The 142,741-nt window shown below is 46.7% G+C and overlaps 3 protein-coding genes and 2 long non-coding RNA genes across 16 annotated transcripts in view; 3 read left to right on the forward strand and 2 right to left on the reverse strand.

The window, feature by feature from the left end:
* CLCN1 (chloride voltage-gated channel 1) overlaps nt 1-36,670 on the forward strand; it is a 109,909-nt gene extending 73,239 nt beyond the window's left edge. For 3 of the 6 annotated variants that reach the window (XM_083481391.1, XM_083481390.1, XM_083481389.1), the window contains exons 8-23: nt 810-935; nt 2,475-2,559; nt 5,290-5,391; nt 5,885-5,969; nt 7,630-7,779; nt 11,396-11,465; nt 12,777-12,887; nt 12,997-13,210; nt 14,414-14,547; nt 18,117-18,334; nt 18,661-18,766; nt 20,933-21,018; nt 21,672-21,710; nt 23,935-24,039; nt 29,186-29,272; nt 30,277-36,670. In XM_083481391.1, coding sequence (XP_083337517.1) covers nt 810-935; nt 2,475-2,559; nt 5,290-5,391; nt 5,885-5,969; nt 7,630-7,779; nt 11,396-11,465; nt 12,777-12,887; nt 12,997-13,210; nt 14,414-14,547; nt 18,117-18,334; nt 18,661-18,766; nt 20,933-21,018; nt 21,672-21,710; nt 23,935-24,039; nt 29,186-29,272; nt 30,277-30,693 — 2,135 coding nt within the window. In that variant the 3' untranslated portion in view covers nt 30,694-36,670. The remainder of the gene's footprint in view (nt 1-809; nt 936-2,474; nt 2,560-5,289; nt 5,392-5,884; nt 5,970-7,629; nt 7,780-11,395; nt 11,466-12,776; nt 12,888-12,996; nt 13,211-14,413; nt 14,548-18,116; nt 18,335-18,660; nt 18,767-20,932; nt 21,019-21,671; nt 21,711-23,934; nt 24,040-29,185; nt 29,273-30,276) is intronic. The other 3 variants (XR_014520475.1, XR_014520477.1, XR_014520476.1) reach the window with 2 other exon arrangements.
* Nucleotides 36,671-44,120: 7,450 nt separating this feature from the next.
* On the reverse strand, nt 44,121-92,753 carry FAM131B (family with sequence similarity 131 member B). Of its 5 annotated transcripts, none has more exons than XM_083481539.1 (7): nt 92,629-92,753; nt 59,767-59,876; nt 56,571-56,606; nt 53,241-53,335; nt 51,153-51,358; nt 49,749-49,892; nt 44,121-48,179 (listed from the first exon to the last, which is right to left on the reverse strand). In XM_083481539.1, the coding sequence occupies exons 1-7, from the start codon at nt 92,654-92,656 to the stop codon at nt 47,539-47,541; spliced, it is 1,260 nt and encodes a 419-aa protein (XP_083337665.1). In that variant the 5' UTR covers nt 92,657-92,753; the 3' UTR covers nt 44,121-47,538. The 5 variants fall into 5 exon arrangements, with proteins under 5 accessions (XP_083337665.1, XP_083337666.1, XP_083337668.1 ...); XM_083481540.1 differs by lacking the exon at nt 92,629-92,753 and adding an exon at nt 92,229-92,325; XM_083481542.1 differs by lacking the exon at nt 92,629-92,753 and adding an exon at nt 69,619-69,637.
* Nucleotides 69,645-84,072, forward strand: LOC310696287. Of its 2 annotated transcripts, none has more exons than XR_014520524.1 (3): nt 69,645-69,860; nt 81,494-81,665; nt 82,677-84,072. It is a non-coding gene; the product is annotated as an uncharacterized lncRNA (long non-coding RNA). The 2 variants fall into 2 exon arrangements; XR_014520525.1 differs by lacking the exon at nt 69,645-69,860 and adding an exon at nt 80,799-81,257 and having other exon boundaries at nt 81,407-81,665.
* A 19,769-nt stretch (nt 92,754-112,522) lies between the features above and the next one.
* LOC310696286 lies at nt 112,523-120,141 on the reverse strand. The gene is made up of 3 exons (XR_014520523.1): nt 120,030-120,141; nt 113,481-119,430; nt 112,523-112,643 (listed from the first exon to the last, which is right to left on the reverse strand). It is a non-coding gene; the product is annotated as an uncharacterized lncRNA (long non-coding RNA).
* ZYX (zyxin) lies at nt 112,579-141,477 on the forward strand (the record flags this gene model as incomplete). Of its 2 annotated transcripts, XM_083481429.1 has the most annotated exons (10): nt 112,579-112,978; nt 120,065-120,346; nt 131,627-131,814; nt 134,164-134,262; nt 135,195-135,707; nt 137,040-137,190; nt 137,748-137,917; nt 139,821-139,999; nt 140,141-140,261; nt 140,358-141,477. In XM_083481429.1, 10 exons carry the CDS (start codon nt 112,612-112,614, stop codon nt 140,466-140,468), a joined length of 2,181 nt encoding a protein of 726 aa, XP_083337555.1. In that variant the 3' UTR covers nt 140,469-141,477. The 2 variants fall into 2 exon arrangements, with proteins under 2 accessions (XP_083337555.1, XP_083337556.1); XM_083481430.1 differs by lacking the exon at nt 134,164-134,262 and having other exon boundaries at nt 112,612-112,978.
* Nucleotides 141,478-142,741: the final 1,264 nt, after the last annotated feature.

Here is a 142,741-nt window from a genome sequence, read left to right on the forward strand (position 1 = left end):
CTACAGCAAATCTCCCAGAGATCTACGAGTAGACCCCAATCTACCTTCTTCTCTAGCTATATTTTTTTAAGCATTTGGTTTTGGATAACTGGCCAGCACACCCTCTACCCTGGCAGCACAGAAGCTGTTTCCATATTGGCTCATACCATTCCAGCCAAACACTTACCTTGGAATCATGTGTCCAGGGCTGATGCTGTGGTTCAGAGAAGCACCCATTAGTGTACCAGTATGGAAAGAAAGCAATTGGGAAGCAGTTCCCATTCCACTGAGCTAGCGGTTTCCAAACTTCTTTCTGGGGAACTCTGCGGTTTTCTTGGAAGTTTATCGATAGTTCCTCAATGAGACCATCTGTAATGGTGGACGAGCTTCCCTGGAAAACAGCTTTTTTCACTATTATAGAGTTTTCCTCCACTTTCAGTTCACACAGTAAAGACCAACACCCTCCATAATTTCATGTGAAGTGATGCACAGAATATGATCCACCAATCCTCTGCAATGCACAGGGTTCCTTCAGCAGAGATAGAGACGGTTTCCTCAAAACAGAAGGTTTGGAAACCCCTGTCCTGTTGAAATTGGGAATTGTTTCTTTTCGCTCATGCTTAGCCTTAGCTGAAGGAAACTGAGTTAAGGTGAAACAGTTCACACAAAACAACCCTGCTGTTATTTTCTCTCTGCTACTTTTGCAAATTCCTGTTAATTCATGCACTGGGGGAGTCGAATTCAAGGTAGTCTCAAGTGACTTTGGGAGCAGGTTGTGGTTGGGGAGAGGAGCTGTTACGCATTGCTGAGAACGTCCTTCTTCCCCATAGGTGTGCTCTTCAGCATCGAAGTAACTTCCACCTACTTTGCAGTTCGTAACTACTGGCGCGGATTTTTTGCGGCTACGTTCAGTGCCTTTGTTTTCCGAGTCTTTGCTGTCTGGAACAAAGATGCAGGTAGGATTCGAGGATTGACTTCCTTCCTAGTCTCTGCTCTGACTGTACGTCCTCCTCCATCCCAAGGGTGTCACTGCACAAGTGACTTCTTCAAGGTTGTAGGGATGGAGGGAGAGAGTCAGGTGAACTTTTTTAGCATGCTGTTCCAGCGCTGTGCGTTGCTACCCGCTCCCTCTTCCAGTTCTTACATTCATCTACATGACAGACAGAAGCATGGGAGTCAACTCCTAGGGACCGAGGCAGCTTCGCCACCCCCAATAAAATATTTGAATGGGGTGTGTGATCGATTACATGGGGCGGGGTTTACTTGCCCCTTCCCCAAAATTTTATTCAAGTTGGCACCCCTGGTCAGAAACATCATCCTCAGGATAAAGGTAAAGGTAAAGGGACCCCTGACCATTAGGTCCAGTCGTGACTGGCTCTGGGGTTGCGGCGCTCATCTCGCTTTACTGGCCGAGGGAGCCGGCGTACAGCTTCCGGGTCATGTGGCCAGCATGACTAAGCTGCTTCTGGCGAACCAAAGCAGCACACGGAAACGCCGTTTACCTTCCCGCCAGAGCGGTACCTATTTATATACTTGCACTTTGACGTGCTTTTGAACTGCTAGGTTGGCAGGAGCAGGGACCGAGCAATGGGAGCTCACCCCATCGCGGGGATTCGAACTGCCGACCTTCTGATCGGCAAGTCCTAGGCTCTGTGGTTTAACCCACAGCGCCACCCGCGTCCCTCATGCTCAGGATAGTTTCATGCATATATGGAGCCAATTGCTTTGACCGCCTTGCTAAACAATTGCGAAACCTGCACTAGCTAGAACATTGGTTCACATTACAAACAGGAACAGTGGTATGAAACCATCACTGTCCCCACTGTTTAAACAATGTCAGCCCTATTCAACCTACCTCCAATTTTCTCATTGCTGTGCTGTGGTGTTCTTGGAGGCCACAGAGATTTTTCTACTAGTTTGCTTGCCTTTGATATCCATATAAATGGCAGGCTATTTTCAAGAGGGGATTTTCAAGTGGGTTCAGTATTGGACTTTTCTGGTACAATGCAGGAATTCATACCAAGACAACAGCAAACAGGATGAATAATTTTTGAAAGGGCAGCTGCTTCCCTCTTCCTGTTCTATTAAATTGAAAGAGGAAAATGTGTAAGGATGCCAAATCAAAATACTACATACCATTTGGTGCTGCTTGTGAGTCGGAACTGCTTCCTGATGACAGCAACAACAAAACCTTTTCTTAATGAAGTGCTCTTGAGGCTAGAAGTATTCCAGGCCCATCCCAAAACATATCAAAATAACATCCGCATTACCAAGTCTTTTCAAGTGAGGTGCTAAGAACTGTGGCAGCACTGAAAGGAAGGCTTCTGTGATGCTTCCATGCTGTCCCTTGTGCTTGCGCATTGATATCCCAAATTTTTCTAGGCTTTCCGCCACCCCCGGGGCTCCTGCTTTCTGTAGTGCACATTTAAAATTCTCTCACATTCTATTTTTCCACGGTCGTAATTCCTCCTGTCTTTCTTATCCCTGCTTCACAGTCACCATCACAGCCCTCTTCAGAACCAACTTCCGCATGGATTTCCCCTTTGACCTGCAGGAGCTGCCAGCTTTTGCCGTAATAGGGTAAGCCCAAGGGGACATGGGTAATTGTGATGCAAAACGATGCAAGGCGAGTGTTGCCCCCCCCCGCCCCGTCGAAAACTCTCTGTATAAAGCAGAGTTGCTGCTTGCTTAGAGTTCCCTGGAGGATCCAGGTTAGACACAACAGCATTCAGCAAAAGGGGGAAAAACCTCATTGCAGTGCTTCCAGCAGCCATTGAATGACTCAGTTCAGAATAGAAACACTGTCATGCTTTTCTCATGAGAAATTATTTCTACAAGGTGGCCAGATGCAAAGGAAAAGAGCAGCGCCCCTGAATGGCATCTAGGTGGGCATTTTTGCGGATGCGGCTTGCTGTCGTGAAGGGTTGAGAAAAGCTGGCAAAATTCCCGCTTGCACACAACTTTCAAAGGCACTCTGGGATCCTGCGTGCTCCTGGCCACCACAGCAAAGAATGGGTTTCGTTTTCTCCTCAATCAGCCTTGGAACTTGCTTTCGTTCACTTATCAGGGCTGGGTTGAGGAAAAGGGGCTTTTTATTTTATTTTTTAAAAGCCATTTAAAAACAAGTTCACCACTTGCAAATGGTGTTAGATGCTTGTTGAGCTGAAAGAAACAATCCTCTCCCCTCCATCTACCCCTTTTGTATCTCTTTCAAAACTCATTTGTCTCCCTTACAATCTTCCCCATGGACAAAAAGACAGGGCTTGCCCAAGGGCTGTGGGGTGGGAATGGGGTTGTGGCATCCTGAGGTGGTAGAATGGCCTGTAATAAGGCAGGTAGTGGTTCACATTTTTTAAGAGCTCTCCTGATTTTATTTTTATAATCCTTACTACAAATAGAAAATTAGGGGTGCACAAAGTGAGTCTGAGCTCACTGATGAGGCTTGGTATTTTTTTGATGTGTGTGTGTGTGTGTGAGAGAGAGAGAGAGAGAGAGAGAGAGAGAGAAAGATATTTGTGTTTACATGGAGGAGCATTCAAAATACAGTGGTACCTCAGTTTAAGAACAGTCCTGTTTACGAATGATTCAGTTTACGAACTCCACAAAACCAGAAGTAGTGTCCTGGTTTGAGAACTTTACCCCGGTCTAAGAACGGAATCCAAATGGTGGAAGGGCACCAGCAGTGGGAGGCCTCATTAGGGAAAGCGCACCTTGGTTTAAGAACGGTTTATGTTTAAGAACGGACTTCTGGAACCAATTAAGTTCATAAACCGAGGTACCACTGTAGTATTAACCAGCCGCAGCTTGAAGTGGACAAGACCCATCTCATTCTGCTGGATTTGCACAGAACAGGCTCTAGGGCAGCTATTCTCAACCTGTGGGTCCCCAGATGTTGTTGGACTACCACTCCCATCATCCCTGAGCTCTGGCCTTGCTAGCTAGGGATGATGGGAGTTGTAGTTCAACAACATCTGGGGACCCACAGGTTGAGAATGGCTGCTCTAGGGTTTGTTTGTTTGGTACCTCTGGATGTGAACAGGATCCATTCTGGAGCCCCGTTTGTATCCTGAGTAGAATGTAACATGTGTCTGCGCATGTGCAGGTTGTGTTTCACTGCTTCTTTGATGTCATTTTGAGCGTCTGTGCATGCGCGAGCAACGAAACCTGGAAGTAATCCGTTCCGTTACTTCCGGGTCGCTGTGGAGCGTAACCTGAAAACGTTCAACCTGAAGCATATTTAGCCTGAGATATGACTGTATATATTTTCTGGATATGCTGCTGTTAGGCAGCTGCAAGCAACTCCCTCGTCTGGTAGCCCAGGAATGTACAAAGACAAGGAAAAGTTTCTTACCATCCGCTTTTTATTCAGAGAGGGGCTTTGGAACCCAGCCTCTTAGATAATGGCGTTGTCCCGAGTGAATCTCCACCCCTTCCTTCTCTCCCACTACTTCATGCATCATCCCTACAGGTGCTGACAAGCGGCCTCTTCTTTTGAGCTCTTTGCTCTCCTACTTTCAAGGCTCTTCAGATTCTGGGAGAGGGGGGATCTGGAATGCTTTGTAAAGACACTGTGTTTGCCAGCTGTCGCCCTCCTGGTGCTTCCTCCTCCTCCTCCTCTCCCATTATTTCCCAACTTTCCCCCTCATCAGCTTCTGAGCTGAGACTTCCCTCAAACCCCTGTTGTAATTCTGAACTGTCTTCCTCTTCTCTGGAAGGGTCAGGCTGGGGAGGGGGTCTCCACCATTCCTCCTCTGCCCAGTCCCTGACAACTGCCTAAAAGTAAAGGGACCCCTGACCATTAGGTCCAGTTGTGTCCGACTCTGGGGTTGCGGCGCTCATCTCGCTTTTATTGGCCGAGGGAGCCGGCGTACAGCTTCCAGTCATGTGGCCAGCATGACTAAGCCGCTTCTTGTGAACCAGAGCAGTGCACAGAAATGCCGTTTACCTTCCCACCGGAGTGGTACCTATTTATCTACTTGCACTTTGACGTGCTTTTGAAGTGCTAGGTGGGCAGGAGCAGGGACCGAACAACGGGAGCTCACCCCGTTGCGGGGATTTGAACCGCCGACCTTCTGATCGGCAAGTCCTAGGCTCTGTGGTTTAACCCACAGTGCCACCCGCGTCCCAAACTTTTATGCTTATCCTTGCTTAAAGAATAAAGTTAGGCTTGGGGGAAGAGGGTCCTAGGGTTCATATGGGCGCCGAACATGATCCAATGGGCCTCTTCTTATGTAAATCCATACACAGACAATTTTCAAAAGTTGGCAATGCCCACATTTATTTTATTTTTTAAAAATTCCTTTGCTGTAGGATCTGCTCTGGGTTCCTTGGAGCGTTTTTTGTTTACTTCAACCGGCAGGTGGTTTTGTGTGTACGTCGACATACGGCTCTAAGTCAATTCCTAACCAAATAGTGAGTATGCTTTTATAGAGTTATTCTCCTCCTTTGCTGAAGAATAATGGCAGCAGGACCTGCCCAGTCCCTGTACCAATGACCCTGCTCTAAAGCCCAGCCAGTAGGAGCCGCTGGGAAGTAAATGTTCAGCAGCAGCATCTGAAAAGACCCTGTGCTGCATTGATTTTTTTATAGAGAAGATTGGGATTTTCATTTTAACAGAAACTGTATTGGTCATGGCGCAGGAAGCGCTCTTAAGCGTAGAAAGTAAACAATAGCCTTTCATATGTGCACATATGGAATAAGTTTAAGGGAGGCTGCCAACTTAAATATCACAATGTCTTCTTGTTTGGCAGAAAGCAGATATTGTTGAAGTCAGGCTAGAGACCCTGACAGAGTTCATTGGGCTTAGGAGAGGCGAGGGCAGAATTGCTCTCTGGTTCGATTTTGCATCAGTTTTTCTGGGTTTGATGTATGTTGGCCCTTAACTTCTGTTTCTTTTCTATTCTAGCCGCCTTATATATCCAGGGGTTATAACCTTTGTGATAGCGTCCTTGACATTCCCCCCAGGCTTCGGGCAGTTTATGGCTGGAGAGGTGAGAATATTGCTATAGGTCCACCAATGCCTAAAGCCTATTTCACAGAATGAGGGGTACAGTTTTCTCAACCTAGAATTTGTCTGTGCCTCGTTTTCCATCAGCAGTAGCTTCCATCAGCTGCGGGGGGGGGGGGGGGAGACTTCTCTACTGATTGTGCTGTCACTCCATTGGGGAGTGAACTAGCACCATTCCTCTCTGTTTTGTGTGCATGCTGAGAAGGAAAGTAGTAGTAATCCCTTCCTACCTTGCATTGACTAAAACAGGTTAGGGAACCTCAGGCCCGGGTGTCAAATGTGGCCCCCAGGGCCTATATGTCTGGCCCTCAAGTCACATCCCCTCCCCCACCTCCCACTGACACAGTCCCTAGAGCACTTTGCTGTGGGTGAAATGTGCCCTTGCTGACGCATCTTGTGCATGGAAAGAAGTCCATGTGGGATGTACCTAGAAACCTGTGGCTGTACCTTTTTTCAAAGAGGGCCAGATTTAATGAAGTGAACATGCGTGAGGGCCGACCAAAGTTGTTGTTGACCTTCTTTTAGGATTGAAGTTGTTGAGCTTTTTTTACGATTTTACCCCAGGAGATAAACTGCCACAGGGGCCACATTAAACCGACCAGCCGGCCAGTTGTTTAGGCCCCCGGAACAGGCTTTGGACATGCCTGCCTTATAGGAAAGACAAGGTCCTTTATCTTCCTTTTACTCCAGAGGCGAATCTTCTTCAGGGCCAGATTCCCTCACAAGCCAGCCTCCCAAGGGCCACAAAGCAGCAGCGGCCAGGGCCGTGCAACAGACAGGATCTTTGTACAGTGGGCTAGGTACAGCCACAGGTTTCTAGTGGTTCTGTGAACTATGATCTGCTCACAATTATATTGCAAAATATGGGACTGTGTACACGTTACTGGCTTAAAGCGTAGCTACGTCATTCAATTCGAAGCTGGTTTGGGGGCAGTGTCATCAAAGTACAGTATTTCATAAGAAACAACAGGTAATACACAAAGTGTGCTGTGTGTACACCACTTCCCAAACCATTGGTGGGGGCACAGTGGGCGCAGAATTAGTGAGTGTACACAGCTTGGATTTCCTCCTTGCAAACCTTTTGGTTTCTGAACAATTGTAACCTCTCGGCTGCATGAAGAGGTATTTATAAGAACAAACTGGACAGGAGGATGTCAAAGATAGAATTGTTTCTGAAAGTGCGGAAAGAGCCTCTGCAGTTCACATCCAGATATAAGCAGGGCTTTGTATATGCCATGATTTCATTGGAGTACAGAAACCTGCGGAGAGTGGTACTGGCGACAGAATCCAGCTTCCCAAGTCTCTCAGGTTTCATTAGGAAAGACAAAAACTCACGAGCCAATGCAGTATTTTCCTAGCTCTTAATGGTTGCGGAGATGTGCTTGAAAGTGTGCAGGCAATTTCTCATGAAACCTCAGAGGCGAGACGAAGCAAAATAAGGCCAGGCAAACCTATTTGTTCAATTTGTATAACTTATACAGATCACAAATATCAGTCCTTGCTGAATTTTGTTTTACCTCTTCACAAAGAGCCCCCACCCCCCACCCCCGGTTTCTCAGCACCTAATACACACATTTCCAAACAGAATATTGTTCCCTTTGTGGCGAAAGCCTAGTCCCTCATTGCCATGTCTCTCCTTGCAGCTGATGCCCAGAGAAGCCATTAGCAGCCTCTTTGATAACTTCACCTGGGTAAAGCATACAGGGGACCCCCAGATCCTGGGGAGATCTGCCGTCTGGATCCATCCCAAAGTCAGTGTGTTTGTCATCATTCTTCTCTTCTTCGTCATGAAGGTAGGGAGCCCACCCGACTGCGCTGAATGTGGATCGTTTCCTCCTAGTCCCTTGCAGCTATTTCCCCTTAGCGGGAGCAGCGAGCTGTAAAGTCCTCAGAGAAACAGCTCATTATTTTCCAAGGCAATTGGTATGTTCTTTTGGACCAGGCCAACTGAAGAGGTTTTATTGGAGAGAGTTTAATGTAGTGGATGAGAAACCCTGATTCACCCCAGATCATGCAGGAGAACATTCAGGGATAATGGGGTTTTCTTTCACATCAGCCACTTAGTCTGGAATAGGGATAATGTCTCTTCACTTAGCTGGTATGGACAATCCAGATAGTGTCATTGTCAAATAATTGCATCCCAGTGTGTTCTGTGATATCCTTCTGCCTTTTTTCCAGGCTCATTTTTTTCTTTTTAAAGTACAATTGCAGTGCTAACCTTATCGAGTATAGACTTGTCAAGTGCTATAGAAGATTTTCAGGCTATTACCCCTTTAATTAGTAGCTTTATTTTGGTAGCCCTTTATTTTAAAGTGGCCAATTAGTTGCTTCCTGTTCATTTGCAGCCATTGCCCTTTAATCTTTTATCATAACCATTCAAAAGAAAGTGGGAAGCCACTAATTAAAGGACGAGGGAGTGTAGCTGAACATAACTTATTTCTGATTATACATAAGGAGAACTTACCCATATGGGATGGGGCATTGTCATGGAGAATATATAAAAAAAAGGTAAAGGACCTCTGACAGTTAAGTCCAGTCGCAAACAACTCTGGGGTTGCGGTGCTCATCTCGCTTTATTGCTGAGTGAGCCAACGTTTGTGCGCAGACAGTTTTTCCAGGTCATGTGGCCAGCATGACTAAACTGCTTCTGGTGAAACCAGAGCAGCGCACGGAAACGTTATTTACCTTCCCGCCAGAGCTGTACCTATTTATCTACTTGCACTTTGACGTGCTTTTGAACCGCTAGGTTGGCAGGAGCAGGGACCGAGCAACAGGAGCTCGCCCCATTGCGGGGATTTGAACCGCCAACCTTCCGATCGGCAAGCCCAAGGCTCAGTGGTTTACACCACAGTGCCACCCGCATCCCCATGGAGAATATAGTCCAGTATAAAGTGCTGTGTATAATCACTAGGTTAATTCTGCTTCCATGTGGTTGTTGAAAAGCAATGCCTCAGGGGCACTAAGGGCCCCTGGTGTGGAAACAACCTGAATACAGTGTGTCCTTTATTCAATCTGTCCTGCAGCCAGAGTAGGGGAAGAAGATGGACGTTGTAGTTGGTGGGATGTGATCCTCCCTTTGGAATTGCATTAAAAGGTGCTATAGTCCCAATGAAATAAGTGGTTCAAAAGCTCAGGGGAACTATACTTCCTCACCTATGGGACTGTGTTGAATGCACAAGCACACAAAACGCTATACCTCCAATAGTCTGGAAAATCAACCTTGAATCTACTCATAGCTTGCAGCAGAATGCCAGTGATTAGGTTACTTAAGAGCTGCTCACCTGGCAGCAATGTTAAGTCTTCCTTGGAGCTGACATCTCTTTTATGTAGCACTGGGAGCCATAGACGATAAGCACCAGGGGACCCTGCTTTTACATGGCTGGCAATAGCCATGAAGGCAGATATTCTGCGTAGTGTTCACGGAGACTGTTTCAGGTTTTATTTGCCTTACTGGAGATTTATCAGCTGGCTCACAAGAATCATAGACATGGTCCGTCACCTGATCTAACCTGCTGCTCAATGCGGGATGAAATTATACCATCCCTTCCAGTCTCTGCTAAAATATATCTGAGAGAGCCTACTGTACCTCCTCCCAAGGCAATCATTCCACTGCTGATTCACTCTTGGTGCCATGCTGCTTCTCTTGATATTTAGCCAAAACCTGTCTCCCTGCGAGTTCCAGTCATGCAGGAAAAGTCTGCTCCATCTTCTGGGTGGCAGAAAATAGCCTCTTGTGCTATAGCAAGTACTGAAGATGAAAGTATCAAGCAATCTACACAATGAGCACCTATATAATTTTCCTACCTACACATATTAGGGAGGCTTACTGAATGAGACTGGCTTCATGCAGACTCAAAATTATTCCCTGCACCACAAAGTTCTCCTCTATGAATTTTAATGGTGAATACTCTCCATTAGGTGCATTGCTTTTTGTACCATCAACTAGAAATCACTTTGCTAGCATTAACCTAAATATGTCTCTTGGGCTGCTTGCAATGCCGTGAAGTCCTCCCTCCTCCATAGCTTAATGAAAGTCCTATAGGAAAAAAATGTAGTTACATGTTTCCTACTTCTGAGCAGTGGAAAATTCCGGGGGCATTGCTTATGGGGTTTTGTTTAGATGAGAGTGAGCGAGCACAGAACCCTTAGGGTGCCTTTGTAATATTTTATTTGTTTACAATTCCGCAACAAACAGAGTATAAGAGGGGGCAAAAAGAACTGGTACTGCAGGCAGCCAATGCATTAACAATGCCACAGACTCCCAGAAAGCAAGGTTCAAAGAATTGTAGGTATAAACTCTTGACTCTCCCCTCCCACGCCCCATCATCCTCTTTCCAGAACGGAGCCTCCTTTATTTCTTTCCCTGCACCTCTGCACCAGCCCCAGGGTGGATCTACACACGGGTGGGGTGGTGGAAGAAAACAGGTGTCAACATGTGATACTTCCGGCAAAAGAGACCAGCTCAATGTTCTCAAAACAGCTAAAAAATTAACAAGCTTATTCTTTGTGTGCTCATACAGTGGTGCCTCACAAGACGAAAAGAATCCGTTCCGCGAGTCTCTTCGTCTTGCGGTTTTTTCGTCTTGCAAAGCAAGCCCATTAGCGGTTTAGCGGATTAGCGCTATTAGCGGCTTAGCAGGCTTAGCGGATCAGCTGATAAGCGGCTTAGGGGCTTAGCGGATCAGCTGATAAGCATCTTAGCGGCTTAGCGGATCAACTGTTAAGCGGCTTAGCGGATCAGCTGATAAGCGGCTTAGCAGATCAGCTGATAAGCGGCTTAGCGGATCAGCTGATAAGCGGCTTAGCGGATCAGCTGTTAAGCGGCTTAGCGGATCAGCTGTTAAGCGGCTTAGTGGCTTAGGATCAGTTGATAAGCGGCTTGGGGAAAAGGGGGGGAAAGGAAAAAAACCCCGCAGGACCTCGCAAGACATTTTCGTCTTGTGAAGCAAGCCCATAGGAAATTTGTTTTGCGAAGCACCTCCAAAACGGAAAACCCTTTTGTCTAGCGGGTTTTCCGTCTTGCGAGGCATTCGTCTTGCAGGGCACCACTGTATAAACAGGTCTGCTTTTATGGTGGCTGCTGTTTGCACAGAAGAACAAAATACCGGAATACCTTTATGAACGTTTACTTCCTTTTTAACCAGACTGGACACTGAGACTGAGAAGGGACAGAGAAGGTGGTAGTGATGAGCCAGGTTGACCATCCCTGTCCTGGGCAGTCAGCCACCCTAGGGGACGCGGCTGGCTTGCTTGAACTGCCCTTGTGGCTTTTATGCTCCCCCAACTCCTTTGCTCCTTCCCCACATCTGTCATCTTCTTGGTCCATTTCTGAGTAAGTTCAGTGGAGCTGTGAGAGAGGCACCACCAGTGCCACACACTAACTATTGCTGCCTGTCCCCTCTGTTCTAGTTCTGGATGTCTGTCGTTGCCACTACCATGCCGATACCTTGCGGAGGCTTCATGCCTGTGTTTGTGCTGGGTGAGTTTCTGTATTTTCCTCAGAGGGGAATTTTTCAGAGTCTGGGATTGTGAGAGAGGGGAGAACTGAATGAAGGTAGATCCACACCACATGTTTAAAGCACCTCTGACAAACGTGACACCCCCCCCCCAAAAAAAAGAATGCTTGGAACTGTTATGTACTGAAGTTCTCACCCTGGGCCAGCAGGGGGTTACTGTAGATAGTTTTCACTCAGGTTCACATATGCAAATAAGGGATTGAAAGTGACGTTCAGTGATTGGATAGTTACAGAAAATGGTTACTGTTGTGTTCTAGTGGAGCTCTATATAAGCAGGCTGGCTGAACCCTTCAGTTCAGTTCTGTTCTGGCCTGTGAATAAACAAGAGCTGTTTGAAGAATCGCTGTGTCGTCTGATATGTTCACCCACAACTTAACAGGAACTATAGTAGGTTAAAGGTGCTGGGAACTGTAGCTCTGTGAGGGGAAAACTATTCTTTAAAAGTGCTCTTGAATGTGCTTTAAATGTATGGTGTTGATCTGCTCAGAGATGCAAATTGATGTTGGATGGTGCTTCTTTGAAATGATTGGGACCCTGGTTCTCCTTCTGGTCCCCATTAGGGAATCCCTTGACATTTCAGCTCGTAGCCGGCTTCTCACTCCCGGCTCCTTCTCACTCTCTAGCCACTTCCTACAACTCACAAATGCCGGGCTGCACCACTCCTATTCATGTGGCTCCAACACAATACCTTCCTTCGATAAGAAAACCTACTAGTGGTCAGAATAGGAAGATAGAAACGAAAAGCTAGCTCTTCCTTTGAGTATAGACTTATTGAGCCAAAGGAGCAGCAGTAAGCTTATTGTTCTTCCTCTGCAGACATACAGTTTTAAAATTTAAAGTGTGGGTTAGTTTGCTCAAGCCCTGTGTGCATCTATTATATTACACAAGTATCAATTATGCCACCTGAGGCAGAGTGGGAAATTCAACACAGGACTTAGAAGATCATTCTGTCAGCTCAAGTCTTTCAGATGGAATGAGCTCTTCTCTTCTTCTTCTGGGGTATTAGAGAACCACCCCCTGGCTGTTGTGGGGGTTTCCCCAACACCCCAGGGCTAATTTGTGGTGGTGGTGGGGAGGCACAGAGGGAGGAGAAGGAGGGAAAAGCTCAATAGTGCTCATGGAAGACCTTCTGCTAGTGGGACTCGTTAACTGCTCGATATTTTCTTGTACATTGTTAGCAGAACACACTTAGACGCAGAACAGCTATGAAGGCAGGGAGGGGAACGAATTTTTATTGATCTTGTATTAACCAGTAATCTCATGATGCCTTATAGGGGCTGCCTTTGGACGCCTGGTTGGTGAAATCATGGCCTGGTTTTTTCCTGATGGGATTGTCTTCGATGACATTGTTTACAAAATCTTACCTGGAGGTTATGCCGTGATTGGTAAGTCCACATCCCTTTTTCCTTAGGTTGAAATCTCAATCTAAGCTACGGATGGTCCATATGCTGGTAACTTACCCACTCTTTCTCCATGTCCTGTAATTGGGAAAAGGAGCTGCCGCTTTGACTGGTGCAGTGAGCCACACGGTGTCCACAGCAGTGATTTGCTTTGAGCTGACGGGTCAAATCTCCCACATCCTGCCCATGATGGTGGCCGTCATCCTTGCCAACATGGTGGCCCAGAGTTTGCAGCCTAGTCTCTACGACAGCATCATCCAAGTTAAGAAATTGCCCTATTTGCCAGACTTGGGATGGAATCAAATAAGGTATTATAATAATAAGAGGGGGATGAGAGGGAGGGAATGGAGTCAAATGATGAGAAGGGGGTGTGAATGAGTCCACCCAGTGGTGTAGTGTGGGTTGCATGTTGCCCAGGGCAGCGCAGAGCAGGGGAGGAAAACGGACAGGAGTATTCATGCGCATTCAGCTACCTAACAGTGTCTGCATCACCCAGGAGATTGCAGCCGCAGTGATAAGAAGATTCGTTTACGTTGTCTGGAGAGGTCACTTCCTGGTTTGCTGGAGAGGTTACTTCCTCCGTTTTCAACGGAGCCCAGTGATGGAAGCACACAACTGTATTGAGGCAGTTCTGGGTGTTGAAATTTTGTGCCCAGGGCAACCACCCCTGTCCGAGCGCTTTCCTCTTTTTGCCCCACCCCTTTCCAAGGGAAATCCTGTTCTTTAGCAATAAAGGTAAAGGGACCCCTGACCATTAGGTCCAGTCGTGACCGACTCTGGGGTTGCGGCGCTCATCTCGCTTTATTGGCCGAGGGAGCCAGGGGAAACTCAATTTGCTGTTTGCTCCGATTGAGTGCTAAAGAGTGGTGTTCCCTGGGGGAGAGCAGCAGGACAAGAGGAAGTATGGATAAGCCCACAGTCTATTTCCTGCCTCCATCTGAGGCGAACCTCTCTGCATTGCTTCCATTTCTCTATGACTTTAACTCCTCTTCTTCCTGAAGCAAATAGCCTGCATCCAGGCTACCTCAAGGAATGCCCTTCTCCCATACTGGCTTTCCGGGGTTCTTCCGTCACCAGAAAGGGTCCTGCTCCAAGTGGCAGCAGCATTAAACTGGTGTGAGGCAGTGTTTTCTCAGAAGGGGGACCTCTCTTTGGGGAACTCCCTCCCTGGAGGCATTTGGCTAGCCTGCTTGATAGTCTGTTTCAAGAAGTCTCCTATATATAATTCTGGCAGACATTTGAAGTTATTTTAAGTGGAATTTCTCCTCCTATGGATTTTACTACCATTTTATCTCTCATAGTTATCTATCTATATTTTCATTGTCTGGATTTTACTACAATCTTATATGTAGCAGCTGCCCTGAGGATTCTTCAAGCAGATTACAGTTTCTGGTGGGTGGGTGGAGGGCTATTAACTAACTAGCTGACAAATTAGTTAATTAAGCCACCACCTCTTTTTTCTTTAACTTACTCATTTTCTTCCCTTCGATTTTAACTTCCGCCCACTTAAGCAAATACAATATCTTTGTGGAGGATATTATGGTGTGCGATGTGAAATTCATCTCCTCCAACTGCAAATACCGGGACCTGCAGGATGCTCTTGAGCACACCACTGTCAAGACCTTTCCTCTTGTGGATTCACCAGGTGAGATGGGCGAGGGACCAGACCCACTGATGAATTCAGAGGTAGCTCACATCCATCCCCCCCTGCCCCCCCAAAGTTTCCAAGCACTTTGGTGCTCAGTAAACCCTAAGAACTGAATTCCTGGTCAGTTCCTTGGCATGATAACTTATTGTTGGTGGGCAGAGGACAACTCAGTAAGCACTAAAGCCAAACTATCTGCATGGTTTCATTCTCACTTTTTGTTTAAACACAACTCTGGTTTTCATTGGATTTTTTTTTATCCCGTTAGTATTTTATTTATTTTGGGGGACATGGCCTGAAGAAGCCGTGTGGTCTGATGAAATGAATTCTTGGCTCAACCCTTTGTTTACCAATAAACGTCTGTCTTGTCTCTTTACATGTGTTTTCTGTAGACAAATAATATCTAGCTTTTGTTAAAGTATGTGCTATTTTGTTTCTCTTTGCTTTTAATATTCAAACCATTTACATTCCACAATAGTACTTTCAAATCCATCCTTTCTCCTTCTCTTTACTCTTCCCCTACCCTCCTCCTATATTCTAACTTTAACTTTTTACCCTCTTTACTTTTTTAACTTCTTCTTCTCTTATCCCTCCCTCCCTCCTTCTCCCTTTCTCCTTACTTCTTCCTTTCTCTACCTATCTCCTCTCCTGCTGCACTTTCTTCTCTTTTGCCCTCTTCCACCTCTTCCTGTTGATGTTCTACTAATTCTCCAAAGTCTTTTTCTGTATTTGCTCATGAATGGTTTCCCAAGCTAGTCCTAGAGGGCCAAGACTTTCCCAAGTCTAGTTTGTAGGCTCTACACCTCCAGGGTGAAACTGTCTTGAAAATAATCTACATGTATTTCCTGGTCTTGAAACAGTAAAATTTCAGTGCAGCCATCAGATCCCACCAGAACTGTTCTCAGGTCTACTAAAAAAATCCCCACAACCAACCCTGAACGCCTGCCTAATAATAAGTCATGTGAATGCCTTTGTCACTTCTTATGCCTTGTACAATTCTGTGACTTATGACTGGTGGAGAGGGTTGAGGAATCTGCTCAGAGAACTTGGCAGGAGAAGAGGGAAACTGCAACAGAAGGCATGAACAGCAGGAATTGGCCACCAACCACTTGGCTCGATGGACCGGTGCTTTCTGTGGGAGGGAAGGCTTCAACAGGCTAGTGTCAGATACAGAGTGGGCTCAACTGCTGCTGCTCTGTGTGAAAACCTCATACTGTTTGTGAAGAGGGAGGAGGCACAGGAGAAAGACGAGTATATTTCTAGAGGGACAGCAGTGCTGTTAGGCATGTGTTTGAGAGCTAGGATGAGAGCCAGAAGCAGGTTGTTTGGCTGCAACGAGCTCTGGCTAAGAAAACCAGGACCTTGCAGAATTTCCCAAGTGGAAAATTATACCACCACATACTGGCTCCAGACCAAAGATTTAAATAACCTTGGGCACCACCTTTTCGTATCCAAAATGGCTTTGATTCTGTCAGGTTTCTAGGACAGTGTTTCCCAATCGTTCTACCTTCAGAGAACACTTTCTGCATCCAAGGGACTCCAGAAGTTTGCAGAGAGGATTCTGGGGCATGTTCTATGCAATGCAGTTGCGTTCTTTTGCAGGAAACTGGCCAAAGCCCTGTTGAGTCTTAGCTTTTACCCCACATGAACGGAGAATGGGTCCGAGAGGCCTAGAATGCAACTAACACTTCTCTGACACCACATATTGCAAAGGATGAAACCTAGTAAAGATAGGGAAGTTGTCTTTTATGAAAACATGTTTATTATTCCTGGTTTTCTCATCGAGGAGACAAATATAAGCTTCCAAGAGACACTAGAGCTCCTCTGAACAGTTTTCTTTTTTCAAAAAGACTAGTGCTCTAGAACGTGCGGAGATGGTCACCCTCCTTGAAGCGGCATTCCTATGAAGTGGCATTCCTAGAGATACTAAGTGGACACTTCTCTGCCTTTGAGCCTACATAGAACTGGCCTGTTGTGTAGGGTGGGTGGGTGGGGACTAGGGTATGATCCAGCCTTCAGAGCAGTAGCAGCCAACATTGAGCTCTCCCCATGTTTGACTAAAGTTTTCACTATCCCTAGTTGTACTTGGTGGGGCTGATGAGACTGGCAGTTTGACCATGCTGGCAATCTCTGCTTCAGTGGCACCTTGTTTGCTGCACAACTAGAGCCTGGTTCTTGGTCTTTCTAGACAAAATGCATGTCAGGACCCATGGGTCATTCTAGAGGGACCTTGTCTTCCTCATATGGGTTTGACAGCAGCGGTGGAGGAAACCACTCGGATGCCTGGGGCGGTGTGAGCCGCCCATAGGAATGGGGCGCACCACGGGGCTTCCAGAGTCTGCCTGGCTCCTCCCACTCAGCTGCCCTAAAGCTGGGAGGGGGGAGCCAGCGGGCAGACCATTTGGGCAGCATGGAGCCTGCACGCCCCCAAACCACCACATCTCTCCCAGGAGAAATGAGTTTCTTGGGCACACTGCACCCCCCAGTGAGTGCCGCTTGGCATTTTGTTACCCGCCTCAGTGGTGACACCCAGGGCGGTCCGCACCCACCTTCCTCCGCCCCTGTTTGACGGTCCAGTTGACTCAGCAGCCCACTTGGGGCCTTCCTCTTTTGATAGTTCCTGCGGTTTAGACAACTAGCTGCCAGGCCACATGTGTGCTGGGCTGGATCTGTACTGATAAAAAATAAAAGCTATAGAAAAAATGCTATAAAAGCTCTCAATGCAAAATTCCATTGGTGATGGATCACTGCTCTACAGAGCCATCTGGTGTACATGTTTATAACATAGTTATAATGATATAATTGACAAGTGTAGCTGAGTCAGAACTTTCTACCATATGGGGTGGATATGTAGGAAAATACAGGTATTCTGGGAGAGTATCCATGCAGAACTGCAAAAAATGCTAAAGATCTATTTCAATAAAAAAACCAGAGGCCTACCACCTGGGAATAACAGATTTGGATATTCCGCAAAAGAGGAAGGGTATCTTTTTATATGTGACGGCGGCAGCAAGAGTTCTGATTGTGGCAAAATGGAAGAGTAATGAAATCTAAAAAGATTGGATCCAAAAGCTGACAGAATATGCCGAATTAGATGGTCTATCAGAAAAAATAAAGAATAAATCAAAACAGGAATTTCTTTCAAAATGGTAGGTTTTCAAAGAATATTTGAAAAATAAATATAGCAGTGTAAATTCTGTTGTGGCATTTGAGGAACTTCAGTAATAGTTGCAAGGTAGATATAAGAAATTAGATATATTAAGAAAAAGTTCAGTTATGATAAAAGTGTGTATTGGCAATAAGTAATATGAAATCAAAATATGGAATAGACAGGAGGTTGGATCTTTAGTGTTAAGACCAATGTATGTTTTATTGTTTGTTAAGAAAATTATGTGTCTATGGTTACTCTTGTGTGTAATTTGGTATTTGTGTTTTTTCTTTTTTCTTGCTGTATCAATAAAATAAAAAAATAAAAAATAAAAAAGACAAGTGTAGCTGAGTCCCTGGGAAAAGGGAAGAAAGCCCTACTTGGCCTTACTTGCTTTCGTTCTTTCCCTCTCCTCCTGTAGAGTCCATGATCCTGCTGGGCTCTGTGGAGCGGCCAGAGCTCCAGGCCCTTCTGCTCAGGCACCTCAGCACTGAGCGCCGTCTGCGCCTGGTCAGGGAAACACAGCAGCAGAAACTGGCCGAGACACCGTATGACGGGCACAGGTGGAAGCACGAATCATTTGCTTTTGTGGATGAGGATGAGGATGAAGAAGAGAAGCCTGAGGTAGTGAAGGAAAAGGTGAGGAACAGAGCCCAAGAGGAGAGTGAAAGAAGGAGCAGGAGTGGGAAGAAGGAAAGGGAGAGAAAACAAGAGTAGCATTGTTATAAGAAGATGAGATTTGGACCTGGAAGTCTCTGGTTAAAATCTCACCTGTTGAGAATTCACTCATGGGGAACCTTCTCATTCAACATCAGTCCTATTTTGTTTGTAATATATGTTTGGAGAGATTAATGCAAAGATTGCTGCAATAATGTAGCCAAAGAATATTTGGGAAAGTTGCAAAATAGATGAAAAATATTTAAAGTTAAATCCTGGTCCTTGTTTTGCTCACCTTTCTCCTGCAGCTTCCGCAACAGCCTGCTTTCATCAGCAGTTTCTCAGAACCACCCAATGGCCCAGTGGCTCCTCACAAGCCGTTGCCAGAGTCACCAACCCCTCAGGAAACTCCAGGTACAGAAATACATACCCTGTTGTCTTGGGGTGGGACAGAAGAGTGTAAGAGGAGTGTGCTGGATGAGGCCAGTGCCCCATCTGGTCCAGCACCCTGTTCTCACAGGGACCAACCAGATAGCTATGGGAAACCAAGCAAGCCAGACCCAAGCACAAGAGCACTCTCCCCTTCTGTGGTTTTCAGCAACTGGTATTGCTCCATGACTTTGTCTACCGTATTTTTCGCTCTATAGGGCGCACCTGACCATAGGGCGCACCTAGTTTTCAGAGGGGGAAATCAAGGGGAAGAAAATGATCCCCCCCCCATCTCTGGGAGCAGCGGACAGGCTGCACGCAGCCTGTGAACTTCTCCCAGACCTCCTTCCTGCTATTGTGGGAGGTGGGTGAATTCCCCCATCTCCCGCAAAAACCCAAAGGAGGGAGAAGGGACTGACTCGGCCAGTCAGTCCCTTCTCCCTCCTTGGGGAAAAGCCCCCAAGAGCGGCGCGCTCTTCAAAGGTTGCGCTGCTCCTGCAGGCTTTTTCAGGAGGTGGGGGAATTCCCCCATCTCCCCCAAAAGCCCACAGGAGCCGCGCACCCTTTAAAGAGCATGCGGCTCCTGCAGGCTTTTCGACCGAGCTTGTGGGGCTGGCGGGGGGGGGAGGAAGTGCTGCTTTCCCCCACCGCCAGCCTCAAAGACCAGACTCTCCTGGCTTCAGCGAAAGCAACGTGAAGCCTCCGGAGCGCAGGCTTCGGAGGCTTCGCGTTGCTATCGCTGAAGCCAGGGAGCCTGCATTCGCTCCATAGGACGCACACACATTTCCCCTTCATTTTTGGAGGGGAAAAAGTGCGTCCTATAGAGCGAAAAATACGGTAAGCCATCAAAGCTGTTGGCCATCCCAGTCAGCACTTGGAAGCTTGACTGCCCTTGCCCATCTGTTCTGTGGGGAATGGGAGGGGAATAGAGACCGCAAGTGTGTTGCTACAGAGTGGATCACGAGTCCCGTCATCAGCTCATCTTTGCTCACTTGGAGGAAAACAGGAGTGAAGATACAGGAAGCCCCATAGTTTGGTCACCTCTGCTGCCAAGGCTTCCCTTCATGCTGCTACATGATTTCTGTTGTTTCACAAATTCAGTCATGTTGCTTCCTATCCTCTTTCTTTGATAATCCCTGTGGTTTAGACAACTAGCTGCCAGGCCACATGTTTGCTGGGCTGGATCTGTACTGATTAAAAAAAACACACGCTATAGGGGGGGGGGGAAACGCTATAAAAGCTCTCAATGCAAAATTCCTTTGGTGACGGATCACTGCTCTACAGAGCCATCTGGTGTATATGTTTATAACATAGTTATAATGATATAATTGACAAGTGTAGCTGAGTCCCTGGGAAAAGGGAAGAAAGCCCTACTTGGCCTTACCCCCTTTCTTAGCTGAGGTGTTATGGAAATTCCATCCCGGTTTCTGGTCCCGTCATCGCCCTGAATAAATCCTTGGCTGTGCCTCATCATTTGCCCTTCAAAACTCATGCCTTCCAGCAATTTCTTTTCCCATCCCACTTGATCATGTATACTGGTTTACAGCTTGATGCCTGAAGCATCAGGTGGTCGCTTGCATGTGTGGAAGAGCCGCCATAGATGAAGCATCGCAAAGCGCATTTATGCGACCGCACATCAACTCCAAGCACAACGCTTTTCACAAATTCAGTTTTGTGAGCCACCAGGTGTTGAATCATCAAGGGATGTTCACCCTTGGGCGAACAAGCCTTTATTGTCCTACTGTAGGGAAGATCTGACAGACAGAAATAAAAGAGAATTGGCCAAGCTGTCTCCAGTTAGCGTTCAGTAACTGTGTACATTTGTTTGTTGGTCTAGATCAGGGGTAGGCAACCTAAGGCCCATGGGCCGGATGCGGCCCAATTGCCTTCTGAATCCGGCCCACAGACGGTCTGTGAATCGGTGTGTTTTTACAAGAGTAGAATGTGTCCTTTTATTTAAAATGCATCTCTGGGTTATTTGTGGGGCATAGGAATTCGTTCATATTTTCCCCCAAAATATCGTCTGGCCCACCACATGGTCTGAGGGACGGTGGACCGGCCCACGGCTGAAAAAGGTTGCTGACCCCTGGTCTAGATTATAGAGTAGGTGGGGGGACCACACATTCCTTCCTCTGGTCTTACTTCCCACAGGGCGGAGATTCTGGCGCTTGAGGAGACTGATGCGGTACCTCATGTGCCTATACCACCCTCCACATCAGCAAGAGATGGCTGAGCAGGTGAGGAGACCTTTGTGCCTGACTGGAAAGCAGGGGCTGCCGGCTTCTAAGACAGGAGCATTTGTTGGGTTGAAAATGGAGAAGTAAAGTAATGTAATGTAATGAGAGAGATGACACCTCAAAATGACGAACTGGTTGGTCCAGGAGTGTGACCAAAATGGCAGTGGGCAGGAGAGCTTTTTAAAACATTTGATTGACATAAAACTGCCTTTTGGTCCCTATTGTGTTTCTTGTGTTTTGCTTTTGTACTATTGGATTGCAGACAGTTTCACCTCACAGGTATATAATTTACATTTTGGGCTTTATAACCGCAGCCGTCTGTCTATGCCTTTGTGCTGTTATATTCAGGTGGGTGGAACGGGCACTATTTATTTGTTTGTTATTTCATAAAATAAAAAAGAACGTAACAATAAAACGATCCGTAAAAACATTGAAAACATTTTTTTAAAAAATTAAAATAAACCCTTGATGACCTAAAACCGGATTAAAACTCGCATCAACATTCTACATATTTGTACTATGTAAAGAAAATGAATAAAAATAAGGAAACCCTGAGGCTTATTAAGGAAGATACTGCATTTCTCCTATCCTGAGAATCTGATGTGTATTCAATACTTGATCTAATCTTGGGATTTATTTTCTGTTCCCACCAGGAGTCCCCAGAGTTTGAAGACCCAATGAAGCCAGAAGAGGTATGTTTAGAAGCATAAGAGAGGGGCAGAGGGGTGGGGGGAACTGACCAGGCTGCCATCCCCATGTCAGGAGATGCCATGGACCAGTCATGGGATTGCTTTGGAAAGAAATTGCAAGATTTGCCCCCTTTCTCAGTTGGCAAGAAGTTGGGGCTTTTTGTGCTTTACATAGCAATGAACAGTAAGCACCTTCTTGTTCCAGGTAGCTTACAATCTAAAAATTAACCTGGAGGGAGGAAGATGGAGGAAAACGTAGGAGGGCACATACATGCATTCAGGTCAGCTACACATATTGAATCTTCTGCTCTGCCTCTAAAGCAGAATTCTTTGAGGCGGGAAATGTGTTTTAAAGGCAAACTGCGTAAATGATGGAATACACTGAAATGGCAAAGTTAACTGAAAGACTTCGAGATAAGGACAATAGAGACTTTAAGAAAGATTGGGAACCATTTATGCTACACCTACGGAAACAATGCGGTGAAATGGACTCACTAGTAGATTTTGATTAAACACTTACAATTACCAAAATAGATACAGAAAATATAACAACAACAACAACAACAACAACAACAACAACTTATTATTATTATTTATACCCCGCCCATCTGGCTGGGTTTCTCCAGCCACTGTGGCCGGCTTCCAACAGAATATTAGAATACAATAACCTATTAAACATTAAAAGCTTCCCTAATAACAATGATGTTAAAATATCAAGAGGACAATAATAACTATTTTAAAGACTTTAAAAGTTAGAATACCAAACAAGCAGGAGAAAATAATATGTAAGAAACAAACAAACAAACAAACAGAAGAGGGAGTTGAGGGAAGTCACGAGGGGTGGGGGAGATTTGGGAATAGTATTTTTTCTTTTCTGTTATGTGAATGTTACATTGATGATAAAATTATGTAACATTTAATAAAAAATATTAAAAATGAAATAAAAAGGTAAATTGCGTACGCAGCCCTAGATGTGAACTAAGAGAACTGTCTCAGATATTTTTGGGTGAGTGGATTCTAAGTGAGATTGTCAGCAAGGTTTAGGGAGACAGATCCTTTCAAAATTAATTTGCAAAAAAGGAAATGAAACTATTTTAATCTGTGTTGCTTCTTATACCCCATCAGTCCCACATAGCCATGAACAGGATTGCAGCCTAGAACATTAACTCTTCGTTCGTGTGCCAATAATGTCCTAAGAGAAGGGTCTATAACAAATCAAACCAAATCTTTATTATGGTCATAGACCACCTTAGGGTCTATAACTTCTCTCATTATTTGCCGAAGTGGCATATTGGTGAGGACACAAGGTCTAAATTCCTACTTTAATTTCTAGTCTGACCCAGGACAAACTTGAGCTGTGTACACACTATACCTTCAAAGAACATTTCCCCCCTCAAAAGAATTCTGGTGGGAACTGTAGTCTATCCCTCATAGAGCTGCAATTCCCAGTAATCCATAACAAATTGCAGTGCTCAGAATTCAAGGCAGGAAGAGTGCTTCAGATATGAAACTTATTAGTTTAAGTGAAGACTCTCTTAAGGCAAATCTTTAAAAATGTAGTATAAGCACCGACAACTGGGAAACATTGGCCTGAGAGCGCTCCAACTGGAGAACAGCCTTTACCAAAGGCATCATGGGCTTTGAAGACACTCGAACTCAGGACAAAAGGGAGAAACATGCTAAGAGGAAGGCACACTTGGCAAACCCTTACCATGATCAACTCCCACCCGGAAACCTGTGTTCCCACTGTGGAAGGACGTGTGGATCCAAAATTGGCCTCCACAGTCACTTATGGACTCACTGTTAAGACCGTGTTTATGGAAGGCAATTTTACTCGGCTATGAGTGATCTCCAAAGAAGAATTAGTTTCAGTAGGGGATGAGGAATTATGAGTTAAACCCATAGACTTTATGGAAATGGTCGGCTGGGAAGAGGGGAAGTTGTTTTAACAAGGAGTTCCAAGCACAACAGACAACAAGGGTGAAAGGGGGAGGAGAGACTTGCAAGGAAGACAGGAAATAAGGAGACCTTAATCCCGGTTAGAAATGGCTTCAGGCAGGCTTCCAGGGCACTAAGTGCAGGAAAAGTTGATTAAGGAACCTGCCTGAAATGGCCCAAGGAAGGTAGAACATATATGGTCTACGGGATATGGGTGGCGGGAGCAGCAGCAGCCTGGGAAAAGATAGGAGTGCAACCTCTGTGTGTGAATGCATTTTTCCTGTGTCAGATAGAAGCTTGGGAGCAGGAGGAGCTAGAGAAAAACGTCTGCTTCAACAGCTGCCGCATAGACCCCTCACCCTTTCAGTTGGTGGAGAGGACATCCCTGCACAAGGTGAGTGTCACTGCCCTGTCCCTTTCCGTCTTCCACCGCCATCTTTGGCTAGCCCCCACAGTCCCCAGCCCTCCTCTTGCTTTCCAATCTTGTCTACTTTTTTTAATGACTCTTGGTCAAAACTGTATTTCATAATCACTTTTTCACATATGCAAGAGACAAACAGCCAAGGACAGAACTCTCAGACCTTCCTGTTGTAGGGCCTATGCTGTCGAGTTGCAGCTCGGCATCCAAAGAAAAATCAGTCTCACACCAAGATAGGTTCCGAATTATGGCTGCTCCTAGGGAAATATGGCAGCTCCTAGGGCTAATGCAGCACAGCTTTTATTGTGTGAAATGTGTGAAATAGAAAGATACAAAAAATACAAGTCAAGCAATTTGTTCTAGCCAGCAGATAAAGACCTTGGTACTAGACCATGCGAGCGATCAGGCCATACTACGTTAGCCAATCATATGGGACAGCACGAGCTGTTCACGCGCTATTCATGCTCCAAGGATGCTTCTAGCTATGAGATCACCCTGTAACAATAAGAACTTTGCTCATGCTCTCATGTACAAGCAATCATTTTCCCACATGTCCCCTTTTCTTATTTATATTATTAGAGGAAAAGAGGGACCATTAGTCCAAATCGTACACTTCATTGCCTAAGCGTCTGCACTTTGCAACATAAATTCCTCTTGTAACCCCTGTGGTGGGCCGTGGTCGGTACCACCATGCAGTGCATTGGGAAATCAAAGAGGGTATGCATTGAATGCAACAACATACCATAATAAAACCAACAATACATGCAATTACAATCAATAATACTTTTCTTAACCATACTCCATTGGGTAACCAAGAAGACAACCACTCCCATGGATCAAAACCTTCAGGTGGATTCAAAGGATTATGAGCTATCATCTGTTCCATATAATCAATAGTAGCAGAGATATTGGTCGATTGATCAGTTATATACATGCAGCAATGAGAATGAATTAAGGCACAAATTCCACCTTTAGAAGCAAGGATCACATCTAAAGCATAATGATGTTGAAGAACTACATTTCTTATTTCTGATATTTCTTTGTTAATCATTTTTAAAGCCAAAATGGTGGAATTAAACAAATTTTCTGTCCAGTTTGCCAATTTATGCAAATCACGGTAATTCATGGCTGCACCTAAAGAAGGCAGAAGGGACCTAGAGATAGCTGTCCCTGTATATTGAGAAATAGGTGATTGTACTTCCCTTCTGTTACGCAAACGGACCTCTGGGAGCTTATCTATCAGGGGTATCAATATTCCTAGAGTGTAGGTTCCAGAAAAGGCAAAGGGGATTACTGCAAGCAACAAAACACAGGTGATAAACTTATACGATTGTCCTTCATATTATTGCTAATCTTAAATGAAGCATTTACTGGAATGCTAGAATACCACCACCAAAAAAAACTCAAAGCTTCAAGAAGCTTTTAAAAATCATTTTTCTCAGCAGCTAAAAAAAGGCACTAGCCAAGCATAGTCCGCTTGCTGTAACTAAAAAGGATTGCAACAAGGTCGAGAACAGAGCCCAGTGTCTTCACGGGCCTTGCTAAAGAACCACATTGCAACTTGCTTTCTGTCCGGGAACCATGCCAAAGCACAAAAATGAAACAACTGGAACACACTAAAATCCCTCACCCCCTCCCTTGCCAAGAGTCCACAATAGTTCCAAGACAGCCCTCTGTACATGCTCAGGGGAACACATCATAAGGCAGGACTCCTGAGGGAGGAGAAAAAAAAAGATCTGGGGGGTAAAATCCAAGTGATGCCAATAAGGATGAGTATGGTAAATTAATCCAATGGCCACTTCTGAGCAACCTGTGTGATATTTCATGGCTTGATTATTGGCATGTAAAAACCACAATCCAGAAGAAGTCACACAACCATTTCTGCAGATACAGGAGCCCATTTGCTGTAAATAAGTCTGATGTATTGCTCCTTGTACTGCTGAGTCAAAAGTCCAAGCCCAATGAAGCGTGATGACACAGATGGGATGGTTGCTATTAGGAGGCAGCAAAACTGTAATGATGTTTGGTGGTTGAAGTGGCTTCCCAGGGAAAAGGGGGGCCAATGCAGTAGGGATGAAGATGGCCTTTCAGCGTGCCAGGAAACACTGGAACAGCTGTGGAAGAGCCTCTTCCATTGCAGAGGTGATTGTGATCTTGTCTGCTGGATCCTTATGTCCTTTAAGGGCAGAAAATAGCGGAGGCAAAGTGGATGTGGGCAGGTCCAAATAACTCTTTATCCAATTCAGCTGTCCAAGAATTGTTGTAAATCCACCAGTTTAAAATCAGGAAACTGTAGTTGAGGCGTGACTGGAATGGCTGCAGATGCTGGCAGCTTGTGTCCCAGGCACGTAATGAGTAAGGTCCGCTGGATTTTTTCTTTAGCCACTGTCAATCCAACAGGTTGTATCCTTTGCAGGATTTTGGGACACGGCGGAGGACAAGGCCGTGGCTAGCAGGCCGTGGCTAGCAGTGCCCACTGACTGGCAGGCTTTAAGCATATCAGCAATGGCTATATTTGATGTTGCCATTAGAGGGCGCAGCGCTTGCTCATTTGCATTATCAAACACAAGCTGGCGTACAGTCAGTTCTTGTGCTGCCAGGTCCTGAACTTGCCGCTTGAAGGTATTATACAAGCGATCAACAAATTGTCCATAGGGCTTTGCAGGGCCCTGTCTGATGCTGCCCAGTTGGCCATCGTGCTCATTTTTATCATCAGGGACAGAGGCCAGAGTCTCTTGGGCAGAGGCTGTAGTGGCTGCCCAATACTGAGGGTCGAGAGTTGGCTGTTGGGCAATGGTAAGAAAATTGCTTCCTCCCGTCAGCCCATCGAGAACATCGGTTTGGGTCAGCATGACGGGGGCTGGGGGTGCAGGAGCAATCACAGGAAAGTGATTTGGAGTTGTACAGTCAAAACCCAACAATGGGGCAGCGGCACGGAGAGATTCTTGGAGAGGCGTAGTAGGAGCGGTGCCAAATGCCTTGGGCGGAGGAGGTGGAAGAGCAGGGGGTGCTGCAGAATTTGAAGAATGCAGGGGAGTGACAGGAGGAGGCGGCGGTTTAGGAGGTAGGTTTGAGGCAGGCAAAGCGGGAACCGGGGGGGCGTTTGAAGAAGCTGTTGCAGCAGCCAGAAGAATGTTTGAAGGAGTTAAGCACGACATAGCTTTGTAGACGTTACTCCAGGCATGCAAAACCTTTACATCAATCTGCGGATGATTTTGAAAGAAGTGTCCAATTTTTTTCCAATCGTCTAACTCCCAGTTTCCGTCCTGGGGGAACCACGGACAGTGAGTGTCCAGGGCTTTTATAAGGGACTTAAGGTCAGCTTTCCGAACAGCAAGGTTGTTACTGGCCAAAAGGAATTTAAGGTCTTTAAAAAAATTTTTCTGTGGTGCAGAGAGAGATTTTCCCATGATTGCAAGAGTTGCAAAAAGAGCAGGGAGCACTTACCGAGGGATCCGTAGGAGGATGAGGAAGACGCCTTTTTGCCCGGTCCGGGCGGAGATAAGTGCTGATAAGTCCGTAACGTAGTCCAGAATCACATTCACACGGGAGCTCTCACCGGGGATCCACTACGTGGATGAACGACGCGTCTGCAGCCCTTGCGGGGCGAGGTGAGAGCTGAACGTTGTACACACGGGAGCACTCACCAGGGATCCACTACGTGGATGAACGACGTGTAGGTGAGTGCTGAATAATGAAAAACAAACAGTCACACGGGAGCACTCACCAGGGATCCACTACGTGGATGAACGACGTGTAGGTGAGTGCTGAATAATGAAAAACAGGCAGTCACACGGGAGCACTCACCAGGGATCCACTACGTGGATGAACGACGTGTAGGTGAGTGCTGAATAATGAAAAACAACGTGAAGTCCGAAGGCCTCACACGGGGCACCAATTGTCGAGTTGCAGCTCGGCATCCAAAGAAAAATCAGTCTCACACCAAGATAGGTTCCGAATTATGGCTGCTCCTAGGGAAATATGGCAGCTCCTAGGGCTAATGCAGCACAGCTTTTATTGTGTGAAATGTGTGAAATAGAAAGATACAAAAAATACAAGTCAAGCAATTTGTTCTAGCCAGCAGATAAAGACCTTGGTACTAGACCATGCGAGCGATCAGGCCATACTACGTTAGCCAATCATATGGGACAGCACGAGCTGTTCACGCGCTATTCATGCTCCAAGGATGCTTCTAGCTATGAGATCACCCTGTAACAATAAGAACTTTGCTCATGCTCTCATGTACAAGCAATCATTTTCCCACACTATGCCATGATTTTACAGACACAAAGCCATGCCTCCATGCCTCATCAGTTATCCACCCTCTCCACTTCCCCTGGAATGCACAGCCATTCCTGACCATAAGCTAGACAACTTGTGATTCCCACGTGGAGCACAGCCATCATCAACCATCTACTGTGAGTTGCCAGGTATTTGAGAACTTTAGGGTTATTTTTAGTTTCAGGTGAGCTCCATAAACAAGAGGTTCGTTCACTGCTGTTTTTCTAGAAAAATAGGTGCTGGAACTCACCATGAACGCCTCTCTCTTTCTCATAGAATGGCAATGAAACCCACCTGAGAGTTCCAATGAGTTTCCCCTGAAAAAAAGCCCTGGGTTTGTTGAAACTTTAGTGGGTCACCCAACTTGTGTGGTGCCATTTGCCCACTTGCCTGGACATATGGGGGAGGTGGGGCAGACACAAAAGGTTCTCAAGCCCCTGACAAGCCAACACCTGGCAGTGACCTGGGTTGAGCTTGGAGGGTCACATGTAGTACAGAACTGCTCATCAGATTCATTCAGACAAAAACATAATCTGTAATTCAGTTTCTGTAGTTATGGTTCTTATGCTACATTAATTTCAGTATGTTATACGTAATACCAGCTGACTTGCCACAATTTCTTCTCAACACCAACAAAACATTACAGTAGGTGGGATCTGCACCATTAATGGTTCAGGTCCAAGCACAAAGATTTCATCTCTTGGCTTTGCTGAATTTTCTCTTCTTGACTTGGGTGCAACAAAATCCACCACGTCCGATTCAGATTCTCCATGAATCTACAATGACCACCCTGTTCTCTTTTCTCACTGATAGAAACTGTCTTATCTCTCCCCTCTCACAGACACACACCTTGTTTTCATTGCTGGGACTCAGCCATGCCTATGTAACCAGTATGGGGAAGCTGAGAGGTGTGATTGCCCTGGAAGAGGTAAATTTAACTTTGCTACCTTTGTATTCCTTTGATCAGTCTCAGACAGTCATTGCATTGTCCAATGCCAGTTGGCTCTTGCCTAGAGGAGTAAAAGATTCAGCCACTACGATTCAAGGCAGACAAATAGTTTTAAAGAGAGGTATGATCAGGGCAATCTTGCCATGTTTGTACATTAACACTGGTTTTATCCAGTGCTATTTTTCAAGAAAAAGAGGTGCCGGAACTCAGTTCCAGCGAGTTTCTGCTGGTTTTGTCTCACAGTTGCCCCACTAATGGGATGTTAGCTTAGTGATGGTGCTGATGATTGCTTATTAAAGGCTTCTAGGCCCCGCATGTAGGGGCGCGGGTGGCGCTGTGGTCTAAACCCCTGAGCCTCTCGGGCTTGCCGATCAGAAGGTTGGCAGTTCAAATCCCCGCAACGGGGTGAGCTCCTGTTGCTCAGTCCCAGCTCCTACCAACCTAGCAGTTCGAAAGCACGCCAAAAAGTAGATAAATAGGTACCACTCTGGTGGGAAGGTAAACAGCGTTTGCATGCGCTGCTCTGGTTTCAGTGTTCCATTGCACCAGAAGCGGCTTAGTCATGCTGGCCACATGACCCAGGAAAACTGTCTGCGGATAAATGCCTGTTCCCTCGGCCTGTAAAGTGAGATGAGCGCCGCAACCCTTTAGGTCCTGCGTAGAATTGTCATTGTCAGGGTTCCCTGGGATGACGCAAAGTCTGCTCAAACCACTACTATCTGTGGTGCAGATATGGCCAAGTATTTCTATTGAGATTCCACAAATTGAGACCCAGCATCCTGTGCATGGATATTTTCTGATCTTTTGATTCGAGATGGACTCATTTATAGCCATACCCACCTCCACCTGCCAAGGAGGAGCCAGGCACTCAGTGAATGTTGGAGATTTCCAGGTCCTTCAGAACTGTAGACTTGTTTATTGGGTGGTGTTCATTCCCTCTCTGTAACTCTCAGCTCTGTTCATTCCCTCTCTGTAACTCTCAGCTCCAGAAAGCGATTGAGGGCACCACAAGCTCTGGTGTTCGCCTTCGTCCTCCCCTGGCCAGCTTCCGTGACACTACCCAGACGGCGGGTGGCAAGGAGCAGGCCAAGTGGACTGCACAGATGTGGAGCAAGCACGACAGTGATGCAGCGGCAGCAGCGGCAGCAGCAGCTCCCAGCAGTACCGCAGTAGACTCAGGGACAGAGAGCCCGGTGGCCCCTGGCTCTCCCTTCCCGCCACCCTCTCCCACCCCCAGTGGAGGGAAGGCGGTGGTGCGCTCTGCCTCAGTGGCTGATATGGAACTGGAGGAACTGGAGCTTTCTGGCCCAGCTGCTGAGAACATCTCAGGCATCCTGAAGGACCTCAACCTGCGCCCCACAGACGTGTCTGAGGATGACGACGACGACGTGCCACTATAATTGAACAGAGGAGGCACCCGTCTTGCCCCTTCACCCAAGCTACTCCTGCCATACTTGCGCTTCAAGGAAAGGCCTGTGGGCAGCTTCTCTGGCACTAACGGATGGTAATTCGCCCTGGAGAGCCTTGGCGACGTGGGCTGACTCTTCCTTCTGCCACTATCAATGGGGTGGGGTGTACTTTGATTACCATGCTGTGTTAGGCATTCCATAGGGCTCCATCCCCTGTGGAGAGATGGTCATGGCAGGCTGTGCAGAAACTTCTCTTTAGACTAAATGACATGGCCACCAACATTTTCCTCACCTTGCTTGATGAAATACTTAGCTTAGAGAGGAAGTAGACAAAGGATTTAACCCAGACTGGCTGTGGAAAGAATGCAACCCAGGTTGTCAACAGGCCCATATGTGGAGAATTTATGCGGTGGTGCCCTCCCCTTCGTGCTCCCAGAGTGAAACTGTCTCGTCTTTACCACTTTGCACATCTCAGAAGCCCCTCTCCTGAGAATTGCAGCTTTGTGGTTTTTTGCTGCTTTTCCGGACCCATCCTTGTCCAATGTTCCCATCCCGAAATCACAACATTTCCCCAATATATCCCACTCAAGGGTGTGGCTCAGGTCAAGATGTGTTATGGAATTTAAAGGCCAAGCTCAGTATGTATAGAGAAGAGTATCTCTGCCCCACCCGCTAGAGAAAAAGAAGGCAGCAGTAGGAAGGCAGAGAGCCAGTGTGGTGTAGTGGTTAAGAGCGGTAGACTCGTAATCTGGTGAACCCGGTTCGCGTCTCCGCTCCTCCACATGCAGCTGCTGGGTGACCTTGGGCCAGTCACACTTCTCTGAAGTCTCTCAGCCCCACTCACCTCACAGAGTGTTTGTTGGGGGGGAGGAAGGGAAAGGAGAATGTTAGCCGCTTTGAGACTTCTTAAAGGGAGTGAAAGGCGGGATATCAAATTCAAACTCTTCTTCTTCTTCTTCTTCAGCCTCATCACTTGTTTTGTATATTTCTTAGAGATGTGAAAATTAAATGAAGGAAAGACTCAGTGCCCTGACTCACTGTAGGAAATGTAACACAACCAGGGCTCTGTTTTGCAGAAGTATTTTAAAATCCTACTTTGGGTTGCTGAGCAGGAAGAAGGGGAATTAATCTGGCTCCCTGAAACCCAATAAGTTAGTGCCCCCACCTCAACCCCAGAAAATCTATTAATAAAAACAAATTCAGCCACCACCACCACATCTGCTGGATTAGAGAAATGAGCATATGCGCAGCGCATTGCTCCCATATAGCTTCCCACTTCAGCTTTATCTGAAGGCTGTAAGAAAATGATACAACCAGAAAGGGTCGTATTCTGAAGTTTTCTGATCATTAGCGAGGCAAAAGTTTGAGCAAGGTAGCACATAGTCTTAAATGGTTTTTTAAAAAATTATTTTTACGTTTGTATCATGACCTGATGGACACTTATGCAAAGCAGTTGTCTTAATCACTAGAATTCCTGCGAAGAAACGGATGTGACAAGAGGCGGCAAGTGGAGGAAGAAACAGTTGCTGCTTCTGTGAGCCCATCTCTATTACAGTTGCCTATAGGCTTTCTACCAGTTTAACAGCCATGGCTTCTCCCCAAAACTTAAAGTTTGGCAAAGGTGCTGAACAATCTGCAATGACATTTCCTGAGAGAGAATGACGGCTGACCCTGTTTTAAGTGGGTAGTATCTAAAAGAGAGGAAAATGCCTGTCTTTTGAGCTAGCCATTACAAACACAGTTTTGTCCTCCCCGAAGTCTTAGCTGTGTCTTCCAATCCTGCACTCCAGTTCCCTCGCTGCTCAATTAGGGTGGGTGAATCAGTCCATTTTGGTTTCTCTCGGTTCCTCCTTTTTCCTGCGCTAATTTCAGTTCACCACATCAGTTTCTTTCTTTTTTAATAATAAAGGCCTTGTTAAAATTCATCAACACTTTAGAGCCAATTTCTAATACACACCTTTTTGTATGCAATTTTCCCTAATGCAATGCGTTTCGTATGTTAGGGTTAGCGTTTTTGTGCACTCTTCTACACCAGTATATGCTCTCTGTGCAACGTCAAAATCTGGCACCTTCCGTTGGACTTCGCAGCTGTGGCACCCCAAAAGCTCTGCACCTGAACTGGTTGTGCTCCCCTAGATCTGCTTTTGCTCAACCCCCAATACCTCCACACAGCTTCGCCAAAGCTCCTCAGACACTGTCTGTGAAGTGGTCTCAGTTTTTCCTGCTCCTACTCCTGGACAAGCCTTGGCTTACCAGAGAGGAGGATCTGCACTGGCATTTCTTGCACATGCAGGGGAATACCACCTGGAGGAGTATAGTGCCTGTCCTGCCTAGGTGAAACTGGTGACATGCAATGTTTACCGTTTTTAGAATTCTCCAGCCCTCTTGGAGAGTTCCATGGGGAAATAAAAACAAAGTTATTGCAAGCAGAAATCACCAGCCCAAAAGCCGTCTCATACACATGGAGAAAACACTGGAAAGGACATTTATGAATACACTCATGTGATGGTAGTTTCTTAGGCTCAGAAATGGCACATTTGGGCATGTTTTCAACAGCTGTTGGCTACCTGGAAATTCAGTAACCGCTAGGAAACAAATCACCTACTGAGTTTGTCTGCCATACCGTTTTAGGAGCCCTTCTGGGGAAAGATGGTGGCAATCCTGTCTGTGCTGGGTTTGGTAGCTAAGCTTGACATCAGGTGTCTACCTACCCCAACTCCATCAGAACTATTTTGGACAGCGTTTTGGTACAGCTCACTGTCCTTTGCCAGCAATTCACCTGTTCTATTATATGAGCAGCATCTCAGTTCCCAGGGAGCTTGTGGCAAAACTGGATGCACTGAATCAGTATGCTCGGTCACAGACAAAATCCCCATGGGGTCAGGCCCAAGGGTGTACGCGCAGGATTAATGACAGGTCAGCTCCATCTTAACATTTAAGCAACCTGTTGGTGACACATTCACTGCTGTTAAAGAGGAGTGTGCATGGAATGGGGATTCTGACATATGCATTCATCACAAAGGGGATAGTGATCTAACAACAACAACAACAACAACCTAAGGTTACCAGAAGGGACGCGGGTGGTGCTGTGGGTTAAACCACAGAGCCTAGGACTTGCCAATCCGAAGGTCGCGGTTCGAATCCCCGCGACGGGGTGAGCTCCCGTAGCTCGGTGCCTGCTCCTGCCAACCTAGCAGTTCGAAAGCACGAAGTGCAAGTAGATAAATAGGTACCACTCCAGCAGGAAGGTAAACGGCGTTTCCGTGAGCTGCTCTGGTTCGCCAGAAGCGGCTTTGTCAAGCTGGCCACATGACCAGTAAGCTGTATGCCGGCTCCCTCGGCCAATAAAGCGAGATGAGCGCCACAACCCCAGAGTCGGTCACGACTGGACCTAATGGTCAGGGGTCCCTCTACCTTTACCTTTAAGGTTACCAGATTTTTTTCCCCAATGAATCCGGGGACACTTTTCAACTTCAATGGATTTTGTATGGAAACTGATGTGTAAATCTGGGGACTGTCCCCAGGAAACAGGGATGTCTGGTAACCTTAAATTAACCTGGTTATTTAAACATGTTATTCTGGGCAGATTTCAAGGTTAGACAGTTCTGACCTCTAGGCAGATTCCAAAATCTGTGGGGAAAGGGAAGCAAAGATAGAGAGGTCTGCTGCCAAACGTGCTCATTTGTTTGCCATCTGCATACACTTCAGTGCTCTGCAGAGTTTTCAACTCTGGATATGGAAGGCAAGAACTGCATAGTGCCTGCCAAGCGGTAAACATGGCACAGTGAGTCAACAGCAAAAACTATTTTTATTCCTCTTGTACTTGCCTCTCATGTCTGCTGCACCTGTAGCCCTACCTTCAGCGCCCTGCAAATCTGCCTTTAGAGGCCTAGTTCTTGAAGCATTAAACCTGCTTCTGGGCAGCACCCTTTCAGACTGCATGTGGAAGTTCACGTGTTTGAAAGCCCTAAATGGCCTCGGTTCAGTACAGTGGTACCTCGGGTTAAGTACTTAATTCGTTCCGGAGGTTCGTTCTTAACCTGAAACTGTTCTTAACCTGAAGCACCACTTTAGCTAATGGGGCCTCCTGCTGCCGCCGTGCCGCCAGAGCATGATTTCTGTTCTTAACCTGAAGCAAAGTTCTTAACCTGAGGTACTATTTCTGGGTTAGCAGAGTCTGTAACCTGAAGCATATGTAACCCGAGGTACCACTGTATATCTGAAGGAGTGTCTCTACCTCCATCGTTCTGCCCGGACACTGAGGTCCAGCGCTGAGGGCCTTCTGGTGGTTCCCTCACTGTGAGAAGCCAAGTTACAGGGAACCAGGCAGAGTGCCTTCTTGGTAGTGGTGCCCGCACTGTGGAACGCCCTCCCACCAGATGTCAAAGAGAACAACAACTACCAGACTTTTAAAAGACATCTGAAGGCAGCCCTGCTTAGGGAAGCTTTTAATGTTTGATGTATTGCTGTATTTTAATATTTGGTTGGAAGCTGCCCAGAGTGGCTGGGGCTGCCCAGCCAGATGGGCGGGGTATAAATAATAAATTATTATTATTATTATTATTATTATTATTATTATTATTATTATTAGAATTCTCCTCCATCCTAAAGTTCTTCTCGCATAGAAAACTCAGTGTCAGGCAGGTGTTACAGTCCAGATGAAGGGCTACTGCCACTGTAAGAATTAGGTCAGCATCTCAAACGCTGAGTCCTATGGGAATTTTGAAAGCTTTTGCAAGCTCCTAGTGGAACGCTAAGACACACACACAGGCAGCTGCATATGTGCACACCTTGGGGAATAGTAACAATTTTGGCTTAGGCCCAACTATAATAATGTGAGCCACCTTGAACATTTACAGCAGCACACAAATCCATACAATAAATAAATATTGTCAAAATATGCATCCAAGTTACGACCACACATAGAAAATATATTTATTAGTACATACAAATGTTAAGATACATATTCTGTGAACACAGTGACAGCACTTGGACGTTTTACTTAAAAAAACAAAAACAAAAAACCCCCAAACAGAACATGGCCTGGTTCTCATGGATAGCATCAGCCCATGTGTGTGTCCCAATGCTTTCGGCTGCAGGAGTGAATGGGGACTTGCAGAACTGAATGTACCTCCATATAGGATTTCCTAGGTAAAGCTATCAAGCACCCCTTTCTGAAGGGTCAGCAGTGTGAAATTGTACAGCCCAGACACAGGTCAATCAGGTATGAAGTAGGATTTAAAAAGAAACCAAAACGTGACAGCAAGAATGTTATGTATGTTACTTTTTGCTTGTATTTTGTGTTTGTCAAGAAACATGTTCCCTATGTTTTGAAGGGTCTGGGATGTGCCCATAGCTTTTTAGGTTGGGTTACTGGTTTCTAGGCCAACAATCTCAACAGGTGGTATATTATTATTATTGTGCAGGAGATACATAAAATGTCCAGTACCTGTCAAGGTGCGCTTCTCGGAGTTGGTGGGAAAAAATTCTTCTGAGAATGGTCTTGCTCACATGTATGGACGGAAGTGTCTTCACTGACAACACAGGTCTTGGTTAGCATGGAGGAGAAGTGTGCTTCTTGGAAGTTGCTACTCTCTATTTTTGTTTGCCTCTTGGTCTTGGCTCTTAGAACTGTACTCCTCTTCTGGGTCATGCTGCATTCTTTCATGGAACGATCCCCCCATCCCCAATGTTTCACATATAATGTGACTGTAATGGAATGTCATTCTGAGGCAGGGGAGGGACCAGGGCAAGGAAGTTACAAGGCTCTTTGGGCCAGGCCAGGTTCTCCACTGTCAAAAAGGCTGTATTCTGGCAACAGGTCCTATTACCTTTCATTAGTATCAGGCAGTGCCTGAGCATCATCTCCATCGATAGAAGGGGGAGCCCAAAAATGAAAATCCTAATGTCTAACAATGTATGTAAAGTTAAAGAACAGGAACATTAAACTTTGTCTTATTTTAAAATATACACTGCGTTGTCTGGTTAAATATACTACATCTTTTAGCTGCTTGGGAGCTCGGCCAATGCAAAGACACAACCTAAGCCCCCAAAACATCATCACTATAAACCAACCTTTCCCGACCTGGTGCTGATGGGATTTGTAGTCTCAAGCAGCTGGAGGGCACCAGGATGGGAACAGCTGCTGTGGATGCACTCGCTGTCAGGAATCGCAACCGTGAGTCCATTTCCCAGCCCTTTCCCCCTCCATATAGTGGGCGCTACCTCTGGTTATGCCATCATTATGTCCTTGCTATCTTTCCCACCACCCCCAACCCCATAATGGGCTTTTCATAGAATCGTAGAGTCGGATGGGGCCACGAGGGTCATCTAGTCCCAACCCCTCGCAATGCAGGAATCTTTCACCGAACGTGGGGCTTGAACCCACAACCCTGGGATTAAGAGTCTCGTGCTCTACTGGCAGGGAAATGTGTGAAATTGTGACATGAACTAAGGCAAGTTCTACAGACCTTATGGAGGAGGGGAGAAACATGGCTGCCGTTTTGGGTGGCGTTTGCCTCCATTCGGTGACCTAGAGATGGCCAGTGTTCTGCAAGTCAAAAAGGTAGTAATACGTGCCAGACATGAACTGGGAATACCACAGTGCCCTTTTTCTAACTCGGTGGAGAAAAGCATCACTTTGTCTACACAAAACGAGAGATTTTGTGGAAGTGTGGGTGGGTGGGTTTTATAGCGTTGGTGCTTTTTCAGCCCAGCCACATTTTCCCATCCTTTTCTCCTGCTCCCCGCTGTGACGTTAACATATGAGAGTGATGGAGGTGAAATAGTTAAACAGGCTACCCAATCAGGACCCAGGGGGGTGGAGTCAGAGGGACTATAAAACCAGCTCTGGGAGGGGCGGAGGAGGAGTTCGTTGAGGAGTTTGTTGGGAGTTGGGTGGTTGGTTGGAGTGGGAGTGAATTGGGATAGAGTTTGTGGGTAGGTTGAGTTAGTGTAGAGAAATAAGCTGAGACAGGAATAGTTAGGGGCTAGGAAGACAAGTACCGTATTTTTCACTCTATAAGACGCACCAGACCACAAGACGCACCTAGTTTTTGGAGGAAAACAAACAAATATATATTCTGCATCTCAGAAGCCAGAACAGCAAGAGGGATCGCTGCGCAGTGGAAGCAGCAATCCCTCTTGCTGTTCTGGCTTCTGGGATAGCTGCGCAGCCTGCATTCACCCCATAAGACGCACACACATTTCCCCTTACTTTTTAGGAGGGGAAAAGTGAGTCTTAGAGAGCAAAAAATACAGTAAATATCAGAGAGGTGGTTTAGTGAGAGCAGGGAATGGAAGTTATAGGTCTGGATAGGCACCCCATGTTTGTAATTGACCGATACTGTTTATGAAACCACACGCTTGTTAAACTGCAATAAATAAACAGAAGTTTATGTTCCAATTTAACCCTGACTGGACTCAGTATTGTACCAGGTAGGGCCTGGGTGGTGGCAGCGAGAAATAAAGTGGTGGCACAGGGATCCATAGACGGTGAAACGTCCAGGAACCCTGTGTGATCGCCACACCTGCCACCTCCCTTTCAGAATATGCACAGTGCATCTGGTAAGACCTCCCGCACGGAAATAAAACACACTTCCACCAACCACAATGGCAAAACCATGTGCTGTTTAATAACAATAACTTCACGAGGTTCATACATGCCCTTCCAGGCCATGTTCCCTCATCCTCAGTGGGTGTGAACCACAACCAGGCATGGTCGCCATATAGTTTTTATATCTATTTGTATAGTTACATATATATATTTATATATATGGTATATATATATATATATTTATAGAAGATATAATTCTCATAAGTCACATTATCAAAACATGCGCAGAATAACCAGCAAAAAAGTTTCAAGCAAAGACATTTTGGAGCTGGAAGACCAAAGGCAAATCTGTTTTTTGTTTGTTGTTTGCTTGTCTGATAGGGGGCTTCCCCCTACCCTAGACAGAAGGGGTGTCGGTAGTGGTGAGAGGGTTACAACTGTAGACCCACGTCTTGTCCTGCTCTTCCCCATTACCCTCCTTTCTCCCTGAAAAGTCACAGACCTCAATAAATGTCATCCGTAAAGGATGGGAAGATTCTACGCTTCACCCCTTGTTCAGAAATTCAGAGCAGGAAAAGGACTTAGAGCTGCCCCTCTCCTCGTAATATCCTGATGCAATTCATATATAGATATATATTTAAAAAACCACCCAAACTTAAGCCCCCAACCTTTGGTAACTTTTAAACGTGCTTTAATAGATCAGTCCCCATTGCTCTCTTGCACACAACCCCTATAATCTGTAGTACCCCTCCCTGCCCACCCCTGAAAATAACTGTTAAAAAAAAAAGAATTTGCTCATTGCAAAATTATTTTTGAGGCTCATTTTGTAGCTGGGAGGACCCCAAGGATTCCACCACTTCATGCACAGCACCAAATGAACCAGATAAATATTAAAGGATAGTAGCTTATATTCACAAAATTGTTTCTGTCTCACACATAGCATGGTTTCTGGAAACAACAGAAGGAATCGGAGCAAAGGTTGCTCAAATGGACTTTTGGACAAAACCCAGACATAGGCGGTTGTAGACTTTAAGGAAGTGGCATTCTGGATCTGAAGAGATGCCTGCGGGAAAAGGGTTCGGGTAAGCCTGGCCTGGAACGTGTGGAAAGAAAGTGGAACCCATTTCAGAAAACACGGAAGCCCTTTTTCTTTCTTTTTAGCCCTGAAGTGATAACTCTGCATATGGACTGTACCACTTCAGGCTGCAACTGGGGGTCCATGCGACTGAACGCTCTTACATACAAAAACTTCCTTGCACATGGAAAACCTATGTTGGGGGAAAATCTAAGTTAGAACCCTTCACCCTCACACCTAGTACTCTATTTTGTCTGGATGAGCGTTCAGAACAGAGTGGATTAAACACTTCCAGTGCTTTTCTTTCTTTCTTTCTTTCTTTCTTTCTTTCTTTCTTTCTTTCTTTCTTTCTTTCTTTCTTTCTCTCTCTCTCTCTCTCTCTCTCTTTCTTTCTTTCTCTCTCTCTCTCCCCCCCCCCCGTTTTACTCTGCCATGTCACTCCCTGCAGGGTCTTCAGACCATGCAAGCATTGCAAGGAGAAAACAGCTGGAGGGAAACCAGTTTTGGGACGAGAGGGTAGAAATACTTGCCTGTTTCCTTCTCGCTTCAATCATTTCCCATTCCCATGGCTTTTATATGAATTGGTCTCAGCTTGCTTACAAGTCAAGGGTTGTGCCACCATTAAATAAAGAGCTCTTTCCTTGTATAGATACAATAAAAACTTCTCCTAAGCATTTAGAAAACAGAAATAACGTCTTGGGTAAGTGGATGTTCCAGAATAAGTATCCCTCTCTCCTGCATATGAAATTAAAGGAAGACCCAGAGCAAGGCTGCAGCAAAACCTCTGGTGCCAGAGCTGATTTGATTCATGGAAAGGTGACATTCAGGTGGGAAACGGCTACAGAATTTCACTCCTTTTGCAACCAAATCACCTACCTCCATCTGCCGCCTTACCACCTATTTGTTACATGACCACAAAACCCTAAAATGAGGGCACCAGCTCAGCCACGGCTTGGCTACCCGAGACTCAGACTTCAATCTTATCAAAGTAACCAGAGAAAGGATGGTAAACAGAGGCACTAGCCAATGTCCAACTTTCCCTTCCACAACACACTGGTTTATGGGCCACAACGGCTGGTTGTACAACACTTCTTGCTTTAGAGGCTGTCCAACAACTGCGGAAAATTATTTTCACTCTAGGCCAGTCTAAGATAGGACTGCGTTGGGGAAAAAAACCAAATGACACCCTCCCACTAACGTATCTTATTTATTTCTTTTCTTACATCTATATCCCATCTTTCTTGTGTTCATCACTGAACACAAGGCATTATGTTTGTGATTCCCAGATAGCCTGGCATCCTGGCATTGCTCAGACCCAGACCTGTTTAGCCTCAACAAGGAGGTGGCTTCATGTGCTTTCAGACCAATGTTCAGACAAGTTCCATTGACATGAAGAGGATCCATTATGCACTGGCTCATTTTGATGGAACTTGTGTAGAAAAGCTTCCCAGAAACCACCCTGATCAGCTGTTTGATAAGGGGGAAATAAACCAAGATGCCACCCTCTCCGTCCTGAATACCAGCGTTTCCCAAACTTGGGCCTCTCGCTGTTTTTGGACTACAATTCCCATTATCCCTGAACACTGGTCCTGCTAGCTGGGGCTTGTGGGAGTTGTAGTCCAACAACAGCTGGAGACCCAAGTTTGGGAAAAACTGCTGAAGAGCATCATTAGCAACTGCTGGATGAACAGTGCCGGCAGTGGAAGTGGGATGGTTTCATTTCAGATCAGGCCCAACTTGAATATGTCCGTTGAAAAGAGGTGGAGTCATTTTAGCCCTCCCTCCCCTTTGGGCACTGTGTTTGAGACTAAATGGGGACGCGGGTGGCGCTGTGGATTAAACCACAGAGCCTAGGACTTGCCGATCGGAAGGTTGGTGGTTCAAATTCCCACGACAGGGTGAGCTCCCGTTGCTCGGTCCCTGCTCTTGCCCACCTAGCAGTTTCAAAGCACGTCAAAGTGCAAGTAGATAAATAGGTACCACTCCGGCGAGAAGGTAAATGGCGTTTCTATGTGCTGCTCTGGTTAGTCATGCTGGCCACATGACCCGGAAGCTGTACGCCGGCTCCCTCGGCCCATAAAGTGAGATGAGCGCCGCAACCCCAGAGTCAGTCACGACTGGACCTAATGGTCAGGGGTCCCTTGAGACTAAATACATGCAGCCCTGTGAGCTGGATCAAGAGAGGAAACACAAGAGTGGCTCAGAGCCACTCAACCAGCTAACAAAGCCCTCTGTTGGGGCATTTATGCCACACACACAGAAAGCAACATGGCTAGGGCAGGCTCCCTGTCACTGAAGTCACCTCTCTAGCTTACTGAGGGGGAGTGGAGCAACACAAACATGGCAGAAGGCAGCAGGGCCAACAAGGGCCCCTCTGCTCCCCCTGTAATTTGACCCACGTGTGGGGTGAATGCCTGAACAGGGTTATCAAAGCCTATTAAACCCAAACTATCCTGCCAAACACCCTGAAACTGAAGCCACACATCTTAGCCTGAAATCTCTCTGTCTAAGCCCTTCCATTTCCGAGCTCGTCAATCAGACATGGAAATTACCACGGCCTCAGTCTGCTTTATCTGAGGGCAAGCTGTCAAAGAAACTAGTGCAATGTACTGGTTAAGAGAATGTGCTGCAATTTGGGAAGCTCTGGGTTCAAGTATCTCTGCCTCTGCCATGAAATCCTGGGTCGGGCCATAGCTTAGGAGGTAGAAGGCCCCACGTTCCATTTTGAGCATCGCCAAGTAGGGCGAGGATGCAATCTTGAGAGAGCCACTGTGAGTGCAGACGATACGGAGTAAAATGCACCAACGGTATGACTCTGCTTTCTATGTTCAACAGCATTTGGGTGAGCTGCTATCACCCCAGCTTCATCTGCTCCAGTGATGAAATGAGGCCAAGACATACTTGTCTAACTTACAGGTTTGTCATGATGGCGGTGAAAATGTTCTCCTTGCCGGCGCCTGCCTTAATGTCATTCTAGCTTCAAGCCAATTCTGTTTTTGTTTTTTCCAGTCTTTTGTTGTATTTTTCTTCTAATTTGATTTCAACTCTGCTGTATGCTGCCTATACTAAGGTATGAATTCCTTATGCACTTTGGCTACTTGGTATTCTAACCGTGAAAGTCACCTTACGCAAGCCACCCAGATAATTTGTTGAAGTCTTACAAAGCAGAGGTTGTACATGAATTATTCTGAGCGCTTGGGGAAAGTCTTACATATTCTACAAACCGAAGTAGAATTCCTAAGGTTTTCAAGCCACCTTGGCTGTGCCCGCCCATTGGTAGCAGGATGTATGACTATGTTGGTTTAACTGCATGCCTTACTAAGGAAGAAAACAGAGACAGCAGGTGCTGCTGAACAACACGCTACCAGATGAGAAATGGAGAATCATGAATGATGGATGCATTGCACTCAGGCCTAAACTAGGTTTGATGAAGGAGGCATAATAAAATACCTTCGTCTTGTTTATTTCCTTTAGTGCAGCTGCAGAGCGGTCCAAATTTTTATTTGAGCTATAGGGTGGAGGGAGTTGACTTAACCCTTTCTCTGCAGGCTGCTAGTTTTCTAAAAACAAAACACTCACCCATCTGCTTCTCCCCTCACAAGGGATAAGACTCGACATATTTCCCCCCTCAGAGCTGGGTCAGTTTGAAAGGCTAAGTACTGTATTTTTCGCCCTATAGGACGCACTGCTTAAAGCCCACTGCTGATCAATTTACACAAGCAATATGGGAGTACAAAATACATTTGCCATGGGCCATATATTTGAACTGTGTGGTTTCCAAGCTGGCCTTGGAGACCAGATCCTCTTCACTGCTCATGTGTATTTGGAGAGACCAAGCAACTAAAAATAAACAAATGCATGTGCAGTTCAGATGTGCTGCATGTACATTACTCAGGTACCATAGCAAAATACAGGAGGGGGACGGACCCATTACTGCACATGCAGATATTAATTTATAATCAGTGAGAGACAAGAAACATGGCACCCTTTGACCTAGATGGTTGCTTTCCAAACAAGCAAAGCTTCCGTTTTTCTCCCTTGTTGAGCTTTCTACAAAAACTGAACATCAGGCGGGGGGGGGGGCTTCAAACACAGGAACACAAGTGCTGCCACTTTCTCCTTGCAAAACTCTGCCCCTGCCCCAGCTGCTTTTTTCTCAGCAATGCTTCATGTTCAGAAATAAATTGAGGTAATGGAGAAAACATCCTGAGGGGAGGTGGTGGAGTGGCGGGGGGGGGGGGGTGTTCATTAGGCTCTCCTATCTGCTGCTTCTCTGATAGTGCTGACAGCAATTTTTGTACCTACCACTTTACTGCGGCTTACTTACGTTTGAGGACACCGATCTAACCTCGCCACATGGAGTCCCGGTTTATCTTAACAGCTCCTTCAGGACATCTGCTGCTAATGACGATCCGATCCGTCAGGAATTGCTTTTGAGCTGCCCTCATCCATTTCAGCTGATGCCACGAGACGCGTGGCTTAATCTTTAGGGGGCCACAAGTGCTTTTGCTGACTATTCTCTCTGAATTTGGCTCAACAAACCAAGTCCCTTACCTCTTGAGAGCCTGGAAGGCTACATCAACAAAGGGCTGAAGTTTAAGAATTCTTCTAATCTAAGGCCAAGTATAAAATGGGGGGGGGGGGGGAGAGAATTCTTGCTAGCCAAGCAAGATTTCGGTAGTGGGTTGAGGACAGAGTTAGAAACATACACACACTGCCTTAAATGTCAGAAGAATTTCAGAATGGCAAGGGAAGACCCCCTTATTTAAAAAATAAGTTAAAATTGAGTTGAATGGTCCTGAAATAATGTTTATTTAGAAAACTTCTCCAGGAATTGTACAGTTTAATAGAGAATGGAGTCTCTGTTTTTTTAGTAGGACTTTCTAGTGGCAGGCTGTAGAATGCTACAGCAGAGTTGTGATTCTCTATTCCACTCTACAGAAATGTTCAGCATGGTTCCCCCAAAACACAAAATTAGCCTCCTTCTCTTTCTCCTGTTGTTTCTTTGCTAGATGCCAAGCCATGTGCCCCTCCATAGCAGCCTTCCCAAACCTTTTGTCCCCATATGTTGTTAGACTACAACAGAGGCGCCACTTGTGGCTGAAGATTGGGGCCCCCACCGACGCGTCACATTTGTGACATCACTCGTGTGTCGCATGCTTGTGATGTCACGCCTTGCCTAGCTCCGCACAGCTTCAATGGCTGCAGCTCCTCCTCTCTCAAACTCTGGAGGAGCCTGCTTTTGATGCTGTGCCACGCTCAGCTCAGTGATCCAGCCTCCTCCCTCAATATTCAAGGGGCTGAGCGACACCTCCGCCCCCTAGAGTTAGCGCACTCGGACTACAACCCACGTTATCTCTAACCACTGGCCATGCTGGTTAAAAGACAACAGATGTTGTAGCCCAACAACATCTGGGAGACCCAAGGGTGTGGAAAGCTGCTCTCTTTATGCACCACATCTCAGACGGAGGAAAAAATAAATATACGTCTCCCAAAACATTAGTGTCACATAATATTACCAAATGCACACAAGTTGCTTGCATTTTTTGTTTTTAAAAAAGACAGACAATAAAAGAACGGGTTTGGACAAGATGAACCACTTGTCTCATGTCCGGTGAGTGCCAAGATGACAGCAGGATACATTTACATTGAAACAGAATTACCGTAAACATCCAGGTTGAGTCCTGGTCCTGGATAGGCACATGGAGCAATAATGGTTTGGAGGAAAGAAGTAGCAGGCTGCCTGACTCACTGCCCCCACCCCAGCCCCAATACTGAGGACATCTCAAAGCTTTCTGGAGAACCTGAAGGCTCTAAAATGTTGGGGCAACTGGAATTTCATCCATTCTTCACTTGCAGAGAAGTTGCGCTCTGCACTTTCTTGCTTCTACATCATCACCAGCAGAATCCCCCCCCCCCAAAAAAACCTGACAGCCAGCCAGAACGCAGCAATTAAGATAAATGCAGGAACACGAGGGTTCGCCCTCATATTCAGAGCAGTGCTGTATCCAATCCTCTTAGCCCTCAGAGGTTGGCACTGTAGCATGTAAACATATTTTTAAAAGAGAGAGGTGGATTCCCCAGAGTTCAGAATCCGAGCCGCCTCTCCACTGGAGGAGCCAGGAAGAGGAAGGGAAGGGAAAGGAGAGAAGGGTGGGGAAGGGTTGCCAAGAGGCTTCTCATTCATGCATCTGCTGCGCTTGCTTCTGCCTGAGCACGTGTCCGTGGTCGTGAAGGCTTTTTCAAGGAAAGTGCAGTGGAGAGGGAAGACTGGGCCCTCTTAGCTTTTGAGATCCATGAAGTGAAAAACCTCCCACTAGTCTCTCCATCAAAAGTGCATGAATAACAGTGTTCTGTTCACCTTCTGTTCACAACTTCTGGATGCAAACCAGAGTGTTCTGGGCTGAACACTCATCTTCTTTATCTGCACAAAGCACCCCAGATGGGTAAGCAAAGCACTCCTCCGTCTTGGTTCACTCCTCGGTCTTGCAACCGGTAGTCTGCCGAAAGTAATTAGCGGCAAGCCTCAGAACAGGTCAGGCTTGGAGAGGAGCAGAGACAGGGCTGTTTCCTGAAGGATTCCCTTCATCAGATAAACCTACAGTCACCTTTGGCAAGACTTTCCTCATCAGAAATAAGCTTCCACCGCTTCAATAACAAACGTGTGGTTTTGCCCAGCAAAATGTAACTGTTCATCCTTTTCTTCCATTTTTTAAAAATAATTTTCTGGAGACTTGCAGGAGGATAAAAATGTGGTTTTTATGCTGATAAAACACTACCCCTCTTGTCGTTTGCAGCAAAGCAGCAATTGAGGATGGACTTCAGATTAAAAAGTATGTCCTATAAGCCATGACTTCTCATTCACAAAATCACTCCCAGTCAAAAATAAATAAATGCCCTGCAAAACTTAAGAACCCCCAACTCACCCTTTCTTTGTTCCTAATCAAGATGAAGCCTGAGAAATATTTACATTGTCAACGTAAAAAGGAGACAGAGAGATTTCAACGGAAAGAGGAAAATTGCCCTTTTCCCAGTCTCTGCTTCATCAGTATTTTGGCACTACAGAAGATCTGGTGGTGCTAGGAAAGGAATATGACCTCACGCTAAGCGGCACCCAGGCTATTCCCTCTCTGTTAGCTTCTGCTTCAAAAACTGTTACTTGGAAATACAAAAAGATTAGGGAGAGGGGAACAGCGACAAAAGTTCTAACAGAAACTGGGAAAGGGTGGTGCTGCAGCCGCGCATGCTTGCTTCCCTTGGTTTCTGCACCTGCAGACTGCTGGAAGGAGAGGACTCCATGGCTGCGTAAAATAGAAAACTGGCAGATGACCCACCCTCCCCCTTCCCCTACCCTGCATGCAGTATCCAATATGAAATAGGGGGAGAAACCCCTCTCTCCAGCTCCCAGGTAGGCAGGCAGAGGTAACGGGGGCTAATAAGGAAGGTTTCTGCAGAGGCCAACAACGCACACGGGCTGGAGAATGAGGTTTGGGCTGGACTCATAGAGCAGCTCTGTCCACATCAAAGGATAGTTGGTACCCACAGAGCCTCATTCTGGTGCATGGCCTGCACATCCACAGAGTCACTCTCTCCACACATCACTCTCTTCTCGGACCCAAGTCCAGAGTGCCTCTCCAAGCAGCACCTCACTTTAGGACGGGCCCTGGGGCTGCAAATTTTGCTGCGGTACATTTTTGTCTACAAAGCCACATGCCCTTGCTGTTCCTTCTCCTTGATGCCACCGTTTGAAACTCTTGCCTGTATCCTCAATGACCCTCCAGTCCCAAGAGCCAAAACACATCGTAGCAGCATCTTCTGTGCCGCTGAATTAAGTACGAATGTGTGCCTCCCCTCAAAAAAAACCCCACATCTCTGCTAAAAGCACAACTTGTATCCACCACACAGCCAGTGGAGGCCACCGTCTTGCATTCCCTGAGCTCTCTGTGTTTGGGTGTCCAAGGCAGTCGGTCTTGAAGGCTCAGCCCAACATGTGCAGGAGGAAGGGGGTGGGTCGGTGGGGGAGACTTAGCATTGCCCAGCACTTTTGGTCCTCGGCTTACCTTGCCGTGAAACTAAAAACAAACAAACAAGTGTGCTCGTGTGCTTGGGGACTTCAGGAGCTGGAGAGGGGGTTTCCCTATCACTTTCCCCCACCCCACCCGTGTGTTTCCCATGCATAAGAGCAAAGGCTTCCTCCATGGCAGCATCAGTTGTTGGCTTCACCTTCCTCTTCGTCAAAAGACTGCACCCCGGACGAGGTAACGTCGGAGACCTTGCGGCTGAGGGCAGCAGGCTCCGGCTCCTCGCGGGGGGACAGGGACTCCAGGTCCCGGCAGACAGCATCGTCCTCCTCGGGCGAGGGCTTCTTGTTCAGTAAGGGAGCCTTCTCCAGCAAGGGGTTTCCTTCCTCCTCCTCTGTGTGGATTCCCACAAAGGTGCTGGAATCTGTGCTGCTGCCGCCGCCACTAGGAACTGTCTGAGCAGGCCATACATCCACAAGGCTGGTATTAGAAAGCAGTTGTTGTTGCTGCTGCTGCTGCTGTGGCTGTTGTTGTTGTTGTTGTTGCTGCTGCTGTTGTTGTTGTTGTAGTTGCTGTTGTTGTAGTTGCTGCTGCTGCTGTAGCTGCAACAACTGATGCTGCTGGATAAGGTTGTTCTGGATCAGAACGCTTTCCTGCAAGCTGGGCTGGGACTCTTCAAAGTTCTGGCCCTGATAGGAGCCAGTCGCTGGGGACGCAATGAGTGACTGGTCGCTGGTCTCCCAGGCGTCGGAGGAGCCCAGGCAGTACATGCCTTGCGAGACATAGGAGTGAGGCCAGCTGTCATACTGTGCCTGGGCGAGGTGCTCTGCAGGGAAGGGAAGAGTGGGGGAGGGGGGGAGAGAAACAAAATTAAAAAATGGAAGAAAGGAAATTAGAGTCCAGCCATCTCTGGACGTTACAAATAGGGTTAATAAAACCCCCAGGGTGTGGGTGTGAGCAATGGGAACAAATGTGTTAGCTCTACCCTTCCACAATTTTTAAAATTAACCTTCTAACTCTTATACAGAGCTCTTTTTTTCCGGGGAGGCTACCATGCCTCTTTAAAGGGTTTTAAAATGGGTGAGGGGCCTCCCCAAATGCCCAAGACAGTCCCCTTCCACAAGATTAGGCCAAAATTCCCCTTAGTGAGAGGATTGAGACCCACAGATCCCAGAAAGGGTTGGGGGAAAGAGGTTTACAAATAGAAATATACAAATATAGAAATAATATAGAAATAATATAGAAATATAGAAATATAGAAATATAGAAATATAGAAATATAGAAATATAGAAATATAGAAATATAGAAATAAACAAACATCTTCCAACTCTATGATTCTATGATTCTATCTAGCATTTATTTAGTGCTTTAGTATTTAGATACGTTATTAATATACAAATCACCATCCACTTGAATCTCAAGGTGCTTTACGTAAAAAACAACTAAAAGCAGCTTTCGAAATGGTGCAAAATAAGCAAATTAAATGCAAGTTTTAAAACAGTACAGAATAAACACATAAGGCGGAGAGGCCTGTTCACTCTGGTGGAAAAACTTGTGGAAACAAAAGTGCCTTCTGGGAAGTATAGAGAGGCACCACAGTGGCTCCCAATTTGCTAAGTACTGCAGACTCCCGGTTTTTCAAAAGCCTAGCCATGGACCCTGTACTTTTGAAAATGTTGGTATCTCTACCATAGTCTTAGTGATATGAAAGGCAGTGCAGACCCCGTGGGGTTCGTAGACCACCAATTAGGAACGACTGGTCTATTGTATCTCCAGAGGGGATGTAGTTCTACAGAACAGGGGCAGCTTCAATGAAAGACTTGCCTTGAGTTATTGTGGAGAAGGCTTCTGTTATTTTATCAGAATTATTTCAGAATGCTTATTGCTAAACCAAAATAAAAAAATTCCTTCCAGTAGCACCTTAGAGACCAACTAAGTTAGTTATTGGTATGAGCTTTCGTGTGCATGCATATTTCAACAATTCTCACGATATCCATATAATGTAGGTCCTTATCATTAACCCCCACCCACCCTGAATTGCAGATGGGGACAGGGAGGGTTCTGCGCCTGAAGGAGGAGAGCAGCTTCCTTAAGACCACCTATTACGCTCACTGCTGATGTTAAGAGCACAGTTCACTCTTCTCAGCTATGATACTATACTAGCAATGGCTAGAATGGGGCAGATGGATGTCCTAAAAGGAACTGAAAAAGGAAAATGTCAACAGTGGGAAGGTTTGGGTAATGAAGGCTTCTCCCTCCCCACCCCAAAAAATGCAATATAGCCTTAGCCAACACAGGAAAGTCAAGCTGCCTACGCCAATTGGCTTTGCTGAATAATTCCCTGTGGACCTGTGCTCACTTCAACCAAATCCAGGTGGAAAAGCCAATGCTCACCCTGGTTCTCCATCATCTCCTGGTAGTTCTCGTTGTAGTTGCCAGCTTGGTTCTCCTGGTTAGAATTGACGCTCACATCCTCGCCATCCATGGAAGACCAGGCCATGAGGGTGGCTTCTGAGATAGCAAACTGCTCCATCACCCCTGTGTTGAGCAGAGAAGAGAGAAGGATGGTGGTACATGGAATTGCCCCATTCTTCTCCCCCAGCCAATAGCCGCAGATCCTGCCTCTTGGGTCCCATTGCCCATGCCAGTTCCTGAGAAACTCTGGCTGGGATCCTAACTTAGCAATATGGAGTAGCCTGATCTTCCGTGCAGTTGCCCAGGCTCCCAACCCAAGTATCAGGATTTGGTTTTCTGAAGGGTTCAGAACCCCAATCCAGAATAGCTGCCATTACCCTGGTCCCACTAATTCTCATAAGCATGTCTGCAAAGGGCCGTGGACAAAATGTAACCCTTGTAAGCATCCTGTTGCAACTGAACCTTAATAGGGAACGCAGGGAAGAGAGTGGCAAACGGCAGCCCTGTGCCCAGCTTCCTCCTCCCTGCTCTGTAGTGCATAGTATACTTACTCCATGTCTTGATGTCATTACATGGAGAATTTCCCTAACCCCGCCCTCCTCCCCCCCCCCGCCACCAGTGGCAGGCCAGCAATATGGAATGGGACTGGGAAGTGCCCGTTGTATCTCACAGCCAGATAACCAGAGGAATTCAGCATAGCACTAAGGAGATCGTTCCATCAGCACAAGCATTTTGGCTTGCTTGGTGAAACAATCTCCCCTCTCCTTCCCCCCTAGGGGGCTCTCCTAACCCCCTAAGTCAATACCGTGGGCACAGGAGGTGGGGGAGCCCTTTTGAGTTAGTGGCGGTCCTCATGCAAGCTTTCGCTGGTGAGGATGGTGAGTTGAATCCGGCCCAATAAGTGCGCTGAGTCTTTCCTGACACCTTCATTATATTTTTTAGATGCCTCTTCAATCAGGTCTGTGGCTGATTAATATCCTATAGCCTTTTTAAAGTGTCTGTGAGAAGAGTTACTGCTTTGCCGTTTTGGTTTAATTATTTACTTGTTTTTATTTTATTCTGTAAACCTCCCTGAGATCTGTTGATGAAGGGCAGTATATTAATTTTAACAACAACAATTTCCTCAGCATGTGTGTTCTCCTTTGAAATGCCTCTTGGGCTATTTCCACTTTGCTCCCAGAAAGCTGGAAGGGATCAAAAGGTCATTCCTTCTAAGTTTCCCCTGCACCCACGACATCAAGTGGGTTAATGTTTATGCAATCCAGAGAGAAGATGCATTCAGAGAAATGGCTCAACTAATCCAGTCCAGTTGAACTGTTCCCACTCCCATCCCCTCCTGTTCCACCACATCCACTGATGGACGGCCAAACAGTAGCGGCCTACCTGCAAGGAATCGGGCCTCCTTCTCCCCATCACTCAGGTCAGAGTAAGCGTCGGCGTCCTTGCGCACCGTTTCGTGGGTGTGCTGCTGTTGCTGGGTGTTGCCGTTGCCCCAACCTTGCCACTCAATCATGTGTGCGACGCGACCCGACCCCATGGCCGTGGGCTTGGTGACGTGATCCTTCATGGTGCGGGATATCCCTAAGGCGCCAGACATTAGGAAAACAAAAAGGGGCTATTATACTGCTCCAGAGACATTGATCGTCAACCTAGAATGGGCTCATTTTCACCCAGTTCTCTCATTCCTCCTTCATACCTGCTTCCAAAACTCTATCTATATACTGGTCTAAGTAAGGAAACACATAAAAGTCATAAGACGTGGGGCCCCGTAATGAACTTAGTTGCCATGTTTTAATCTGACAAAGTATGGACACTGTAGTCTTTTATCATAGCAAAGGGGGAAATGGACTGGGCATCTGGTTATTGGGGCTACAGTGTAATCACTGATATTTATTTCATTTTCATTATTAGTTGCTTGTCACCCAAGGATCTCCAAGCAACTTACAGCAAAAAAAGAGAAAAAAAGGTATACCACACATATTACCATAGGGGGGAAAGAGGGGGGGGGGAGTTATATACCGTATTTTTTGCACCATAACACTCACTTTTGTCCTCCTAGAAAGTAAGGGGAAATGTCTGTGCGTGTTATGGAGGGAATGCCTAAAGGAGCAAAGTGGGAGAGGAGAGGAGCCTTCTCCTCTTATACCCCTCTTCTTCATTATTAGCAGCATCCTTCTCCACACACCCCACACGTGCTCCTTGTCCCTTCAGTGCTTTTCCTTCCCTCCCCACTTAGAATATTTTTTTTTCTTGTTTTCCTCCTCTAAAAACTATGTGCTTGTTATGGTCTGGTGCGTGTTATAGAGCGAAAAATACGGTAATACATTAGTATTTCATATAAAATCCATTAAAATACTCAAATAGTGAACAAAGCAATACTCAGACCCACTAATGAGCAAATAAACAAAACCTCAACTTCCCCATAGTCTAAAGATCATTCACATCAAAACAATTTTAGTCAATTTCCTTCTTTTTTTAAAAAAAAGTTTACTGATTTTATATAACATTAAGCAGACATAAGCAAATATAAAGCAGCCCCCTCCCTCTGTTTTAAGCACTCTCCATTAGTTGACAACATATAAGCAATTGGATATTTTTGGAGATAAATTTTGTGCAAACAAATCATTTCACAAATCTCCATGGGTCCTTGGTGGCCTGTATCCAATTTCTTTTGCTAATGCATGCATATGAAATGCAATTAAGCCATATGCTACTAAAGGCATTTGAGTTGTCACAATGTCTTTCTGAGGTGGGGACAGGTGTTCTACTATTCACACATTTTGACATACTTGTTTGTCAGGGAACTGCCATCGCAGTCAGGAGTGGTGGAAGGGCTCCCGAGCGATGCCGGAGAAGGTCCCAGCAGGAAAAGAGGGGACTCAGTGACCGGGGAAGGAAATCAGCGTTACACCAGGGAAAAAGGCGGGCAGAGGCGGGTTTCGGAGGGATGGCTCCAGGACTCTTCTCCAGAGACCAGCGGGGAGAGCATTGGTCCTCCACTGCCCACACCCACCCTGCGTAGAAGACTTCCGCACAGGGAGGCTAGGTGGAGACTATCCGTCAAGGAACTTTTATGTTGGAAGAAGTTCAGGAAACGCCCACTGACGGATTCTGCCAGTGACTGAGACAGACGCGGAATCAGGAGTGTCCAGCCAGGGAAAGATTTATCCAGGCAACCTCACCGAGAGTGGCAGCAACTTACGCACAAGCAACCCCCAATTCCCATTACATTGTTCCACAATGGAAATTTGTCATGGGAAGTAGTAGTGCAAGTCTTAATGGAACTGGTGAGTATATTGACACACAAGCCTGGAATCTGAGTGGGTAATGAAGTCACTTCAGGTTTAAAAAGGGTATGCGTGGTTCAGTGTAAAGTAAGGGATATACATATACATATAAATGCACAAGATAAAGCCAAGATTGGTGAAAAGTGAGATAGATGGCTTGAGAGCCACAGGTCTGAGATCCTCACCAGAGAAGGAAGACTTTGCCAGAGCTCCAATCCCATATGCATTGGAGTTTCGCTTCAGCTTGGGGAGGATGGAGGTTGTGTCTTCCATGGAGAGCTGCAAAGAGAGATCATGTAAAAGGAATGAAAAGGTAAGAGGGGGAGGGAAGGAGACATTCCAGTCTGGACTTCTAAGAACACAAGGAACTGGGAAGCAGAAGAAACCAAAGGAGAAGGGACAAATAAAGATGGGGAAATTAGTAACTAGACTGAAAACCTGCATGGGGCTTGGTCAGGAACTGCCCATGGGAGGGAATTACTGGATTGTGTATGCCATTTTGGATATTCCTGTCTTGGGCCAGCCCTGGTGTGCTAAGATGTATCTCATGACTAGTCGGGTGTGCTTTTTTGGCCAGAAATTTGTTCAAGTGAAGTATTTATGAAAAGATGAAGATAACAACAAGCAGCAACAACGACAACCCTAAAGTAAGATTGTTCTGTATACACAGCACTGGAGAGAAAGGAGAAGAATGAGAGAAGTTTAATACTGACTGGATGAAGATATTACTGAGGAAAGGAGGTCAGAAAGGTCTTTTAAAAAAATGTAACTAAGCAGGTGTCCAGGCCAGTGTCCCTGGTGCCACACATATTTTTTATTTCAGTTTGCCGCATGTTTAGAGCAGGGCTTTAAAATTACAATAAACAGAGGACTGCTGCTGAAAACTGTAGCCCTGTGTTAAGTTCAGCAACATGTGGCATAACTTACTTAACATTCTGACGTCACTGTGCTCTTCGTTTCCTTGCCTCTGCCCCCAAAACATTGGCTATCACTGGAGGGGCAACACTCAGTGCAATTGGCATGGGCCATGGGGCAAATGGAACTGAATGTTACAAAGGGAAAGGAGATAACCTGAAAGGGGATGCTTTGTGTTTATCTATATGGTCGCTTTCATGCTTCTTATTCTTGAAGTTGTGGGGCTGCATTTATAGTATAGTTCTGCTGAGTAGTCAAAGCCTTCTATATAAGGATTTCTATCACCTGGAGATGTCTCCATGGGAATGTAAAAAAAAATTGAACCTTTTCCTTTCCTGCCCTTGAACAAAACCATTCCAGAACCTTAAGCACTGTGTTGATGGTGAATCAGTCGATCTGTACAAAAGAAAATCTCTCTCTATTTCCACCTGCCTCCGTAAATAAAGAGGCTTTGCTAATGAAGAAGACTAGAATAATGGCTGGGGTGAAGAACATTGTGTTAAAAAACAGCCCAGAGTCTTGCGGCAATTTAAAAGATTTGACAAATGTATTCTATGGCAGAAGCTTTTGTGGAAGTGACTAATCCAGCTACCCCTCTGGATCTGGGAGGAGGGGATGTACAAAGTAATTGTTGAAAGGGTAGCGCCTCTTCAGAGAAGCACAAATCTCTTTGTGAAAAAGAGGGAGTAAAACATGAATCACAAGGGTGAGCCATACCGGGCAGGTGAGTCTCAGGCCATGCCAGCATGCTTCACTCACACCATTGTACCCATGTCCTTGCCTGATAGGTGTCTGAATTGGCCATTCTTGAGGATGCTCACCATGCTATCCAGCAAAGCTGTTTGCAACTATTGAACTTAGGTGAGCAAGTGTACAGGTGTATGTGGCAATAAGCCCCAGGCCATCCCAGCTCTGCAACTCCAGGCTCTGCCCAACAGAATAAAGCTAATTTAAGTTGTCCTCCTTCTCCAACTCCTCCTCCTCCTCACAGAAGCCAAACATAATAAAGTTCACTTCAGCAGGAATTTATTATTCTTGTATAAAAATGGAAGGGATTTGTTCATTTAAAAAAAATGAAGGAAAGCTTTTGTTATGTACTGAGTTGAATAGGATCCAAAAGGCAGCAGTCGGATTGGTCCACAGGAGCCACCCAATCCAGCTCCAGGTGGAAGGGAATCCGCAACCTGATTGGCCTACAGGAGAATCCTGGAATTAGCCAATCACGTGGGCCCCATTGTGTAAATAATGTATATAAGGCAGACATTCTGGGGGAACTTCCATTCCTCCTCGCCACTACAAGCTGAATAAAGAGCATGAAATCCACTCTTGACTCCGAGTATATTTCAGCTTTACTTGCATTTCCTGCCCACATCCTATTTGTATCTGGCTTGGGTTGTTTTTAAAAGGGGTTAGAGGCACAAATTCACAGAGGGTAGATTCACCAGCAGCTATTAGCTAAGATATCTAAGAATGTAAGTTCCGTGTACAAGGATTCTGATCAACATTTAGCCACTGTGTGAGTTTGGGCCAGTCACTTGGTCAAATCTACTGCGCAGGGTTCCTGTGAGGATTATTTATGTATTTATTTCATTGGTATCCCACTTTTCCTTCAAATCAGCTCAAGGTGACACCACATTTTATCCTCACAGGAACCCTACAGGGGTTAGGTCAAGAGACAGTGACTGGCTCAAGGTCACCCTGTGAGATTCATGGCAGAGTGGCTCTTGGTCTCCCTAGTCCCAGGGCAGTACTCTAACCACTACGCAACTATAGTTTTAACTCTGTGCTTGCCTTTCTGAAGGAGAAGCCCATGGCTTTCCTATAAGTATATCACTATAAGTAGTGCAAACCATAGCTGGCATGACGTCCAAACTGAGTAAAGGAGAGTGACAAAATTTCAAAATAAATGGGAGAGCCTCCTATGTTTAGAAAGAGTGAAATATGAAGAGTTAAACTAAAATGTATGAGGCAAATCACTACTTCTATTGCTGAGCAGAGAAAAGTAGGCAAATTGTGGTTTCAAATTATAGTGCTTGTGTGCCGCAGAGATGCCCCCATAACCGAAATCCTTAAACGCAGGAAAGCATAATTAAAACGTTTAGCAAAATAAATATTCATTTATCCATCCACCTAATTCAAAAGTACAGATCTCTGCTGCTGCTTCCCTGCCTCTGGGTAACTAATGCAAAGCAGGAGTGGGTGGCAAGGAGGTGCCAGTCCTCACTGGAATGACTGCAGGGAGAGGTGGCGGGCCATTCACATGCCCGCTGAGGGCCAATTTTTATTTGATGCGGTTCCTAAATGTTCAGCAGGCACCCATGTAATCACTATGGGTCAGACTGGAAGCAGCAACACACCCATCTTGAGATATAATCCAAAACCCACCAGTAGCAAGATAGGCTCCCACACAGACACATGGAGTCTATGCAAGAAAATCTCTAAGGGCAACAGTGGGGAAGCTGGGGCCCTCCAGATGTGGTTCGACTGAAGCTCCTATCAGTCCTAGTCAGCACAGCCAATGCTCAAGGATGATGGGAGATGTAGTTGAGCAATTCCCAGAGGGCCAACCTCTGTCTTAGGGAATGGGGACAGTACTCACGTTAATGCCATCCCAGGAGAAATCTGTCCGTGTTTGCTATGGAGAAAGAAGAGGCCAAGTTAACGTCACATGTGAGCTCTCTGCATATAACATACATTACTTCCTCTACCAGCTGATCCTACTGGTTACTATGAACAACCTACTACTTAATCGCTTATTGAAAAAGGGTGTTACTCCTTCACTTTAAGGGTGCAATGCTTGGAAGAGCATCCCTGTCCAATTTGCTCCTGATGGCCACAGCCGTACGTGTGCAGCCATCATGTGCTACATAAAGAATAAGAAAGATGAAGAGACAAAGAGAAGAACAGAAGTGGGCTGGGAGAAAGGGAGAGAGAACCACAGACATGCAGAAAATATATATAAAACTCTTCTGGGATTAGGAATCCCATGGCGATCAAACCCCTTCAGTCTTTTATGGCTGAACACTAGATCTCTGACACCAGCAGACGCACATTCAAAGGGGATGAATGTGCAAGATTAAAAGCTTATTCACAACAGTAACGGATGATTAAGTGCATATAGATTTATACAACAACATGGAGCTCTCTGTACCTTGAGGCTAGAGGCTTTCTTCTGCTCCCCTGCATGTTGCACAATTTTTTTTCTGTTTTTCTACATTCAGTCAAGCTCCTTTGGTTCTGCTGCTTCCAACTTCTCTTCATGAGCCCTGTCTTCCTTTTGTTCTTTCCTTTAGCCCTCCATTTCCTATTGTGCCATCTTACTTTCAGAATTCCCTTTCACTGCAAATATATGTTCTGTGTTGGCTATACACTCATTAAAATTTAGCGTTTCTCACATGCTTCTGTCCCCAGTTCAGGGGTGGCCTTGCAGGGGCTGCTGGGATGTAATTCCCATCAACTCCAATGACTGGTTTTGCTGGCTGTGTCTGATGAGAGTTGTGGTCCCGCGGCACCTAGAGAGCCACAAGCTAACCAGCCCTGCCCTGACTGAACTGTTACTCTTCCCATCTCAGCTCAGCCCTTCAATTCCCCTCTCCAGTCTCTTTCATGCTCTGTCCCGTTTTCTTCAAATTACAAACTCGCAGGCAAAAACTGTGACACACACCCTATGCACAATCCAGCTCGTCATGAATATACATGACGGTAATGCACAGCTAGTTGCATGGAAAGGAGAATGAGGGTGCACATTTGAAAGCACACGGAAATGTGCCCACCATTCAAATTCATGCACAGTGCGCCTCTGAATGCACATCCAATTTATCCAAATCCAGGCAGTAGATGTGTGCTCACAGGCCTGCTTATATGCACAGATCTCCTTAGCTGAGGGAGGGAGTTTGTCTAGCTAGTTATTCTAAAGATAAGCCTTGAATATTAAACATAGACTTTGGGAGATGCTGCCAGTCAACTAGTCAGTACCTATGCTGGATCACATCTAGGGTCTGTCTGGTCCAGCAGTTGCTCTCCAACAATGGGCAATGAGATGGAAAGTTCACAAGATCAGCAAGATGGCACCGAATGAGTCCCCTCTTGAGCCACTCTAGTGCTAGCGGGTTAGGTGGCATCCTGGTAACTCACTGACACCAACCATCATCGCACAAAGAGAGGGATTTCTGGAGTCATCCCCTACAGCTTAGCAGAGATGTACTGAAATGAAACTCTCAACCTCATTGCATTTTGCTTAAAGTGGCCTGTCTGAATAAAAATAGTATTCATCTTTTGAAAAGACCAAAGGTCTCATCAGATTGCATTCACTGAAGCTTATTACATAGATAACTCACATGCATAAAATTACAGATGGTGAAGCGGCTGCCAAACAACAAAAATAACACCGTCTACGGAAACCACTGCCTGGTAATCAAACGGCAGATATCTGACAGCAAATTTAGAGCAAAAAGAGGAGATTCTTCTCTATGGCAACAGCAAGGTAAGAATATGCTATAGATTCTGTAGCATCCTTTTGCATTGCTGCAGCCATCCAAGGAAGCTTCTCCTTGAGATGGCAGTGTGGTGTAGTGGTTAAGAGCGATAGACTCGTAATCTGGGGAACCGGGTTCGCGTCTCCGCTCCTCCACACGCAGCTGCTGGGTGACCTTGGGCTAGTCACGCTTCTCTGAAGTCTCTCAGCCCCACTCACCTCACAGAGTGTTTGTTGTGGGGGAGGAAGGGAAAGGAGAATGTTAGCCGCTTTGAGACTCCTTAAAGGGAGTGAAAGGCGGGATATCAAATCCAAACTCTTCTTCTTCCTCTTTTTGTTGAAAATTGGCTATCAGGACCCCTGCCTCTATACCAAGAGTGGGCAACTTCCAGACCTAATTATGCTGGCTAAGTCATGCCAACTTGTCATCAGTTGTCTATGACATCAGGTATGGAGCAGGTAATAACCTGGTTCAGTCAAAAGGTGATGCCTGAAAATCCCTATATGAAGTGCTGTGCACACGTCTCTGCCAGGTCTTATAAAGTGCCCCACAAGGTATTTACAAAACATAATAAAACATTAAAAACACAACAACCGCAACAACTAAAACTAAAACAGTTGCAAGCATTCTTTAAAAAAACACCATTGCAAACATTATCAACTAGAGATCTCAGAGTTGCCAGGAACAGTGGCTTTCAACCACCTGATGCCTCTGTTAACAGGAATGTTTTTAAATTCCTTCCAAAAGTCAATAATGAGGGAGGGCATTCTGCAAATGGGGAAGCACCACTGAAAAGGCCCTGTCACTCCACCAACTGGGCAGCCACCAGTGGCACTTTGAAAGTGGCTATCTCTGTAAAGTGCTCTTTCAGATCCATGCAGGCAGAACAGGGCAACCAACATCATTGCGACATCAGATGATTACAGGTGGGTGGTCCCACACACCTGTCATACTCGGCCCATGAGACGTAGGGGAGATAATGGTCTGGCTCACAGTATAGAGAATATCACAGTATTGCCAACACACATCCAGACCATTGGGCAAATTGTTTAGATTAGAAACTGTCCCAGATACCCACTTCATGGAGAACATCTGAGATGTCCCAAAGTTTCATGTACCTGGAATCAAACTCATTTGGCTCTAATCAAGTAGTCTGCTTCAACTCAAAATTCAATTGTGCAGAAAATGAATAGAACTAACTATGCCTGGGACTCATTCTCTAATGCAAACAAAGAAGCACACTGCCTTCTGTCACTTTATGATCTCCAAACTTGATCCTGATACTCTGTCTTCTTAAGAGGACACGGAATGGATCCTTACCTCGGTGGACGGCCGGTGGATGCTGCTCCCATGGAGTGAGCTGGTGCTGTCCATATTGATCTGGTCAACATCTTTTAGCCCTTTCCAGTCCACAGCAATCACCTCGTTTCCTGCAATCGCACAGAAACTGCGTCAGAGCTTGCTGCTACTTCCATCATACAGATTTCGTTCCAAAACTGGAACATCCACTACGTTTATCCAAGCCATAGTGATACAAGCCATTTGTTGGGTCAATAACTCACGCTCTTGTTAAAATTAAGGAGAGGACAGGGAGTTGTTTTATGGTTAACAAATCAAAGACCACAAATTCACTTTACAATCTTACAGGGTAGCAACAGGAAAAATATCTGTGAGGGCCAGGAAAGGCTCTTTTTTAATAAAAAAAAATCCCCAGGCTCACCATCCACTAAAGACAACGGATGTATTTCAATGCAGAATACTAGTCCAGCAGAGAGGTAAAACAACTTTGCTCTCCAGGTGCAATAAAATCAGCACAAACTCTAAATATTAAGTTCAAATATTGGTTATCAACAACCAGTATCATCAATCAAATAAGGAATACATAAAATATAATTCTGTTTTAAAATACAGATTATTAAAGGTGACGGATGATAAAACATAGGTTATTCAGTATTGCTTGAAGGCAAGCTTCAAATAGGATGTGTTCAGACAGACCTTTAGTGGAGGGCTTTCTCTTTTTTTACCTCTCATAAGGTAACCCAGCTCCCTTAGCTTTCAAAATGCGTTTGACAGATGTCCTCCTTACTAGCAATTCTGACCCCTCTATCAAGCATATTTCCTGCTCCTCACTCCTTCATCCGGCTGGCCATTTACCCTATTTATTTTTTAAAGTATAATGCTAATGTCTATACATTAAACATGAATGTGTTCTTGTTTTTGTTGTTGTTAAAGCAAAATCCATCTTAAGGGAGCTGCAAAACATTTCTAGGGAGGATTAGTGGTACCCCACATGCTAGTCAACTAGTACAGTTCACAACCAGCTTCAGCTACAAACTGGCTTAACCGGTTTCCCACCTTAGCTTCATCCTGAACAGGGAGCCTTCTATGTTTGTAGTATTCTGAGCTATGTTCCACAGCCACTCAACTGCTCACATAATATAGGACTGTACACACAAACCCTTAAATATCAAATATCAAATGCCAAACAGAAACAGTCTATGTGCAATCCTTACTGAATCTACAAAGATAAATTTAAATTTGGTGTAAAATAATTAAACAGAAAAATAACAGAACAAAAATAGGATGCAATACAGATCCTTGGTGCATTCAGCTTTCTACATTCTTCCATTGAGATAACTGTCCGTTTATTCTTAACCTCTGCTTCCTGTTTCTTAAGCAGTTACTTATCCACATGAAGAGATCTCTTCATATTCCATGACTTACTCAAGAGTCTGTCTGAACTGCACCAGAAGATTTTGGAGGAGTGTGAAATGTGAAAGGTAGACAAATTTTGACCTGCACATTGGTCCAAGAGGTGTGGATCAGGTCATTTCATTTAGGAATTTGCAAATATCTAATTCCTTAACCATCATTCTTAAGGCTGAAAGAAGAGTTCAAACAAGAGAGGTGGTTTTAAAAGAAAAACAGCTTGAATGGCACATATCGTGTTGTCTTGTGTTCATTCCTTTGAGTGCAATAAAGCCAGTTATCATCTGTTAAGAAGGAATGTAGAAGCCTGCAAGAGGGACTGTGAGACCAACTATTCAAAGACTGAGGATGAATGTATAGGTAGTCTTGAAACAAGGTTTGAAACTGAGAAAGCAGAACATCTGATCCTGAGGTGAGAGACGATGATAAACCAAAAGAAACTTTATAGTCACACAAAGCACCTGTGAGACTTGATGACAATAATATAGACACAGAGATTCCCATTACTAGCTTGAAAGAGAAAGTGACCCAGATCCCTAAGAACCTTACCTTCTAAAATGTTAATTTTATTTCATGGCTCTGAGTGCATCATATTTGCGGCAACAGATGTTATATTTTATTTTTATTCCCCATCCAAGTAAGTCCCTTTCCTGCTCAGCAATGATCCATTAGCTCATATTTTCAAGTGCATTTTTATAAGCCTAATTTTCTACCTGTGCATTAATCACAGCTTTTCTGCCCACATGACATTAGCGTTTGCCATTCTCTATAATCAAATAAAAGTGCATTGCCCATATTGCAAGTAAAAGTGTGTTGCCTTTGTACAGCAAACCAGTTGTCCAACCTAAAGCATTTAAACTCTCAAGATATGGTCTGAACTGAAGGCACAAGGCCATCATCTTGCTGAAACTAAGCAGGTCTTGTCCTGGTCAGCATCTTTCACAGGAGACCTCCTGGAAATCACATGTATTCCACCTTAAAGACCTAAGAAAGCCTCTGTTGCATCCGGTCAAAGGCCCATGCAGTTCAGCTTCCTGTGAAATACATACATAATTCTATTTGTATGCTGCCTTTCCAGCCTTTGCATTGTTAAAACCATGATCAAGGCAGCTTACAACATGAAAAATGCCTAATTACAAACATAACAAAAGTAAGGCAAAGGTAAAGGGACCCCTGACAATTAAGTCCAGTCGCGAATGACTCTGGGGTTGTGTCGCTCATCTCGCTTTACAGGCCGAGGGAGCCAGCGTTTGTCCGCTTCTGCAGACAGTTTTCCCGGGTCATGTGGCCAGCATGACTAAGCCGCTTCTGGAGAAACCAGAGCAGCGCATGGAAACGCCCACTGGAGCGGTACCTATTTATCTACTTGCGCTGCATGCTTTCGAGCTGCTAGGTTGGCAGGAGCTGGGACCGAACAATGGGCGCTCACCCCGTCACGGGGATTCGAACCGCCAACCTTTCGATTGGCAAGCCCAAGCAGCACAGTGGTTTAACCCACAGCACCACCCGCGTCCCATATAACAAAAGTAGTCATAACCAATAAATAAAACATCAAAAAGTACAAAACCAAGTTGAAGCAATTTCCACATAAATCACAACAGCATCTAAACTAAGGATACACAAAAATTAATACCTCCACACCAAAATCTCCTAAATAACACCCCAGCCCAAGTGTCTGTTCAGAAGCCTCCGCTTTTGTAGATGGAGTCAGTCCAGGTCCCACCCGCCCCGGTCAGGTGGAAAGAGGCCTGCAAGACACAGAGCAGGTCTTCCAGGACTCACAACCAAGATGCCCAAGGGAAGACCACAAGCAGGACTTGAGTGCAAAAGCATTCTCCCCTCTCAGGATTTCCAGCAACTAGTATCCAGAGGTCCATTGCCTCCATCAGCGCAGGCAGAACATAGCCAATGATTCCATGACGGAAGAAAGATCGGGTATAAGTGTATGAGAATAACTAGACTGGCTTGGTATTATTTGTTGGCTGCTAAAAAAATTGTAGTATTTCCCCCCCTCCCAGATGCTTACAAATCCTGTATTTTATATATTTTTCAAAAAATGTGCTTCTGCAAACACAAGGTACAGCAACCTGTGGACAGGATTACAACTGAGTTCTTCCTGTGTTGCCCATTGGCATCAGATATTAAACACTAGGAAATGTAGAATTCAGCAGGGAATAGTCAGGACAGGAGCATGAGGTCTCTATAGATACCAGGATAATCTTGACTTTGAAGTGTGTGGCACCTACGGTTAAAACACGGTTCCCCTTGAATCTGGCTTGGAGCCCATCACTATGGAAAAGGCAGCAATGTTCTCTCTCTCTCTCTGCTCTTCTCTCGTTTTCTAGCAGGAACTTATTTCCCATAGCTAGGCAACCAAACCTCTCTGCAGTTCAGGGGCTACTGGTGTCACATCCATATTCAGTCACTTCGTAGCCCAGAGTCATTTGGACCAGCAAAGGACTTGGACTTGTCTTTCACAGGCGGGCAGTGCATCTATGTGCCCATTTAATGCCCAAGAAACTCTAGAAGCGCCTCTGGGGGAATCGGTGCCCAGGGATCTTCTCTGGAGCAATCCCTATGAAAGTTAGTGGGAGTTGTGCAAAGCACACTACTGCTCATTGATTACCATGTGGCTACTACTGGAGAATGGGACTCAGGTGGCACCGTGGTTTAAACCACAGAGCCTAGGACTTGCTGATCAGAAGGTCGGCGGTTCGAATCCCCGTGACGGGGTGAGCTCCCGTTGCTCTGTCCCAGCTCCTGCCAACCTAGCAGTTCAAAAGCACGTCAAAGTGCAAGTAGATAAATAGGTACCGCTCCGGCGGGAAGGTAAACGGCGTTTCCGTGTGCTGCTCTGGTTCGCCAGAAGCGGCTTAGTCATGCTGGCCACATGACCCAGAACCTATACGCCAGCTCCCTCGGCCAATAAAGCGAGATGAGCGCTGCAACCCCAGAGTCGGTCACGACTGGACCTAATGGTCAGGGGTCCCTTTACATTTACCTTACCACTGGAGAACTTCACAGGATATTGCACCTTTAGTATTCTGCAAGTTACCTACAGGGCTGACCCGCCCAGTGCTTTTTAAAAAGAAAAATAGGTGCCGGAATTCACCATGGGGCAGCCCTGAACGGATGCCAATCTGACAACAGCCACGTTCAGCACCCACAGAGCTGCTAAAAACTACGGCAACTCTCTCACTAACTGGTTTGGGGGTCGCTCCTGGTTCTGGCACAGGTCAAATAAATGCTCCCATGTCCCAGATGGCTAGGGCAGCTCGGAAGGGCCCTTGCGCAAACGCACACATGTGTAATGTTAGAGGCCTGGGTGGAAAGCTTAAAGCCTGCCACTACTACACGGGAGAAAATGACATCTGAATTGGCCCCACCTCGTAGCTTGACCAATTGCGGCTAGCAGCAGCTAGCAGCTAGGTGAAGTCATTGATATATTTTTTTAAAGTGTAGGTTCGCATATGCTGGCTGGTTTTGAGTTGAAATGTATGCTTTGGGCTTCTTGGAAGTATGTCAAGGCAAGAAGCGGGTGGGAGGAGTGTTGGCCTGCAATGGCGCCCGCCTGAGAGATGCTGGAACTGTGCTCCAGCTGAAAAAAAAAAGCACTGGGCTCAACCATGAGGCGAGGTGAGGCAGTTGCCTCAGGCAGCAGATCCAGCCTCTGAGGAGTGCAATACTTGTTGATTGCTCCTCTTCAGACTTCTTTACTTTACTCCCCTGCTGCCTTCAGTACTGGGGGCAGGGGGTTGCAGAAGAGGAGGTGGCGGCAGTGGGGGGTGGGATATTACGTATCTGTTTTGCCTCGAGTGTCAAAGAACATCCTGCCTTTCTGACTCGAGTCTTACCCAGCTGGCTTCCAACATACGGAATAACTCAGCTCATTTGCTTCATAGAAGATGAAGCCATCATTGGTCAGATACGCTAGCAGTGGACTCTCATCTGCACCCTGCTAAACGACAAATAATTAATTTTTTTAATATAGGAGAAAGGCAATTACAATATTTAGATAATTTTCAAGTTGGCTCTGAATTATTGCACAGAAGCAAGTGGTACGGGTTGCCACCGCGCATAGATGCTACTGATTAGGAGAGAGCGTCTGACTCATTGAGTGCATCAGCCATTAGTGAAGCTGGGCGGAATCGGAAAATTGAAGAGGATTACTGACATTTTAAAAGTCGCACGGGGAAAGCAGCTTCTGCAATTAGGCTGCCGGTGAGAACGGAAAATGTAAAACCCAAAGTTGGGTGCAACAAGGAAGGGCAGGGTGTATTTGCACCCGTGTCTCCCACAGGACACGTATGAGAAAAAGCTGGTGTCATTGGCATCAGATCCAGGATGGAGTCGCTGACTGGTGTCCCACTCCAAACTCTGATGGCAAGGAGGCTGTTTATAGAGGCACATAAAACTAGCATTGCAACTTTTTTTAAAAAAAGCAAACAGCAAACCAGTTAGACATCAAAAAAACCTGCTGCTATATTAAAAAAAACCTATGTGATAATTGAGGCAGATTTTTAAATTTTAAATGTGTTAAATCATATTTTTTACAAGTACTGTATACAACAAACTTGGCACGGTGGTACCATCTCAAAAGAAGCATCCTATTTTCTTCTCTCTCATGCCTAGTGTGACACATGCAGTACCCTACTGGGTTTTCCTTTTGCTTCTTGATCTTTGTTTTAATCATATGCAAATATATGCAGCTTTAATAAGCTAATCAATCAATTAATAATAACATTTGCATAGCGATATGCAGTGCTCAAAACCCTTCACATGCATTATCTAGATGTAATTCTTACAGCATCCTGTGAGGTACGACAAGTATAATTATCTCCCATATTACCAACTGGGGCAGGGAGAGTGAGTCACCCAAGGCCACCTAGTGTGTTCATGGCAGACACATGAGATTCAAACCAGCAACCTTCTGATTTGCAGGGCCAGTCTCTTTGCCACTAGGCTACACCATTTCTTTAAACTGGGCAAAAGCCCTAGGACACACACATAACGGGACCATCAGACCTGCCAACTGGGAAGGACTCCCATTTACGGCTTGAAACGGAGCCCAGCTCTGACAGATCTGCTGCAGCCATTTATCAGGTAGATCTGTCAACCAGGAGGATTTTAAACGGCAAGATGGAGCTCCACCCCTGCCAGAGAAATGATCCATTAGTAAATGTTCCCTCTGGGAGGAGAGCTGAAGCGGATCTGGAGCAGATTCTGCCAGAGGTAGCAGGCAGCAGCCCACCCAGACAGATTTACTCAAAGGGAAGGAGCCCAGCTACTTCAATAATATGCTGGCCTTCTGCTGCTGTGCTTTGCAGCCGAAGCAAAAACATCCACAGAGATTCAAAGAAGTGGTGGCACATAGAAAAGAAGATTCCTCCCCTTGTAGGATGACATACACTTACCCACGAATGTACCTACATCCTTTAAAGCTCCAGTAGGAAGTTCTGGTAGCATCAGGCTGCAGAAACGTGATTTGCAAAATCCAAATGGGAGCAACTCCCCATGATGCTACCACAACACTATCCTTCACTCCAGGACGAGTTGGTTGACATAAACTGTATAAAAGCAACCAAAGGGATGGGAGGAACCAATTATAAACTGGTGAATGCAAGCCAGCCAAACAGTGGGACAGTGATCCATACTAGGCTTTCGGTTTTGTTCTGCGTGCTAGGGGGTTTGTCAGGCATGCGGGAAAATATTATTCTGATGAGAGAGAATGCACCCCTGTTGAGGGCTGTACGTGCTCAAATTGCTCCTGTGAAGTTGTGGGTGAACATATCAGACGACACAGCGATTCTTCAAACAGCTCTTGTTTATTCACAGGCCAGAACAGAACTGAACTGAAGGGTTCAGTCAGCCTGCTTATATAGAGCTCCAGTACAACGTAACTGTAACAATTTTCTAAAACTATCCAATCACTGAACGTCACTTTCGATCGCTTATTCGCATAACTATCTACAGTATCCCCCTGCTGGCCCAGGGTGAGAACTTCAGTACATAACAGCTCCCATACAAGAGAGAGATAGGTAGCTGTGTTGGTCTGCCATAGTTCTCACCTTCTCACCCCTTGCCTTTTCCTGTAAGACCTATTACAGTCGTTAAGAGTCGTCAACAGGCTCATCTCAGCTATCTGCCAATCTCCCATTCCCACCACCCTTCTGAGTAATACTCCTCCCCACCTTCTCACTATATAGAAGGATCTGGCAACTTCTGTTTCAGTGTATCTGAAGAAGTGTGCATGCACACGAAAGCTCATACCAAGAACTAACTTAGTTGGTCTTTAAGGTGCTACTGGAAGGAATTTTTTTATTTTAGCTCCCATACAAGAAGAACATTAGACAACAGTTTCAAAGTTCTGGCAGTTGTGAAAGCAGGGGAAGAGAGACTAGACCTTAAAGAGAAGATTCCCTTCCCTCACACCCTGCCCCTGTATGGAGAGGAGTGAGTAGAGCTCTCTTCCACACCAAATTGCTCTCAGGCTGGGAGCTGGTTGAACAGTTTGCTGCACAACTACCTCCAAATTCTCTTTCCCGCCCCTAATCTACAACAATGCAACACAGCTTGCTGGTTCTGAACCTGCCAACGTAGCACTAGCAAGAGAGTTTTGATCCTCTCCCCTCTACCACTTTCATAATATTACAGCATCAACATTCATGGCTGACCATACAGTGTTGGGAGAGGGATTAGATCAGTCTCCTTGCATTGCACTGCTTGGGTTGGGGGCCACCCACAGCACCCTACTTTCACTCGTCATCCTCCCAGCAGCCAGCAGTTTGAGGAAGTAGGGAAACCCATCACACAGAGTCCGTGCATGTCCCCAAATTGCTCCTAACCCATCTCTGATCCACGCAGTCCAAAGCGTGGTGAATTGCTTCTTGTTTCTTTGTTAGAATGGCTTGATCTTTAGGAATCAGCAGGTGAAGCTTTTTGCAGCATGAGGGATTTTACAATCTCACTTGCTAATTCCTACAGGTCAAAGCTGCTGCTAAAAGCACCACCGCAGGGGGCTGGGGGGAAAGGGGGAAAAATCCAGCCTAATTGTGCCTCGCTATGAAGGAACCTAGGTAGATCTCTCTTTTCCCACTTAGCTTCACATCTGCTTCTTTCGAAGGGCTGCTGTACACATGCTGCCCAGAGCCCACCTTGATTTTTCCAGTCTAGGCAATTTGTTTCAGGCAGGGTTGCTTTGGTGATCTAGTCAGGCTTTCAAAGCAGATGGGGCCTGCCAGGGTAGTAGATGTTAAGTTGTGGGTGAACATATCAGACGACACAGCGATTCTTCCAAAGCAGCTCTTTATTTGTAAGCTGGAACAGAACTGAACTGAAGAGCTCAGTCAGCCTGCTTATATAGAGCTCCAGAACAACGTAACTGTAGCAACTTTCTTAAACTATCCAATCACTGAACATCACTTTCAATCCTTCATTTACATACAAACTATCCAATCACTGAACATCACTTTCGATCCTTCATTTGCATACAAACTATCCAATCACTGAACATCACTTTCGATCCTTCATTTGCATAACTATCTGCAGTATCCCCCTGCTGGCCCAGGGTGAGGACTTCAGTACATAACAGTAGAGTCCATAGCTGAGATGGCGGTGGCAAAGCCACTGACATGATTCCTGTGTTTGCGGCGTCTGGGAAGATGGATAGGCCAAGAAACCTAAGTCATTTAAAAAAAAAAAAAAACCCAGGCACAGGAAGACTCTAGTAGCATGGGGAGCCAGCAACTCATCCTGAATGAGAAGTGCAGCAAACGTTGGTCACCTGACTTCTAGGTCACCTGACTTCTGAAATCAGGAGGATTTGGGCCAATATTGCCTGTTGCCTGATGGGAAACAGCTCAGGACCGCAATACCTCAAGGACTGTCTCTCCCCATATAAACTGCCCCGGACTCTGCATTCATAATATGAGGCCATTCACCTGCCTCTTCCATGAGAGGTCCAGAGGGTGGCAACATGAGAACAGGCCTTTTTTGCAGTGGCTCCCTGTTTGTGGAATGCTCTCCTCCGGGAGGTTCATCTGGTGCCGTCCTATATCTTTCGCTGCGGGGCGAAAATGTTCCTCTTCAACCAGGCCTTTGGCTGATGAATATTCTACAGCCTATTAGATGTGTTTGTGGGAAGGCAGGTTATGGGGTTTTGTTTTGGTTTTTAAGTATTTGTTTGTTATTTTACCTTGTTCTTTTATCCTGTGAACTACTCTGAGATTTTAAAATGAAGAGCGGTATAATAATAATAATAATAATAATAATAATAATAATAATAATAATGTGGACATAGCTCCCTCCTTCAACTCACAATCCTGGCTGCTCAGATCTAAGGGACTTGCTACCTGCAGTTCCCAGCTTCAGTCCCACATTGCTTGACAGTAGCTTATGTTGGCTATTTGTGATGGAAAAAAAGTACATCTTACACAAATAGTTGAAAATATTTTTAATTTTTACTTGTCAGGTTGGCAACAGTATTATTTACAAACTCCTCCAGACGGGGTCTGCATGAAATCTCCACACCTCTCACCTTCACAGTCAAAATAGAACTAACAGAAAAAACCAACCAACTGCCAACTGCCAATTTCCAACTGTCAATTGTCAACTACCACCTCCTTTCTCCATCTATTCTTTGTGAAATACATTTTCAATGAAATTACAAATACTAACAGCTCAACACCCTGAGCAAGTGGCTGCTGGTCAGATTTTTATTTTTATTTTTATTATTATTCTAGCGTTGCAAACTATTCAATCAAGTGCTCAGCCATGTTCCTCCTTTCCCCTAAAACGTAAAATGTTGAAAAATTGCGGTGGAGATTGTGAAGAATGGTAAATTCATCACGCCACAAGACAGCACCTCTAGGCAGATCTTTTGATATTTAAGTTCTACCATGTTATGGAACCTAAACAAAAACAAAAGCTTGCCTCAAAACAGAAGTAGCACACTCGTTTTACAAAAGCAGCAAAACTGCCTCTACCATTTTCACAGCACCAAACCTGTACACACTCCTTAAGATAACACAACCATAGCAACAGGAAGCAGATATAAGCAGAAATTAACAAGGACTGTAGAAACACAACTAAAAGTAGTTTTTTAAAAGCCAGCTAATTAAATTATGCCCATATACAGTAAATATAATAAACAGTATGCAATACGCAATTATGTCTACCTACTCTAAAAGGTGAATGCCAAGAGATTCTGTTCCACTAAGCCATAATTTGTTTTATTGGCTCTGTCCCCAGTGTTTGGTGTTTTCTTAAAACTATCACCATATATATACATATGCTTTTTCTTCATTATTAGAAGCTTCCTTACAGCTCCCATTTCCCTCTGAATTTTTTTTAAAGTAAGTTTATAAAAAGAAAGCTGACAGGGGTTATTTATGGAACTGGCTGACAGGGTAGAAAAAGGCATTAGAACTAGTAACTTGCCTACAAGGCCATCACTCCTGATCTCTCTTGAAACAGCAGCTAGGAAGAGACAGGTTTCTCCACACAAACCTCTCACCCTTTGCTTCCAGTGCCAGCCTGATGCAGGCTTAGAAGTACCTGACAGCCAAAAAAACTCAGCACCAGGTATACCTGCCTCCCAAGGACCAGACAGCAGTGACACATGTTCCCCAAACCCAGCAACTTACCATCTGCCACATACAGTGGTGCCTTGCAAGATGAAATTAATTCGTTCCGCGAGTCTTTCCGTCTAGCGAATTTTTCGTCTTGCGAAGCACGGTGTCGGAAAAGTTTTGGAAAAGCTTCAAAAATCACCAAAAACCTCAAAAAAGGCTACCACACCGCGTTCTATGAGTTGCCCCTCGAAGTCAAGTCGCAACTGTATTAACGGTGTTAAGAAAAAGGAAACAAACTTGCAAGACGTTTTCGTCTTGCGAAGCAAACCCATAGGGAAATTCGTCTTGCGAAGCAGCTCAAAAACCGCAAAACGCTTTCGTCTAGCGAGTTTTTCGTCTTGCGAGGCATTCGTCTTGCGGGGCACCACTGTAATGGCGTAGGAGAGCTGATAATGATGCCAACATATTTCACATCTGGCAACCAATGTGTCCCTTTGGTTTCAGATAGTACATGGGTAGATGAGTGTAAAAAGCCCGGGACACAAATTTTCACATCCCTCTATGGTGGCTCATTTACCAGAAGTAATGTATTGAGTGTTAATTCTGGAAGTGTATACTTGATTCTGACCAAACTTAGCTTCCTAGGAGTATACACTTCCAGATTTAACGCTAAATACATTGATTCTGGTAAATGAGTCAACATAGCTGCTAGAGGGCTGTGAAAACTTGTGTCCCGTGCTTTTTAGACTCGTCTACCTGTGTACTATCTAAAACAAAAGGTGTGAAATACATTGGCATTACTTTCAGCTCTCCTGCCCCATTACCAAGCAGTGGCCAAAGGGAGCTGTGGAACGGCAGAAGCAACATCCCTCCAGAGTCCAAGCAGTTTGCCACCGATGGCATTGCACATTGGACTAGCCAGGAAGCAACAAGCCTGGTGGAACTTGGAGGAGATCCAGGAAGATACCTGGGGACACTTTCAGCCCATGGACCTATAACCAGTGCAGCTGCATTGTGGCGGGCCAAAGGGGAGGAGTTGCCGCATTTGGGCTGCACCAAGGCTGCCCCCCACTTTTGTTGTTGCTTTTTGGGTGCCCCCTAGTGAAAGCAAGGCGCTCCAGGGGTGGGGACTGTACAATTTTGCCTCACCTTTTGGTGTGAACTTAAGTTGGCGAGATAGCAGCCCCAATAGTATGGCCCTGAAATGGACCAGAGTTGGAAACAAGTGAAGTAATATATATATATATATATATATATATATATATATATATATATATATATGGAGGAGGAGCCCAAAAGGCTAATAAACCCGTCATATAAAATTTCCTAACTGTGCCACTGTCACTCTGGAAAAGAAAGGGTTTCCATGGAGTATTTAATTAACACACACATCAGTTGTTCTTAAACATTCTGCTTGTTTAATTTATTTGCTCAGCTTTGGCTACTGTTAACACAGGGCTTTCCTGGACCTGCTGTAGTTCTTTAAAGTTTATTTTGTTGATAGAAATCTTGTGTGGTTTGGAAGATTTACACAATACACAAGTTTTTCCATCAACAAAATCAGAATGAAAATTAATTGCATTCTACAAGCCTGGTGGTTTTTAATATGTGGTCTAAGAAGAGAGAGGGGCTGTCTCCTGCCCTATAGATTTGCATAGCAGGCTTGTGTATAGCTACTAATTTGGTCATCTGTGGCAAGTGAGAATTGCATCCTGTCAACCCTGAAAGGAAGCTGTTGTAAACTGGAAATCAGTTTACAGCCCCCCAAAGGACTAGTGTTGGTACATGTGGAAAGGTGGGCCATTAAACATTGCTGGCGGCTAGTAAGTTTTGAAGGTTAATCTGCATGGGTGCCTTAATGTGCTATTGCTCTACACTTAACATACTGCAAGATGCAGCTCACTTGTGCATCAGTGCAGGAAATTTATGGGAATGGTCACAGGCACGATCTATTGGTGCTTTTAAAAAAACAAAACAGTACAGTGGTACCTCAGGTTACATACGCTTCAGGTTACATATGCTTCAGGTTACACACGCTTCAGGTTACACACTCTGCTAACCCAGAAATAGTGCTTCAGGTTAAGAACTTTGCTTCAGGATAAGAACAGAAATTGGGCTCCGGCGGCGTGGCAGCAGCAGGAGGCCCCATTAGCTAAAGTGGTGCTTCAGGTTAAGAACAGTTTCAGGTTAAGAACGGACCTCCGGAACAAATTAAGTACTTAACCCGAGGTACCACTGTACCAGATTACAGAGAAAACTTTCCAGCTCCAATTTTCTGATAAATGTGTGTACACACCAAGAATTTTCTCCCTACAAAATACAGTGCTATTGAAGAATGGATGGTTGCCTCTCCACACATACTTGGTCGAACCAAAACCTATGTATTTAAACTTATCATCTCTGTTTGGTTCCCTTTGGTTCAAGAGGCAGCATTTGTCTTTTTCAATTTCTATATGATACTTTGCACTGCATCTGGTCAGCCTGTCATCAAGTTTCCTGGGCAGCCTTAGGCAAATCATTCTCTCGGCCCAAATCCAAGAGAGGTTGTAAAGCTAAAAGTGGAAGCTGCCACGTATGCCGCTCTGAGCTCCTTGAAGGAAGGGTGGAAAGGGTAACGAGCAAACCCAGATACCTGGCTTCTTCAGATAAATCAAAGTTTTGGAAGCTCGGTTTTAAATCAATGTCAGAAAGTCATATCAAAGACTATCCAACATCTGTGGGAAATGAGGTGTGGGGGGAATGAAATGGAAGATGGTGGAGGCTGGCGAGGCTGACTGATTGGAGCACTCCATGCTGAAACTTGTTCCCTAATTTATCATCAGTTATATAGTGCCATCAGCATAACTGGAGCATTTTTATGTTTAAAGCACAGGGCACTGCCTCACCTCTGCCTCTCAGTAAGTAGGTCCAATTTAAATGAGTTGTGCTAAAAAGCCACTTCCGCCTTAAGAGGAGGAGGGGTTGCGGGCTGCACGCCCCCACCATGCTCGTGGTGGCTGGCTCTCAGCCTCTGAGCGATTGAGGGAATCCCCGGCTGTGTCATCCCCTGGACAGCCAATTGGCTGGCTCAGGGGGTGTGGCCTGCACTATTTAACACTGGCACAGCCAGGGATCTCCCTCTTTTGCTGCCTCCAGCTGCTCCGGTTTTCCCACCCTCCCACCCTTCAAGGTTTCGTCTTTGACCTTGCTATGGACCTCGGTTGGTTTGCCGTTAAGGGGCCGGGTAGGAATTTTTTCCACTTGGCAAATTGGCACCAGCCACTTGCTTTTTTGCCTTGTTGTTGTTGTTGTTTAGTCGTTTAGTCGTGTCCGACCCTTCGTGACCCCATGGCCCAGAGCACGCCAGGCACTCCTGTCTTCCACTGCCTCCCGCAGTTTGGTCAAACTCATGCTGGTAGCTTTGAGAACACTATCCAACCATCTCGTCCTCTGTCGTCCCCTTCTCCTTGTGCCCTCCATCTTTCCCAACATCAGGGTCTTTTCCAGGGAGTCTTCTCTTCTCCTGAGGTGGCCAAAGTATTGGAGCCTCAGCTTCACGATCTGTCCTTCCAGGGAGCACTCAGGGCTGATTTCCTTCAGAATGGAGAGGTCTGATCTTCTTGCAGTCCATGGGACTCTCAAGAGTCTCCTCCAGCACCATAATTCAAAAGCATCCATTCTTTGGCAATCAGCCTTCTTTATGGTCCAGCTCTCACTTCCATACATCACTACTGGGAAAACCATGGCTTTAACTATACAGACCTTTTTCGCTTTTTCGCCTACCTCGTAGCAAATCGTCACAACTTCCTTGGTATTGGCGGTTAGGCATTGGTATTGGTATTCTTATGTAGATGAAGGGGGGAGGAAGCGCCATCACCTCCCCTGCATATTGAAGGGTAGTCCGATAAAGGATTCTGGGGGGGGGGGCGTGGCCCTGTCCAAAGCCTATGGAGGTGTGGGCCCAAGGCACGCCCCCGAGCAGTGACCTCGGGGGAGATCCTAGTTGATGTGCATCAGCAGGACTCCCCCTACTCGTGGTTAACCCTTCCCAGACTTCAAGTGGACAGGCTGAAGCCGGATAGTCGGTTAGGACCAATACCTAAGCCAATACCGCTCATCACCTGTAACCAATAAAGTTGTGGCCTTATTTAGCCCAATTGTGTCATGTGTCTTTATTTCCACTGGGGGGGGCGGGAACTCGCCACACAAGCACCGGCTCATATAGCATACCTTCCAATACTGGAGTGAGGGAAATCGGGACACAAACTCAATAGAGGCTGCAACCCCTCTTACTCACCCTCGGTTACCTCCCCCCTTCACTCCTTTATCCACCACCTACGCAGTGGCAGCCTCCACAGCCATCACACAGCCTCTGCCTCCACCATACTTCCAGAAGCTTTTGGAAGTATGTTGGCTGGAAAGCCGCCGCAGAAGGAGAAAGAAGAGTGGAGGCAGGCAGGTGCAACTGACTCGGGCCACAGGCCAGGACGGGGGGGGGGGGAGAATTATTTTGGTCCGCCAAAAGGGGACATCCGAGATTGGGGTCAGAAGTTAGGGTGGCTTCTCTAAACCCAGGGTGTCCTGCTTAAAATGGGGCTGTGGTGTGGTATGGTATAGGGTCCACTGCAGACTTGCATCACATTTGAAAGGTGTCTATTCCATGTGCAGCCTTTTACAAACTCAGTATGCACAGCCAGTATGTATAGAGGCTTGTGCATTAGCTAAAAAGTGTATACACCCTATAGCAATAAACTCTTTTTTACAAAAATCTGCATTACATTCAGGTCTTGGGGTCCAAAATGATATGACCTATTTATTCAAAAGCACAGCATGTTATTTATTTAAAGCAATCCATAAAATACAGAATTCTTAACTTTGTTTAGTTAGTTTAGCTGCTGCGCTTCCAAGACTGGCCAATTTTGAACCAACTGCAATTGCTGCCATATTGAGTCAACCATACTACAACCCTTCAGAGAAAAAGCCCACCCCACCCTCCCACTATATATAAGGGTCTGGTGACTTCTGTTTCAGTGTATCTGAAGAAGTGTGCATGCACACGAAAGCTTATACCCAGAACAAACTTACGTAGTTGGTGTCTAAGGTGCTACTGGACAATTTTATTTTATTTATTTATTTCAGCTGCCATTCTGTTTTTGAGTGGGGCACCTCAGAGAGTTGGTGCTTACCTTTAAAGCTGGAGTGGCTGCCCTTCCAATATTGCTGGATTACAACTCTTACCATCCCTGAATATTGGGCCATGGTGGCTGTGGCTGAAGAGAGCTGGGAGTCCAACAACATATGAAGACCAAAGGTTAGCCAATCCTGCCTTAAAGCTTGGAACCTGAACGACTGCTTTCTTCCATCCAAACCTGTGTTGTGTACAGATGTCTCCATCAAAGGCTCTTCTGCAGGTGCCGCAGGTCTCTGAAGTCAGGTGTTTGGCTCTCTTGACCATTTGGTGCCAGCTGGAAACCTTTTCATTTCCCCAGACCTCTGCTGTTTTAATATGTTTGTTTTGCTATTTTGGTTTTGTTTGCTATTTTGGTTTGCTATTTTGGTTATTATGTTTTAATTGTTCTCCTAGCCAGCTGCCTTGAGAGTACGTTTCTGAAGAACAGGATATACATATTTTTTTAAAAAATGCTGCAAGTTGCTAAAAGCTGGGAAATGACACAGATCGATGGTAAAACACATGCCTTGCATGCAAAAAGGACCCAGGTTTTATCTGCAGTACAGTTAGGGAAGATTCTTGCCTGAAACCCTGGAGAGACATTGCCAGTTCTTTTGTAGATCAGGATTAGCTAACCGGTGGTTCTCCAGATGTTTTTGAACTCCAGCTCCCCTCATCCCTGACCACTGACCATGCTCGAGGTTGACGGCAGTTGGAGCTCCAATAACATCTGGATGGCCACAGATTTTCCATCCCTGGGGTAGGCAATACTACATTGGCCGGACAAATGATCTGGCTTGCTATATGGCAGCCGCTTATGTTGCTAAAAGTATATTTTCTTTGCATTGAGAAATGACAGCTCTACTTATCCAGGAATAACATTATGCACATTTGTCTGCGTACAAGTGAATAGAGATAAAATGGCCAGCGTAACACTCTCATCACAAACATGCTTTTAAAAACAGCCATGCTTGCCAGATACATTTTGACCTGCTGGTCTCCCCACCCCCATTAATATCAAATTACAAATATAAGTAGGTTAGAGTCACATAATGCAAATAATCCGGCTTACAGGGGCAGGCAGAAATTCACTTGGTATTTAATTCAGAGGCAATTCTCTCCTCTGCGAGTCTTCAGTTCTCTTCAAACTTACAGCCTACTCAGTTTCACAGTGTTCTACAAAGCAAAGGCTCTGTCTCTTTTTCCAAAGGTTTGTAAGCTAGAATTTCATGAGGTTTTGAATAAACCTATTTTGTGCCCTTACTGCTGAATATAGCATGTAAGTGGACAACTCTTTAAACACAAAGCTGGACCAGAGATCCCCATTCAGGCTTCTATTGCAACTGGAAGGTCACTGAAACTGGAGCTTATAACAAGGGAGCTCAACTCCACAACCTGGTCCTCAATGGCAGTGTTCCCTGGATCTTAACTACTTCCAACACAAGCTTATTCAGTCTGCCACAGGTTTCTATGCCTCTTGTTCCATTGTCCGAATGCCCTCACAATTAGAAAGCAATCCCAGGTATCTACCCTAAATCTGGTTGGCTGCAACATGAACCCATCATTCTTGTGCTCTCCTCACTGCCTGTAGGAAATTGGGCTCTTACTTTTATAACAGCATCCTTTCATGTAGCAAAAAAAATGCTTCCATGTTCTATATTTGGTTGTTTCCACGAAAATCCACCCCAGTCCTTTTAGTTTTTCTTCTATCTAGAATCTTTGTAGATCATACTAGCAAACTTCCTGCCTTCCGGCTTTTAAGCGCCTGGAATTTTTGAGGAAGAACTGTCCCATGTCTGTCTCTTTTTTCCACAAAACAACCCCCGTTTCCAGAAAGATGGAAATGTACTTGGAATATTAGAATTCAGTTACTACTGAAAACCCTCTAGTGCAATTGTGACCAATCTGTGCATTCATGCCCTGCGGTTCACCCACCAAGTCCCATGTTGGGAGTTCCTTGCCTCTCTGGTGAACATTGCAAGCTTCAAGCATTTTCCTGATCTTGGGGGTGGAATACTCACCATGGCAAGCAAATATGCAGATCCATGGTATGACGTCAGCCCCGAAAAGTGACCTGCACAAGTGCATTCCACTTTAATGTCTTCCACATAAAGGTCAGCTTGCGCTGCCTTCCAATTACACAGCTGTCTTGAGTTAAAACTGACTTAACACAGGACTGGCTTCCCGTATCTATCCAAGTATCAGCTGACAACTAAGGTAGCCCTACAAAACAACTGGAGGAGGCTCAATTTGCACCAGAAGACAAATGTTTTAAGAGTTAACCCGGGGTTTGGGTGATCTTAAGTGTTATACATGGGCAGAAAAATTGTGCCGAGTCTCCCCCCCCCCTTACTACTACAAGGAAGGCACAAGGACATGCAAGCTGCAATAAAAAACCTTGTGAAAGATACTTTTTAAAAAAGAGGTAGTCCAAAAATGCCATAGCTATGGGAGGACAGGAAGGAGCAAGACAGAAACGCAACATAAGCAATCTAGCCAACATTTTTATAAAGGCACAGGAGACAATTCGCAACGTAAACACAGCTTGGAAGTCTGAACTGTCAGTCCCAAGTGTCAGCTGGGAAGATGAAGAACCATAAATACAAGATTAAAATATTTCATGGGGAAAGCCCCTGATGTGCCAATGGTACTCATTCACTTGTTCCTTTATGCAGCTGGTACATAAAACTGCCCTACTAATTTCAGTGGAACTTTCCCCTACTGTCAGGGATTGAGATGTTTAATAGCCGTGCCCACTCACTGTCCTCTCACATGCTGACTTTTCCCTTGGACACCATGGGCATTCCAATTGCCACATGAGGCCTGGCATTCTTAGATTACCTCAGCTATCTAGATTCATTTGACTCTGTCTACAACCCGCTCAGTCTACTTCTGAACTGGCTGTCCAGGATGGGAATCAGGCTCTCTAGGTAGCTATTGTTCTGCCCCATGGAATTGTGTGTGTTTCAGCATCCACATGAATCCATTGAATGAGGTAATTCAGAATTTCAGGGGGGGGGTGCTTCAACATGCTGATGACACCCATATCTACTTCTCCTCTGATTCAGGCGAGGCTCTGCTGAAATATGGAGCGAGTAAAGAACTGAATGAGGGACAGCATAAATTGAATCCACAAAATACTGGGTATGGTTGACCAGATCTAGGGAGGTGATGTTCTAAATAGGGTTGCATTCCATTGCCTAAAGCGGAGATTATCAAGGTGACACCCATAGGTAGCACGGAATCTGTGCAAGCACTTGCTTCAACACCCACTAACCACCATAACCACATCTGAAAACTTGTCTAGAAACCAGGTTTCAAAGTTCTTTGCTAGGCCACATGTAGACTGACCACACACCCTTTCCGAGGGCAACTCTGATTGGATGCCAGCCCCATCCTTTCCATTCTGGATGGGAGCAAAGATGGGACAACATGATGCACAGACCAAGTGGTGGTTGTTGAGTTCAGGTAGGTTGCTATGGATTATTATAGTTTCGTGTGTGAGAGGGTGTCAAGAGGCACTTCTTTTTGAGTTATTCAATTTTCTGCTTTGCAGAACTTGCCAACCATTTTATGACTGGCGTCCACAGCACATTCTCAGAATTCAGAACATGCCCACAGGTCCCAAAAGGTTGGCAACCGTTGCCCTAAAGAGTCAGGTCCACAGCTTCAGTATTGGAAATCCCCATGGCTCTGGCATGAAAGTAACTTTCATCAGGTGCAAAGCCTTCCTGGGCAGAGACAGCTTGGCCAAAACCATTAGCATTCGGGCAACATCTTGTTTAGACTATTGTAATCCACTCTACGCAAGGGCTGCCTTTGAAGACTGCTTGGGAATTTCAGCTGGCACAAGATGTAGCAGCTAGGTTGTTGACAGGGATTGGTCATATGGATTACATCGCATCAGTCTTGAAACAACTGCTCTGGGCTGCTGGTCTTTTGAAGTAGAATTCAGAGTGCTGGTCTTACCTTTAAAGCCAGTACTCTAGGGACTCATTTATGAACGTGCCAGAGTATTAAGACTGACCTCAGAGGGCCTTCTCTGGGTCCCCCAAAAGCTTTAGGCGTGAGGCAGGCAGTGAGCAGGGTTAAAGCCTTTTCCACTTCAGCACCTGAGTTTTGGAAAGCTTCTCCCATGGGAGGCTTGCCTGTCATAATAAGCCTTGTTATTTTTTTATGCCGGGTGCAGAATTTTGCTTTTTATTTTTCACTCTTTTATTATTCTGAATTCAAGGTGCTCTGCTGGTTTCAATAATTTTTATTTTATTGTTTTACATTTTGTAAGTCACTTGAACTGAACCATGAGGTATTAAATTCTTGCAATAAATAAAATAATAATAATAATAAAACATTGCTTCCTGTAGTGAAAAACAAGAGTTTGTTTCTCTCTGTCTCTCTCTCACCCTACTAAATCAGAAAGAGCTTAGCCAGCCCAGGGAATGAAGCTACCTGAAGGAAAGGGAGCGGGGGTCAATGTTATATTAATACCATTACGTGTAATAGCATCTCTTGATGTGCTGGAATGATGTCAGTACGCAAGAACTGGATTTATACAAGCTAAACAGCAATGTATGACTGCTAAGCGGAAACCGTTCTAGAGAAATTAGACGGGACAGTTTTGTGGGATCTGGAAAACAGTCAAGAGACTAAACAATGGAGGGTAGCAGCATTGTTTGGGGAAGGAAAACAGATGAACAAATGTACCTGCAGACTGACAGTGCTTTGGCAGCATGAAGGCAAACTGAGGAGAAGCAGGAGAGGGAGAAAATAAAGTGCCAATGACTGAACCAACACTTAAGCAACAGTAGTACAATACATGAGACCAGTGTTTCCCAAACATGGGTCTCCCACTGTTTTTGGACTACCATAATCCCAAACTAGCAGGACCCATGGTCAGCAATCATTGGAACTGTAGTCCATTCAAGAGCCCTCCAGATGTTGTTGGACTACAACTCCCATCAGCCCCAGCCAGGATGACAAAGCGGCTCCAGGAATCTCAAGGCAGTGAATAACTCAGTGTAAGCTGTTGGTGACCTGCTGCTGCTACCCAAGTTACTAATTCACATATTATACTCAGCTCCACGGTCATTTGCCTTCTCTCTATGGAAAGGCAGCTTCTAACATTAAGAAACTCTAGCACAGAGTTACTGTGTGTTGGGGAAACATATGTAAATGATAGCATGATGATGGCACACATGTTTTGCTGTGTGCATGCAGGTAACAGGCACCGCCAGGAAGCTACGATCGTGCTTCCTAGTGAATGAAAATGAAGCAAAACAGAAAATACGCAGTTGCCACATGTAGAAGCATGGTTTTCAGTCAGACAGAAAAGCTGACCTTTGTTTAAGAATGTTTTCACCCTGCTGAAATGGCTTGTTGTTGTTGTTGTTTAGTCATTTAGTTGTGACCGACTCTTCGTGACCCCATGGACCAGAGCACGCCAGGCACTCCTGTCTTCCACTGCCTCCCGCATTTTGGTCAAACTCATGCTGGTAGCTTCGAGAACACTGTCCAACCATGGCTTACAGAGCAATAAAACAAGTTTGTTCCTGCCCCAGGGCTGTGTGCTCACATTTAAAAACCTCATGTTAAAACCCGACTTCTTGTTCAATTCCAGGTTTGATCAGTAGTATTTTTATAGACAATGAGGTGCTGGAACTCACCATGAACGCCTCCCTTATAATGGTAATGGTGGCCACCTGAGAGGTGCCGGAACTGAGTCCTGGTGAAAAACAGCCCTGGGTTTGATGAAAAAGGCTGCTGCCTTAGATGGAAATCTCATGCCAGAGGTAATTAAGTTAGATTCTGGCCTGTGCTTTGCTTTCTTACCATGACAGACTAACAATGCAATTCTAGCCATGTCTCTTCAGAAGTAGGCCATATTGAATTCAACTGGGATTACCTCCAGGTAAGTGAGTTAGGATTGCAGCCCAGCACAGCTAACCTTTCTTTTTTAATGATAGATCCCCCTGGTTCGCTGTATTCTTTTCTTCCATTTGCCCTCCCCTTCCTCCTCACTGCTTGAAGGCACGCTGTGGTTTGGCACTGCCTCCCCAATCAGCTTTAATGCATTATGGAGCTATCACCACCCAGCTCTGGTCTCTTAATAATGCCAAATTTGATTAGCTCTTTCTCTTTCAAGGGCCTCCATCCTTCCTGCCCTGCTGTCCTTTTCACTGGCCTGGTTTACATAATCATCTCTCATTTGGTTCGCCTGTTCCCTGTGCACGCAACCCCGACACTCTCCCCTTCACATGATTAAACTAGGAAAGTCTCTAATTAAACCACAGTTTCTCATTCTATCCAAACCGGAAAACTATACTTAAAACCTTCAGTATAAGCTAGGATTGCGAAACAAAAACAAACAAACAAAAAGGTGCTTCAAACTGTGGTTTGAGATCTTGGCTCATCCAGAAACTGATAAACCATGGTTTTCCCCGTTCAGACAAACTAGAGTTAATTAGAGGCTTCCTGGTTTTATTGTTATGCAGCACAAACGGAGAAGAGAAGCAGCTGTATCAGCTCATGTGTATTTCATCTTAATAAGCCAATATATGATTGTCCAAACACAGTCCTCCAAAACACACATCTTAAGATTAACCAATGCCTTACTGTTTCCTAGAAGCAGGAAACCACTCCCAAATGAATACCACATGACTTGGTACACTGATTATGATAAACAGCAGCAAATTACTTTGTGTTTATACTGTACTTTGGACACTTTGCTCGCCTTATCTCAGCAATCCTTTCTTGGAAGATAGTTTGTCTACCGCTGTTGATCTTCTCCAGTTAATCTGCAGCTGTTGGAGATTGTTGGACGGGCTCTGCGATGATCTCATAGTTCAGGCAGTGCCAACAGTGAGGGCTAAGACGTGGCCAGTACTCCATCCGAACTGACAATGCACCCTACCATCACACCGCAAACTTCAACAATCCGTAGAAGTTCATGGAAGACACAGAGTACCTCAGTAGACACACTGGTTGGAAAACAGTTCCTTGAAGTCACAAAGTTTGAAAAACAATTTTGTTTTGGATGATCCTCAAAAGGGTCATCTAACTACACTGAGAACCAGAACTAATTACACATACTTTATTTATTTTTTTAAATCCTGCCTAATTTTCAGAAGAGACTCCAGGCAGCTAAGAAATCAAAACATTGTGCCATGTTAAAATATGTCACCAGTCGGGAGTTCTTTGCCCCAGTTAAATAACTGTGACCGATATATATCATGCAAAACTGGCATAATGGAATAAAACTCTCTTAGCATCCAACGGCATCCTGGTGGCATAGTTTTGAACTTGTTGCAGTTTCCACGCGGCAGTTTTCAAGGCCAGTCCCATGTAAAGTGTGTTCCAGTAGTCTAGCTGCTAGAATGTGAATGATTGTTGAAAAATCCAAGGTTGTCTGGAAGAGCTGTAGCTGGCACCAAGCAACCTTCACTACCAAAGCTGGCCACACATCTAACATGAGCAGCACGTAAAAGGTAAAAGGTAAAGGACCCCTGGACGGTTAAGTCCAGTCAAAGGCGACTATGGGGTTGTGGTGCTCATCTCGCTTTCAGACTGAGGGAGCTGGCGTTTGTCCACAGACAGCTTTCCGGGTCATGTGGCCAGCATGACTAAACTGCTTCTGGCGCAACGGAACACCGTGAAAGAAACCAGAGTGCATGGAATAACTGTTTACCTTCTCGCCGCAGTGGTACCTATTTATCTACTTGCACTGGTGTGCTTTCGAACTGCTAGGTTGGCAGGAACTGGGACAGAACAATGGGAGCTCATTCCATCACAGGGATTCGAACTGCTGACCTTCTGATCAGCAAGCCCAGGAGGCTCAGTGGTTTAGACCACAGCACCACCCACATCCCTAGCAGCAGATAAAGCAACACCCCAAACCATGAACCTAATATTCCAGGGGTGTGTGCAGCTCTATCTAAACCTGGCTATAAACCCAAACCCAAGTACCAGACCAATACTCCATTCACCTAGCAATACTTAAAATAAATAAGATCTTGTTTAACGTGTTGGACAGTAAGCTGGATCCAAAGATCCTGCAGGCATGTCTTCATGTAGAGGGTTCACTGATCAATTTCAGTGCCCCCACCCCTTATGATCAGCTCCTGAAAATTTGAATATATTTCAGAGCATCTATTTGAGGGGCATATGGAGTATGGCAGGAGGAACAGTGGAATTCTATATGGTGGGGATCCTGGAACCAGGAGGCAATGGGTCTCTTGGGGTTCTGCACAGAGACAAATTGGATGTGTTCAGATGCCATACAAAAATGTGGCTTAACAAGACATGAACAAGCATACACTCCCTTTGTGCTCCCACACTAATACCTTACCCCTCTTCCTTCTGAATCATTTCAAGGCGGCATTTGGAAGTGTTTGCTTCCACTTTTGGCAAACCATGGTTTGCCATGTCATCCAAACTGACAAACTATGGTTAGTTTTAAAACAAACCAGCTTCAAGTCATGGTTTCTGAAGATGGCTTGTTTTAAGTTATCAATAATTCTGGGTCTGGGTGACAGGGCAAGCTATGTTTAGCTAAAAGCAGAAGCATCCAAACTCCTCTTGGCGAAATGTGTCACCCTAGGAAGAGGATAGGCTTATTCAGGTGTCACTAAACTATAGTACAGTGTTTCCTAAACCTGGGTCTCTAGCTGTTTTTGGACTACAACTCCCATCATCCCTGGCTAGCAGGACCAGTGATCAGGGATGATGGGAACAGTAGTCCAAAAAAACCACATGTAGACCCAAGTTTGGGAAACCCTGCTATGGTGTGACATCTGAACACAGCTTCTACACACAGGAATGACAGGCCCTCCTCCATACAAGGCTAACCAAATGTTTGCTATAAGAACTCTCAAGGCAGAGCTGGGCATATTGCTACCTCATAATGAATGTTCAGCATCTGATGTTTATTTCCATCTTATAATTGATCTCAAGAAAGCAGACAGGCTTCTAGTGCTGAGGCCATCTGTGACTGAGCCCCAGAGAAAATATTATCTTTCCTGCACACTGTCAAGAAAGAGTCTGACCCAGTAGACTCAGGAGTGCCTTGCAGACAGAATGGGACATTTTAGCTCTCCAGGTGGTATTCAACGAACTTTCACCAAGAACAGACCCCAGTGAAATTAATGTACGTGGCTAAGTTAGGCCCATTAATTTCAATGGGTCTACTCTGAGTAAAATGTGCTGGACTATTACCCTTCGCTCCAGCTCTACTTCTTCCAAGCAAGGATGGAAGGAGCGAGTGATGTGCAGACTGTCAAAAATAAAATAGCAGACACTAACTGGATCTACTTGTTCATTTCTAGCTCAAATTTCCAGTCTCCTTTATCTGTGTGTGGGGAAGGGGAGAAGTTATGTATCACCGGCACTGCATCTTTTAACATAGTGGAGACCCACACAATTTGTCATCAAGCTACTACCTTTGCAGGGCAGCACAGCAAGGGCTCAACAGCCTCCTCAAAAGCTATTTCTAAATAACTTCCAAACTATTTTCCTTAGTAGATTTCTATTCTCTTTCCCCACCTCGCTGTCTTTCTGGTAAAAAGACACAGGACCCTTGCTTTTAAACAACCCTGACTAAAGCCCATATATACCACTTAGACATATTTTATTATAATGACAATCAGAGCACTTAAAAATAATTATGCCCAATCACTGGAAAGGGGTCCAGAATGATATGAAGTTATGGTCTGATTTCAATAGATCTTTCATTGGAAGAAGAATTATTAAAAATGAAAAAATTCTCCCCTGCTTTTATGGCTGCTCTGCTGGCTTTAATGTTTTGTTTTATTGTTTCTTGTTGAATGTACTACAAGAGTCTACGAAAGCCTTCAGAGACCAGAGTCTTAATTCCTACAATACTTGAATAAAGTGAGTTCAAGACCCATGCCTTTCTACCAATACTTCCAAAGATATTTTTTTTGGTTTTTTTTAGCAGAGGTTTAGTGGGTTAGATCCAGAGAAGCAGCTGGAGTCAGTTCCTCTCATTTGGGGGATTCACTGATGTCCTCCTGTCTGCTCTCTCTCCTAATGAAAACTACGGTAGCTTCAGAGCATTCGGAAATCCTCTAGATTAGCTACTTAAGGGATATTTGTAGTGTTGGGTTGGAGTAACAGCAACCCACCCTGTACCTCCTGTGTGGGCCACAGGATGTGTGGATCCAAGCCTATATTACCTGGACCAAAGACAGAGTTTGAATTTTAACAAAAGGTATCCCCAGAGGAATTTTCCAAAATATCTGAAGTGCACCCTACCTTATTGGAAGAGCGAATAAAGTGGTAGATGTTTAGATAGAATAGAGACCAGAAAATATTTCAAAACTTCAGCACTTTTTATTCACTTACATGCAACAAATATTAGAAGCCAATTACCAATGCAACCCATTGTCATTTGACAATACAGAACTAAGGTCCATGTTGCAGGTGTTATTTCAGCACACAAAGGTGATTCTTTTTTACACACACACACATACATTGAATTCATGTGCCTCATGAGATCTTCACAATACAGCGAATCACCCATAACATCCCTTCTTAACGCAGTGTTACCCGTAAGTTATATGGCGACATTTCTCAATAAAAAAATTTATCAGCAATATTTTCTTACACATCTTGTTGCCCGGTTGACACATGCAAAGGACAGGAAAGCAAGAAAATATGAAGAAAATGAAATGGATTAGAAAAGCAATGGACCTCGTGACATGCTATGTATGTTTCCTCAGTTCAGTGGGACTTATTCCCAAGTGTGCCTGGACTGCAGCCTCAGTTAAACGAACAGGGTAGAAAGGTGCTATATTACTGTATTAGCGCTTGAAGCCAGCAGATCTGTTGCTCATTATTTAGCAGGTGCCCTCTCTGTTTCTTAAACTAACCTTGTCTTTATGAACAAGCTATAATAAGTATTTGATTTGCTTTCTTCTCTTTCCATCAGTTTTATAACAATGTTGTTTTCGGTTTTATTTCTATGCTACGGTTCCCATCGTCATTTTGTTTCATGTTGCTTTTGCTTATTTCATTTTATGTTCCTTTTATTTTAAAAAAAACCTAACAGGAAAAGGAATCTGATTAAGGGTGCAATCCTACGCACACCTACCTGAACACAACAATACTTACTTTGAAGAAAGACACACACACACACACACACTAAAGCATGAAATTGGCAGTCCTGGTTATGATCAGTTTTGCTGTCCTCACATTTCACAGCCGCTGTGCTTCCCAGGTGATGAGACTAGTTGGAGACCGCAATGGAAGAGAACCACACCCCCACAGCAAGCTCTGAATCATATCCCATGTTACCAGGAGCCTTGTTCACATTGCTCAGAGGCTGTTAAACCCCCCAACTAGCTTGGCATTTCAAAGACGCATCAGCGGAGAGATTTATGCTTCCCCCACAGAGCTGAGAATACTAAACAGTGGCAGATTGAGCAAGGCAAGAGCATTGCAATGCGTCCTACTCTACCCAGACTCAATAACGTTGTGCAGTCAATCTGGAGGGGGGAAGGAAAGAGACAGCACAGGTGTGTACGCATGAAAACTGCAGTCAAGTCAACAACAACACAGCCATAAACAAATTTATTCAATTAAAAAAGCCCCATCCACTTGGGAGAATTCTGATCTTCAGATTGCAGGCAGAGGAGGGGAGCTCACGGCAGAGGTGAGATTTTAAGTGGGGGATTTCTCCACCGCCATCAACCATCCATGACTGCCACTTTCTTCTACACAAATTCACAGCAGAACCCTTGTGGGAATATGCATAAACTTGATCCTTCACAATATTGTTTGCTTCAGGCACTTGGTCCTAATTTGCCTTAAAAGTCTCCTAAACAGATAATTACGAGCAGTTCGGTTAAATGCTTGGCCAACCAAGAGTGGGTGTCACCGGGGAGGGCGCTTGTTATTTTAGGAGAATGCGTGGGTGATACGGAAAGGAAGATCATCAGATGCTGTGGATTCGTATGCAAGAGAAAGAGTGCAGTATGTTTGGGGACACAGATGAGACTGGTTTTGGTTTAGATTAATGGGTAATATACTTGAACTATGCCACCTTTGACTACGTGCTGAAATGCTATAAGGAAAAGGCTTCAACAGGTGCCAGGGACAGGCTGGGCACAGAGGAGTGGTAGGAGGCACCAGTTGGGGAGCCACCAAAGGAAGAAGGCTTAGAGCCTGGGGAGTGGCGGTGAGACAACGATGAGTGGTCAGAGGGAGAAGACTGGGAAGAGAAGGTGTCGGAAGCTGGCACCTTTTAAGAACTCAGGAAGGGGGAACTAAAAGGTGACATTATCAATTACTCTGAGTAAACAGAAGCATATGTTGATGTGTCATGGACTGGGTAGACTCAGAGGAATGGTGGGAGGAACCAGCTGTGGAACCACCAAGGGAAGATTAAGTGGTCAGAGGGATAAGACTGAGAGAAGGAGGTGTTGGAAGAGGTATCAGGGCTTAGGGACCAGAATCAGAGGCAGAAGCTGAAGAGGAGGGAGGCCAAGAGGCAGAGATGAGTCTACCTGGTGAAGAAACCAGGGTGTCTCCCACCCCTGCTGCAACAAGCTCCCTTCCCCACTGGTCTCCCGGGTCCAGAAGAAGTATGAAGAGAGGGAGGAGCAGAGACAGGAGTGCCGGCTGAGTCTCAGATTGCTTGGGAAGCACCCGGGATAACCACAAGTCTTAGGCAGCTGTGGGAAGGCGAGGAGCTTCACTCCCCACAACTGCCTCATGGGGCAAGACCTACTGGGAAGAGGTGCTGTGCTCTTTAGGCCTGGCATTACTGAGCAGTCTTGTTTCTTCTATTACAAAGTTAACTTCACTTACTCTGTGTAATTTATTGCTCACCTGACAACAGAACAGAAAGTATTATTGGGCCAGAGACAAGCAAGATTTGGGAGAGCTGAAGTTAGCATGATGAGAGTAGGTCAAAGATGGAGAACCTTCCTCCCCCCCCCCCCCCAGGACACATTCCCTCAGGGGTTATACCTCTGGGGTTGTGTGCTGCAGCTGGTGGTCAGTGATACCAAAGTCACATGATTCACTTTCCACATGAATCACATTAGATCTAGGGGTGCATATGGTCTCTTGAGCCATAGGCTTCCCATCACTACCAGAGATCTAGGAGAAGATCTAGAGTCACACACAATGACTACCGTCACAGTCCTTACTGGCAATTTTTGTGAAGAATTAACTTGTTCCCCCACTCTCACATCCAGATGGTTTGCACCACAGAGATTTCTCAAGAAACAGAGCAATGCTACCATAGGAATCCATGGCTAATGGTGGCACTCCATTCTTACCAGAAATTCAGACTGCATCTCATTTGAGGCCTGGAGTGGCTAACTGGTGACTCTCCAGATATTGTTGGACTCTAACTTCAATCAGTCAGCACAGCCTATGATCAGGGATTACTGGTTGCAGCCTAACATCACCTGCAGGGCCACAGGTTAGTCCAGCCTTACCCAATGAACTGCTCTATATACCAGTAGATCTTTTTGGACTACAGCACCCATCATCCTTGACTACCGGTAATGCTGGCTGGGGCTGATGGGAACTGTTGTCCAAAACATCCAGAGGACACGAGGCTGGGGAACACTGGGTTAGCCTATATTCCAGATTTTGTTTATACCTGTGTGAATGACAATGTCATTATTACCCATGGTGTTAACATTCATCCCTTTGTTCGACCACCCCTTGGCTCAAACCGGTTGTAGATCACCTCCCATAAATATGTTGCTATTTTCAGCTTAACACATTAGAATCTGAAAGACAAATAAACAAAAGCAACATACTCCAACTATACCCATTGGTTGCAGGATATGGTGTGACAGAATGTCAAGGCACTATAAAAACCTATCAGATCTATTTATCTAAAGGCAATCGTGGGATGGATGTGCACAGCATGGACAATAGCTACCAGTGCATTGTGAAAGCTCTTTCACAGCCTTTAAGATAGCCTTTAAGAGCAGTCCAGATGTTTTAGCCTACCTGCCTATCAGCCCTTCTAAACCCTTGCAAACATGGGGAAAGCAGTACATGGGGGAAAGGGTTAGGGATGCAATCCTATACACTCCTGGGGAAAAGTCCCACTCAAATGAGACATACTTCTTAATAGCCATGGGTAAGATATCACTGCAAGCATTCCTCTCTGTCACTTTTCTGCTGCAAATCACGCCCTCCCCCAATTTTCACAAGTAGTTTCAATCAGAAGCAGCAACCAGTTGACTTTAATATATGCTTGCCTTTAGTGTGTCACAGCAAAACCAGTAAAAAATCCTATGTCAACTTGGTAGTCTGACGCCTTTATGATGGCAACAGGGTGGGTTTTTTGGGTGTTTTTTTGCAAATGATGCTGCTTCATCAGGTGCATGGGCAACTTTTCAAGGGGATCCTAACATGCTAATAAGCAAGGGATCACCCAATGTGAAGGTGCTTCCTTGAGATCTGGTGGGACACCTTAAAACTAAGTCCAAAATACTTCCATCCCTACAGCTCAACGTTCTGTTGGCTGTCAAATGCATACATTTAACACTACAACAGTCACTTTACAAAATATTGAAATTTTAGAATAAAGGTCAGTCTAAGCATTTGAGTGACGGAGACAGGAAATACCTAGACGCCATTCACGGGGATGCAGCACTGAAAGCTCTCCTACGTAAGCCTCACTGAAGGGAACAGAAGCTTCGCAAGACAGCTGTTGAGCTGTTGCATTAATGAATGGCTCCTACCTGGGGCTTATCGATCCAGATTTGGTTGTCTCCCGCTCTGCCACCAAAGGTTAGGGCCACTAGTAAGAGTCACCAGATTCCCTACACTGGCAAAGTCATGAGATCTTACTTCCAAGGAAGGGTATAGCAGAATACCAACACTAGCATTGCTAGAAGAAAACTCTGACATTAGAGAAAAAATTAGGGTACAACTCATTTCAGGGTACAACACCATTTCAGCAACGCAGGACCGCATCCTTAGTACGTGGCACAACACACTGTATGTTGTGGAAGCTCGGCAGTGGAACACCTACTTCATGCACAGAAGGTTCCATGTTCTACCCCTGGCATCTCAAGGTACGGCTGGGACAGACCCACCTTAAACCCTGGAGAGGCACTGCCAGTCAGCCAGCAACACTGGGCTAGATAAATGATCTTAGTGTAAGTCAGCTTCCTATGTTCCTATATAGCACATTTAAGGGGTGAGGGTTCTCAGGTCTCTTGTGTCACTGCCCATACTGAGGCCACAGGTACTGTACCTATTAAGCAGGTGCCATGAATCTGGGGGAAGCAAGGCTTCCATAGCCTCCGAACAAATTGCTACCTATAATGTCCTCTTGACACCTTATTCAAGAAAGCACCAATTCCCTGCTGACGACTGCTATGCTTTCTGAAGTGTAGATACGGGGAGGAGATGTATTGGTTACTAGGAAGAAGGAAGAGATGCAGTCAGTCAGTCAGGACACCTTCAAATCTCTGCCAAGCCACCAAGTTCATTGGGTGGGCAACGCAACGGGCAAGTCATGGCATTCCTGAGCATGTTTGCTTGGAAATAACAAGAGTCTGTGAAGGGACTGGCAAGTGCAGTTGCAATTGCTGCCTCTGTCTAATTTACTCTTGCGTCGTGAGGGTGAAACGGGATCTATATTGCAATGCACCACGAGCCCCTGAGATCTGGCAGGGAAGGAATGTTAAACAAACGCGGAAGAGTAATTTAACTGATATGCCAAACATCACACAGGGGGAAAGAGGCCGAGCTTTTGGGTGAAAAGCATTTCAGTGCCAGAGTCGGAAAAGCTAAATGGCAGCACCACCACTAATGGACAATGTGGGTGGGGCACAATCCACTGGGATGGCTTTCCTGGGCAATACTCATCCAACCAATTTTCTGCATCTTCCTCCCTTTTGCACTCAGCCTTTCTGGAAGGTTGTGGCACATGGGTCAAAAGCCCAGCCTGGACGCCTCTTAAGTGGTACCCAAGCCCACCCTGATACGCCTCGTGCCTGGAAGGGCCTTTGCAAAGACTCATCCCAGAATATGTCCTTTTCGCTTTTGCAATTCTTTGGAAATGCCTGAGGCTGCAGCCCGTAAACCCCACTGGGGACCAGTGGTGGGCGGGTGCCATTCGATTCTAGAGGGATGCGAGGAGCTGTATAGCAGAAGCAAGCGGGGGTGCCCTTGGCAAGGCGCTCCGGTCTTGTGGGAGGGATCCAGTGGCTGCTCCTTCTGCTGAGGCGTGGGCAGCCACGGGGAGGGAGGGATGAGCAGCCATCACTGCAGTGATATGGAGAATCTGATAACAATAACCACGAAGGGGAGGGGAAGGGATCAGCTGGCAACCCAGGCGCTGGTGGGAAACTCACTCAAGGAGTGGTGGAATGGTCTGGCCACTGTCCTTCCTTATTCTTTACATCAAGGCTTTCTCCATCCATCTCCACGCCAAAGGCACCTAGGCCAGCAAGCTACGGGCATTCCTGGGGGAAGACGGAGGCGGTGACTATCCTCTCCTTGTCACAGGGAAGCACACCTCCTGCCTCCGAGGGCGCCTGCCGCCGCTGCCAACCCCTTGGGGATGGGGGGCTCGCATCATGGCAGCAGGTGAAAAGCAGCCCGGGCTGCAAAGGGGAGACCCCGCACTCCAGACGTGCGGCCAGCCAGCGAGACCCCCTCCCCATTCTTCCAGACGGGGGCAGACGGCCCTTCCAGCCCAAGGCCCCTTCTTCCCCGCCTGGCTCGCCGCGGCGCTTCTCCGCCCCTCCTTACCGACAGTCCTGGAGCCGATGCAACCCATCCTTCCTCCGGCCCGCGGGGCTCCCTCGTCGGGGAGGGCGCGCAGGAGCAGGTGCAGCAGGCGGCGGGGGAAGCGGCCGCCGCAGCCTGTGCGCACCGAAGCAGAAGGCGGCGGCGGCGGGAGCGGGGCTGCGGAGCGGGGGCTCCGTCACGGCGAGTCCCCAGGGCGGCCCGCCGGGGGCCCCGCAGGGCTGCTCATCCCCGCGCCGAGGGGCGAAGGCGCGCGCGAGCCCGGCAGGCCGAGGCGCCCCGAGGGAGCCGCGCGAGACGCTTCCCCGACGAGCAGCCAGACCCGCCTCCTGCCCGCCCGCCCGCCCGCCTGCCTGCCGTCTCCCTCGCTCTCTGCCCGGCTCGGTGGAAGGAAGATGCTCCCGGGGCTCACGAGGGAGGGAGGCGAGGAGGGAGGAGGGCTCAGATTGGGTAAACAGCTCCCGAGCCCGGCGCGCCGCTGCCATTGGCTGAGCCGGAGCCGCGGCGGGAGGAAGGAGGGAGCGGGCGAGGAGCGCAAGGCGGCAAGGAGACGCGCGCTGATGCTGCGGGGGGGGGGGCTGCCTGGCAGCCAGCTAGCAGCCGGCCTGGTACACGCCCTGCCATGCCGGGGGGGGCAGGTGGGTGGAGAGGAGAAGCTGCAAAGCGGCGTGTTGGCACGTTCACACGAGAATGCAGAGCGGGTCTCCGCTCTTTACCAGGGGGCCATTTTGAGGCATGCCGCCGTACGAAGCGGCACCGAGGAGCAAACGGAGCGCGCGGGTGGGTGGAGAAAGCCAACACGGGTTGTTGCGTTTTCTCCTCCCTAGGAGGTGGTGTGGCGGCCATCTGCCACGGATGCTTCACTCGAGGTTTCTGTATTGCAGGGGGTTGGACTAGACGACCCTGGAGGTCCCGTCCAACTCTACGGTGGCATCGTGGCGGGGGCTCAGACGAGACGCCAGGGTCGTCGCCTCGGGTCAAGGGTCGGGGAGGAGAGTCCAGCAGGCGTCGTAATCCGCACCTGTCCAGAAGCAGAGCCGCCGCTGGTCGGCTGCGGCTGCGGCGCCTGTGCGTGCGCCCACCTGGCTCCCGGGAGAGGGCACTGCGCACTGAAGGGCAGCCGGCGGAGAGCGGCTACGACTGCAGTCGTCTTCGGCCTTCGCCGGCGAGGAAGCCCACGCCTAACGCGAGTCGACGGGCGCAGGAGGGCGCTGCAGGAGAGGAACAGCGAGGCCCGTCGGGACAGAGGGCGCGAGAGGGATAGGCGAGGCCAGCTCCCGGGCATCGCACGTCCCATAGCAGCCAACGCCTAGGGGCCGAGGGACCCCCAATAAAATATTGGAGCGTAGGGGTGCCCACTTGAATGAAATATTGGGGAAGTGGGTAAGCCCCGCCCCCATAATCGATCGCATGGCGGGGTGCACGCGCACTATTTGACTTGCAATGCCTATCAACTTGGTGGAGGGCAGCCCTCTCAAATATTTTATCCCCCCCCCCCAGCTGACGGGCATTGCCATTCAAATAGTTGTGCGTGCATGGCACCAAACGATCGATTATACCAGGTGGGGCTTTACCTGCCCCCCCCCCAATTATTTTATCCAAGTTGGCACTCCTGGCAAGCCCTCTTTGCCCCGGGCAGACGCAAGGTGCGCGGGGAGGGATAGTGAGCTGGGGCCGCTTTTTTTCTTTTGGTGGCTCTGCGCCTCCGACCCCGAAGGAGGCGCGTGCGCCGAAGCCTCCTCGCGTCCGCCGCCGGGAAGTGCAGCGGCGCCTCCGAGCGCGCACCACACCCGCAGTGGACGGCGCGGCATCCATCGCATTGTCTGCGGCGCGTGCGAGGGGGGTTCCTGCCCGTGCCAGACGGAGCGTCCGCGGGGAGGGCGGGAGGGAGTAGCGCGGCGCGGAGGAGGGGATCCCCGGCACGCGCTCGGGAGCCGGGAACCAGCAGGCAGATCTGACGGAGAGATTGGAGGAGGGCGGGGGCGGCCGGGACGGGGAGGGAGGAGCGAGCCAGTGGCGTAGCGTGGGTTGTCAGCACCCGGGGCAAGGCAAGTAATTTGCGCCCCCTAACCCGTGGAGCCAGGTAGGGGCAGAGAGCTGCGAGTGCGAGCGCGCCCCCCAGATGTTGCGACCGGCCCCCCCTGCACCCCCCACGCTAAGCCACTGGAGCGAGCTACAGCCGGGACGACCAGAGCAGCTCCACGCTGTCGATCCGGTCCAAAGGTGCCCCTCCTCCAGCGACCTGATCTTCGGGGAACGCTCGGGAGACCTGCCGGCAGCCCTTAGCCCTCCACGTGGGGCCTTGGTGGGTGGGGGTGTTGGGGCCTGCAGGCCCAGTGCCAGAGAGACAGCAGCCCTGTTAGTCTCTTGCGGGGGGGGGGGGGAGGCGAAAGAGGCCCCCTGAAACACTGACAGATATATTGGGGCAGAGTCTTGCCTTGGCCAGAACCCACAGGTGCGCATGACCTCCCCACACAATGCCCTTTCACAGATCCCCCAGCAGGGTGGTGATTGCCCCAGGACCATAGGCGCCAATTCCTTTGCCCCCCCCCCATACAATATTTGAGGGGGCTGCCTCCCCAAGTTAATGAGCATTGCTATTCCAATGGTGCGATAGCTGGGGAGAGACATCTGGTGAATGAAGGTCAACAAACCAAACATTTCGAAAGCTTGCAAATACAACTGTTATTGCTCTGCTAGCAGGCATGACCATGTTGAGCAATTGGACCCACAACTTTAGTGCGGACTTTGTTCTGTTTCCAACGGGATCCTTCCCCATTGAAAGCTCCTTGCTAGGAAGAAGTGTCCTAAACTTAACTCCTTAACATGCCCGTTTCGTTTTATTATTTTTGTTCTGAAGGTGTACACTTAAGAACGAGTGGTACAGCCCAAATACTGTTTTAATCACAGCAATGAGAAAGGAGCCTGTTAAGTTCATCCTTCTCCCATTGCCAAACTACAAAAAGCCGGGGTGGGGGCAGCACTGAACAGAGTTGTGGGGTATATGTGGCATAGGTAGCTCAGTAGCACAGCACATATTTGGACAGGTCTCGGGATCAATCTGAGATTTTGTTGAGCCGCTGCCAGACAGGATAGACAGTCTTGGCTAGATGGACAAGTGAGTTCACCAATGTTCCTATAACACGAGCATAAGACGAGTTCTACTGGATCAGACCAAAGGCTCATCTAGTCCCTCATGCAAGCAAGACCTGAGCACCACAGCAAGCTTGCCACTCATATTTTTTTTCCAGCTCCTGCAATTTTTAGTCTTCCACCCTCTGGCACTGGAGTTGGTATACAACCATTGGGAAAAGTGCATGATCTTATGCACAGACACATTCTCAACCCTGGGCCACAGTTCCAGCTGATGTCATCTTTAATAATAATCAGGCATACTATTGCTGAACATTGATTTCTTTCCTATGTTTGAGCCAGTTCAGGTGTTACCTGAAGCCATAGCCGAAATTGTTATGTACTGAAGTTCTCACCCTGGGCCAGCAGGGGGATACTGTAGATAGTTCAGGTCCACATATGCAAATAAGGGATCGAAAGTGACGTTCAGTGATTGGTTAGTTACAGGAAATGGTTACTGTTGCGTTCTAGAGGAGCTCTATATAAGCAGGCTGGCTGAACACTTCAGTTCTGTTCTGTTCTGGCCTGTGAATAAACAAGAGCTGTTTGAAGAATCGCTGTGTCGTGTGATATGTTCACCCACAACTTAACAGAAATAGTGCCTGGTTTTTAAAAATCCTACTCTCAGTGAATTGTGCTGGGAGGAGCTCAGGGAGAAGAAACCACGGTGCATCTGCAACAGCACAACATCTGCCTCAGCTACAACAAAACATGTCTCTCCCACATCGGGAGAGTGGTTCAGATTTCTTCTCTTGTTTATGGGACATTTAAAATTTCAGTTCATCCTTTCTTGTGCATCATGGTGAGAGTTTGCCACACTTGATGGCTGCCATTTGTGACGTAGCTGCAAGATTTTGTCCCATGTACATATTGTGGAGACTGCACATCTGCTTCGAGGTCAAGGCAAGGTTCCAAATTTGTCATCACCTCCCAATTTGCCGGAATCCTGAGCAAGCAAGTTTGAAATTACCAGATGGTTGGATTGCCGCTAGAGGGCTGTGAAAATTTGTGTCCCGGGCTTTTTAGACTCATCTACCTATATACTGGGACGCGGGTGGCGCTGTGGGTAAAACCTCAGTGCCTAGGACTTGCTGATCGTAAGATTGGCAGTTCGAATCCCCACAGTGGGGTGAGCTCCCGTCGTTCGGTCCCAGCTCCTGCCCACCTAGCAGTTCGAAAGCACCCCTAAGTGCAAGTAGATAAATAGGTACCGCTTTATAGCAGGAAGGTAAATGGCGTTTCCGTGTGCGGCACTGGTGCTGGCTCGCCAGTTGCAGCTTCGTCACGCTGGCCACATGACCCGGAAGTGTCTTCAGACGGCGCCGGCTCCTGGCCTCTTAAGTGAGATGAGCGCACAACCCTAGAGTCAGTCACGACTGGCCCGTACGGGCAGGGGTACCTTTACCTTACCTATATACTGGGACGTGGGTGGCGCTGTGAGTTAAACCACAGAGCCTAGGACTTGCTGATCAGAAGGTCAGTGGTTCGAATCCCCGCCATGGGGTGAGCTCCCGTTGCTCGGTCCCTGCTCCTGCCAACCTAGCAGCAGTTTGAAAGAACGTCAAAGTGTAAGTAGATAAATAGGTACCACTCCGGCGGGAAGGTAAACGGCGTTTCCGTGCGCTGCTCTGGTTCACCAGAAGCAGCTTAGTCATGCTGGCCACATAACCCAGAAGCTGTACGCCAGCTCCCTCGGCCAATAAAGCGAGATGAGCACCACAACGCCAGAGTCGGCCACGATTGGACCTAATGGTCAGGGGTCCCTTTACCTTTACCTATATACTTTCTGAAACCCAAGGTTGCCAGATGTGAAATTTTCCCCCCAACTCTCCTACCTCACAACTATCACTTCATGCAGGGCACAGTTGCATTGAACCATCCAACCTCAGCCCTGGGACTAGGCACAACACCAGATAAATATGTTGTGTCAAGTTCAAGAGCCAACTGTGATTCTTCAATAGGAACTAAAGGCTAGGAGGTGCTTGCTCAATGTCATTTGAGGGCTGGTGGCTACTAGCTATTTCACACAGGACGTTCAGGACCAGGTCAGATGATGGAGACTATTTGGCAGTTCAAATGCCCAAGTCATTTCGTGTATTTGCTTCTTCCGTTTGTACCCTGTCGTTCCGCCAAACAGTGCTGAGATGCTGATTGCTTTTAGGGACACTGATGTGGTTTTAAAGCTAGCGTTGTGTCTGGATGCTTACCTGTGCCAATGCTCAACTTGTAAGGAACCCGATGGGGCTGGGCCATGGGCCTGCAACCAGGTGAGCCAGGAACCATGGGACAAAGCCAATCAGGAACAAGGGACAACCAGAAATAAAGGTAGAGAAGAACAAGAAGCAAAGAGCAATCAAAAGATGCAGAAACACAAGAGCTCAGAGAAGTCTTGATGCTTACGGATCAGGAAGCTGTGTTAGTGGGTTATGAGCATATCAAACTACTTATGCAGTTGCTGCAACATGCAGTTCAGCGGCCCGCCACATGGGGCAGCCCCGCACAGCTCCAAATATTTCTGCCTGTGTGTGTATTTCAGTCCCGACCGAAGCAGATGTTGCACAGAAATGCTCTAAAAATGCCTGGGTTCCACTTTGGGAGCACGGTCAGAGGTGGGAGCTGCTATGGCACCATCTGTCCATGTTGCAATGGATATATTTCGGTTTGTTCTCCCTGAGGATGTGCACAGGTTGCTTTGAGGTTCTAGGCCTTGCCCATCCTGGCCGGCTGAAGTGGTCAGAGCAGATCTGTCCATCTGAGTCTCAGAGATAGCCAGTGAGGCAGTGGGTAACTGAACTTGGGTGGGAGTTTGTTGTGGAAGGAGTGCCGCTCACGCGCACAAGTTCTGTGCAGCTGTGCCACAATGGCTTTGTCACCGAAATGCCAGATTTTTAAGCATTTAATCTGAATTGCCCCTTTCTGTGGAAATTTCAAAAAGCAAGCACCATCCGTTGTACATCTACAGTCACTGCTGATGTGGAATATTGTTTGTGGTGGGTTGGGACTTTTTTATTTTGGGGGGGTGGTTCATCATATATGTGGTGATGTTTCAGTGGGCATGCCATATACCCCAACTTCTGTCTGCTCCTCACCAGAGCACAACCAGCCATTTTGTTTCAGACAGCCCAAAGGCCTATTTCCACCAATCACGACAGGCTGAAGACATGTTTGAATTTCAACAGCCAAAGCTTGAGGACCTCTTCTTTCACATTCACACATTCACATTCACAAATGGGGAATTGCCTCAGGGTTTGTAATCATAGTGCATACATTGGGTTGGTTTTAAACAAACAAACAAACAAACAAACAAACAAACAAACAAACAAAACAGAGGTCTTGTGCAAGGCCTCTTTATCACTCTTGTGTGAGTTTTACACAAATATCACTCTTGTTCAAGACATCTGTCTTTAAGGTAAAGGTAAAGGTACCCCTGACCGTTAGGTCCACTTTTGGATGACTCTGGGGTTGTGCGCTCATCTCGCTCTACAGACCAAGGGAGCCGGCGTTTGTCCACAGACAGCTTCCGGGTCATGTGGCCAGCATGGCTAAGGTGCTTCTGGCGAACCAGAGCAGTGCACGGAAACACCATTTACCTTCCCGTCGGAGCGGTACCTATTTATCTACTTGCACTTTGACGTGCTTTCAAACTGCTAGGTTGGCAGGAACTGGGACCGAGCAACGGGAGCTCACCCCATCGCGGGGATTCGAACCGCCGACCTTCTGATAGGCAAGTCCTAGGCTCTGTGGTTTAACCCACAGCGCCACCCGCGTCCCTGCAGATGTATAGTCCATTGTTTTTACTTAATGGGTTTTTCACAGGAAGAAGTAACCTGGATTAACTAAAAAATAATAAGTATGGGCTGGCATTTTGATTTTCCATTCTGACTGATGAAGATTTATGTGTAACTCAAAAGACTTCTTTTGGACCACAGCGCCACCCGCGTCTTGTGCAAGGCCTCTTTATCACTCTTGTGTGAGTTTTACATAGATATCACTCTTGTTCAAGACATCCATGTTTAACTTCTGTTAAAAACCCAAACAGGCATGGATATTGCTCAGCCACCTTGAAAAATGCACGAGCCTCCATTTTGCCAATTGCAAAATGTTAAAAAGAAAAAAGATGTGCAGACACAGGTGTAGAAATACTTGTATACCTGGCGCCTCCAGATGCATATACCACCAAGCTCTGTCCGCTGATGTGGACACCAAGCAGCAGAGTGACAATGAAAATCGGTGACTGAAACAGGGATTTGTGGAAGGTCTGAAATGACCCATTAGTGTTAAAACTTCCACTGGGAAGGAGCCTTAACTCTGCTGCATTCTCAGCCTTTAGATTCTGCAGCTGTTTTAAACTGTCCACTTTTATAGTTGTTTTGAGGTTGCTTTGTGTGTTTTGTTTGCGTTTAACATTTGTTAAGCTTTATGCGTTTTTGCATGTTAGGCCACTTCCGGGGAACCTAAATAATGAGCATTCATCCTGATTGGCTTGCAGGGAGAGTATACAATGTTTGCTATTTAATGAACATCCACTCTGAAATATACTCGGAGTCAAGAGTGGATTTCATACTCTTTATTCAGCTCATAGTGGTGAGGAGGAATGGAAGTTCCCCCAGAATGTCTGCCTTATAAACATTATTTACACAATGGGCCCCACGTGATTGGCTAGTTCTGGGATTCTCCTGTAGGCCTATCAGGTTGCGGATTCCCTTCCACCTGGAGCTGGATTGGGTGGCTCCTGTGGACCAATCCGACTGCTGCATTCTGGATCCTATTGTTCTAGGACCAATCAGACTGTTGCATTCTGAATCCTATTGTTCTAGGACCAATCAGACTGTTGCATTCTGGATCCTATTGTTCTAGGACCAATCAGACTGTTGCATTCTGAATCCTATTGTTCTAGAACCAATCAGACTGCTGCATTCTGGATCCTATTGTTCTAGGACCAATCAGACTGTTGCATTCTGGATCCTATTGTTCCAGGACCAATCCGACTGCTGCATTCTGGATCCTATTGTTCTAGGACCAATCAGACTGCTGCCTTTTGGATCCTATTCAACTCAGTACATTACACCCTCTGATTTGTTTGAGGGGGAAGTCGGGTGACAGTTTCACCAAAGCAAGTGTTCTCCTACGATTCCCAGTACTCTTTCAAGTCATTTTACTTATCACAAAAAAAAATCTGACCTTTGGGGGAAGCTGGCTTGTTGCACAAGACCTTCCAGTGAACTATAGTTGCGCAACTTGAATTTGCTAGTTACGTGACAGAATCCTGTCCAAAACAGCAACAGTCTGGAAGCCCCTGGTATGCTGCTTACGAGGAAACTGATCCTGACCACGGCTGCTGCGTGTCGTGCTGTGCAGACTAATGTGACTTAAGTCACCAAGACCATGTGTATCTCTCCCCTATCCCATAAACTACTTCATTATAATCTAATCCCTTTGATTCTGAAAAGTGGATAATTCCTTTTTCTGCTGTTCTGAAGTCTCCCAAGAATGGTAGACATCTTTCCAGGACATATTTGCACTGCAAATAACCAGGGCGGGGGAAAGGAGGGACATCACAGAGACTTGTTCCAGGAATCACTGGTGTTATTGGCTCTTTGTTAGTTCTCTTCGTGTCTTTGTTTTTCCAAAACCAACGAGACTACAGATTCCCCAGGAATGCATGAAATCTATAGCCGTGACATCATGCTATGAAACCTCCAGGAACACATCCAGCCAGGGCCGAAAGTCTCATGCTGTGGAGATGAAGCAGTACCTGATTATTTGTACAATGTCCGTTCTGGGATAGTTGAGCATAGCTCATATTGCAACTAAATTGTACACCAGCCTGCTCACACAGACACTGATCTGAAGTTAATGCTGGTTTCTTGAATCAACCATTCTGTAGCTACACTGGACTCCGCCAAGTCCTTAGAGGTCATATTCAGCGCAATGTTCTCATATGAATGTGTGGCTGGATAAGATGAGACATACAATTTTTTGTCCTCTAAGGATGTATTCACCACCCTTGCTGAACAAGCTTGTTCTGTGTTAATTTAGGCTTGCAGATCAGTTGCAGAGCAAGCTCAGTGAATCTAGTTTAAGGAAATAAATAACACAGGAAACCATGTTTTCATGCCAGTCTGGAGAACCAGTTCCACAGTGGCTGGAGCAAAAGTCCTCTCTGAGGCATAATAATAATAATAATAATTTATAACCACATTTTTCTGTGTATAAGTTGCCCCCATGTATAAGACGACCCCTATTTTTTGAGCCCAAAATTAAGTAATTAATTGCAACATTAATTGTATAAGACGACCCCCAATTTTAAACTTAAATTTTTTGGGGGGAAGAATATAGTCTTATACACAGAAAAATACAGTATTTATACCCCGTCCATCTGGCTGGGTTTCCCCAGCCACTGTGGGCGGCTCCCAACAGAATATTAGAAACACGATAAAAGATCAAACATTAAAAACTTCCCTAAACAGGGCTGTTTTCAGGCATCTTCTAAAAGTCAGATAGTTTTTAATTTCCTTGACATCTGGTGGGAGGGTGTTCCACAGGGCGGGCGCCACTACCGAGAAGGCCCTCTGCCTGGTTCCCTGTAACCTCACTTCTCGCAGTGAGGGAACTGCCAGGAGGCCCTCGGAGCTGGACCTCAGTGTAAGCAAAGCAAGAGGGGAAAATGTCCATTTCACAGGTAGCTTTGTGGGAGGGACAAAAACGAATTCATGGCTCATGGCTATCCACTTTGTAGGTCTGTGTAACATTTGAAGACAAGTTCTGAAAAGACACAAAATAGGTAACAAGACAGAACAACGCTTTATTGATGAAGAAGAAAGAAGTCTTTCGAGTTACACATAAATCTTCATCAGTCAGAATGGAAAATCAAAATGCCAGCCCATACTTATTATTTTTTAGTTAATCCAGGTTACTTCTTCCTGTGAAAAACCCATTAAGTAAAAACAACGGACTATACATCTGCAGGGACGCGGGTAGCGCCATGGGTTAAACCACAGAGCCTAGGACTTGCCGATCAGAAGGTCTGCGGTTCGAATCCCCGCAACGGGCTGAGCTCCCGTTGCTCAGTCCCTGCTCCTGCCAACCTAGCAGTTTGAAAGCACGTCAAAGTGCAAGTAAATAGGTACTGCTCCGGCGGGAAGGTAAACGGCGTTTCCGTCTGCTGCTCTGGTTCGCCAGAAGCGGCTTAGTTATGCTGGCCACATGACCCGGAAGCTGTATGCCAGCTCCCTCGGCCAGTAAAGCAAGATGAGCATCGCAACCCCAGAGTCGGCCACAACTGGACCTAATGGTCAGGGGTCCCTTTACCTTTACCTTTATACATCTGCAGTCATTGCTGATGTAAATGCCTTTTAACACGCTTTTTCGGGGTGGGCAGTTAGTCACAAACAATGTTTTGGCAGGTGGTCCCCATCGTCACCCTGATTCCTCTGGTTCCTCACCTGATGGCGCAGCTGGCCATTTTGTTTCCAGGAGCATACTGTACTTGTTTTTTCCAAGTACTGAGAGTATGTTTGAATTTTGTTCAGAAGGACTATTCTCTCAAGATCTCAACATGCATGGGGCGTTACCTTGGAGATTGTAACTGAGGGCTCATCTATACTTTTGCTTGACCTGTATTTTGCTTGTGTTGTGTACTGATTAATTCCTCCAGGTCTAAGAGCTTCTCTGCGGCTGCGCCTTGCAAAAATTGGATTTTACCTGCTGAATTGGAACTTTCCATGAACGGAAAATCCAAAGAGAGACTTTGCTTACTGAGCTTCTGATTCAGCAGGTAAGACTGGATTTTCCCAAGGCACAACTGCAGGACAGCAAGAAAAGCTCTCAGACCTGGGGGGAATTAATTGGTATACAATCCGAACAAAATTTGGGGCAAGCGAAAGTGTGATTGAGACCTGAAGTACAAAAAACCCCCATAGAAGTCTTCTGCAAGACCTCTTTACTGGACAGCATCTTAAAAAGTAGAGACATCACCTTGCCGACAAAGGTCCGTATAGTTAAAACTATGGTTTTCCCAGTAGTGATGTATAGAAGTGAGAGCTGGACCATCAAGAAAGTGCTGGAGGAGACTCTTGAGAGTCCCATGGACTGCAAGAAGATCAAACCTATCCATTCTTAAGGAAATCAGCCCTAAGTGCTCACTGGAAGGACAGATCCTGAAGCTGAGGCTCCAAGACTTTGGCCACCTCATGAGAAGAGAAGACTCCCTGGAAAAGACCCTGATGTTGGGAAAGATGGAAGGCACAAGGAGAAGGGGACGACAGAGGACGAGATGGTTGGACAGTGTTCTCGAAGCTACCAGCATGAGTCTGACCAAACTGCGGGAGGCAGGAGTGCCTGGCGTGCTCTGGTCCATGGGGTCACGAAGAGTCGGACACGACTAAACGACTAAACAACAACAACAGCAAAGTATAGCTAAATATCAGTCTTGCACAAGAGCTCTTTATGATTTTTTTAAGCACCAAATGTAAATGGATGTTGCTGCCTTCTGCCCCTAAAAACTCCATTTGCCCATACTGAAGCATGATAGCCAGGGGCTGATGACATTTGCTCTGTGCACTTTCTGTGAAAAATACGTTTTGAAGATGCACACACAGATACAGAAATACCTATATGTGCATGCCCCTCAAAAGGTGAAGGCGCCAGCTAATAGCAGTCAGGGGAGAAAGGAATTGCATCATGAAAATAGCATTTTATTTTTATATTTAAGAGAATTTATAGACCAGACCCCTTAATATTAAAAAAATAGTGTAAAATATTTATTTTAAAAAATGCTGACAAGATCAAGGTACTTTAAAAAACAAGTAGACATAATAAGGTTATCATAAATATAGATAAAATCAGAATTTAAAAACAAGTAGACATAAGTAAATCATATGTCTGGGTAGGCTTGCCTAAGCAACACAAAATATTAGCAGGTGTTGAAAGCAGAACAGTGAAGGCGAGGGATTCCAGAGCACGCTAAAAGACTAGCACACTGATTTCTAGCAAATGCAGAACACAAGCTATATAGCACTTTTGAAAGTGTAAGGTCTGAAGGAGTATAGCTTGACTGAAGCAGTTAAGTCGGCATATATAGGGTAAGCATGGGAGGGAAATGGTTGGACACACCTCATTGCGTCCTTTCCCTGAGCTTCGCAGCAACTGTACAGGAAGGCAAATCAGGTAAGCAAACAAATGCCACGACTAGTGTGGGTGCCAATCAGGCAACATTTCAGATACTGTACAAAATACATTGACCAGCAGGGGGCTACAAACTATTGCAATGACTTCAGAAGCAGAATGGTATCTTTTAAACCAATTGTCTCATGCCAGCAACAAGAGTTAAAAGTCTCTTAGTTCCTAGGAACACACCCTTTCCGGTGTTGTCTAGATCAGAGCAGGAGACAAGGTATCAGAAAGGGAGTGGTCGTGTTGAGATAAATGTTTGCCTACTGGTGATAAACTAACTGTTCTCTAGGATAATTTTCTCATTAAGATCTAAAGCTGTTTGCGTTCCTAATTTATTATTTTTTTGCCTCTTACATATTTTGTTGCACTGTAATTAGAAATACCACAATCTATGGGGCAGTATTTCCCAGGTTTTTGATGCCTGTGGAAGATTTCAGTTTCAGATTTCTGACATAAAAACGAAAGCACACTTCCATCTTAACAGTCGGAAATGTTTACTTTTTTAAAGTTCGCAGCAGCAGGAACTACCAGCCCACAGAGAAGTATAGTAACTCATGTAGAAACATACTATCTGCCACTTCCTCTGAGAATGAGTCATTCTGCTGTGTTTTTCCATCAAGAATGTTGAACCATGCCGTGGCAACTTGCAGAGCCATCACTAGGAGAGGTGGACTGCAAAAAGGCAACCCCAGAACAGTGAATTACGCTGAGAATTATACCGCGACGGGGTGAGCTCCCGTTGCTCAGTCCCAGCTCCTGCCAACCTAGCAATTCAAAAGCACGCCAAAAAGTGCAAGTAGATAAATAGGTACCACTCTGGCAGGAAGTTAAACGGTGTTTCCTCACACTGCTCTGGTTTCGATGTTCTGTTGCTCCAGAAGCGACTTAGTCATGCTGGCCACATGACCCGGAAAAACTGCGGACAAACACAAGCTCCCTCGGCCTGTAAGGCAATATGAGCGCCGCAACCCCAGAGTCATCTGCGGCTGGACTTAACTGTCAGGGGTCCTTCACTTTTACCTTTTACAACGGGCACAGTCCTTTGAAAGTGGGTACTGTGGAGAGCTTGTTTGTTTGTTGTAATGCACCAGTCATTCTCTTGAAATACAGGCATGAGAAAATATGGGAGAATCGTACGTTGAAAATGTTGTCTATAAGACTAAAAGAAAATTATTATAAATTACAGTGGTACCTCGGGTTACTGATGCTTCAGGTTACAGACACTTCAGGTTACAGACTCCGCTAACGCAGAAATAGTGCCTCGGGTTAAGAACTTTGCTTCAGGATGAGAACAGAAATCGCATGATGGTGGTGCGGCGGCAGTGGGACGCCCCATTAGCTAAAGTGGTACCTCAAGGTTAAGAACAGTTTCAGGTTAAGAACGGACCTTCAGAACGAATTAAGTTCTTAACCAGAGGTGCCATTGTAGTTTGGAGATGGTGTTTAATACCAATCAGATTAAATCAAATAAACAAGGAATATACGGTGTTTGAAGGGATGCCAGGACACTGGGAATTATGTTCACATGTGGTGGGGGTGTAAAAATGTACAATTTTTCTGGCAGAGGGTGTTTAAGGAGATAACAGAAACCACTGGGTTAAAGCTGACCAAAAGTCCAGAAGTAGCAATATTATCAATTTACGATAGGGTGGAAGGTTCGCAGGCTATGAAGGACTTGCTCACAAATTTATTGACACCTCCATGAATTATGATAGCTAGGAAGTGGAAGGGGCAAGGTGAATATAAAATGGAAGAATGGTATAAAGAGGTGTGGGATGTAGCTATTAATGATAAATGAGTGTGTGGCATTAAGGCAAGACGGGGAATATGCAGGAGTAATTATTTTGAGGAGATACGGAAGGTGTTTGCAGAATTTGTACTGCTAAAATAGAAAGGGGTCAAATCAGTACAAGAGGTGTTGAAATTCTGGGAGGTTGGATAGTTACAATTGGAATGGTATCGGTGGTGGGACACACATTTTTATTCTTATTTATTTATTATTATTACTTTGTCAAAATAAAAAGGGGGGAAATACAGGCATATGCTGTAACACATAATTTGGGAATTATTGCTGTGCAGGATAGTGTGCATTGCAGTGATAGCCAATGTGGTGCCTGTCAGACATGGTGGACTACAACTCCCTCCAGTCTCAGTCTGAATGGCCAAAAGGCAGGGATGATGGGATTTGTAGTCCAAAACATAGGGAGAGCACTACCTTGGCTTCTCATGGTGTAAAGAATTCTGCTTTTATTCAGAACTGTTTGCCATCACACTACGGCAGCTGACCTTAACTGGGGAGGTGGTATACTGCAAAGCATGGTTTGCGATCCTTCACTAATGGCTAAGGCACTTTAGGAGGCAGCAGACATGGCGCTTTGCTGACAGAACGCAAGGTGTGCTGGCGCCATAAGAAATACGGTGGTGGAAGAGCACAGACAGGGCCGAGTTGCAGGTGGGAAGACCAAGGGAGGACCACATTTATGCCACATCTGATACCCCTTCAGTCAGCACCTCCGCTGCTAATTCAACCCCAGTCCTAGCACAACAAATTTCTCTCCCATTGATTTCAACAGAAAGAAGAGGAAGCCCCACAACCGACTCACGTCATCACCACAGAGCATAAGATATGACACAACACCCACTTGCAGCACACCACTATAGACCCCACACAAAGAGGGCAGAACTTAGATGATAGAGCACATAATAATAATAAATTTGTATTTATATCCCGCCCTCCCCAGCCGAAGCCGGGCTCAGAGCGGCTAACAACAGTAAAATGATACAACATTCTAAAATCATTTCATTATAAAATCAGTTCAGATCAGATTAATGGCAACCATTGGGCTCTGTGAGGATTGCCAAAGGAGGGGGTCAGGTTGTGCCCTGGCCAAAGGCCTGGTGGGACCGCTCTGTCTTGCAGGCCCTGCGGAAAGATGTCAAGTCCTGCAGGGCACTAGTCTCTTGTGACAGAGCGTTCCACCAAGCCGGGGCCATTACTGAAAAAGCCCTGGCTCTGGTTGAGGCCAGCCTAACCTCTCTATGGCCTGGGACCTCCAAGATGTTTTTGTTTGAAGACCGTAAGGTCCTCCGTGGGACATACCAGGAGAGGCGGCCCTGTAGGTACAAGGGTCCTAGGCCATATAGGGCTTTAAAGGTTAAAACCAGCACCTTAAACCTAATCCTGTACTCCACCGGGAGCCAGTGCAGTTGGTATAGTACTGGCATAAAGCTGCATGACATAAGGCTGCGTATCTCTCTGGCATCTCTCAGGTTGAACGCACTCAGAGCTCATGGGGTGAGGAGGCTGCAGAGAAGGGACACTGTGGAGAAAGGACTTTGCATGAAACAGCAAGGCCTCAGAACATACCTGAGCACATTGCTAACCCTCTGCTGCCTAGAACCCTAACAGGCACCTCGCTTTGGACTCCAGACACAAACATCCAGCACCAAATTCCGTTCCCAACCGCTGAGGGTTCCTGGGAGGAGTACACAGAGAAGTAAACAAGGGAAGGGGAGGGACACACTTTATTCCGCTCTAGTTTGATACTGATATCCCTGCCAAGCTATTGCCCAGGATTCCAGAGGTCTTGGCCCTCAACCAGGGTCTGTGCTCCTTTGGAGAATAGAGAGACGGCTGAAGCTGTTGTAGCTTGAAGAAATATGGTTTAATTACACACATTTCCACTTTCAGTCTGCATGGAGGGAGTCCAGATCTTACAGCATGGTCATCTCAAGAGGGGCTTGTTTTCCCCAGCAGTGCAGTGCTGGAATCCAAGGCATCTCTCCCAGCCAGCCTTCAGCCATCCTGCCCAAGATGGATCCCAGTCCTTCTTTCTTCTTCTTCCCAGCAACTCTTGCTCAAGGCTCTCTTTTCCTGTCACTTCACACTCAGTTACCCTGGCAAACTTCCAACCCCCCAGTCTTTGTTCACATCTTAGGACAAGGGGGCAGGGAGGACAGTTCTCTTGCACTGCCAATGGCCCTCAGTGGGCCCTGTATTGTTTCTTAATGGCCCGAGCTTGGCCAGGTCAGTTTACATAGGCTAGCCCATGAATTCCTCTGCAGCTTGTATCTCTCCCTTCACATAATCAATATCCTAAATGTAAAGGTAAAGGGACCCCTGACCATTAGGTCCAGTCGTGACCGACTCTGGGGTTGCAGCGCTCATCTCGCTTTATTGGCTGAGGGAGCCGGCGTACAGCTTCTGGGTCATGTGCCCAGCATGACTAAGCCGCTTCTGGAGAACCAGAGCAGCGCACGGAAACGCTGTTTACTTTCCTGCCGGAGTGGTACCTATTTATCTACTTGCACTTTGACGTGCTTTCGAACTGCTAGGTTGGCAGGAGCAGGGACCAAGCAACTGGAGCTCACCCCATCACGGGGATTTGAACTGCCGACCTTCTGATCGGCAAGTCCTAGGCTCTGTGGTTTAACCCACAGCGCCACCCGTGTCCCAATCAATATCCTACCATTTATTAATTTATAGGGTTTTGGGGGATCCCTGCAAACGTATGAGAATGTGATTTTAAGAGTGGAGAGGTGCAGTCCAGGGTCCTTTCTCTCTCTGGGCACTCAGGTGTTCTAGACTGCGATGGGATAGGCCTCTGAGGGTGATGCTCCCCCCAGATGCCGTGTGGGGAGGAGAGGGAAAATGAGGGAAGGATACCATAGGGGAATGGTATTTTGCGGGATCATGCTGCCTAGCAGGGCTGACCTATCAAACCACAGAGCAGGGGAGGCGGACTGGTCACATGAGCTATCATGGGTGGCTAGCAGGGCTAGTTATTGGCCTATGCAGCAGTTTTGCTGACTGCATCAGGTGTCCCCGATTGCGGGGGGGGGGGGGGGGGCGGGCAGTGCCTGATTTAGGAAAGTGCAGGAAGTTCCCCTGCTCAGGGCCCCGAGCCAAGAGGGCACAAAACAACAACCACCACCAGCCTATATTTATACGGGTACCTACTGAGATCTATAAAAAGCAACTGGATCTATGGGAATTATTGTGAAAACAAGAAATATTTAGGGGGGCGCATGCCAAATTTTGGTGTGTCAAATTACCAAAGGGCCTCACCTCTTTCCTGTTGTGGATTTGAAACAGCAACATGGCGGCATCATCCAGATGTTGTTGGATGCCAATTCCCATCAGTCCCAGTCAGTGTGGCCAGTAGTCAGAGATTATGAGAGTTGCAGCCCACATCATCTAGAAGGGGCCACATTGGCTATGGCTGCTGTGAAACATAAGCTGTTCCACCCACCTAGAGATTCTTTCGCAACCCCTTCAGAAGATCCTCAGGGTGTGTTTTGATCTCTGTGTGCTGCTGTGACCAAGTGGGGCTTGCGGTGCCTATTCAACTCCCAGGAGATCACCTTCTTTTGCCCTTGATGGGACTGTTCTTTGTAAGGCATTTAATAGGGGGCATTTCCCAGGTGGAGGCTTCGAAGTCCTGCTTCCCAGCCCCAGGCAGCAGGCCACTGGAAGTCCATGTGTGCTGGTAGGCGGCTGCTCTCCTTGCCTCTCTTGCCCCCCACTTCCTTGGGCAGCTTGCCATGACCCTCTTTCCCACTCCAAGTGGCTTTTGAACCCTTGTCCCAGGAGGACTGGCTTCCTCTTGCCCTGGAAGCCACGTGGGTGCCATGTTGTGCGGGCTCTCCTTCTGCCCCTTCAGATGTTGCGCTCAAAAATGGCAGGGATTAGCGTCAAGGGATTTGAGCCAAATCACTTACTAGCTGTGCCGGTGGGAGCATGAGGATTTCTGCATGTTGTGGCAATTCTGAGGATGCGTCCCTATTACTCAGTTCACTGTCTGCCACTATGTCCACACGACGTGCTGACACAGACGCAATCTGGGCTGGGTGTGTTGGTTATTTCCCCATTTCTGTATATTTTATTGGTGTTGTATTTCCCTCACTGAGCAGGCTTTGGGAGTCTTTTGCTTTTTGTAAATCACATAGAAGTCTTTAGTTTGTGTAGACACTGTAGCTTTATTTTTTATTTCGCTTGCATAGCAGTGGTGTATCTCCAGCACAAGCTAGGAACAGGATTTCTCGGTCTTTATTAGTCACCTGAATCGTGCAAGACAGACAAGGTTGTACAGTGGTACCTCGGGTTACATACCCTTCAGGTTACAGACTCCACTAACCCAGATATAGTACCTCGGGTTAAGAACTTTGCTTCAGGATGAGAACAGAAATCGTGCTCTGGCGGCGCGGCAGCAGCAGGAGGCCCCATTAGCTAAAGTGGTGCTTCACGTTAAGAACAGTTTCAGCTTAAGAACGGACCTCTGGAACAAATTAAGTACCTAACCCGAGGTACCACTGTATAGAAATGCAGACCTCACAGACTCCACCAGCTAAAATTAAAGAGGCAGCATTGTATAGGTGAATTCTTCGTAGGGGAAAAAATGAATCTATACCTAAGGGGGTCCCAGAAGCAAACCACAAATCGGGAATGGGAAAGAGACGATGTCTTGTGGGCTGCAGTCCAGGATGGAGAAACACCGCAGATATATTCAGAGAACTGTATCCCTCCCACCCCACCCCCCTTTGTGGCCCACATGTCAGGAGACCTCCATCATTCCTGATGCTTTTGAATGGCGCCATTCAAGTTAGGAAGGGAGTTCCTATTGTACCCTGAACTCGCACTCCAGGCTAGAGAAGACAAGAAGAACACACACACAAACAAACAAAAAACCCCCATGCTGGGTCATGATAACACTGGGTTTTTTGTATGTGGAAAGAACAAACTTCCTCACAGTTTTCTAAGAGGAAATTCTGAGTCAGATACTAGCCTTGCAGCTGGTTCGGGCAGGGAGGGGAGGGAGTGGGTGGGTGGGTGGGTGGTTGGAAGAGAAGCCAGGGCAGACCCTGACTCATCAAGAACAGCTTTTTGGAGGGGGGGCGAGCGCCTCCAAAGGAAATGAAGTCATTCCTAGAGGGAGAAAGGGAGTGAGGCTGCAGGAGGCGAACTCAAGATGTGCATTAAGAGGAAAAAAACACACCCAGAGTCAAGGTGGTTTGGAGAAAGGGTGAGGGGAAGAGATCAGCAAAAGTATGAAGGAAACCATAAACCTCACCAGGGCCTTGAGCTGAGGGCCGTGGGGGGGGGCAGGGGCCACGAAAAGGGCTGGGGGGAGGAATGAAACACCTAAAGGCTGGCCAGAGAAACGGAGATGCATTAACCTGTGCGCTGCCGCCTTTCCCATTCCTTCCGGGCTGCAATCTTAACGCATCCTTACGCACCGGGAGTAAACTACTGAACTCTTGTCTCGAGGCTTCTCAGCAGTTTTTTAGGCTTGGGGCGCTAACGTGGCGAACTTTCACCTACTGGGAAAAACACTCAACAGATCCTCAATGGGGGATCGAGTAGAACAACAGGCCTATGGCCGCTTTACCGGGGGCTAGTGAACTCGGGGAGGCGGGCGCCGCTTACTTCCGAGGAAGCCCAAGGGGGAGGGCGTTGCGCACGCGGTTAGTCTTAGGAGGCGGCCCCCACACCGCATCGGGCCGCCGGGCCCCACAGAGCAAAAACATGCCCCGGCTCGGACTCATCGAGGGGCTGCAGCCTTTTGGGAGGAGACGAAGCCCCCTCCTCCTTTTCTGCGTGGTCGCCGGCAGCCTCCCCTCCTTGCCACATTCCCCGATGAGTGAGCTCAGCTGTTCGCTCCGAGCAGCCTCTCTCCTTTTATGGTCAAACAACTTGGGCAGAGCGAGGCTCCCTTAAAAAAAAAGAAAAGAAAAAGTTGCGATCAGCTCGGAAGTGTCGGGGCTACAACAGCTCCTTTTTCCTCCGCCCCCTCCGAGCTTCTTCAACACCCCTTCTTGGCAAAGGCAGCTTCAGAAAGTTGCGCGCGGGCCAGGCGAGCACAACCCCTCTGGCCGAGGGGAGGAGTCGCGAGGAGAGGCTGCGATCCTCAGCTGCAGCAGCAGCGCGCACAGTCCTCGTTCAGGTCCCCCGGGGATCCGAGAGCAGCTCCCTTTCTCTGCGCCCTAAAGCTGCGCCACCCGCCGCCGCCGCCGCGGCTCCTGCTGGGACCAGACCATTGCCCTCTAGGTAAGGCTGCCTTCTCCTTGGAGAAACCTTCCGGGCTTCACCTCCACCTCCCCACCCTCCGGAAACTCTACCGCGGTTTTAAGAGCTCTTAAAACGTGTGCCTCGTGTTCGAAGGGAGGGTTAGGTGCCCCTACCTCCTCGGAGGCACCGGCGGGCCGGATGGATTTTCGCGCGGGCCACTTTTGCGCACATCCCCGTTGCAACGCGGGGCTTGGCTGAGTGCGCGTAAAAGTTTACGCGCGCCTAAGGTTGCAGCGAGAAACTAGGGGCACGTTTCCTCGAGAGTGCCCTGGATCGCGGGGCCGGGGGGGGGTTTACTCTCGAGGAAGTCTAGGATCGCGTTAGGGTGGTGGTGGGGAAACGCTCCCTTGGGCGAGAGATTTGCAGGATTGCCGAGCGCTCCTCCTCCTCCTCCTCCTCGGGGGAAACCGTGACGAGGCGCGCCGCGCCGTTGCCGTCCGGTCTCTCTGGCGAGCCCCCCTCCCCTCCTGAAGGGAAATACCTCCGGCAGTCTCCTCCTTTCTCTTGTTAAAGGGTTGGCAGCGGCTGAAAGCGGAGAAGCGGCCTGGGAGTTGCTCCCTGCCTGCTTTGGAGCTGCAGGAAGGGGTGTGCGCCCGCCTCGGCCCGGAGCGTTTTTCCAGATGTTTTGAGTCGAAGCAGCGGGAAGAATCCGCAAGGTTCGGCAGCGGGGAGGGGGCGACGCAACTGTTGCGATATGTCGGCGCCCTTTACAGGGGGGCTGGCTGGCTGGATCCAGACTTCCAGTCCGCTTCTTTTCGGCCAGACTTTTTCCCTACTTTCAGCAAAGAAAAGGGGTGTGGACGTGTCAGCCGCTTGTATTAGACTGAGTATAGGCCGCACTGTTAATTCTGTACACGCGCCTTCGCCAGCTTATTACGGTATACATAAGAAAGTACTTTTTACTGCTTTTTGATCACAAAGCAGAAAAGAAGAAGCGCTGAGATCCCTAGAAACAGTGGATCCCTGCAGGCGCGTGGGGACAGGGTGGGGAGAGGGAAATAATGGTATAGCAGGAATCTTTGCATCCTGTTCGTGAGCTGCTTGGGTGTTTGCCAAGCTAGCACTGGAGAACCTCTCTGTTCAGAAGCAGTCTACCTTTAAATGCCAAATGGTGTGCACAGCCCACAGGAGAAGGCTGGTGCATTTATTCACACCTTACAGAACTTAATTCAGCAGCCCCTGCTTGAGAGAGGACGCTGGAGGAAACTTGGTTTGATCCAGCAAAAGGGACTCTTGCCTTGGGGTGATCCTGGACAACCTTATCGGTTTATAAGCTCAACCAGTGAGTTTGCACATTATGGGAGAAGGAGGGAACTGGAGTTATTTCAAGCAGCCATCACAGCCTTTGGAAAACAGAGCTGAGAGTTTGCTGCGTTAATTTCTCAAAGTTCTGGTATGACTCTCCATATACATGTGTGTGAGATGGTTGGACAGTGTTCTCGAAGCTACCAGCATGAGTTTGACCAAACTGTGGGAGGCAGTGGAAGACAGGAGTGCCTGGCGTGCTCTGGTCCATGGGATAACAAAGAGTCGGACACGACTAAACGACTAAACAACAAATATTTTCTACATCAGTGGAAGATCATGTCAATCTTTTCATTGGACAGACAGACACAGAAATGATACGCACGGGGTTTTCCTTCAGAACAATCAGTATGCAATATCAGAAAGGTGTGGTCTAGGGTTGGGAGAGATGTTGCTGGCTGACTTTGAACGGTGCTCCGACTAGCTAGTTTCACTTCCCTGCTGGCCATAATTCATGAGCTGCCTTTATGCCTCAAATACTAAAATGTTAGGCCGTGTTAAACAGACCTGCTAAATTTAGGACGTATGCATCTCTTTAGGGTTAGATGAATGCACAAACCTGCCCAAGTTCATCATCTGATTCTAGGGTAGGCCTGCTATTATTTAAGACACACCAGCCAAGCTGCTAGACCACAACGTTTACTATGTCTTAAAATAAGAGCCAAACAGGAAACTCCTGACTCCACCCAGATTCTTTAATTAAGCCCAGTGCCACCTAGTGACTAAACTGTATGATGGCACATACACACACATACCTGCCTAACCTGTGACCCACCAATCGTAGCACAACACACCAGCCATTATTTGTGGCTTATGGGCTTGTAGAAATTAGAAGGGAACTTGGTGTTCATCTACTCCAACCCTGCTCAGGGCAAGATCTGAGATCTGATGATGAAGGGCAAGGCAGACATTTCTTGTGTATTTCCAGAGCCTCGTTGGGAATGGCAGAAGCCAAAAGATCTATATGGCCATTATATACAGTCAGCAGAACCAAGCGATAAAGCTTTTTGCAGGACTGTGAAACTTAATGCACTGCAGGTAGTACGATGGCATTTCTGAATTCCTCCTGAGAAAACCCTCCTGCACTTAGACAGCTAGCACAGAAGGGAAGGCTAGGCTGAACACTGCTGTTTTTCTAGGCTTAGAGCGCTGCCATCAAAGAGCATTTCACCCATTGCCTGAAATGGTGCAGCCCATGAAAAGCTTCACCGCTTGTTTCTGCTCAGTGTATAAACTGGCTCCCGGTCAACGTTCCTCCCCTCTGTCAGAATTCACTCTGCACCAGCTCACACGAGCCTGGTGTTAATCCCTTTATTGAGTGGCCTACAATAGCCAGATTATATCATAATTTGTATTTAACAGGGCTCGTCCATCATACCACTGATTGCACAGTCCCCAGAAAGTTTCTGCAGGAAATCTCACACTTAATAGGCAACAGCTTATTTGCTAAAATGTTCCTTATCCTACAGGGATGCAGCCCTACAGTTCCTAACTGTTGTTTCCCCGGTGGCTATTTAATTGCAGACGGTTCAGTGGGTGGGTGCCAGTTGATTTGACTGCGTGCCTAAATCATCGAGATGCACTTTGATAACTGTGTGCAGCTCTAATGTCTCGCAGCCAATGAAACTGATCTGTAGAAAACACAGCTTGAAAAAAGAGACAGCGCATGTATTTTTGTAAACTAGGAAATCTATAATAATAATATAAAAAGAGATGCATTGTGAGATTATAGTTAACCGGCAGAAACTGAGGTGGGCGATATTGTCAGACTTCTTGCCCTGCAACACCCCAGGCAGAAATACTTGGATTGTGAACATATCATGAATGTTTTATTTAAAATGTGTTTTAACCTTTCCAGCAGCTCCTAGTGACCACAACCGACAATATAAACAACATGTATGCAATCTGACATTTCACGTTAAATACTACACGTGCACCTACAAACAGGTATTCCCTTTACAATGGGCCAACTAGAGGAACACCTGTTTTAACTAGTCTTCAAATCCTCACAATAGAAATGGTCTGGTGTGGTTTCCTGTGGATGGAATTCTCTAAGGAAGGTGCCACCACTAAGAAAGCCCCGCTCTTTGCAGCTGCCATCAGCCTCTAATGCAGAAATCTGAAGGGTTCCACTTGCATCTTTGGGAAGCGTTAGAACATGGCCATAGGAATAAATGTTTCTTGAGCATAGGCTGCTTAAGAATGATTCTCTCCCTAAAGCAGCCTTCCCCTACCTGGTGTCTTCCAGATCCTGTTAGACTACAGTTCCCATCATCCCTGATCACTGGCCGTGCCTACTGGGGCTGATGGGAGTTGGAGTCCAACCAGCATCTGGAAGCCACTAGGCTGTCGTCCCAAGAACATTGCCAGGGCCATCTCTGCTTATTGGCAACAGCTTGGCTGCTTTACACCCCAATCCCTCTCAAATAACTGCAAGATGAGGTAGTGCAGGAGCTGTCCTAGAGTCCAGGAACGTCTTCTTCCCTCTGGGCAAACTTGAAAACTCGTTGGGGCATGCCCCAGTCTTTCCTGTCCATGTGAACAGTGGGTGTGTTGCCTGCATCTCATAGCTCTCCCTTTTGGTTTCTGATAGGCGATACACATGTCTTGAGTTGTGTCCAAGTGTTTCTCAATGGCTCCCATATCTGGATTCTTTGAAACCCTGTTCGGCTCCCTTTTCATCTGCGGACACTCCATTTCAAGTGTCACTTAAGGATCTGGCTGCAAATCATAAGAAGGAGTGTTGACTTCTCTTGGGTTGGAGCTGGGGATGAGGTCACTAGCAAGGGAAAGAAAGAGTAAGATGAGCAGGGCAGCTGCTTGAGAGCAAGTGGGGAAACTGTGTTGTCCTGAGGTTGAGGAGATGGGAACAGCTGCCCGGTCTATGCAATTCAGTATCTCCGTGGGGCAGCTGACTCTCTTGCCTTTGGAACCATGTTGTGCTCTTCCATTTTTTCCTCCTTTTGGTTAATGCACCAAGTACAAGCTGCAAATTTAAGAGAACCAAAACCTTTTGCCTTTAAACCAGCAAAGAGATTTTTAAAAAAATCACTTGAGATTGAGGTGGACTGGCCTTAACTCTCGCCAAGGGCAGAATGTAGCAGGAAGCTGCTGAATGCTGGGAAAGTCAGAAGGCCTAATGGGAAAGTCCTGTGTGGGAAACAAGGTATCTTGGTGCATTTCTTTGTGATGGGATTTTATGCTGGAGAGATTTGGCAGGCTCCAGAGTAGGCTGGTTCCAGTCTTGCCACATGTAGAAGATGCCCATGGACTCATCAGTAAATTCTGCCTTCACATGTGTCCAAGCGGAAGCTTTCAGTGATGAAGCTTTCAGCCTTGGAGCTGCCTTCCCACAACATGGTGCCCTGCAGATGTCATTGGACTACAAATCCCATCATCCCTGAGCAGTGGCTGTTCTGATTGGGGATGATGGGAGTTGGGCACCAAGTGTGTTTGTTTATTTATAAAATTATTGACACACCCATATCATAAAATATTTTTTGGGAGGTTATTAAAAGGGGGGGGAGGTAAAGCACAATTAGAAGCAATAGAGACAGTCATTAAATTGACCAGCAAATTAAACAGCTGCAAAGGGACTCCTGAAAATCTGAAAGGAGGGTGCCCGCTGTCTCTCTGCTGGAAGTGTGTTCATCTACTCCAACCCCCTGCAATGTAGGAATATGCAGTTTTTGTTTACAACACCGTATAGGGATTGGACCTTGTCAGCACCATGCTGTAACCAGCTGAGCTATGTCTTGTAGTGGAGGCCAGTTGGGCCTTGGGACAGCTCAGTCGGTAGAACACGAGACCCTTAATCTCAGGGTTGTGGGTTTGAGCCCCACGTCGGGCAAAAGATCCCTGCATTGCAGGGGGGTTGGACCACTAGATGAAGCTTGTGTCCCCTTCCAACTTTGCGATTCTGTGAATCTCAGCGATTCAACTGGGAGGTTACAGGGAAGGAGTGCATTGGAGGAGGTCAGGAAGGGTCTTGTATGATGTTGGGACACCCCCACCAGGCGGCGATAGGCTTCCTGTTGCGTTTTGTTTGGGGGTCAGCTTTGAAGCCCATTGGAAGTTGATGGGTGTTGTTGGCAAACTTGGATTGCTCAGTCAGCAAGAACCTTGGAAATGGGCCCCAAGGTTGGTTTGGGGTGGGCGGTGTTGACCCTCTCAATACCTCTGTTTACTTTGAGGGGAATGTCAGTGGCAGTCTCGTTTTGCTGGACTGCTCTCTCAGCCTTCGCAGAGCCCAGCGTGTTGTGGAAGTACCAGTAGAACAAGATATTTGCAATCCTTGGTGGGTAAAGTTCTCTCTATGTGGGTGGTTGGTGGCAAGGTGAGAACGGAGACCATGCCTAGGCCTCTTGAAATATGCTAACGAAAGTAAAATCATAACATGCAACGGAAAAAAAATGCATATCATTTATTGTTGACCGTGCGCATGTGTTGACGTTCAAAAGAAACATATATATGGCACATGTCTCCACCCAGTGTTTGATATACTGGGGCAAAGTGTCCTATCTAGGATTTTGCATTTTGTTTCTATATTCTTGTATTGCTAGGACTCTCTCTTTTTTTGCCTGCTTGTACAATTCCGGGGATTCTGGGATGCCCTTTCCCAAATCAGCTTCTCCTTTAATAAAGTACCACTTTATTAAGTGGCTAGAAGGGGTCTTTTATTTTTTTGCTCCCCCCTCCTGTGCTGTGCCTCTGGTTGCCCCTGCGAAAAATGGGCGGTCTCTCTCGCCTGTGTGAGTGTGTGTGTGTAGCTGGAGCTGGGAAAGGAGGCGGGTGACTCCAGGAAAGTGTCAGCGAGCCTGGCTGAATCCTGGAGTTGCTTCCTGTGCAAGCGGGAGGGAGGGATGGAGGCAGGCGGCACAGCACAGCAGGCAGAGATGCTGAACAGAGATGCTTGTCTCTGGCCACAGTGACAGAAGAAAAGAGGACAAACCTCTGGCAGGAGGAGGGAGGGTGTGTGTGTGTTGGAGTGTGATCGTGCGTGCGTTTGCGCACACCAAGGGGCTCCCTCGCTGAAGACACCGCCATGGCACGGGTTCCATCGCCAGGTTTCCTTTTGTTCTGCTCCAGCTGCAAACGGTCCGCGTTGACCAGCCGGGGCCAGGGGCCTTGAGGTAACACAAAAGCAGAGGTGAGGGGGGTTAGACGGAGATGTTTTAAGGGGCGGGGTGTTCGCGTGTGTGTCTGCTAGCCTGTGAGCGAACCGTAGCCATGCTGAAAGCTCTGTGTAGCAGACCACCCCCTCCCCAGTTGCTTTGCAAAGTCGAAAAGGAATGCTCCGGAGTTGATCTTATTTTTTATTTTTGAAACGCAGCCTTGGAACGGCTATTTTGGCTACTGAGAATTCAATCCCCTTTCCATCTCCTGCGCTGTGGGTTTCTTTTCTCCTGTAATGTGTCCCCCCTCCCCTTAGATCCTCTTCTCTCTATCTCCTCCGCCTCTCCCAAAATAGAGCTTGCATGACTCCAAAGTGTACACAGGGAAGAAGTTGGGGCCTGGCCTCTATTTTGCAATCGCTTGCCCCAGAGGGAGGAGGAGATTTTCCAGGTCTTTGGATCCAGGTTTTTAATATATGCTCTGAGCTTGCTTGCAAAAATGCATGCATGCACAACCCCCCCTACACACACACACACAAAACGCCCCTTTGCCACCACCTTTACATGCTCTCCGCAAAAGATCCTGCCCTGTTTCCACCTCTCCCACTTGCCTGCTCTTCTCTGACGGCCCTCTTCCTTTCCATAGGTCCTGATCCACTCCACGGCAGGATGGCCTCGTCGGGGGCCCCGGGGACCCGCATGACATCCACAGTCAGCATAAACATCTCCACCCCAAGCTTCTACAGCCCTCAGAAGAAATTTGCACCCGTTGTTGCCCCTAAGCCCAAAGTGAACCCCTTCAAGGCTGGCGGATCGGCTCCGGAAAATGCTTCTGAGCAGACATTTCCACCCCCTCCGCCGGGGGCTTGTGCCCAGATCGGGAAAGTGGGGGAGATCCCGGCAGCTGTGACTCTTTCCCTCTGTGAAGGTAAGTGCTCCTTCAGTTCCACTTGGGACTGGAAAAAATACAAAGCTGCCCGATGACCAGCGTCGGAAAGACAGAGGTTCTCCTCAGGATTCTAGTTACAGTAGTTTGTGCCTGCTGGACCTGCTCAGTCCTGCACGAAGCCCTTAATCTTAAGGTTGTGAGTTCGAGCCCCATATTGGGCAAAATATTCTGGCATTGCAGGGGGTTGGACTTGATGACCCTCAAGGTCCCTTCCAACTCTTACGATTCTGTGAAATGGGTGTTTGTGCAGAATTCTGGTCCTGCTCAGTATAAACAAATGCAATGATCCCTGTGTTATGTGGGGCTGTCAGAATGCTTTCGCCCCCGGGAGGGATTAAAAAGCACTTGCAGTGAAGGGGTTCATCTTCTTGCGCCCTAGTTATTGACTTGAACTGAATTGTAATTGGGCCTTCTAGAATGCCACACGGCTCAGTGGAGCCGCTCGCGATTTGTGTGAGGAGTTCTTCGGCTGCATAAAAGTTCCTTGTTAGCAATAAGGACTAGTGTTTTGGCCTGGAACTCAAATAAGTACCCTTAAGCAAGCAAGCAAGCCAGACTGTTTTTAGCCTGGGTGTGGCCTCCTCTTGCAGCAATGGAAGTGTGCAGGTACAGGCAGGAACCGGGCAATGATGTATAATTTAGTCCCAGCATAAATTAGCTTTACCAAGCTTCATATGTATTTATTTTTGGCACTCTGTGTTAGATTGCTATCAAGGGACATAGAGACAAGGCTTAATTTTTAACGTGGGAGGCGGCGGGGCAGAGGCCTGTATGTGGGATCCCTGAAGGAAGCCTTGTTACTTAATTTTAAATGTGAGGGTAGATTGCAGCGGCTCACCATGAGGTGGAGGGCTCTCTGTACATGTTCAGAGGTACTACTTGTGTTAGAATTTATATTTGAAAACGGTGGAGGAACTTAAGTCCTGTGGGATATTTTCCCACTTAACTCTGCTCCCCACATCTGCATTACATATTTAAAGCAAACTGTTTTATCCCTTTAAGCAGTTGTGGTTTCTCCCAAAGAATCCTGGGAAGTAGTTAACTGTTAAGAGTGCTGAGAGTTTTCAGGAGTCTCCATATTCCCCTCACAATTCCAGAGGGGTTTAAAAATGGATTCCTCCTCCCAGGGAACTCTGGGAATTGTAGCTCTGTGGCAGTTATCAAACGACAGTTCCCAGGATCCTTTGGGAGGAAGCCATGACTGTTTAAAGTAGCAGGATACTGCTTTATATTTATGGTGCAGATGTGACCTTAGTTTTGGACAAAGTGCTTAGTTGGTCTGTCTTTTTGTCTGTGTGTTTTTAAAAATTGCATTTAACCAGAGAGAGAGAGAGAAAGAGGGAGTCTTCTTTGTTCTTTCGCTCCCAGAGCTCCCAAAGACATAGCTTTAATATTTTCACCCTGTTACAGCTGGCCGCTATTCAAGGACTCCGCGGTGTCCTTGACTTCACAGCAGAGCTGTCAGAATGTTACAGCACTTCCCTCTCAAGATATAAAGAGGAAGCGTGCATACATTTTTAAAAAATCTCCTTTGAGGTAAACCCAAGAAAATGTGTCTCAGATAAAAGCCCTGTGTCTCCGTCTGCCCAGCTATGAAGAAATTATTTTGAGGTCCTGGAGCCACTTTCAAGGCCGGATTACACTTGCATCACACTGGAGCCAATTTTATTGCTGATTTTACAGTGGGGATGGATCAATTAGAGAAGCATTCTCCAACCTGATTGCTCTTACGATGTTGTGGTCCATTTGGAACTATAGTCCAAACCATCTCAAGGGCTTCCAGCTTGTGGAAGACTGATATTATTCTCTAATAATCGTGTTGCTTGTGGCTGCATAAGTTTACCTAGTCCCTTAACTGAATTTTAGCAGCCTGATCGTTAAACTTCAGCTCGCATTGAGATTGACTTCTCTATGACACAAAGTGAACTTCCTTCTTTCTAGCCCAGTAGTTCCGCAACTTTCCCCACCCAATGGCAGTTTTTCTGCCTGCTGTTAATTGTAACGCACCGTGCTAGATGCTGTGTGATTTTAAAATGGTATTTTGTAATCACTTCTTTCATTTCATATTTATCTATTGCGTTACAACTTGCATTCTGTGGAATTCAGATCACTCAGGTTACATACGCTTCAGGTTACAGACTCCGCTAACCCAGAAATAGTGCTTCAGGTTAAGAACTTGGCTTCAGGATGAGAACAGAAATCGTGCTCTGGCGGTGCGGCGGCAGCAGGAGACCCCATTAGCTAAAGTGGTGCTTCAGGTTAAGAACAGTTTCAGGTTAAGAACGGACCTCGGGAACGAATTAAGTACTTAACCCGAGGTACCACTGTAATAAAATACAGTGCAAGTAATAAAAGAAGCGAAAACAATAGAGTCCAAATCATTAAGAAGGTTTAATGCAATGGAGCCTCATTTGCAACTACCCCGTCCACAGACAGCCAGGTAGCACTTGAATGAAGCTTGCAAACCACTGATGGCCTGCAGACCACAGTTAGGGAAGCCCTCCTCTTTCTTGCTCTGCCAATTTTCCAGCAACGGCTGTTACTTCAGAGTAGGCTGCTCCTGGCTTCTTCTTTTTTATCATCCAGATACTTCTTCGAGTGCCGTTCTGCAGGGCTCACGTACGCAGAGTAGCTCTGAGCTTTCCAGCTTTGGGGACCCCAGATGTTCTTCAATGCCCATCATCCCTGACCATTGGCTAAGCTGGCTGGGGATTATGGGAGTTTTACTCCCAACAGAGAGAGTAACAGAGAGAGCCAGTGTGGTGTAGTGGTTAAGAGCAGTAGTCTCGTAATCTGGTGAACCGGGTTCGATTCCCCGCTCCTCCACATGCAGCTGCTGGGTGACCTTGGGCCAGTCACACTTCTTTGAAGTCTCTCATCCCCACTCACCTCACAGAGTGTTTGTTGTTGGGGAAGAAGGGAAAGGAGATTGTTAGCCGCTTTGAGACTCCTTAGGGTAGTGATAAAGCAGGATATCAAATCCAAACTCTTCTTCTTCTTCCCTGGGGAGCCAGGGTTCACATACATTGGAGTAGGGTGTGGCAGTGCCACGCTGGAAATTCCGATAAGTCCTCTCCCTGCCCTTGCCAGCTTGCTGCCATCCTCACGGCTGCACAGTCTCCCAGCCAAGCTGCTCAGGCTTGTTCTTCCCAGGCCTTTACGTCTGCTTCTTGCTCTCTCTTTTCTGGTAACCACCTAAATAGAGGAGGAGGGGAGTTTTTGGAAGGGAAGGACTGGCTTGGAATGACTTGCCTGACCGTGCTATCACCCCACTGGGTCTCTGGGTTTTGCTGGATGCCCTGTTCTCTTTGGAAAACTGTGATGTACCTACAGTTTCCGCACTGCATGTTACTTTCTCTTGACACCACTGTTTATAATTCTTTCCCTCTGTGCGCATAATACCCAGTTGGTCTCCTCCTCCTGCTGCTACTGCTGCTGCGAAGGATTATTTTACATGCGTCTAAGCTCTGATGTAATTGTTACAGGCCGGGCTTTTGCCAGGGATTATTTTACATACATTTAAGCTCTGGTGTAATTGCTGCAGACGTGTGTGTTTGTTTGTTTTTGCATCCCATTGCCATCTAACTCCACATTATACATTCCCACCCGTCTCCTTTATACACGGGGGTGGGCTGGGCTTTTTCATCCTAAGGGCCGCATTCCATAGCATGCATTCTTATGGGGGCCACTTGGCAGGAGTGTGGGGAGGTGGAGGCAAAAGTGAACAGGGCCATGGGTGGGATGCCTTCCTTTTGTAATCCAAGCCACTCCGAAGTCCGAGCTTTGTATGTACATCCTCATTGTCACCATCCTCCATCCAGGCAGTACCTGGATGCTTTCTAGTCAAATGCTCCTGAGGTGGACATAGAGTAGGGATGGAGAGAGAGGTGGGGGGCCTGTGGGGGCTGGAGGGGCACATTTGCCCTTCCCTTGCCCCCTGCTTTGCTCCCATGGGCATATAGATATTTGGCAACTGCAGACCACACTCTGTGCATCTAATGCAGTGGGCTCTAATCCACGAGAGCTTACACCAACACCATATTATAATTTGTTGGTCTTTAAGGTGCTAGAGACAAGGGACATGGGTGGGTTAAACCACAGAGCCTAGGACTTGCCGATCAGAAGGTCGGTGGTTTGAATCCCCATGAGGGGGTGAGCTCCCGTTGCTCGGTCCCTGCTCCTACCAACCTAGCAGTTTGAAAGCACGTCAAAGTGCAAGTAGATAAATAGGTACCGCTCCGGCGGGAAGGTAAATGGCGTTTCCGTGCGCTGCTCTGGTTTGCCAGAAGCGGCTTAGTCATGCTGGCCACATGACCAGAAGCTGTACACCGGCTCCCTTGGCCAGTAAAGCGAGATGAGCGCCGCAACCCCAGAGTCTGTCACGACTGGACCTAATGGTCAGGGGTCCCTTTACCTTTACCTTTAACGTGCTAGAGGACTCTTGGTTGGTTTTGGTGCAACAGCCTAGCACAACTTCTCTGAAACTTGGTATTTGGGGGGGCATTCTCATCCTTGGACGCATTATACTGCCTTAGGACTTTTTAGTCATTTAGGGATCACAGAATTTTGGTTTTGTTATAGCCACCCTTTTGGCGCTCTGTTCATTCTACCTCTACCTTTCCTATGAGTAGGAAAAGTTTTTCAAAGATGGAGAGGAGGGAAGCGTTCAAACATGATTTTACCCGCCTGCATTAAGTGGCGCAGTCCAGAAAGGCTGGGTCACATGGTACTTCTTAATATGTAATTTGGCTCACGTTGGAGGGACTTGGTAAGCCTTTTTTTGCATCGTTTCCTAATAAATCTTTTAAACAACCTAAAACTTTAAACTTTAAAGTATCAAAATATTGCTCGTTGAAACTGATGAATGGAGGAAAAAAAATAAAATGGTAGTATAATCCTAAGAATGTCCTATGATTAGTAATAAGGGAGGGAATGCCTCCTCACCCTGTAATGAATACGGGACCTTTTTGATTCATATCTCAGGGCTAGGCTGCACACACGACAGATCAGGTGAGGAAACTCTTCCTGGGCTGCATCAATTGAGACGGCAAGGTGACTTCATGGCTGAATGCCCTTGGTGTTCCGATGACTACAGAAGGGTTTAGTCTAGCCTACTTCCTGACCTGCAAGGTTTCTAAGAGCAGATCCACCCCACTGCCCTGTGTGAGAGCCATTCAGATTTCTGTCCCCTGCTCCAGAGTGGTACATTCCAAGAACAGTTGTACCATGTGCCCTGTTCTCTACTTTGGCCATACAGGAGATTGAAAGGGTCCGACATCTCTTGTTCCATCAGGATGCATGAGTAAAATTGCAATGCACATAAATAGCTTTGCGTCCCAATGGGTAGGGCTGTAATCCTAAACTCTGTCTCAAACAAGGCTCCTCTTGAGACATGGTTCCTGGTCAATAAATATAAAACACTACTATTTAATTATTATTATTATTATTATTAGTTGTTGTACTTGCATTATGTTAGAACTACTTTAATTTTTTTTAAGCCTTTGCTTGGAACAGTTTTAGTGCTGCAACGTGCAAAGTATCTCCTTCAGTGTGTTGTTCTTCCATCACTCAGCACCCACGTTAGACAAAAAAATAGCTGTTCCTGTTCCTCTGTTCCTCCTCGCCACCTGCCATCCCCGAGGGAGAAACACGGGTATAAAATCCAACTAATTCAGCAGCATGCTTCCAGCACCTTCACTGCTTCCTGTATCGATGTGTGTGGCTTGTACGTTCAAGGACTTTCTCGGACGCAGAATATAACTTGATTCTTGGCCAGCCGTTCACTTGGACAGTGGTGTTGGGGTCCTCAAGAGAACACTGTTGCAAGCATTTTTGTGTTTTGTGAGAATTTGTAGGATTAGCTGGGAACTGCTAGACAGTAAATGGGAAGCATCACTTAACTCTTGGATTTCCTGTTGGTCCTGCAAAACATTGCAGTGGATTCCTCAGTGTGTTCTCCACTCCAGACCCATGTTGCAGTGCTCTCTCTGTATCTCCTTGTTTATGCTTCTCTCCCTCTTCCCCTTTGTATGTACCTGTGGATTCTGCAGCTGCCTGTTTCCTTTGCCATGCATCCCAGTTCTGTTGGTGTGCATGTGTTCCTTGGTTGTTGTTGTTCAGAATTCATGTATATTCCAGCTGCCCCTTTTTCCTCTTCTCATTTCCCCCCATCACCCACTCTCAAGGCTGTGGCTTGGCTGAGACAAAGCCTTGCTGGGCTGCATGCATGTTTACACTCTCTCCCTTCTCTCAGCCTGTGTTTTATGCTTGCGGAATCCTCACAATTTTGTGTGCCTGGTAACTTTATTTTTCAAAATTGCATACTTTTACGTTCCTTGGAGTGGCCTGGTTGGGCTCTGAATGTCCAAATGAACCTTGCCTCGCATCACTCGCCTGCAAGGTGAAAATTATGTCTGTCTCACATCTGTGAAACCTAAAGCTTTGTGACTCATTCTGAGGACTTTGGAAGGCAGTTGGTGAAACATAAATCTCATTTTTCCCCCCAGAAAAGAAAAGAGAAAAAGTGTGAGGACTGGTAAACCCAAGGATTTTTTCGGGGGGAGCATTTTTGGAACCTAGCCCTGTATGTTTTGATCTTATCAGTTTGCAGGGATGATAAAAGCTGTCACTCGCAAACATGTGTCCTTCACACCTTGGTCAAACAAAGCTGGGAAACTTCCATTTGTCTTGGTGTGTGAGCCGAAGGAGCCCTCACATCTGAGCAGGACAGAAATATCAAGAAGCATTGCGTTAGTCCCTTCCCCCAAAAAAGAAGAGGGCTGCTGTCATTTCTGGCAGACATAGTTATCTGCCTGCTCACTTCCGCTGTCCTCATTCCCTGACTCCCAACTCCAACAGAGGAATATATAGCCTGAGGGTTGCGTTAGCAGCCATCGCAGTCTCCAGTCCCATGGACTCCTCCTCCTGGCTCTGCTTTTTCTCCTGAGAGTTGATGCACGGACAAAGGCATTTTTAACACCCCACCCGCTTGTGCCTTGGCTCACGCAAGTTTTAATGGCTGTATTGTTTAGTAAGGCTTTTCAGAGGGGAAAAGAGGGGTTTAAAAGAGCCCTTTCTGCTTGCCTGAGTGGATGTGAATGCATCAAGTTGATATTGCTGGCTTATCTACCCCAATTCAAATCAGAATGCTTATTTTTAAGCAGACATGCAAAAATCTAGTCACCAGGGGCTTTAATGGTTCTTGTAGAAAATATTAGGGACGCTTTCATACCATACATTTAAAGCCATGGCTTTCCCCAAGGAATTATGGGCGTTGCGGTTTGCTAAGGGTTGTTAGGAAACTCCTTTTCCCCTCAGTGGAGCTACAATTCCCAGAGTGGGTTGACAGTCAACCCATCTGAACAGGAACTCTGGGAGGGTCACCTAACAACACTCGACACTCACAACGAACCATGCTGGGTAGGATTGTGGTGGCAGGGAGGGAGAGAAAAGCCGATGGGAGCATATCTATGCTCACCCCCCCTCCCCCCGGTATGTGGAAACCTTTTATTTGTTTATTGATCAATCCTGCTGTCTTCCCACCTCTCCTACCCTCAAGGCTCTTCCTTAGATCTGGAGATGATGTTGCAGATTTGGTGGCTGGCAGCAGTGGGTATTTGTTGCTGGTGTCTTCTGAGGGCTTATCTACTCCTGGCTAGGGCTAGGTGATATATCAATATATCTTCCAAAACCAGTTTGAAGTTATTATAATAATTTTAAGGTCTTAGATATGTAATAGGTAAAGGTAAATGGACCCCTGACCATTAGGTCCAGTTGTGGCCGACTCTGGGGTTGCGGCGCTCATCTTGCTTTGTTGGTCGAGGGAGCCGGCGTACACTTCCAGGTCATGTGGCCAGCATGACTAAGCTGCTTCTGGCGAACCAGAGCAATGCACAGAAATGCCGTTTACCTTCCCGCCGGAGCGGTACCTATTTATCTACTTGCACTTTGACGTGCTTTTGAACTGCTAGGTTGGCAGGAGCAGGGACCGAGCAACGGGAGCTCACCCTGTCGCAGGGATTCGAACCGCCAACCTTCTGATCGGCAAATCCTAGGCTCTGTGGTTTAACCCACAATGCCACCCGCGATATGTAATAAATGTTCATAAATGTTCAAAGCAAACACGTACATAAATATATAAACCACATGTCTGGAGCAGCACAGGAAGACCGTCCTAAAACCTTCCAAACTGACCAAATGTTTTCTCTGCAAGGAGGGAGGGGGTGAGGGAACCTTCCCATTGTCTCAGGAATTGGGTAATCACCATTTCAAAGGAATGGCCAGACTACCAGGAAAGGCAATCGGATAAGGCATTATCAGATAACCTGGCAGACAGGAAAAACAACAACATTCAAATTTCTGTTGTAGACCACCTTTTCTGTGATGTAGGTATGATGTTTGTGGGGGGTGTTCTTGGGTTACGCCCCTTCTGTGATGTATGTATGATGTATGGAGGGGTGGTCTTGAGCTCCAGAGTAGGGAATTTAAAATGTCTATATAAGGGCAGGCACACCTTTGTTCTGGGTCCTCCTCTGTCCTCCTGCATGTGAGGGGAGCACCCTCTTGCAACTGTTCAATAAGGATAAGGCTTACTAGCTGTTTTGCTTCTCAATATTCTCTGGTTGGCCTCTGTTGTTATCTCCTACCAATAGGGAACCCATGTAAGGACTCTATACGGGCTCTTGGATACCCCATAAGGGGAAAAGGGCAGATTTTGTTTACAACAAAGCCCATATCGCAATATCGGTTTCATAGTTTTTGACCTGGCAATATATCATGAATCATTGTGTGTGTGTGTGTGTGTGTGTGTGTGTGTGTGTGTGTTATGCAACAACCACAATGCAGGAAAAACTATGAAGCCAGCCAATGCCTCTGCGTAGCTCCATCCTTATTTCAGACATCCTGATAGATTGGCATATCAGGATGTTTAGCTGGTGATATATTGCAGTGTTGAAATCCAGATATCGCCCAGCGCTACTCCCGGCAATTAGTTGTTGGGGGTTTCCGGTTGGTTGTTTCTGTCCCCCTGAAACTGTGTTCTGCAACTTTGCACCGATCCTGCATGGGATAACTCCTTCATGGATCATTCCACGCAAGGGCTGCAGAACACAGCATGCAACCAGTGGCCGTGCCACAGATGATGCCAATCAGGTTAATAGTGCCAGGTGCAAAACCATCTAAGCCACATGGCCGCGACAGAAGCAGAAGGTAGCTTAAGTATCCTCTAACTAGATTAAGAGAGCTCTGTTTTTTTCCTCCCTCTTAATTTCTTGCCTCCGATAACAAAAATGTTCCGCGAGGTGAAAGGAAATATTTTTAAAAGATACGATGGAACGGCAGAAATGCTGCTGTGCTGTATTCCAGTGTGCTGTAGAATAAGGCTTGAAATTACATCAGCTGCTAATCAGCTTTTTCTAACAGTAGGAATTTTAACACCCTGTCTGGGAGCCGGGCCTCTGCGTAAAATGCCTTAAAAAAAAATATCCCTTCTGCAACTGCCATAGTACGTCCAAGTGTATGTATTCACACACACACACTGTCTCATCCTTCTTTGCCCAAGGATGAACTCATAGGTGCTGCTTCGTCAACCTGAGGTTAACTCTTGTCATGCCCTTTTCTCCCCAGCAAAAAAACAAGTCAGGGAAACATGAGAGTTGGTGTAGTTTAGTGGCCTAGAGGTGTGAGCCAGGAAGCTCTGGGGTTAAACTTGGCCTCAGTCACAAACTCGATAGGTAGCCTATAGGCCAGGCATCCCCAAACTCGGCCCTCCAGATGTTTTGGGACTACAACTCCCATCATCCCTAGCTAACAGGACCAGTGGTCAGGGATGATGGGGATTGTAGTCCCAAAACATCCGGAGGGCCGAGTTTGAGGATGCCTGCTATAGGCAAACCAACGTTCTCTTTGCATTTCACCCGCAATATAGGAATTAATGCTTTACAGAGTTCCTGAAAGGATTTCTGAAACAATGTACAATGGTACCTCGGGTAAAGTACTTAATTCGTTCTGGAGGTCTGTTCTTAACCTGAAACTGTTCTTAACCTGAAGCACCACTTTAGCTAATGGGGCCTCCTGCTGCTGTTGCGCCGCCAGAACACAATTATTGTTCTCATCCTGAAGCAAAGTTCTTAACCTGAAGCACTATTTCTGGGTTAGCGGAGTCTGTAACCTGAAGCGTCTGTAACCTGAAGTGTATGCAACCCGAGGTACCACTGTATATGAACACTCTGAATACGCTATGTTGACGTTGTTTTTTGGTTTTGCATGATGAGGGAGAGAGCAGCGGGGATCTGTTGTTGCTGTTGTGGCACAGATTCTTACAAGGATAGAGTGCCTCCCCTCTGGCTGCCCTGGCTCTAATCTGGCTGTAATCCTCTGAGAGTAGGCAGGGTCAGTATTTGTCCCCAAAGGCCAAATGCTGAGGTTTCCCCCCACCACTTCCTCCCAGGATGATACAGGAATGCAGCAAGTCTTGTTTTGTGCTGCTGGCACAGTCAGCAAATTGTGCTGCTGGCTTCTTGTTCTTGAGTGTGTGGCTTGGTTTCCTCTTTCAGATTTCAGACTAGGTATGCCTAGTTACCATTTTTGGGCCAGACGGCTCGGAAGTCGTGTTTTTCCAATACTTTATGTCTTTTGGGTTCCTTGAAATTCATCCTAATTGTGCAGATAAAAATATAACACAGGCACCCCCCAAACTCGGCCTTCCAGCTGTTTTGGGACTACAGTTCCCATCATCCCTGGCCACTGGTCCTGTTAGCTAGGGGTGATGGGAGTTGTAGTCCCAAAACAGCTGGACGGCCGAGTTTGGAGATGCCTGATATAACAGATAAAATTCTACAGGATGTGTTGACCTTTAAAGCCCTAAACGGCCTCGGTCCAGTATATCTGAAGGAGCGTCTCCACCCCCATTGTTCTGCCCGGACGCTGAGGTCCAGCGCCGAGGGCCTTCTGGCGGTTCCCTCACTGCGAGAAGCCAAGTTACAGGGAACCAGGCAGAGGGCCTTCTCGGTAGCGGCACCCGCCCTGTGGAACGCCCTCCCACCAGATGTCAAAGAGAACAACAACTACCAGATTTTTAGAAGACATCTGGAGGCAGCCTTATTTAGCCTTTTAATGTTTGATGCATTGCTGTATTTTAATATTTTGTTGGAAGCCACCCAGAGTGGCTGGGGAAGCCTAGCCAGATGGGCGGGGTATAAATAATAATAATAATAATAATAATAATAATAATAATACATGCCTGTTTGTTGTTCCCTGCAGAACTTCCACCCCCTCCGCCTCCCCCTCCTGGGGAAGAGATGGTTGTCTCCTCAAACAGCGCCTTCCCTCCCCCGCCTCCCCCATTCGAGGAACCGTTTCCCCCAGCGCCAGAAGACGTCTTCCCTTCGCCTCCTCCGCCAATGCTGGAGGAGGAACCTGTGGCTTTGAGTGGGCTACCTGCCCCCCAGGTGAGTATTCATATAGGTTAATGCTGTCAAGGTGGGCAAATGGCGGTGGTTGGGGGGAGCGGAAGGTTTATTGGGAAAGACCTGTTTTGCCATAGTTCTCCTGCATGGGCATAGCTGGGGCAGACAGCTGCCCTCCCCCGATCAAGTAAAACAATAGAAATACAGTCTTACCTTGGATCCTGAACGCCTTGTGGGTCAAATGTTTTGGCTCCCAAATGCCGCAAACCCGGAAGTGAATGTTCCAGTTTGCGAACCTTCTTTGGAACCCAAACGTCTTCTGTGGCTTCTGATTGGCTGCAGGAGCTTCCTTGGTTCCAAGCCGCGCCTTGGTTTCCAAACATTTTGGAAGTCGAATGGACTTTCAGAATGGATTCCGTTCGACTTCCGAGGTACCACTGTACTTAACTAACTGACCAATCAAGTTGGTTCTGCCCCCCCCCCCAAACAAAATTCCAGCCCCCTCAACCAAGTCCTGTCCCCTTCCCCCACCAAAAATCCTGCCTATGCCCATGTTCTCCTGTTCCCATGATGTTTGGATGTGTGGCCCATAGCGGTGGTGAGGTGTGGTCTAGACTGCATGATAAGCAAGCGATCAGGTGGTCCCAAGAATGGGATGGTGATGAGAAAACTGCCGCCTCCCTCTGACCTTCCCCAGGATTGCAGGCGTCCTGCACATTCTTCATTAGATTAAAACTCCGCACCAGGAGATGGGGAAATACAGTGGTACCTTGGCTCTTGAACAGCTTAGTTGTCAAACAAATCGGCTCCCAAACGCCGTAAACCTGGAAGTAAGTGTTCCGGTTTGTGAACATTTTTCGGAAGCCAAACGTCCGATGTGGCTTCCATGGCTTCCAATTGAGTGCAGGAAGCTCCTGCAGCCAATCGGAAGCCGCACCTTGGTTTTCGAGCATCGAACGGACTCCCGGAACGGATTAAGTTTGAGAACCAAGGTACCACTGTAAGTAAGCCATACAAATGAAATGATGTTGCACACCAGAAAAATGGGTATATGCTTGAAGAGGGGTTAAGGGATATTTTCAGAAAATTGCTTTATAAGTTGTTTGTCCTTGTTTCTCAATTGGATCCTTTTGCATGGTTTTGCATGTTTTGTGGTATTTTATGCATTGTGACTTGCCGCTATTTTTATGGATTATAGTTTCGTTATTCTTTATTGTAATTGGTAAATGTAAACTGCTTAATTCTTATCTGCTGATATTAAATTTTACTGTTTACTATTATATTCCAATGGATTGTTGAATATTGCTTTCTTTAAGTTGTTTATTTTGAAGTTATTGTGACTTCTTTGTATTGGATCAGATTGTGTGTGTGTGATCTTTGCTGACTATTTAGTTGTTTCTTCAGCTGGTGAACCGCCTTGTTTATAGTAACATATAAAGGCGGTGTACAAATTAAAAGTGAAATGAACTGAAATGGGAACCTAGGGAGCTGCCTTATACAAAACTGGTCTAGTTCAAATCAGAGGTTGGATGGCCATCAATCATGGATGTTTCAGTTGAGATTCCTGGGGGTTGGACTGGATGACCCTTGTGGGTCCCAAATCCACAATTCTGTGATTCTGTGACTGGCTTATCTGACTCAGCATTGTTGGCAGCGTCTCCCAGGGCTTTAGACAGGGATGATCTCCCTGGAATTTCCTGGAGATGCTAGGAATTTAACCTGGGACTCTTTACCTCCCAAGCACACTGAGCTATGGTTCTTCCTTGGAACATAATTCTGCAATATATGCTCGGGGAGGAGCAAAGATTTATGTTTTGCATGCGCTGAGCAGTGGCGATACATCTTAAGCCAATCATCTGGCTTCTGAGATTTCACCAGGCGTTGCTCATACACTTCTGAGCAGTGTTCGAAATTGGCCAGGAGCTAGGTGCATTTTGCACCTGACATTTTGCCACTTGCGACCAAGTGAAGATGCTTGGGTGCCAGGATAAGTGCCTGACATCTCCACCATCTGGCTAGCTAGTGCACAGCAATGTTTTTTTGCTGCTGTGTTATGGCGTGAGTCAATTTTAGCCGCAGCTGACAATATACACAATTCATTTTCAGCCTTGCAATCTTGCAAAAATAAGGGGGGAAAGGCGAATAGCTTTTCTATCTCAAAAGTGCATCCTGGCAGCTTGAAGCTCCCTTTTTGAAAATGCAAACCACAGCAGCCGAGATTCTCCCACAATTCAAAGTACCTGCCCTTTGCTCTGCGCCCTTCAGACATATTGCTCTCCTTCTAAGTGCACTAACCAACGGATGTAAAAGGCTGTTGTTGACTGACAGCCTTCAGGACGGGCTTGGTAACCCTCTCTAACATGTAACTTCCTTTCTTCTCCGTGGCGGAAGGGGCAGGCCCGTGGAAAGATGAGCAGCATTGATTTGGAGATTGATACTCTGTCCTCAATGCTGGATGACATGGAGAAGAATGACCCCTTCAAACCGCGGGTGAGCTGCAATAACAGGGTAGCTTGTCCAAGGCCTCGTTCTCACTGAGGGGGCCAGCCTGTGCCTGGTCACTTCAGGCTACAGCTGACGGCGCCAAGGACTGAAGAGCCCCTTCCCCATGCAAAAAGTTCTTGAAGGTATATCCATTGCTATTTTTCTAAAAAAAAAGAGGTGCCAGAACTCACCATGAACACCTCCCTTGTTCTCTTAGAATGACAATTGACAAGAACTGAGTTCTGGTGAATTCTGGATGAAAAAAAGCCCTGGGTATATCTATATTTTAAAACATTAGCATGTTAAGAAGACTTGAATGATATTCAGCTAAGTTTCACTCGGAGGAATAAACCCACTGAAATTAACAGACCTAACTTTGTCATGTTCATTCACTTCAGTGGGTAATCTTTGAGTAAAACATAGCTCAATGCCATTGTAGGGCCCTTTTGCCTGACATGCTAGCTTTCTGCATGAAGAGAACTTTTTTATCTTTTAAAAAAACAGAGCACTCGGTCAGGCGAGCCCCCACTGGCAGCCACAAGTGATAGGTTGACCCCCTCAGTGAGTACTGGGGACCAATGATGATTTCTCCAGGAGAGACAGAGGATGGAGCCAGGCTCACTATGCTTGGATATGCAATCCAAAACCTGCTTTTGTTAAGGACAAAGCTGGTCTCTGGACAAGTTACTCTCCTGTGAGCTTTCTCACCCTGGAGTAGCCAAGCCTCTGTATCTGCTTGCCAAGGGATCAGGAGGATTTTGCCATGCTATGGGGTGCAGGCGTGTGGACAAATGTCTGGCTGCAACAACCCCCTCTTTCCTGTACTCCTCTCTGTTCCTCTTCTCCACACTGAGAGCAGATTGGACCAAGATGGGTCTGGTTTGGATGCTACGATGTTGGCCTCTTCTCCCCTTTGATAACCATATTTATTTCTGCAGGTATCTCCAGGTTCCATGGCTCACATAGGCCTGGCTTCTGGACCTAAAGCTTCCCCAGAAACCATTGCTCCACTTAAGGATGTCTCAGCTCCTGTTTCCTTCCCTTCCAACGCTGCCTCCAGCCCCACTGCAGGCTACGCCCCCAAAGCGCCGAGAGAAACGGCTTCTGTTCCTCCACCGTGGGTGAAGCAGAGTAGAGACTCGCCATCGACACAGCTTCCAGGACCGCCGGCTCCTCCTCCTCCTCCTCCAGCTCCGTCAGCCCCCAAATACACTCCACCCCCCGTTGCCGTGGCCCCCAGATTTGTACCCAAAGCAGCTGCAGGGATCCCGTCCGGCTTCCCGCGCCAGGCGGCCGCTGCCCCTCCGCAGCCTCGCTTCCCACCCGCTTCTGGCGCAGGGCCAGCCCCGAGGACACAGCCGCCTGCTTTCACCTATGCACAACAGCGAGAAAAGCCCCAGGTTCAGGAGAAGCCACGTCCCGTTGGACAACCGCCTGCCCCGCGAGACGTGGTGAGTGGGGAATAAATCTCAACTTGGGGTGGAGAAACAAGGGAAGTGTGCTAAGCTGGAGGGACTTTTCATTCAGGATTTATATATAGGCAAATGAATGGAATGGAATGGTACCTCGGGACTTAATTCGTTCCGGAAGCCCGTTCTTAACCTGAAACTGTTCTTAACCTGAAGCACCACTTTAGCCAATGGGGCCTCCTGCTGCTGCCGCGCCGCCGGAGCACAATTTCTGTTCTCATCCTGAAGCAAAGTTCTTAACGCTTCTGGGTTAGCGGAGTCTGTAACTTGAAGCGAATGTAACCTGAAGCATACGTAACCCGAGGTACCATGGTAGAATTATAGAGTTGGAAGGGACCACGAGAGTCATCTAGATCAGGGGTCAGCAAACTTTTTCAGCAGGGGGCCAGCCCAATGTCCCTAAGACCTTGTCAGGGGCTGGACTATATTTTGAAAAAAAATAAAAATGAGCGAATTCCTATGCCCCACAAATAACCCAGAGATGCGTTTTAAATAGAAGGACACATTCTACTCATGTGAAAACACTATGATTCCCGGACCGTCCGTGGGCAGGATTTAGAAGGTGATTGGGCCGGATCCGGCCTACCCATCTTTTGCCGAATGTGGGGCTCAAACCCTGAGATTGAGAGTCTCATGTTCTGCCGACTGAGCTATACCAGTCAGCAATAAATCAAATCTGGCTGGATTGCCCCATCTGTTGCTGTAGTTCCTAGCGGCCATTTTAAAAGAGAGGCCTCAGTAAGATTTGTGGGTCTGTGGGCTCCCAGAAGGATGAAGCTACATTCTTTCTCTTCCTCTGTGCTTGTATTGGTAAGAGAGATTTCCCTTCTGCCAGCTTAACAACTAAGCCCGTTCTATTGAGGGCAGTTGCAAAAGAGCACCAGGCACATGTGTTTTTTTCTCCCACTGGTTTTATAGAAGAAGGAATTTAAAAACAAACAAACCCAGAGGTAAAACTGTGTCTGTTGAATCTTTCCAGCCAACAAAACCATTGCAAAGCAAATGGAGGACAGAAGTTCCTCAAAAGGAAGTCCCTTCATCAATACAGGAAAAGGAAACTTTTCAAAATCTTGTCACCTGAGTGAGCTGCAAGGTGGCGTCTCAGCAGGGAGAAGGAAGGGTACAGGCTGGATAATGAGGGGAAAAATGTGTGTGGACAGGCAGAGGAATATCTGCATTGCAGAACAATGTTAAAGGGTGGCTTGGCCATACTAAGTGATCTTGAGCATGTATCTGTTCCCTAGAATATGTGGCATCTGAGAGGCTAGCTGGAGGGACGTTCTGGTCTCAGTGACTCTTGATTTCTTTCTCCAGCGTAACCCGGCGCCCTTTGCGAACACTGGATCAGACCCTCCCAGGGGCAACTCTGTCCTGACCATGAAAGAGGTTGAGGAGCTGGAGATGTTGACCCAGAAGCTCATGAAGGACATGGACCAGCCTCCACATGCAGAGGCCTCCAATTCTGGTGTGTGTGCACATTTTAAAAATATTTTGCATGTGCCGGTGATGGAGAGTGGGATTTTGGTCTACTGTTGCCACCCCGCCACCCCTTTCTCTCTGCTACGGTGCCTTCATCAGCAACCAGACACACAGAGGGTTGGGGGTGGGCTGACATGTTTCCCTCCACTCAGCTCCCTGCCGCTGAATGCTACCATCTTCTTCTTATGGAGATGGTAGCTGTGTCCCCTTTCTTGCCTGGAGGCGTAGATACGTATGAAGAAGAAGAAGAAGAGTTTGGATTTGATATCCCGCCTTTCACTCCCTTTAAGGAGTCTCAAAGCGGCTAACATTCTCCTTTCCCTTCCTCCCCCACAACAAACACTCTGTGAGGTGAGTGGGGCTGAGAGACTTCAGAGAAGTGTGACTGGCCCAAGGTCACCCAGCAGCTGCATGTGGAGGAGTGGGGAATCGAACCCGGTTCCCCAGATTACGAGTCTACCGCTCTTAACCACTACACCATCCTGACCTGCCAGCAGCCTCTCACGCTCCTCTTTTCTCTCCCCCTTCTCCCTGCCGCTGCAGAGTTGTGTGGCCTGTGCCACAAAGCCCTGTCGCGGACGCAGCCGGCTGTCCGCGCCCTAGACAAGCTCTTCCATGTCGAATGCTTCACTTGCTTCAAGTGTGAGAAACAGCTGCAAGGACAGCAGTTCTACAACGTGGACGAAAAGCCCTTCTGCGAGGAGTGCTATGCGGTGAGTGAAAAGCAGGGGGCAGGGGCGCCTTCTTGAATAAAATATGGAGGGGGCGGGACACAGGTAAGCTCCGCCCCACCTAATCAATCACAAGTCACGGTGCACGCACACCATTTCAATGGTACTGCCTATCAATGTTTGCGGGGGGGGGGGAGAGCAAATACTTTGTTCCGGGGGGTCCGAAGAGACCTCAGCCCCTAGGAGTTGGCTCCTACACAGGGTGGCCAATCACAATCGCCGGGGCATTTTGGAAGGAGCCATGCTCTGGCGTTACCTCAGCAGCAGAGGGGTTGTTTTCCCCAAGCGAATTTTGGAATGTCTTAAAATGGCCACCACATCTTGCTTCGGCAACCAGTTAGAGTTCTTCATCTTTCTCCTCTTTTAATTCGACTGGTCGGAATTTCAATATTTGGGCTAGTTTCCCGAACGAAAAAGTTGCCCCTATTTCCTGTACTGACATTGTTCAGAAGAAACCATTCAGAAGTTCATTAGGAAAGGAAGCAACTTTCATTAAAAACAGCCGTTCTTCACGTGTTCAAGTACCTCAGATATTAGTCCATTTGTTGGGTCGGGTGGTCAAGGTGGGGTCAATTCATCTTGAGATGCCAGTGTTTTTGAACACCGCAACCCCTTGATTCCAGTCTCCTAGTGTGGGAATAAATCATCATTATTATTTGTTCACTTTATATAAACCACCCTTTACCCAAAGATCCCAGGGCGGTGAAGTTGCCAAGCTCACGGTGGAGTCTTTGTCTGCATTACCAGGTCAACCCATTGTGGACTTGTGCCACGCAACAGTGGCTCCGTGCCACAAAAGTTACATCTGAACTGGCTTCAGCAGTCTCTTTTGGTGGCATCGCAATCATACCATCGTGTGCTTGTACACTGTGGGTGTGACCAGGCATTTGCCTGAACACACAGAAGCTCAAAGTGTGGACGGGGGCTTATGCATGCAAGCAAGTCCCCACCTCCAGTGTCCTCACACTTGTCATGCTCTCTGCCTCGGGCAGCAGCTTCTGAAGACACCCAGTTCATGGCTGGTGTAAAATTTGATTAAGGCTGCCTTCTTCACAGATTTCTTGTTTGCTAAGCTGCCCAATCTTGGTTAATCTTGTTAAAGGGCAATTGATGGGTGTCAAAAGAGATCTTGAGTATGCGATGCTGGAGAGACATTATGCTTTGAATTGTTTTGAGAGGTGGGGAGGTTGGATGAGAATTGTTTAAATTTGCCTGTTTTCTCCCATTTACATCCTTAAGATATCAATGACTTCCCTTCTTCTCTTTCCACGGTTAACTTTACCAATCAGTCGTCCATTATTGCATCCATCAAAACTTATTTACACTGTTGAATTTATCTTAACGCTGCCAGCGTTTTCAGCTGTACACAATTACTTCCCATATATTCAGTAAACGTTTTCCAAACCTCTTTAAACCTATGTTCTTCTTGTTCTCTTATTCTGTACGTTAAGCCTGCAAGTTGTGCATATTCTGTCAACATAAGTTTGCGTTATTCTTTAGTTGGGACCTCACTCGTTTTCCATTTTTGGGCTAACAAAACACAGGCCGCAGTAGTAAGCATACCTAAATAACCTTTTTTGACACCTGGGAATTTCAGTCTGAATTATCCCTAACAGAAAGGACTCTGGTTTTTTTGGGGAATGTAGGTACATTAAAACATTCCCCCCCCAATTCATTATGGATCATTTCCCCATACATGGATATCTGTTCTGCACATTTGTCAGTGTCACACCTTAAAGTAGGGAACGTTCATGAGGCAGCCTGTGCCCCCACAGCTCAGGGTTTGAGTGCACCCTATAATCTCTTCCTCTGACATGTCTCCACAAATGGTTCCCTTTCTGGAGGGCAGGCCTCCTTCATTTCTGACCCTGTTTTTCTTCTTCAGGGCACCCTGGAGAAGTGTTGTGTGTGCAAGCAAACGATCACAGACAGGATGCTGCGAGCCACGGGCAATTCCTACCACCCCCAGTGCTTCACCTGTGTGGTGTGCCACAAAGCCCTCGAGGGAGCCTCCTTCATTGTGGACAAAGCCAACCAGCCACATTGTGTGGACGACTATCACAGGTGGGTGACCTCCTCGTTCATTTCCTGCGTCTTCTTCCTCCCACTTCACCTGGGACCTTTGTGACTTGACCGGGGCAAGTCTGGCCTAGAAGGTTGAAACCGAAAGTTCGAGTCCTCATACCGCCTCTTACGTGCTTGCAGAAAATATGCCCCACGATGCTCGGTGTGTGCTGAGCCCATCATGCCAGAGCCCGGAAAGGATGAGACCGTCCGCGTGGTAGCCCTGGAGAAGAACTTCCACATGAAATGTTACCGCTGTGAGGTGAGCCAATTCCCTTCTCCCCTTCCCGCCAGTCCCTCGTTGACATTTCTGTCGCCTCAGTGGCTTTGATTCTCCTTTTCTTCCTCCCTTTTTCAGGATTGTGGGAAGCCCCTTTCCATCGAAGCAGATGACAATGGCTGTTTCCCCCTGGACGGGCACGTTCTCTGTAGAAAATGTCACACCACACGGGCCAAAGCTGCGGTCTAAGGACCTTGGATCAGGATACGCCCTTGATGTGCTTCCCCAGCTCAGTCAGTGGGCCTGATTTTCCTCTGTGCTGTTTCTGGTCATTCCTCTCTCCCCCTCCCCTCAAAACCCACAATGCATTTTTACTTAGAAAGAGTCTTGTCTGGCAATATCTCTTTCCACCCAAGGGCTCTTCCCACTGTGTTTTCTTTTTCTTTTTAACCTGCCCCTTCTAAGACTGGGTGTTCCTTAACTCCTCACCTAGTCTGGCCACAGTATATTATTCTAGACACTGCAGAAAGTGACGTGGAATTGCTATAAGCCCTGCAGTCCTTTTACTTACTAAATAATAAAGTAATCTTAGAGGAAAAGTCTGGATCCTTCCAACCTGCTACGTCCCCTGACCCTGCAAAATGCTGTCCTCTGTTCAGGTATGGAACACGACCCAACTAATGGGACTATTTTTTTAAAACCTTACTTTTGGCGATGGACAGAGTCTTCGCTCTACAGGATGATGATATAAACGAATCTCCTTCTTCTGTACTGGACTTGTGTGCCTGAATGGTTCTCCTTGCCAGCAAGGAGTTTGTGGACCAGTTCCCACCACCACCCCAGTCCCCAGAGTTACGGTGGCCCCAGTTATTTTTTACCTCTCTGGTGCTTTGGCCTAGCAACTTCTGCATAGCAAACTATCCAAAGGACTACTTCTCTGTTTACAACATGCTTGGTCGAACTGGGAGTGTGGTGTGACCAGGAATGGTCCCGAATTGATGCTGAGAAAGGCACCCTCATCAGAGTTTCTTCATTTGCAGCCTACATGTGATGGGTGCCTTCTAAGTCCCTGCCAGGGCCACCTCTTCTCTGCGGGGGTTGCTGTAAGTGACTTTGCTGGTGTGTGTTTTTGGCACAGTTAATGGAGCCGAGCCTCAATCCCTAGGCTGGACTGAACAAGCATCTTCAATATTGTCTGTCCCAGCCACAGTTTGCATTAATAAAATTTGTGTTGGGTTCCCCCCCATTATAACTTCAACCTCTCTGTGGTGTGTGTGGCTGGGGTGGGTCAGAGCGAGATCATTGCTAAACTACCCAGCAGTGAATCCATTCTCCATCCATCTCATTTCAGGGGGATGGACTAGATGACTCAAGGTCCCTTCCAATTCTACGGTTCTCTGATTTTCTTTCCTAATGATTCCAAGCATGGATCTTGCCTTTTCACAGCCACTGCACACTGGGTTGACATCTTCATCAAACTATCTACCATGACCCCAAGATCTCATTCCTGGTCTTGTCACTTCCAGTTCAACTCAATAGTATATGTGAAGATTTTTTTTTGCCCCAACATGCACCACTCAACCCGTCTTTACAGTGACTTCTTTTTCCATTTTACTCTCCATTCTTTCTGTTTGGAGAGGTCCTTCTGGAGCTCTGCAATCTTTTCCTGTTTTTTTTTTTTTTTGTTTTGCCTCGGTATCCAATTAGATGCATCGTTTGGCAGGGAGAAAATTGCTGCCTCTTGCTAAGCTTTTCTCCTGCTACTGCTCTTCCTCAGTTTGTTGGCAGTGTTCTCAGTGGTGTTTCCTGTCTATACAGTGGTACCTCTGGTTAAGTACTTAATTCGTTCTGGAGGTCCGTTCTTAACCTGAAACTGTTCTTAACCTGAAGACCACTTTAGCTAATGGGGCCTCCTGCTGCTGCCGCTCTGCTGGAGCACGATTTCTGTTCTCACCCTGAAGCAAAGTTCTTAACCCGAGGTAATATTTCTGGGTTAGCGGAGCCTGTAACCTGAAGTGTATGTAACCTGAAGCGCATGTAACCCGAGGTACCACTGTACATTCTTTTCTTTTTTTGCTCTAACCCACTTGCACTTACCCCTTCGTCTTCAAAAGAAGTTGTCATTTTGTGGATCTCAGCTGTATCTCACCCCCTACTCTCATTGAGTAATACAGTGGTACCTCAGCTTACAGATGCTTCAGGTTTACAGACGCTTCAGGTTACAGACTCCGCTAACCCAGAAATAGTACCTCAGGTTAAGAACTTTGCTTCAGGATGAGAACAGAAATCGTTCTCTGGCGGCACGGCGGCAGCAAGAGGCCCCATTATCTAAAGTAGTGCTTCAGGTTACGAACAGTTCCAGGTTAAGAACGGACCTCCGGAACGAATTAAGTTCTTAACCCGAGGTACCACTGTAAAACTGTTCCCTGCCCCCAACTTGTCAGAAGCTTAAATGGCTTTGGATTTGGGAGTCCGGTTCGCTGCTTCCGCTCTTGCTTCTTCGTTGCTTGCTACTAACATTT

The sequence above is a fragment of the Podarcis liolepis genome (genome assembly GCF_965112155.1).
Source record: "Podarcis liolepis genome assembly, chromosome: 17".
NCBI lineage: Eukaryota > Metazoa > Chordata > Lepidosauria > Squamata > Lacertidae > Podarcis > Podarcis liolepis.

Coding starts and splice junctions, on each gene's coding strand:
- FAM131B (XM_083481539.1), bottom strand. CDS start 92,656: ATGGGTTGCATCGGCTCCAGGACTGTCG. Junction 59,877..92,628: donor CATCGGCTCCAGGACTGTCG/GTAAGGAGGGGC, acceptor GTGCGATTGCAG/GAAACGAGGTGATTGCTGTG. Junction 56,607..59,766: donor TCCACCGGCCGTCCACCGAG/GTAAGGATCCAT, acceptor CTTTCTCCATAG/CAAACACGGACAGATTTCTC.